The following is a 116663-nucleotide window of genomic DNA, read 5'->3' on the forward strand; positions in this document are numbered from 1 at the left end:
CACAGGCAATGAAGACTGCTAGACATCTTCCCAGAATAATTAATTCCACTGGTTTTAGCCATCAATCTCAGTCCAAAAAACTCACAAGATGATTTTGAGAGCCATCAATATCATCAGGTGCTAGACATCTGTTTCAGGGCACGAAACTGTTAAATATTCTCTAGACCCTGCCTGGATGCCCTGCAGACTCCCTTTGAGCAGAGTGGAGGGAAAAAGGAGAAGTCTTGGTGCAGAGTGAATATGAAGTCTAAGAAAACCAATATGAAAGACTAATATGAGTGTTTGTACGGGTTTTTCTGTAAGCTTAAACAGCATTTCTTATACAAAGCAATCTTATTGCAATTTACACAAATTGATCATGTTGTTTGTGTTGTCCCCAGAGGGGGCTGAAAACACTGACCACCTCTCTCTAACAGCAAAAAAAGAAAAAAAAACAGAAAAAGCATAGGATTTTTTTTTTAATTATTATTTGATTCACTGATTTGTTTGGCTATTTCAAATTAAAAGATCATGAAAATACTCTTCAAGAAAACTGCACAAGAACTAAAACATGAACATCATGGAAACATGTAAAAGTGAATGCACATTGTATACCTGCTGACTTTTAAGGACTCTCTGTATTTGTAAAGCTCACTCAGACTTATTTCAGTAGGTGAAATGTAGAGGCATCCAGTACACTATATTCAGCTTAATTCACTTATGGAAAAATCCTTTGGAATGTAATGAGTGAAGCCCAAAAAGTGCAATAGAAATATTATCCAACATCCCTCCTATACAATTATACAAATTGACTTTTGAATTCTGTAGGAAGACTATCACTCTATTAAAATCTATCATATTTTTTTCCATATGGACCATGTGCCAAAGTCCTTATAGCTATTCCTGCCTTCTCCTCCAGAAAAAAAAAACACTCTCGAGCAAAACCTGTGACCCTCTATATATCTATCCACTTTCTAATAATTGATTGATACTAGAAAAGAGAGAACTTTCCTTTTCTTTGGACTTAGGGGTATTTGGAAAGAGACCCCCTGCAATCCATCCAACAGGGCTCAGTGATGTGAGGAAGGAGACCACTAACACACAAGTGCTCTGTAACATTGGAAGGGAGACCCCCTTTTGCACTGAATTAATGCCTGGAAAATCTGCTCCCCTTATGCTTTTTCCATGTGATTTGCTGGAGCTCATTCTTGCTCCATTGCAGTGAAGGCCAGGACATATCCCCTGGCAGTTTTTAAAACTTTTATAAACTGGAAAGTATTTTGCTGGCTTGAACTTAGCTTGACTAGAATCTGTGAAAGATGCTGCTGTTAATGTTGGGGTTTCAGTTGAGTTTGGTCATGTTATTCATTCATGTTAAATGGGCTGATTGGGTTTCTCTTAAAGCTTTGTTATTTACCTCCAGATGTCAATTAATTAATTTCCCAATTGCTTTCTTTTACTTCAAGCCTTTGCTTCATTCCTGTGTGTGCAGAAACTTTCTGTGGGGAAAAGGGGAAAAATTTATTGTTCCAGCTTGGTTTCCAATTTGTTATTTTAGTCAAGGTGAGAAGGCAAATCTATAGTGTTTCAAATGCCTGCAAGGTGAGAGGGAGATGGGTGTTCTGGTGCCAAGAGAGCAAGCCTTTTTTGCTGAGGAGAGTCCAGTGTGTCTTAACTACAGCTGCATTTTCAGCATCCTTGAAATCTGAAGAAGCCAGTTGGGGATCCTCAATGTTTCAGGTGAAAAAACCCTGTCGGTTTGTGATTAGAATTTGCATTTATTAAATGTTAGTCCAGTGGCACATCACAGTGTTTTTTCCTAAGATGGAAAGCTGTGCTCCCCTGAAGTTTCATTGGCTGAAACATCGACTTGAAGTCCTGGAAATGATTTTGTGTGTGTGTGTGTGTGTGTGTTTGTGTGTACAGAGAGCACAGGTGAAGATGAGACATTCTAAACAATCCTTCCATTTTGCATAAAAATCATGTAAAGATCTAAAAATGGGAAAAAAGTTGAGATCATTTACCATTCAGTGCAGTCAAAAGTTAGCTAGCAATTCATTCACTTACTTACTTGGCTCCTTGCCTACAAAATTCACTGTGGAATGACTTAAACAAAGAATTTCATGGAAATGGGAGACCAAGTCAATACTATATTCCCGTGCTGCTGAGGAAATATATCTTGAGTAAAGTGAACATAATATTTAGTGTGCCTGGAATGGAGTTTTAAGCTGTAGTTTTAAATTGGTGATTTGTGTACTTTGAACTATACACTGGAAATAATACCAACTGCTGGTTTGGGTAAGATCAAAGCCTGGGATGGCTTTTGTCTCAATGGTTTGTTCTCATAGTAAAGGGAAAATTATCAAGTCTGAAGGCAATCACAATGGAAAACCATTTGAGGATCATAAGTCTCCTTAAACCAAACGCAAAGTTCACTGAAAGCCATAAAAGATTAGGAAAACCTCTGCTTGGGTATTTGTGTTTATCTGCCTGCTTATATTGTTATGATAAATGCACCATTTCACTGTAAATACACAGAATGTGTTGTGAAATACCATGGCTAGACTCTATCATCGGAATTAATAAAGACTTGATTGTATGAGAAAAAGCAAGCAAACATGTAACACAGAATATGTGAATATTATCAGTGCTGAATTGATTTTAAATCACCTGAGGAAGGGTCACTGGGACCTCAGGAGGTCATTACACAGCAGAGCAAACAGAGGGGTGCAGTTCTCATCCCAGGGCACCCTTGGTCCCTGTCAGAGTGGAAATACCAATCTGCTCATGAGCACCCCCAATCTGATTGTCAGCTACTCCATGGTCTTCTGCTGGCCCTTCAAAGCCTCAAGGAAGTGTTCCAAGGCTCCACACCGAAGATCAAGTGCTCTCCCACTGTCCTCCATCACCTGCTGTCCAGCACAAGGGTGCAATATGTGCATGGTATCAGCAATGGACCTTGGGAATGATGCATGTAGGAAGAAGTTTTGGGAAGGGTATTTTAGTCTGTGTCAAAAAGTAGAGGGTTTGAAAGAGCCACAGCTTGGATAAAAAGAGATTTCAACCATACTCTTCAAATGTGACATTTCAAACAATCCTGGACCCGAATTCCATGATCTCTGGTCTATGTGATCTCTGGTCTATGTGATCTCTGGTCACATAAAAACATAGAAAAGGTAGTGTGAATCATGGTGAAATATTTTCAGGCCTGTTCTGAAATAGCCCATTGGATTCCAGTGTAGCTGGAATGCATCTCAACAGGTTTTTTTCTTCCTCAAATAAGCATAAGTGCTCAGCTCTGTATACAGCACACAGATGGCAAACCCACAGGGCATGGTCAGATAGGCAGGAATACTGGGGTGTCTGTGAGAAGAGAAGGGACTCATTGTATCAGCTGAATTTCTGTATGTGCAAACAGGCCTTGCCAAGCAACATAAAGTAACTAATGAGTCATAGTTCAGTGAGAATCTATAGCAAAATGGCATTACCTCTGGCTTCATTTTTTGTTATGAAATTATAGAAAGCAAATGAATTTGTTTACTTCAATTTCAGTACCTTTGCTCTGGGCAGAAATTAACTCCTCCTCTGCTGTATGGACTTTGCTCCCCCTTGATAGGGCAATTCTCATTTTCATTTTTCATCCTGTCTATAACTGATATTAACTAACACAGTGCTCCTGACAACTGTCTCACCACATTGAAAAGAGAGCAGAAATTCAGGTGGAGATGGAGAGGAGAGTTCAGTATTGACACCAAAATATGTTGCAGAGTTTGTGCAGTAGTTGTTTACGGTTGGTTTTTGGCACACAGTGCAGGATGGAGGATTAGACTTGACCTGTTTTTTTCATCAGAAATCACTCTGTGAATTGTAGGTACAGCACACTGCATTAAAATGGTCTGTGCATCTTATTGGCAGTAAAATAATCTGTGCTTCACAGTAAATGTATTTATTTATTGCATGGAAAAGTGCAGCCATGTGCAGCATTCCCTGATGCTGGCGCACGGGCTCTGGCAGACCACTCACGTTCTCTCTGTGCTATGTCATCCACAGGACAGAAGAGAAGCCCTGCTGAGATCTGAGGTTATTGATAGACATCTCAGAGATCATTTGGTGGAGAGTGACTAGATTCTCAGCCAGAAAAAGGGTGAATCATGTCTTCACTAACATAATTCTGAGTAACAGAACAAATTCCTCAAGGACGAGCTTCATTTTTCACAGAAACAAATAAAACCAGCAGCATGTACCTGGCATTTAACAGTTCCTTAAAATAACCCTGCCATCAGGAGGTTGCAAATAGAGTCTGGTTCTCAGTGGTTATTCCCAGTTTTGATCAAAAATGCCTCTGTAGGCATGCTGCACAGAGACCAAAACCCATGAAGAGCCTGTAAATTGTTATAACTGGGAAAAAAGTGGCAGCTAACATCAAAATTTTATTTTAAATAACAGCACTTCAAGAAAATATGTTTAAAGTGGCTTTAAAACTCTGATCCTTTTCTGTTGGCAAGAAAGCTGTAAAAGTGAAATTTACTTTTCAGACACCCTAAATAAAGGAATAAAGCAGATAGCATTAGTGAGTCACGGGTGTTAGAAAAGAAAAAGGAGCAGACTCCATGAATGGAGTAACCCAACTAAATCCCAGTATGAGGACTATTCAAAAACTTACCATCCTCCTATGATGGCTCTGCTCAAAAGAGGACCACAAAGCACATATGCATCTCACCCTATAATGTTCCCATGACATCATGGATTGCAACAGCAAATTTAAGTTTGCATTTCCTCAACACCAGAAGGATATGTTGCACAGCAACTCCAAAACATACACTTGAATTTCTAAGATGCTTTGCCCCAAGATGAAACTACCCCAGACCCAGGGCTTCACAGCAGGTCTGCAGCCTCCCAGGCCCTCAGAACACTCACCATCAAATCTGTGCACAACATCCTCTAAAGGGCTTGAAACATTGGCCATTCCAAATACACATCTTTTCTAGCTTCCCCTGGGTTCTGAATCCCTCTCTTATGAAATCACCCCGCCATGTGACCACAGCCTTAGTGATGAGAATGGACTCCTATTAGCATTCATCTCCCAAATCCAATTAACATTGCTTGTCCAGGTGAAAACCCCTACAATTTCCCCATGAGTCTAAATTGGCTGTCAGACACAGCTTTGTCAACTGCCTTTCTGTTTAAAAGAAAATAATAGCACTTATTCATAAGTTACCCAACACTCAATAAATACTCTGCTGCTTGATTTATTTTTAAGAATAAATTGAGGTGAGTTATGAGGTACTTGACTGCCAACTGCAAAATACCCATCCCAAGGGCACCTCCTGAGTTTGAAACACTATCTAGCACTCAATTCAAGCAAAATTTTGTTATGTTTCTGAGCTCTTAACTGATTCTCACAACTCTGTCACTTTAAGAAATAATCACCTCTGCACCTAAATCACCATTTTTAGAGACACCAGTCAAGGTGGCAATGTTGAAAGGGAGGAAGGAGGGACCATGTACAGCTTTTTCTGGTCTCATGCAGAGTTGCAGAAGATGCCATTGGCCTTGTAACTCCTTCCAGATGACAAAAAGATTAGAGTAGATGCAGATGGCTCACAGTTCCATTGTCTGTCATCCACTGTGCTGGATTGTTCTGCAGACATGGAGTTCAGTGTTGGTGACGGATGTCACCAGCACCCAGATCCTTGTCTTCTCAAATATAACTGCATTCTGCTAATGAAAACCAACAGCTGGAGAGCCAAGGATGGGGGAACAGATATAAGGTTTCTTGCTTGAAACTTTGTTACTGATCTACCACTTTTGCTAGAATTTACAGAAAAATTAAGAACAACTTTGAGATCATTGTTTAAGGTTTTTCCAGGGTTCACGAACTGCCTGCTAGAAAGGATCTGAGTGAAGCAATAGGGCTAAACACCTTTCCTGTCAACACTGGGTTAGGTTGGATTTAAAGGCATTCAGGTCCCATGGCTATGCTGTGGAGAAGCTCCATTTTCCCCATTCTTGTCACTTCATTCATTCTCAATACTGTCAAAGGCACCCCTGTTTGGTGATGAGATGAGAACTCACCACTTGCCTTGGTAGCTTTCCTTGAGCACTGATAAAACATATGACTACAGATTCTTGTTATCTTTTCTTGTATGGATTAAATAAAAATGTAATATTTGCTTTCCCCCAGACATAAAGGTATTCAAATTATGCAACCAAGACCCATCTTTTTGATAATCTAAAATACTGCCATATAAATAATTTCTCTATCTCTTCAATTGTTTCTGGTATTCTTTTTTACTGCACTCTCTAATTTTTTTCATCTTTTCCTGGTTGACAGCAGCATTGAATCTTCAGAGTCTGACAAGTTCAAAGCAAAAGCACTCTGCTACACTTCTAGGTCTCCCCAGCTGTGTTCCAGTTTCATGTTGCAAGTTAATCATTAGGTGTAAACCTGCTGTGTGTTCTCCAGCTGCCGTGTTCTCATTTTTGCCCAAGACCACCAGTTTTGATCCACTGGCAGATTTTATCCATTTTATATTTTCTATTCCGTGTTATGGATACACTGAAGATTGCCAGCCAAACAATGGCTCAATGCAGAGGGCCTTCTTAAATAATTAATTTGAAAATAATTATCCAGGGATGATTACTTTTTCAATGAGTTATATGAGATTCATCTCACACACAGTCCTGAATCTATTTAAAACACATTCTCTTCTTGCAGTGCTAACTTCAAATACCTTGCCAGATTCAGCAAATTGCTTTACAAAGTCTAAATACACTCCATCATACAAATCTTTTGCTTTGGTCATTAGAAAGTGTATCAAAGATATAGGCAACTTCTGTTTAACAATAACATTCCATGCATTCAGAATCATGCTATCAGAATTTATAGCTTTGTATTTTTAACCATCGTTTGATACCTGTATCAATTTCACTATTATTTTATCCAAGACCTAATTTAGATCAAGTATTTTGTTTGTCTGAACACAGTGTAGCACTTTTCTGAAAAATTGGCAGAACATTAGCACGCTTCAGTTTTCTGATATGTTCTCAGTTTTCAAAGATTTATTTAAAATTAGTATCAGAAGGACAAAGATATTCTCAGCTTTAGAATTTCAAGACAGAAGTCAGCTGTGTCTGGTTGTATAAGAATTCAATGAAAATATCTTGAATTCTTTCTATTTTCTCCTCTTACAATTCGCCTTGATCATATTTTTCATCTTTAATTGATTCTGTAAGTTTACTACCATGGGTTTAAACCAGAGACATCCTTTCTTTTCTGACAGGGCATTAAGCCATGCAGTCGACACAAATCTCTTCAGGGACTACATCTCATTTCTAGTAGTTGCTCAGCAACATTGAGTTCATCCCCTAGGGGAGCTGTGTACAGGAGAATGTTCCATTGCTTTCATGATGACAAGGGTTCAAAGTTAAGGACTTCAGGATGGAAAAGTTGCATTTTTACTTCTTGCTCTGTTAACATTGAAGTCTTTGTACATAACTGTTAATACAAGTCTTCATCATGGCCCAGATGAGATACATGTTTAATATGAGTTTTTCACCCACTGCAGTTCTTGTATTTCCTGTTGGACCTACTTTTGCTGAGAGCTTTATAGAAAGGAGGATTTCTTTCAAGCTCTGAAATTCTTAGCCTAATATTTTTAGGAAAGAACAGTTCCGAGGATCAGAATCCCAGTCTACTTATTTTATTTATGTTTTCCTTTATTCTTTTTGAATGCAACATAAGATTTTAAGCAACATCAGTCTGGCTTTTAAGCCTAAACTGTTGAAACCAGCTACCAACTACTACATATATAGTATGGCTCATCCAAGAGCATCCATAAGTAGACCTTGATTCGTAACTCAGACCCTTAAAGATCATAATTTTTATCAGTATTATTTTGTTAACATAAAAGGTGCTGCTCCATGCAGGACTCAGCTTGTGAGATCTGCATATGCCTTCAGTCACTAAAGCAAAACAACAAAAGCAAAACAATAAACCCCAACCTCCTCCTGAAAGCAATCGTGCATTTTCAACTGACTGTCTACATAGGGAGAAGGAGCAAAGATGCTTCAGAATGGAAAGAAATTTTCCAAAGAGGAGGGAATCGTCTCAGATGTTTGTTATAGACAAATCCACTAACCAGCACCAACTGTGTCCCTGTAAGTAAAGAGCCAGCTGTTCCAAGGGAATACAACAATATGTGAGCTGAGGGTGCTGGGCAGCCAGCTTGTCTGGAAGCACTTGAAAAAATGCAGGGAGGAAACCAACAGAGACAAAATAATAATCATGATGAAAAAGTGATAAAAGACGGGGGGGGGGGGGGGGGGGAAATTATTCACACTGTAAACTGCTGTAATTCAAAATAGCATTTGCAAAGCCAAATGGTGAGGGTGGTGATTACCACAGTAAAGGACCTGTCTTCTACTAACTGATCCCTGCTGCCCTTTCCCTTGAGTGTCTCCATTTGGCCCTGGAATGGTCCCACTCAGCTATAAAGAAAACTGATGCCGTCTTCTTTTAGCCCCAAAACAAATTGTCCTTAATGCAAATACATATACCTACAAGAAACTTGGGTGTGACCAATGACCTGCAAAATTTAACCTCTGGATTAAGCAGCCAGTCAGTGCAGGTCTGCGTAATTTAATACAGTAGCCATACAAGCCCAAAGCATGACTTCACAGATCTCATTTAGCTCTCTTGGAGGTCATATGGCCTCACAAAGCTTCCTCCACCTACAGCTGCCTGTCCTATGCTTTGAAGAAGACCAATGTTTCTCTGTCTCCCTTGGCCCTTTTCCCCCTCTTTGGGTCCCCTTGGATTTCTGTTCTCAATTCCCACTCCTGTTCTTGCATGTCCCAAGCAGAATAGGCCTTTCTTCTAAGAAAGCAGCACCTGGAGACTAGTGGGGATGACATCTTCACCCCTTCCATCTCCTCTGGTACCACTGTTTGCCAGTGGCCCCTTCCCTTCTCTTAGGCCTGCCCTGGCCCTGAGCCTGAGCCAGGAGCGTGGCTCTGGGAAGGATCTGGTGGGCACAGAGAGCAGCTTGACAGGGCAAGGTCAGTCACCTCTAGCTTTTGGCTGTAGGTGCTCTGCATGAGCAAAGACAGAGTTTCTTTGTTTCAGGAGCTAAGGACTTGGCAGACAAGATAAAACGTCTCAGATAAAGAACTTATGGCAGTCCCCATTTGGCTGTTTATGATACTTCTGAATGTTCTGGCAAACATAAGCCCTCTCCTCAGGACCTGGAAAGCAGCTCCTTTACTTTGTAGTACAACCTGCTTTGTTTCCACAGGTTGCCAGTGACCTAATCAGGGTGCAGGCTAGCATAAATCTCTGACCTGGCCAGCACATCACTGTAGCCTGCCAGTTAGATGTCTTCACTTCATACGCAGCTCTCTGTCTTAGCAGTAGAACACTTTACCCTGAAATGAGATTTTACGCGGTGAGCTGGAAAGTTCTGGGGAAATTGATCTGCTGCTTCACCTGCAGCCTTGCTTTTACTGTCAGAGCCAAAACTCTGAGCTAGATTTCTATCTGTCTGATAGCTCTTAATTCAGATGATAGCCCAGAAGACATATTGCAAATGCTCTGGTGGGTCAGCATGATTGATTTCAACGGAGAACAAAGCATACCTTTCCGTACTTTCTAGACGATCAAATGTTTACATTTACTCAGTTTGATTAACAGCTGCAGCCACGCTCAGCCAAGCTCAGCTTAGAAAAATTACACAACGTGTCCTGTTTACAGCTTTAGCTGAACAGAGGCAGGAAAGATAAAAGATTTCATTTATGAACTACTGATACATTGCCTAAATCTGGCTCAGGAAGCAAAATATCAACAGCTGTGGAGCATGGGATTTTTAATTCCTGGACAAACCATCATGGTTGTTTTCCCAGTGACACGGCCAGCCCACAGCCCTGCAGCTGAGAGAGCTCTGAAGTGAGGCAGCTCTGACTCGTCAGTCGTCTGGAGGGAGAATGATGAATCCAAGACTCTTCCCCAGCCTCTACTACAGGTGTGTTGTGTAAATGAAACAACTCTGCACCTCCACTTGCACTTCTGTGGAGGAAGTTGACTGCTACAGTGAGGGAAAGTAAAGCACTTCATTAATTCTCCAGAGCATTCGGAACATAACTTAAAGCATGAGATTAACAGACACATGCTTAGAACATAAGGACAAGATTTCAATAAAATAAGGCCTTAATCAGAAACTGTTGAGCATGAAAATAATATTTTTGTAAACACTGGGATTTTTAATGCTGATGTTTCTTCCTATACAGTTAGCAACAGACTAACATGGAAGCAGGTCTTCATCCGGTACTTATTGATTCCTACTAAAATCCATTTGTAAATCAGACAGGAAAGTCTCTAAGACAGCAAAATTATCTGCTAAAAGAGTTAAATTTACTAAAATTTAATTTTCCAACAAATCTAAGGACTAGGTTGTATGAAATAGCTGCAGGTGGCTCAGTTTAGAAGTATCTGTACCATTCAGATATTCAATATTCAAATACTGTTTATTTACACACACAAGTAGTGCAAAAACAAACCCTATTACAATATTCTATATTTAGATAGAAACAGAATGAACAATTAACAAGACTTGTGTACAAATTATTGTGCAAACCTTGCTAATCCAAATTTGATTTGAAAAAAATGCAGCGTTGTTTCACACTGTGCTTCAGGTGTCAAATATGCCTGGAGAGATGGCAATCTGCAGTGGGAAGGAGAAAGGTGACTCCAGGTATTGGGTACAGTGTCCAGCAGCCAGGGCTCTGGTACAGCCATCCAGGCAGTGATTTCTGCCCTGAGGAGGAGCTTGGCACACTGCTCCCTCTTGGAAGGAGATGTCAGTACCTCTGTGCAGTTACTAATGGCATGTTTGCCGGAGCCTGGCTGCCATCACTCCCATCCAGGTGAGATATTGCTCCTTCTCTGCCCCCAAGGACCTCAAAGGACCTGCCTGCACCCCTGTACCAGCCATATCACTCCTCCCTCTGTGCACCTCCACTCGTGGCAAAGAGCAGAGCTCACACATCTGCACCAGGGGCCAGACCCCTGAAGAGCTGCCAAAGGAAGAGGAAGCTGTGGGGACCATCAGCAGCCTTCTGTAGCTCAGCAAATCAAAGGTTTCCAGGTTGCCAAGCAGGTCTAACAGGAATTATAAAAAAGCATGACATACAACAAAGGTAGCAAGAAGCGAGGAGAGTCCAAGAAAAGTGAAATAAAAAGTTCTTGAGAAGAAGCCAAGACAGTAAGAGGATGGAGGTTCAAAAAGTCTGTGTCTAACACCAACAGTATTTCTGAGGGTTTATACAAATCAAGGCAAGCTATCCTTGCCCCATCTTTTATTTATTATCTTATGAAGGAATTAAATATCTGAAGAAAAGTATCATGCAAAACAGGATGAAAAAAATTTCATTTTCATTGCTGCAATATGTCATTATTTCATCCTTCTATCTGGCGTCTTAGATCATCAATGCAACCCGGAGTTCAAAGTTACCAATATGTGTAATTTTGCTAATAAAAATCCTAAACACAGCTGGCAGTAATGCCTTAAGATGAAGGGGGAAAAAATCTCATTAGAGTGCTCATATTTATGTATGTGTCTCTGTTCTTGAAGAGATGTTGCCAGAGAACGCAACCGGGGCATCGTGAGTCAATAATCTTTTATATTCACATGATGTCCTTTGGGGCTGTGAACGTTCTAGCACAAAGCCATATGTTATGTGATCCTGGAGAATGAGCATTTAATCGTTAGTATTATATATGGCCATGATTTTGTTTTCATAGATCAACTGAGCATTGTTTGCATAGCAAGAACCATGGAGCCTACATTTCAAGCCAAGAGGCTAAACAGAGCAGTACTGTTTCCCATATGTTACGTGAACTTCATTATCACCCTCCACATTTGGAACTGGAAGTTACATTCTTTTTTTTGCATGCATTGCTTTTTTGGCATTTCATATTTAAATCTTCACAAAGAACGTCATGGTGAAAAAATTTAGGAGGGTGTCTTCTCATCAGCCTTTGAGGACCTTCTCAGTCTTGAGAAACAAGATATTCTCCCAAGCAGGGGGAGCAGAACCCCCCTGTTCCAGCAAGGAACAACACAAGAATTTCCAGACAGCAACACCGATCCATTGTGCTTTGCTTGTACTTTAGGGCAAATCTCACATGACTTATCAGGACCTGGGACATCCAACAGACATCCCAGAAATCTGTCATAGCCTTATCCCAACTAACATTGCCCCGGCAGTCTGCAGCAGGGTCTCTGCCTGCAATGTGTTGTGCTGTGGCTGCCTTGTCCCAAAAACTTTCACTCTCTGTTGCATGGAGCACGACAATGGGCTGAGCAAGCCCTGAGAACCCCTTGTGGCCTGTGATCTCTGGGGAGAAAACAAGGAGAGGATTCCAGAATAGCATAAGAGACAGGTTTTGAATTGCAAGCAATTGACTTTAAAACTGCAGTTGGGTTCAGGGAAAGCCTCTCCCGCTTCCTGCTTTGTTCAGTGAAACCAAGTCAATACAATTTGAAGCTGTGGCTCTGCTATTGAATTTAAGCCACTGGAATACAAAGTGATCTGCCAGGTCTAGCAACTCTGCAGGGGGTTTCACTGAGAAATTATACTTCTCATAGCCTGGAGATCCCTGCAGTTGCTGTGCATTAGGATGCATCCTGAATTTACTACTTTCACTGGGATTTTGCCAGTCAGTCTAGTCGTAACCTCATCTTCTAATTGAAACCTTCATCAAAATGATAAATGGTTTAACAGAAAATGATTTATGGGACAAAAATATAAAAACCAAAACCTCTTGTTCTTCTGCAAATACACATTGGAAGTGAGAATGAGCTGATGAATGTAGTCTATTCCCAGCCTAGAAATTCAGGATTTCAGACCATCAAAGAGAACACTAGTAGAGAGAAAAGCATTCAACTTTTTTTTTTTTAACTGCATAAGGGCCAGCAGATTTTTATTCTTTGCAAGAGTGGAGTAGCAAGACATTTTTCTAGGCTGTATTTGTAAACACATCCTGCCAGAGCAAATGAGTACTCTAGCTCTTAGCACCTTCAAATTCTGTACATTTCTGGAGTTTGCGGATACAGGATGGTTAACTAGCTCCTGTGGAAATTTTTTAAGGAGACAATTTCTCGTGAGAAAAGGATGAGGGCTGGCTGCTCTTTTGTCATTTCAGCCCTGCTATACTTAGGGCTCCTGATTTCCCTGTAAGCATCCTGGCAAACAATGTGTTTGAGGTCTTCATCTCTCTCTTTTTGCTCAGGCTCTCCAAGCAGATTCCAGGGATCTGGAGGCCTTTGGATTTTGTGGGTGGCAGAAGCTACTCCAAGGTGAATGAGCAGCCTCACCAGGTCTCCAAGCTTTTCTCCCTGACCACAAGGGTCAGCCCCAGCGCCAAGCAGTGGACTCCATGGTGAGCTCCTTCCCCATCTAGTAGTTTTGATTTTCAGGCTTCCAGGCTCTGCTGCTCCTTGCACTGCTTGGGAATAAGAGTAGCTATTCACTGTCTCCTAGGGATCACCTGGGACTTTGGGGATCCCTTTCCCAGGTCCTGTCTTATCATCTAACCATCTTCCTATGATCCCTCCTATTATGAACAGCAGGGATATGGAGGTAGGGAGCCTGTCTGCCTACAAACCAGACAGGAGGAGCAAGGAGAGCAGAACTTCATTTTTTCTTTTCTAAAGCAGAATTACCTGAAAATCTCCCCATGTTTGGAAATAAACCCCGAAGTCTGCCCTTTGACATTTTCCCCCATTTAGAACAAAGCCCTTTTAACAATACAACTTTTCCTGGGAAGAGATTCTCATTTTGTCAGCACCACGGATGGGGCTATTTGTTAATTCAGTTTCAGATGGGAGCCAGAGACATATTCACTCTCCCTCTGATGCATGCACACAAAGGAAGGGCAAGGGAAACAGGAGCTAAATATGACTGGAGCTTTGAATTTCTGCAGAGCTCTTTTCCTTAAGGAAAAAATTTCAAGGATAAGTTTTGAAGCCTCAGGCATTTCATTTGAGCCTTTTTTTACTCAAAGTAAAGGACTCTCGAAGAGTCCTTTTTGCAGTGAATGGCAAATTGCAAAAGCAGAGGCAGACAAGCATCTAGCTTAAGGGTCAAGACAACCAGGAAAGTTCAGAATGTCTTTTTCTGACATTGCATTTGAATCCAAAATTTTATATTAGGAAGTTTTTCCAACTGAATATCAGTGAAGGAGTTAGGATAGGGAGGAAATGTCTGTAACAACTAATTTCATTTTGTTTATCATTTTTATAGAAATATCTGTTTTCTATTACCCTGAAGGTCAGTTTTATGGGGAGAACTCTTCAGTATGTTACCTGCTGCCAGGGTCCCATGAGCCTGGATTCAGTATTGTCAGCAAAAAGTCCTTTCTGTTTTGGCTGTAGCTTTTGCTATCACATTTGGCCTGATAACATTTGGCTTGATAAAATTAGTCACTTAACCAGGTTTATTTTCTAAATATCATTTCTTCTGCTCCATTTAGAGAAAATACAGTTAGTTTATGTACATAGGGAATCTTTTAGAAGGTTGGGAATTGAAGCTCTTGTAATCTTTCACATAATTTGCAACCTACTGGAAAAAGGAATTTGGAAAAAGCACTGCAGGAGGAAACCTCACCCTTCTTACAGGTTTCCCTTTGGGAGAAATTTATTTCCCTTCCTAATTATATTTTATATGTGTCTTCTTAAGTAATGTGTTACCTAAACAATAAATATGAAATTCATAGGGATATTATAGGTCTTAGCTACTGTTGTCATTTATTAACTTTAAAATGTTTTTCCAGTCTGTCCGCCAAAAGACTGTGAAGGATGATGATGGTATGTGTATATTATGACATATATGACATATATAATGGGTGTGCAACTTCATTATCCTTAGTGGATGTCCACACTTGGAAGAAAAATGTCTTAAATCTCCACTCTCCTCCACCCCAACTATGTTTCTTTCACATCATCCTTACAGTTTTTATTTTAATCACTGGATGTTAGATTATTCTGCCTTTTCTTAGCATGAAAACCATTTTAATAGGTGCTTAAAAGTGAGATGATAAAAATTATTTGTATTAAGGTATTAACTGGCAATCTAGAAAGTATAAATACATAAATATTTCTAAAGAAGAATAATAAAAGCACTTACCTCTTTATTGAAACATGAAAAAATTTTTTACCACTGTCTTATTACACAATTTTGTTTCCTTTCAATGCAGCTTACTATCCTGAGATTAAAAAGCAAACGATCAAACAAAAAATGCAGTGAATGAAAAAGCCTTTGGATGAGTGAACTAAAAAGGTAATTTTCATTTACTGAATTACCATAGCTACGCATCATGCTTCACTTGAATATATTCACTGTTATGACTTCATGGGTGGGAGCAAAAAGGAATAATGGGTAAAATGAAATGTTCCACTATGTCAAACCACTCATCACAATGGTTTAAACTAGAGAAGCGAAAAAAAGCTCATTGCAACTGTGTTTTTCACAGACCAGGATCACACAGGGTGGAAGGCACTTCATTTTTTCAGCTATTATTTCCTTTCTTCAAGATGTCTTTTCCTCTATGATTGTGGAGAGTATGTTTTATTTTCATTAGGTCAAGTTTCCCCCTGGTGCAACCCTAGCCAAGAGCGTGGCATTGGGCCAGGAACAGATTCAGCCTCTGGTGTCCTTTTTTGGGGGATTGTTACTACCTGAAACCAGCATCCTCCCCCGAGGCCTGGCTTTGGGATGGGTTAGTCAGCGTGCACAGATGTGAGGCAATGCTTCCTGCCAGGGATGGGCAGCTGCCTGTGAGCCCGTCTACAGGGGGGTAAAACGAGACATTTCTGGGCGTTGTCGGAGAGTAAACTACACACAGACAACTCTCTCTGCCTAAATGAGAGCTTAAATGGTAAATTTAGGGGCAGGTGTTGCCCTGGGAAAGTAAAAAGCAGTTCATCCAGGGGTTTTGGCACATCCCTGAGCAACAGCATGGAAGCAGAACCACAACCACACTAATCTGGTTACTTTTCACAGCTCACATTACAAGATGGCTCTAGGAGCTCTAAGTTTGCCCTTACAGATCCCACAGTCAAATGGGAACTACTCAAACATGATTCCAGTAAACCCTTAATTTGAGCCTGTATTTATGATATTTTTGCCTTTTCTTATTTACTGTTTCCATGAGGCTTAAAACAAAGGAATGTATCAGAAAGTTCTGACTGTGCCTAAGCTCACTCCCTGTAATTGCTCTAAGCAGAAAGATGCTGGGTGATGCTGGTAGATGACTAGAAGTCTTCTTCCATGTAGAGACTTAAAAAATGTTGGATTAGTACTTTAAGCCTAATGAAACTCCTTTGAACTCTTGAAGGCGCAGACAAATCAGGTTAACTTTTATCCTTTGCTTTTATTCCTATTAATTGTCACAGAAAGAGCCCAAAACAATGGAGAAATTGCTTATCTCACATAACTTTCATTTCTTCTCTGGCTTCAAGAAAATTGCATAATTCTTTTCTTCTCCTAATTCAACTGCTCAGAGACATATTACGCAATAATATCCAAGCTCCCTATCCTTGACAGAGCTAATGAAAGAAACAGGAGCCACAAACCTCCAGTAGGCTCCTGCAGTGGCAGAATGCAGCCTTCACATGGAAGCTGCATGAAACATCAGAAAATGTTGTCTTGAAGATGATAACAGTAATAGTTGGGGGGTTTTTGCTATTCCTTCTAAAAGATCTTAATTCACTGAGGCTGAATCAACACAGCCGAGCAGAAGCATTTATTGCTACCTCACAACAATGACTTTGGAGGGAAGTAAAGTCAGAGATTTAATTCACCTTAATTCTATCAGTGATAATGAGGAACCACTCTTTGAAAATGACTGGAGAGATTCAGAGTAAAACAATCATGAAGGTGTTTTGGCCAACATAGCTGGTCCTTTTCCAGTTATGTTGCCTTTCTCACATTAGGAATGCTGTAACTGGTTGTCCTGAGAGGTGATAAATTCCCTAACCCTGGAAACACCCAAGATGAGGCTGTGTGGGGCTCTGAGAAATCTGGTATAGTTGAAGACCTTCTTGCTCATGATTGGAGGGATGGTCAAAATGCCCTTTTAAAGTTCCCTTCAACACAAACTATTCTATGATTTGTATGAAACTCCTTGAACCTAAAAGGAGAGTGAGACCAGCAGTGTTTCAAAGCCCATGCCTTCAGATAAAACCAAAGTGTCAACACATAATTGTGTGCAGGATTGTTTTTTACAGCAGAGGGCTAATGCCTCCACACAAAGCCCAGATGAGTGAAGGAAGAGGAAATTTGCACCGTGAAATAATAAAGTAACAATGACACATTTTGTCCTCAGCAACATCAATAAAAGCTGAAGTGCCCTGCCTTCACTTTGGGGACAGTAATTTCAGGTAATTATTCACTAAATATCTTCTCTCATGAGCATGAGCCATGTAGAGCCAGTGAATATATAACCTAGGAGCCAAATCAGCAGGCAATCCACTTTCTCTACCCTCTGGAATCATTACTGATCTGATTAACAGAAAATAACAATAATAAAAACTGAAGGGCTGGAGGCAGCTTGGAGTGCAGGATCAGAATGCAATGTGATGGTGGCCAGCTGGAAAAATTAGCTGAAATGAAGGATCCAGCAAACCTAGGGCATGGACATGAGTCAGTAATGCCATATATCTGTGGACAAACTCAATAGCACAGTGGAATGCCAAATTATGAGTGACATATTTGAGAGGCACCAAGCCAATGACTTTGCTCTACACTGCAGTGACACAGCACACACTGGTGTAAACTTTTGAGAGCACTGCACTGCCAGAAAGAGGAACATGGGACTATAGGATGTTCAGAAAACAGCAAAAATTAACAGAGGTCTAGAAAACATAACCTTTGAAGACAGATTGAATGACTTGGCTTTGTACAAAGTAGAAAAGAGAAGTCTGAGGGGAGACATGATTACAACTGTCAAATATGTAGAGAGTTGCTAAAACAAGAAGGTAATGAATTATCCTCTCTCCTTAATGGATTAAGACAGAGAATAATGGGTTTAACATGCACCAAGGGGATTTCACCCCTGGGGAGGCTGTGGAATCTCTGTCACCAGAGGTTTTGAGGAGCTGTTGAGACAAACATCTTTTGTGAATGATTTAGAAGCAAATGCTTTGGGCCATTGGGCTGGTTTTCGGACATCACTTCCCAGGGTGCCTTCTGTGACTGGGTGACAGAGGCAAGCTAATTGTCACATTATTTTATAATACCTTTGTACTTTGGAATGTATTTTCATCCAGCAAAACTAAACCAAAGAAGTCAAAAACTGTCTCTTGTTTGGACAGAAGGGAAGGCATGAGTTCATTTGTATACATTACCTAAGACAGTGGAAATGTTTCATTGGGGTTCATTTCATTTCAGACACAGCATAAAACTAATCTGGAAGGTCTTAATCTGGTAATGGAATGTATATTGCTTTGCTAAATCAAATTCATCATAGCTATAAACCTAATTTATGCCACATTATTTACTCTGTTTCAGTATCTTCCTTTAACAACATTCAGTTTTCATGAAAATATATATATATATATAAAAGACATTCAGTGTAACACTAATTTTTGAATGAAAGTGTATTTTTAGTTAAAGACAGCATATTCACACCAAACATAAATATTTAACATAAAGCAGTTAACACAGGATATCAGTGACTTCTGTAGGCCTTCACAGGTGTATTCAGCTTTTAGACTCAATACCATTTTGTCACCCAAACATCTGTTATTAACACAAGTATATTGTTTCCCCTTCAAAGTTATTAAAATGCCTGAGACAGAGTCTACTCCTAGCCATGCCTTTTTCACAAAAATAAGGAGAATTACTCTGGCTTTAACAAAGGGCAGAATTCTGAACAGCAGAATTTGGCTTAAGTGATCATGAGAAATGCTGGTGTGTAGAAGTTCAATGTAGACAATAAGATAAAAAGCAGTACCTCCCAGAACAACATCTTACATTGTCCTTAAAAGAAATTTTACTTTCAGACCTGAAAGGATTTATGGGAAGGTCCTATTTTAGTATTTTATTTCTGTTACTCTATGATTTTGACTCCACTCACACATTGAAGCAAGGCATCCTAAATTAGATTTTAACAGAAATTACCTACCACTTCATTTTTATTTATTAGACATGTGCCAATTTTTTTTAAACAGTTTTATGGATTTTTATTGATATTTTCTCTTTATGCAATAAAATACCATGAGACAAATAGATCTACTAATTTTTTAAAAGGGAAAATAAGAGCCACAACACAGTTCTGAAAAGATAATTTGGTATGATCAAATGAAAAAATAATGGAAGAAAGAATAGAATAAGTGCTGCTGCCTACTTCCAGATATTCCAGGGTTATATAACTATGTATCTAAATGTAATCATCATGTATAATGGAAAGCAATATAGTCTTGGGGAATACATCCAAAAAAGCACTTCTTTCATGGTGAATTACTGAAATAGAAAAGGCCAAGAGAAAGCAGAGGTCATGGGCTTGCTCTTCCCCTCCTCCTGACAGTGCATTTGTATATTCTGTATATCTGTATACTTGATTTATACAGAACACTGGGTAATACCTGATATTTTTCAAACTTCTTCATCCCAAACAGTTTTTTACAGCATCTGCTTTAGAAGAGCGCTGGCCACCCTGCTGCGTTTTCTGACCTTTACAGCACCAGAAAAAAAACTGCTGTGCATTTTTAAGAATACTGTGGCATTTGGTAGATGTTCAGCTGGGAAAGTCCCCCACATAACAGCACACAGAAAGTCACAAAAATGCCAGTCCTCTCCCCAGCATATAGGACATTCAAGGACAGATGACAGAGCAGACATTTAATGAAACTAGACTATTCTTCTGCCAGCTGTTTTCCTCACATATTGCTACATAATCCTTCAAAGCAAGACTTTCAATTTTCTTAAGCTGTTTGGGAGTTATATTATAATCACTTTTTTCCCCCTAAAAGCAGTCTGAAAGCATACTCAAAATTCCTTAAAATTACATATTAATTATTTACACTTGCAGCTGTTTGTGTCAATGTTTTTAGCTGGAACATGATATGCACCTTAGCTAACCAGGAATCTTTCCTATCTGATTTTGGGACTTTTTAATTTCAAATAGCTTTGTCTTTAGAACAGAAACTGAACACATAAATTTCAGATTTGTCAGATTTGCCTGTTAAAAACACAAAGATATAGATGCTGCTTTTCTGGATACACCCTCATGACTTAAACTCTTTATTAATTAAATACACCCTCCTGCGTTCTTCTATCAAAGATATCTCAGAAGGATTATGATTATGAAAATTCTAGTGATTATGAAAATTCTAAATGTAATATTATAAGATGGTAACACCATCCACAACAGTTTTTCCTCCTATTTGCCATTAGAAAATCTTCTTTCACGCACTTAACTTTGCCAAACTTGAAGTGTGTCAGCTAAAGTTTTCCATTCTCAAAACCACAAGCATTCAAGCATTTATGAGGAGTCCAGGGGGGATTTTTTTCTTTCTTAAGATGGAAAAAAATTACAGTGAATTTCCATTTGAAAAGTTCTAGTGCCTGTGTGGTAGGACAGATTCTCTGTCTCCCCTGAGGGAAAAAGGGGTTAACAAATTCCTGGGCTGTGGAAGAGCTGCACATCTGCAAGGCCTGAACAGATGAATGTCTCTATTCAGCATGGACTGATGATGCTGTGGTCACAGCCAAAATGCCCCAAAGAATTTTCTATCCAGAAGAAGTCCTTGATAAAAAAAAGAAACCGGCATGCAGCTGAGTCTCACTTTAGGGAGAGATAACACTGTATGTTTGGAAGAAGATCTCCTTCAGAGATCAAACTAGCTCAAAGATTAAGAGGGGTTTTGAGGATACACACTGTCTAACTGGTAATAACAGCAGTTAGTTCTGGAAGGTAAGAGATGTAGAAAATTGAAGTATTCCCCTTTTATTTCAGTCCAGTGGGGATTGTGACTACCTCCATGCTTGCAGCAAGAATTCACAGTTTTTCTGTGTCCTCTACCTTAAGCCTGAGAATCATTCTTCTGTCAAAAAAATGTGGTGCTTTTTAAAACAAGAGTCATAATTGCAGTTCACACCTCTTTAGCAGATATTTCAACCTCCCTGAAGAGTCAGTCACTACTAAGTAGCGACACACTTAACTTGCAAATATAGCTATGGGCTATCTTCTGTATTTGATAGTGACTCTTGATGTGGAATCCACAGTATGCAGATGAGAAAACTAGCTAAATTAAATTTGAAAAAGACCATCCTGAGGATCCCTTTGGTGGAAATTAAAATTTAAGTCTTGCTGACAATTTGTGAGTGGAGCATACCAGCATTTAGCTACAACATAGAGCATGATTTTTTGGTTAATCTGATTTTGAATGGAAAAAGCATTTATAAGTATTGAAGTGGGTTATTTCACATTTTCTTTGATCATACAAAACCCGAATCTGATATTCAGAGTTCTTCTGAGTGTGATCTGGCTGCATTACACAGTCATTGATGAGACCTCTGTGTTCTAGAGAATAGAATACCTGGATGTGATGCAGTGTATCCTACCACTGCATGATTTTGCTCAGTGAAAAATTACTAAATACTTTACAAAAGAATGCTTAATGGAAACTAAATAGTTTATAGAAATAACTTGATCTACTTATACTTAATATTATATGCATAAATTAAGGACACCTATTAAATAAAACATTCTTTACAGTACTGAAAATTATCTGACTTTGCCGATTGGTGTTAAAGTGGAGGTAGGTTAATACCTCCAAATTTTCTTTCTTTTCTTTTTTTTTTTTTTTTAAGTAATCTGATTAATAAATTCCATTCTGGGAAATTTAACTTTGAAAAGGCAGCACAATTTTGCAAGGAAAATAAAAACTGCATCTCCTTTCATTAGTCACATATATGCTCTCTACTCTTAGCTAAAGCCAATGAAGAGACACTGGCCAACCTCCCCTCCAAAAGAAAGTTGTCTAAAAACTGTTTTCTAAGAGCACGACAAGCAACCTAGGAAGAATACAAGAAATTAACATTTTTTTCTGATAATTTTATTTTCATATTAATTTAACATTTTTGAAAATACTTAACAGTTATTTGAAAGACAGAAATAGTTTCTTTTAAAGACAAGACATTTGTCACATATTCCCTAAGAAATTTACAGAATGTGGTATAAATAGTAAACTGGCAAAATTCTAATGTCAAACAATATCCATGCTGATTCCAGTAACCCCAAAGAATTACAACAGATGGACTCTTGTGGCATTTAAGAAAGATTTACAATTCTTTTTTCTGTCAGGTTAATTTAAAAATTTGTCACAAACAGATCTAGCTTTAAAAATGGAATACTTGTTATTTTACTTGAATTTTCAGTCTAGACTAAAGGGGTCCCTGTCTAGCAAAGCACTACATAATGCACCTGACTATAAGAACCCAAGAAGACCTTTGAAAACCACTGCTGTGGTGATTTGCTGGAATGAAGTCAGAATGAGTAGTGTCCTCCTTTTCGTGATCTTTCACCCTTATTTTTGCAATAAAGGTAACAGACTGTACAGCAGAAAAACTTTGAGAACGTCTTAAGGAACTTCCTGAAAATAACATCAGAAGAAAACTGTAGTTTAAAAGGGAATATTGTGCCACTTTCTTCTGGCCAGTTAGCAGTCTCCTTTCTCTCAGCAAGTCATTATTATCATAGTTCCATGGCCAAAGCTCCACAGGCTGGCGAGCATCAGGGTAGGAACAATCGGAGTTTGCCATCCAAGGTGGCTGTGGTGAGCTGCAGTTCAAAAGAAAAGAACATGTGGCTTTAATGAAGATCTTTCCAGTAAGCAGTTTGCTTTAGAGCAAAAGAACAAATGAAGATCATTAAGATGATATTTAAATTACTTCTATGTTAAGTGGTCCAGGATTCATTAAAAAAAATAAAAACACCATAGACTCTTCTCAACCAAGCTGATCTGAAAATTCCATTTCAGTTAGATTTTTCTTTTCCAACTATTTTCAAATTTGTGTCAACATCCGCTAACACATCAACAGTCTGTAAAACTGAAGCATATGTTAAAACCACATAGAAAGTCAAACAGACTTCACTGTGTATGACTCAAGAAGCGAATATGGAAGAAATAAGAAAACGAGCTGGAATAAATGAAGATGGAAAATACTGTGAATTAAATCAGGCATACCAACAAATACAGTTTTCTGATTTTTATTGGTGTTAAGTGTAGAGTAAGAATTTCCTTTGTAAGAAAGTATGTTGACAAATTTTATGAAGAGGCAAGTCTTGTAGACATGTATAAAAAGCCTTCAGCTGCATTAGCTTTCTTTCACCAGGCTGAGAAAATCTTAACTATAAAATAAGAGGCAATACTATTTTCTGCACTTACATCTACAAACAAGCACTTGAAAACCTGCTGTATGTCAGAAAGAAAGGAACAATCTACAAATGACACCACTTACTAGTCATTAAAAATTAAAGGTGTTTAGGTCTTGAATATTAGGATTTACAATTATTTCTCACCAATGATAAAAAATCTGAAGGGGTGGAACAAAATAGGCCACTCATGGTCTGACTAGTACATTTGGTTAACTTTTTGCATGCTCATTTTTCTTGATCTGCCCTTTCTTTGATACATTGACTTATTTGTTTTATTCCTCTGGATAAAGGAACTCTGTGGTCAATAAATTATCTTCCTGGGTTTGTATTCCCTCCTTCAATATCTCCAATGATCAATTCTTCTAATCTCTCATAAGCTTAGCTATGGTTTTGTCTGGCTAAATCTTGAAAAATTTCAATGAAATTTCACAGCTCATTCCAGTTTTTAAGTGCCATCTTAGTTGTCTTTCAATTTTTTTCCCTAATGTCCAACTTGAACCTCAAAAACTGCAATGTGTGGTCAATCTTTCTGTGATGTCCTCTGACAGACAGTACTGAAACACAGCTTGGTGTCCACCTGCTAAATGTATTCTCTACACTGCTATTACATTCTGCCTCCAGAGACCTTCAGTTTTCATTGAGCATAAAAAATTATCTTTCTATTCCAACTAACCACCTCCACACTTTTGGTAGCACCAAACCCATCACTGAATTGTTGGCTGAACTAAAAATCCACACCTCCTGGCTTTAAGATCCCTCCTTGTTGGTCATATGATCTAAACTGCTGTCTCTCAAGTCCTTCTTCTTCCTTTCCCCTTTCTCTTACTTTTTCCACTTGATTTCCTGGGCTGTTGATAAAATGAGGATGATCTTTGCACTGTTCCCCTGAGAAATGTTACACTCAATATCTTGCCATGAACAAAAGGAATATACCTATATACAGAGCCAGTAGTCTTTATTTAGCTCAATCAATGTTTCAATAGCCTAACAAAAATAAACCAAGTACTAGAGAGTTAACACTCATAAAAATAAAAAGCTTAGTCATTAAAGAAACATTGCATAAAAAATAGAGGGTTTGATGGGGTCGATTAGCCATTAGCATCCTGAATTCTTTCAGTGTTATTGATAATTTTTGTCCTTAGAATGAGTTTTTTCTTGGGTTATATATTTAGGTATTATATGAGTTAACGTAAACCAGCTCGGCTCTTGTTCAATAGATTGAAAGTCTGTTAGCACACTGAGTTCATTTTCTAGTTCGAAGTTGTCAGAGACAAGCCCAAAATGCACCCTCACTAAGGATACAGCAATGAGAAGTGAAATGGGATAAGTAGGGACAACTGGCAGATTCAAAATCACATCTCTGATCCAAACTAAATTGCTAATACACACTCACAGGGTGTCCAGTTTAGCTTTCATATATTAGAATAAATGCCCATGCCTGACTGCTGAAAAAGCATATTCACTTATGTAAGTGGCATACTTCATAGAATCACAGAGTATGCTGAGTTGGAAGGGTCTCACATGGGTAATTGAGTTAAACTCCTGGTCCTGCACTATCCCCAAGAGTCACACTATGTGTCCAAGAGCATTTTCCAAATGCTTCTTGAACTCTGCCAGATTTGTGTTCAGGCAATATAGAAATTTTAGTTAATAGTATAACAGCAATATAATAACAGGAGAAAGCTAACCGCAATTTGTATTAACACAGATAATAAGAGTTAGTAAAAATCTAGACTGTAGGTCCCTTGAAATTCCTGATTTATCACACTTAAGAGTTATTAAAATTGATTAATAGTGCTGTCAACTGTATTTAGAATCCATAGAAATCGCAGTAAGTTTTCTTTTAAAAGTTTAACTTATGCCAACATTACATTTCCAAATAATGCAAGCATGTTACTTCATTCAAACCCCTCAGCTCCCAAACATGCTGCTCCAAAACTGTGTTTTACATTATACTTGAAAACTCTATAGTTAAGTCAATATACTACCCATCATTAAAAAGGGGAAAAAAAAAAAAACCAAACCAAATTCCCAAACTAATTATGTCTTACTATTACGTATTCAAATCTTGGCATCAGTCCTGTGAATAATTTGACACCTATGTAAAGGCTTCCTATGGGACAAACATTAGAACATTATGGGAATAGGGAATATTAGGAAAGTGTAGACTATTTTCTGTATCAATAGATATATATGCTGAAGAAAAGACCCTCAAAAAGGACAGAGGACAACACTGATGTTTTGTGCATTTTGAGCTTTTAACAAAAAAATTCAAGCTTTTAAAAGTACCTATGACATTTGGCACCAGAATGGGGAGGAGGAGAAGTTCTTGAACACAGCTCTCTTCTACCTCATGGTCTGCACAACATATAAAAGTTTATTGGATATTTAAGCTCAACCAGTGACATGCAGTGTTGGAAGGCTGTGAGTTAACAGTATGATTTTCAAGACATTGTCTACTGCCTTATCATATTAACACAATGTATATATTTTTCTAGAATTACTTTTGTTTGGAGGGAAATTTGTTTCTGTAGTGATACCACATCAAAAAAAAACCCAAAGACCATGCTGCAAATTAGATACCTGGATTTTCTTAAGCCACAAACACAAACAGTTGAATTTGTATAGAAATGCATCAAACTAATATTTTGTTTTAATATTTCACACAACACACATATGTATATATGTGTATGTATACAGGGAAGGCTTCAAGACATTCCATTTTATTTCCGGAAATAAAAAGAATCAAAGCAATTTCAGCTGGTTTCACATCACAGGTACATAACATCCTTTTGTTTTCCTTCAGTTAGTATAAGTATCCATAATATGCAAGTAGAGACACAAATTTTTAAGAAATACATGAGCTGCACAGCATAAAGTATCATCTGGCCAAAAGTCCAGTATCTAAGCAGAACAGATGGGAATATAATTTTTAGGAGGTTAGTATTTTCAGCTTTCATTATTCAAACTATCCTATGAAAATAACAGGCCATAATTAGAACCAATGCTCTTGAATTTTGCATTTTTTCACAACTAGCAGCAAGCAAGAGCAACAGGAAAAGGAGACATTATGGAATTGGGTTTTACTATATTTTTCCTGTTCAGAAAGTGGAGTCTAAAGCAATGAAGAATTCATCACCTTTATGATATATAGTGCATGAAGGCTTTACCAACTCTGATTTTGTAGTTTAAGCCAAGAACAGAAGACATGTAAGTAGCACTTTGGAAAGATTTGTTTTCTTGAAAGATGAGTGTTTAATTTGACAGCTGCACTCTTAAGCATTCAATCAGCTAGATCAAAGCCACATGAGGTTTTTTTCAGACAGAAGACAGAAACTTTTATTCTCAAATAGCTCTCCTATTGCAGAAATGAGAATTGAGAAGAAAATACAAAAACAAGTAGAGAGCTTCTAACCATAATTTCTTGAGGTGTATCATACACAGATAACCATAGAGGGGTAAGTACAGGTGGTGTCACTGAAGCTGAGAATTTCAGTTTTTATAGTAGCTGTAGATGACATGCTCACATTTTCCCTCCCATTATGCTCAGTGCATGGATAGGTTTGATCAATTTTAGTGTCTCTAGTTCCTGTATTTGATATACTCTGCATATCAGAGGTGGCTTGCCTATTCAGAGGGACTATACCTGAGACCACCATGAATAAGATATTAAACAGCTGTTAATGGACCCACTGATGATGTTCATATAGAAATGCTCTAGGTAGGCTCTTTGCCTTAAAGAGGAGGAAGTGTTTTCTAGAATTGATGGGAAGGATAATTGTATGGAAAGAGAAATTATTCAACAGATTAAAGTTGTAAGAGGAAAACAATGTCTCAAAGTTAGTAAACTGGGGCTGTAGAGAGGTCAAGGAATAAAAATACTTTTCCAGACAACCTACATGTGCTGAATCCCATCAAAAGAATTATGAAAATGTAACTGATCCGCCATATCCAGTATTGTCACTAGTCACATAAACAAATGAACAGATACATTTAAAGATAACTAGGTGTACAAATATTCTATTCTTCCCATATAGGACTGGAATTTCAGCCTCTTCAGGACCCATTATTATTGAAGTTTATTAATTTGCCTCTCTTCTATGCTGTCTCTAATGTAAAGCATAACTCCACTGCCAGCAAGGTGCAGTCTGTGTTCCCTGCACACTGTAGGCATGTACTGCCGTGTCTCCCCTGATTACTCTTCTGCCACCAAGTTTGTGATAAGCCTGACCAGTCACCCAGGGCCACCTTCACTCAGTGCTGTCCACCCTGTTTTCCCATTTTATTACTTTAGTTTTAAAACCTTTTGTCTTCCCTTAAGACCCAGATTAGGTTCATCTGGAACCTCTTGGGAAGTTTCTCTAATGCATAATGCTTTTAAAAGTATTACCTACTTCAGCACTTCAGCACTGCATTTCTTTGCTGTCGGCCTTTAATAAATATTATTTATGTGCTTATTAAAAGCAGAATTCTCATCTATTTAATTTAACATGACATTTTTATAGGCAAGTAAAACTAGTAACTCCCAATAATTCTTTTGATGTGTTAAAATTACTTGATCAACTTGTTCTAGGACTCTTCACTACAGTTATGTAAGATCCATTTCAAATTATGTTCACAAACCTGGAAATACTGAGTTTGGTAGTGTAGGGTGTTTTTTGGGTTTTCTGGGTTTTGAGTTTTTTGGTTCGTTTTTTTTTTTGTTTGTTTGTTTGTTTTTTGTTGCTGTTGTTTGCTTGCTTGCTTTTTTCTTCTATCAATCCCTAAACACTCTAGATTTCCTTCATGTTATCATACTGGGGTTTTTTTCTCAACCTAAATAACTAGGAAAAAAATTACCAGTAAATTATATTTTTTTCTAGTAGATAAACTGAGTTGCCTGCTGAACATTTGTTGAAAAGGCAGTAAATGTCTTACTGCATATCTCAGGTCTAAAACTAAGAAACTACAGACACAGAAGTTCATAAAGAAGAACTGTAACTGCAAAGACCAAAACATAGTAAGATGGAATAACTTATTTAATCTTTTCCTAGGCTAAGGAACAGAGAAGAGGAATAAAACACATAAATATTGATAAAAGTATTCAAGTCAAAAAAGGAGAAGAAACTTCAAAACAAAACTGAGCCATTTATGTCTAATTCCTGCTCCCATCTGAGGTTCAGGCAACCTCTCCTTTCATTCATAAAAGCATTCAGCTTTATTTAAATTAATAAACAGCCCCCCATATCTAAGGTAGGGATTTTTTCCCTTGGCAAAACTCCAACTGACTTCTTGCAGGCCAGGAGTGCAATTAAGATCTTTCATTTACAGTATGCATATGTAAACCACTTCATCAGTTGTTCTGACTTCCCTTACCAGATTTCAGAGGCACAGAAAGCTGACCCTTACTCCAGATTACTTAATTATACTTCCACTAAATTAATTAGCCAATTTACTATCAAATTAGGAATTTTGACTTGTTTGAAAAACAGAGCTGATGTGGGTCCAGAACACAAAGGAATCGTATCTCAGACACCAAAACCTGACAGCAAGGACATTCCTAGTTTCTGCAGTCTTCAACATTTTATTCCAGAATTCTACACAGTCCCCACACCTTGAGCATGCACACCATCCTCAGTGACAGGGTGGGAGACCGCACCTTATGTCCGATCCTAAATTACACAATAATCCACACTGGTTCTTACATTGGAAGTCAAATGTCAATGTGTCCGACTGTAGCACAGCAATCCTTCCTTCTCTGGGAATCCACACAGAGCACAGCTAATTCATGAACAAGGGAAAAATTTAGTCTAGAGCAAGGGCTTCTGAAGGCCACAGAGAAAGTGGCACAGTACTACCAATGCTTGAGACACAGTTGCTGAAGAATCAAAATTGTTTCACTCATTGTGTAAGAGCTGAAAAGTGATTTTGAGGTTTTGCTTATCTGTGGTGCAATTTGTGACACACTATTCTTCACATATTATTCCTCAAACTGACACATATGGCTGTCTTGCACATAGAAGTTTGGCTTTCCTTGGCAAAGGCTAAATTGTGCTTGCATCAAGCCTACTGGAGTCAATAATAGATATCATTTCTTGAGGCCAGTAAAGCATTTCTTGAAATGCAATGTCCAAAACTTTTTACAGTGTCCCACGCAGTGATCCAGCAACACTGATGTAGATTGAATAAGCTACAAAAATTGATTGATGTCTGACATTCATATGTTGCCATCCCTCATTCAATGTACTTAGTGCAAAACTTGGCAACAAATTGTATGACTTCATGTGCCAATTATGCCTGTATTGCAAGAAATGGGTTTCTAATTTACATTAATTAGAGGTACCATGCTAATCACCTGAAGCTATTTAAATCTTATTTCTGTCACAGATAAAATAATTTCTATTCCTATGTCTCATTACCACTGCTAATTCTTCTTTGGCTTCCATTTTCTTTCCTTTACAATAACACCAATAAGAGATTAAAAACATACCATGAACATTTCCTCTGTTTTTAGGTAAAATCATGCCATAAATTACCAATGCATGTTTATATGGGCATTTACACATGATTTCATATCCATACACATACATAGAGTTTATTGTTACTTTCTTCAAGCTTTAAAAGTTGGTTATGTATTGGTTGTGTTTCAGATAAAGAACTGGTTATGCTTCAGATAAAAAGTACCTCAGAGCCTTTCTTACTGAACCCAAAAAGGTTCAGAAATATGCATTTAAACAAGAGTGCTATGTTAATATTACTGTCTTTATAAATACACATCAATTTACATATAAAAACACACAACATCATTTAAAATACAGCTGGCTTGCCTCAGGATATTACACCGAGGAAGCTTAAAATGTCTTACTTCACTGATTCATAAACATAAAAACTGTAGAAGAAATAAACCTATTCATTGTTAGACTAACCCAACCTAAAATTTTACAATATGTTATAATTTTACAGTATCTAAACAGCCTGTAAGCATTCATATCTGGAATTTATTTCCTTTGATAGTTCATACTCAGAATCAGCACTTCTTTGTTTTCTGATAAAAAAGCTGAACTGTTTCAATGTTCCTGGATGAAGCCATGCTCCCATTGGAATTGAAAGGAAAGTCACCATCAACTACAAAGAGCTGGAAATGATTTCTAGGGTTTTGTGGTTTATACCACCAACAAAGATTATGACTTCTGCTTTAGGTATTCATCTTGACTGCTTCATCTGTTCTGTAGCCATAAAAAGAGACTCACAGAGCTTTAAAATCCTGCAGAGATTGAAATGTGAAATAGGAATGCCACAAAAATATTTTCAATTGCAAGAATAAAGAAAGACTAAGGAGCAGATTCTCATTCCTAACCAGAATTAAACTGGATAATTCTACTGGTTTCCATGTTGCAACTCCACTTTTTCATTGCTTTGACTTGTATCATAGTCACGTCTCAGCTGCAAATGGTCCTTCTACCAAAAAATTCCATCATGGAATTAATTCTTTAGATGGCCACCTCAGTTGTCCATAAGAAACAGCATAAGAAAAGTAAGCACCTCAAAAAGGAATCCATACCAGCACACAGAGTAGGAAGATGTTTGCCAACAGAGACAACAGAGGAACAATGAAATCAAAGAAATGTCTTAACTTCCATCCTTTCCCAGGGTTTGGCTCTTTACCCAGGATTAGGCAGTGGAACGCTCACTTCACTGAGGATTCATGGTCTAGAACATTTTCCTGAAAATAGTTTTTATGGCCTGCATTGCTGTATCTATTGGCTGATTACTGCAATTCATACGGGATTTTTTCCTTTTAGATTCTGAATGTTTTATTTAGTATTCACTTCATATATATCCATATTTGTGTGTGTGTCTTGTGTATGCCTATATACTTCAAACAGCTAACACTTTTAGACCAGGGTGTGCATGGTTTTGGGTACTGCCAAAGAAGTGATGCTGCACAAGAGGAGCTGACACTAGGAAGGGAACCTCCAGGACAGGTTATGGCATGGGGCTGCAGTTATGTGATGTGCAGCATCATTCATTTCCAGATTAACTAAATAATAACCTGCACTGACATTTCACCATGAAGTAAGCATAGGACATGGAATGAAAAGAGTATTCTAGATCAAGAAATGTTTATCTGTTTCATATATAATCAAGATCCATTCTGCAATTAAAAGTCTTTCTATCCCAAAACTTCCAACTGGAAGGCTGTTCCAGGTCCTCACTCATTGATTACTAGGCAGGAAATCAGGAAAGAGATTTTAAGTTTTTCTGTCATTGTTGTTTCTCCAGAAATACTTTTTGAAAGTTTCATGCATGGACTAGAGAATTCTACTGAGAATTCCACATTATTTCAGGATTTCAGGCAATTCTCCCTTCTCCATAGTTCTCTATCTCAAGTTCTGTGCAGCAGACACAACTTTGCTAAATCAAAAAGTTGCTAATCTGGCTGCTGATTTTTCAGTCACATATCCACTTTTAATGTGGGTCATTGTAACAAAAGGATTGTCATAATTGCAGCTTATTGAAGGCCATCTTGCAGTCAGATTGCTGTTCATTTGCACAGAGAGATTGTGGTGCCTCCATTCTGGAAGGTATCCAAAAGCTGACTGGACATGGGTCTGAACAACCTGCTGCAGGTGGGCCAGCTTGAGCAGAGGGATTGGAGTGGATGACCTCCAGCAGACTCTTCCAATCTCAACCTTTCTATGATTTTGTGATATTAGATTGGTGAAGCTGGGATCCGAAGATACTGCATGATGAAAAACAACAAAGAGCACTGTGCAGTTATTTGGTTCAATCATTATATGAGAAAGAAAGTGGCAGGACTAGCCAAACTTGCAGAGATTAAAGCAAAATCCAATTAAATTTAAAAAAAATGCATAATTAGTGGTGCTTTTAATACATTTTTAATGTAGAAAACACTTGTACTTTATCCTTACAATAGCAACTTTTGAAAGTCTGCAAAATACTCTTGGAATTCACATGGCTGGACAAATGATCAGGAATGTTTTCCAGATCATTTGTTTTAATGATGGGTTTGAAACAACTTAAATGTAATCTCAGACATTCTTCAAAAGCCTGCCATAATCTCTGAGGCTACTAATGTTTGAATGACATCATTGACATTACAATCCTGTCTCTTCACTCAGTAACTAAATAAACTGAGGAAAACATGAAAAAGAGTTTTTACTAGCATCCCACTCAGGTGTATAATTTCAAATTCCACTTCAAAATCTGGACATTAGCTCACAGGAAAATACACTAAAATCTAAAATTCTTTCATGCAAAACTAGCCACACAAGTGTAATCAGGCATTCCTCTTCAAAGAAGTAGTTTTACTCCCCTAATTAGCCTTCAAACACCAGAGGAATGGATTTTTCTTTCTAAAGCTGAAGCTTGTATCAGAATTTAATAGTCTCACATTTCTTCTTTTATTATTCCACACTCAAAGGACTGAACATGTTTACTCAGAGTATACTGTTGTGTTTTTTTTACCAAAACCCAGATATTCTCATGGAATTTCCATATATAAAATAGTCACTTCATTATGAAATGATGCATCACAAAAGACAGACAATTATAAAAAGAATAAGCCTTTTGTATGAAAGTATTTTTATTACTTCTTGCATTCAACATTTTCAAAAAAAATTCAAGAGTAAAAGGAAATTATCAATATGATTCATCCTGAATAGTGTTGTCTCTATCCCCATATGATATTGACAAAATTTCTCCAAGTGGCATAAAATCTGTGTTACAAAAGTTTTGAGAAAGAACAACATTTTTATTTTTTTAAATTAGGTGTTAAGTACTGATCACAGAGGCCCAAAGCAGCATAATGAAGTCATTTGTGCCTGGTGGATCTAGACCCAGTTCAAAGTAACTGCAGGTGGATGAATTTCTTCAGTGTACGTACATATACAGTTTAAATTGGCACCATAGTTCAAAATATTTTGAAATAAAATGTATCAGATTGGCTGCTAAAAGAAAGGGGTAGAAAATCAGACATATCATTAAAATATTTAGCAATTACCACAGTGGCTAGAGGCATCCTAAATTTTGCTCAGTTTTGCTTTACTTCTGGGCTAACAATTGAAATAAAGAAAATAAACAATTATTAGTTACAAATCTTCTTATATGCTTATACTGAAAAATTTACTACTGAGATGCAGTGAGTTTATCTAAATTTTTTTTTTAATACCATCAATGTAATTTTTTTAAAAATACCATCAATGTTAAGAACATTAAATTATGGAAATGCTAAAAACCTTCAGTTCTGCCCTATTCTAAAAAATATAGCATGATCTTTTAATGTAAGTTAAATTCTCTAAAGCCTCTTAATGTTTACTAATGACATTTAGGACATGTATTCTGAAACTTATTAAAGCAAAAATACAATGATTAAATAAAAATAATTCCAGATGTCTATTAATATTGCCTAAAATGGTAGAAAACAATGAAATTTGTATTTTCATCTTCCATAAACATAGGTATGAATCAAAGTTTAACCTGAGATTAAAATTCAACCTTATACATGAGCTACAGAATTGTACCTTCCTAATCACATCTTCCTAAACAGATTCCACTTTGTCAAAAATACTTCTGGAAGCAACTGCTGAAAGTAATTCTTAAGATGAACTTTGAAGAAGAGGAGAAGCCAAATGTGTTTTCCATATATAATGAAGTACAGTTGCTGGCAGCCAAAAGCCATAAAACATAATGAGATGTCACCACCAGAAGAAAGTACCTTCCCACTGCTCAGTGACACATTAGAACTGTCTGTACATGCAGGAGACCAGGTGACTCATTAGCAGCACTGTGAGTGTGCCCTTACAGCCCCCACTGGCTCTATTCTGAGAGTCACGGGCCATTGTCGCTTGGAACCTAACACACTAAAAAGCACGGATAAGTCCTAAATCTCACTGCTTTCCTGCCTGAAAATGGGAAAGCTCTCTTGTCAAAAAGTGGAAGATGATTTGTTACAGTGCAGGCAGCTAAAAAGCATCTACAAGTCTCTACAGCAGGATCAGCTGCATGATGTGAATTTTCCATTCATGATCACCACAGTATGTAAAATCATCTTGAGTAGAAGGCCATAATTAATTTCACTTCTGCCATTCAGCAGATGGTTATTTTAAAATTTTTCAAATAGTCTTAATATGATGAGATTATAATTGTTGACATTAGTAATTGCAAGAAGTGGGCCAAGATGCAAAGTTTTAATGACAAAATAGGGCTCAACTGTGGATATATAAATGTAGATGACTCTTGATAAATGGACCTTCTGAAAGAGAATGAAAGACCTGGTAAACCACTCAGGATATCACAAGAGGGAAAGAGGGAGAATATATATGTGTTATGCAGGTAAGATATTTCTAAAAGTATTTTTTTCTTGAACTCATAAATATAGTCCAAGTTTCATAATATAATACAGAATATGAAAAAAAATCTCTAGTCTTGTTGTGATCATAGTTAATTTTATAAAGAAACTTTTAAGATTATTGAAATCTTGCGCAGATTCACCTTTAAATCTTTTAAATCTGTGTTTAAGTCTCATTAAATCATTATTTATGTCTCATTAAATAATTATTTAAACCTGTACTTAAGTCTCATCTGTATTTAAATCTCATTGTCCTAATTACTAAGACTTAAATATGTCTCTTCAATAGTTTCCTATTCCTGTGAAAAATATTTCATGAGGGTGTACATATTTTTTTACCTTGCACTTTTACAAAGAGTATGTCATCACATCTAGAATATTCTTCACTTCTCCACCAACAGATGCAAGGAACAATAGAGGGAAAATGTGAACTGATTTAACTTTTCACTTTCCATATTAACTTCATTAAATTAGGAAGTTTAATCTTTAAGGTAGCTGAAATAAACTTGGCAAAGGTGCAATTTTAAGATTCCTCACCATTGCAATTTCATCATGCAACAGTAGGCTCTACATGTGGAATTATTTATTCCATAATACGAAGATTATTTATAAACAATTTTTTAGAGTTGTTTGATGCCATTTGGGAAATGAGGATTTATCTGAAGTTCCTACAAATGACAATATTTGCTTTTTATCAGTTCCTCATTAAGCTGATATCTTTTGAACAGCATATACAATATATCACAATGAAAAGTTGAAATGAATTTTTTTTTAATGCAAAACGTTTTTTTTAAATCATGTTGTAATTTATTTTCTAGTATGTCATTGGAAAGTATGCAGATTCCTATTTATGTTTTTGACTACAATCCCATAAAATAGGGGAGGCACTAAATATGCATCATTATAAACATTACCTCTAGCTAGCAAGTCACACAGAGAACACACATTTTCAATAATCTAATTTCCAGAGCACTGAATATTTACCAATTTCTGTTAACTTTTCAAAATTGTAAATATGGAGAAATGTTCTGCAGGAAAAAATGCAACATCACATTGCAGTTTGGAACAAAACCAATTACTAAAATAATATACACTCACAAAACACTCAGAACACTAACAGAAGACTAACCAGAATTAGTTTCCTGGAACAACTTAGCTCACAGAGGAAAAATAGCAGAGAAACTAGATTAATAGCTTTCTTAAAATGTGCTTTTCCTAAATGCATGATTTGTACAGCCAAATGAAAACTTTAAATGTAGCAAGTCAAGTGACAAGCTCGTTTAGCGTTCTCTGCCTCAAATGTACATATAAAAACATTTGCACTAGCAACCCAAGGGGTGATTAGACTGCATACGTTAAATTTAACCAAATTTTTAAAACAACTGTAAGCCTTCTAAGGAGAAGTCTGCTATTTATATCATCATAGAAACAAAAATGAAGAACTTGAAGGCATGAAATTAAGGGTTATCCCTCAGTCAACAGAGAAACAAGGCAGGTTCATAGAGTTTAGCATAGAGCAAAACAGCCTTACATATGTGAGCTCAGAAGCAATGTAGCCATGTTAGTTTTGGTGTGACCTTCCACGGAGTTAGTAAGGTTGTCAAGAAGCATGAGTTCATTTACAGTGCTGGAATAAAAGTTTAACTGCCCCAGACCACAAGCTGGCTTGTTAGAACTCCACTGATGAGTTTAAGCCCAGTGTGACTAGAGCAAGGCTGGATCCTTTGTGCACACCTACATAAATATCACAGAGCCACAAAATCACAGAATGGGTCAGACTGGAAGGGACCACAGTGGGACATCTGGTCCAACCTCCCTGCTCAAGTAGGGTCATCCTAGAGCACCTGGCACATGTCCAGATGGTTCTTGAACAGCTCCAGTGAGGGAGAGTCCATAACCTCTCTGGAAAATTTGCTCCAGTGCTCAGTCACATGCACAGTAAAGAAGTTCTTCGTCACGTCCAGGTGGAACTTCCTGTGTATTCAGTTTCTGACCATCCCCTCTTTTTCTGTCAGTTGGCACCAGCAGGCAGGGCCTGGTTCCATCCTCTTGCCATCCTCCCTTCAGATACTTGTAGACACTAATGAGGTCCCCTCTGAGTCCTCTCTTCTCAAGGCTGAACAGGCCCAGGTCCCTCAGCCTTTCCTCATAAGTGGATGCTCCAAACCCTTAATTGTCTCTGTAGTCCTCTGCTGCATCTGCTCCAGGAGCTCCATGTCTCTCCTGCCCTGAGGAGCCCAGAACAGGACACAGCACTCCAGATGTGCCTCACCAGGGCTGAGTAGAGGGGCAGGATTGACCTGCTGGCAATGCTCTTCCTAATTCATCCAGGATAGCACTGGCCTTCTTGGCCACAAGGGCACTGCTGGCTCATGGACAGCCTGTTTGCACCAGGAGCCCTTCTCCACAGAGCTGCCTCCCAGCGGGCCGGCCCCAGCCTGTGCTGGTGCATATGGTCACGCCGATGCAGGTGCAGGACCCTGCACTTGCCCTTGTTGGATTTCCAAAGGTTCCTCTCTGTCCATCTCTCCAACCTGTTGAGGTCCTTCTGAAGGTCACTCGTCCCAACTTTGTGTCATCAGTGAATTTGCTGAGGAGGCATCTGCCCCTCCATCCAAGTCATTAAGCCAAGACTGGACCCAGTATTGAATCTCAGGGGACACCAATAGTGACAGGCCTTCAGCTACAGCCTGCGCTGGTGATTATGACACTCTGGGATCTGCCATTCAGCCAGTTCTCAATCCACCTCACTGTCCACTCCTCCAGGCCACAATTTCTGAGTTTGCTTACAAAGATGTTGTTAGACACAGCATCAAAAGCCTTGCTGAAGTCAAGGTAGACAATATCTACCACTGCTCTCCACTCATATATCCAGGTAGGTGTTAAATCACAGAATCACATGTAGGTCAAGCATGATCTACCTTAAACAAATCCATGCTGATTGCTCTTGATCACTTTCTTGTCATCCATGTGGGCAGAGATGGCCTCCAGAATGAGACATTTCATCACCTTTTCAGGGATTGAGCTGAGGCTGACTGGCTGGACCTTCCCTGGGTTCTCATTCTTCCCATTTTTGAAGACTTGGGTGATGCTTTCTTCTACTCCTCAGGCATCTCTTCTGATCTCCATGAGTTCTCAAAAATGCTTGTGAGTAGCCTTGCTATGGTGTTCACCAGCTCTCTCAGCACTTGTGGATGCATCCTGCCAGGGCCCATGGACTTGAGGATGTTCAGTTTGCCTAGGTGTTCTCTAATCCAACCCTCCTTGATTAAGGAAAAGTCTTCCAACATTCCTTTACCCTGAACTCCTGAGTCAGGAAGGATGGAGTTGGGGTGTTTCCCTACTCTACTACTGAGGATAAAAGGAAGTCATATATCAGTATTTTAAAGTGGAGCAGTCTGCACAGACCTTCAGCCTGTGCACACATGTGCCATCAAGCATTGAAGACTAGAGGTATCCGTGAGGTTTCCCTGTCCCACTATCTGAACCTAAAAGAAGAGATGAAGAGAGGGCCCCACCTTCTTGGTTACAAACCCAACTCTTCCCTTTGAACAAGGGCCAAAGAGTAGGAATGCAGCTGTGAATACAGATAACAATTTCCTAAGAATTTCCCTCCCACTATCCCTCTGCTTTTTGAAGAAATAATCTTTTCAACCAAGAGATTATCACTGCATACTCATCCTCTGGATGGCCTCAGGCTTTATCATTCCTAGCCTATTCAATTAGACAAATTCAGAGATATTAGAAGAACATATTCACTTTAGCATTGCATAATTTTTTTAAAAGCACCTATCTTCAGACTGTATATACACACATCACCAGCTTAGACACACTTCCAGAATTTACTTGGGAGTGCCTTTGGATTCAGCTGACTAGTTGCTGCTGAAAATTCTCTCCAGCACCTTCACAGCAGATATGCACAAAGCTGGCACTACTTTGGAGAAGAATATAGTGAAAGCCTCAGGAGTAATCACATCAGGAAAAGCAAATAATATGCAGCAGATCTTTTTAAAAAACCTGATTCTATATATTTTTCCAGGAAAGATGGTGATTACCAAATGGTCATTTTTATTAAAAGAAGAAGATACTGTAGACATAAAAGGTTCACAGTAATTTGATACCCCTTTCTCTGATAGAGTCTCTAGAGGGAGAAAGCAGCAATTGTTCAAAGTTACAGATGTCAGTGTATGAAAAAATTTGATAATCTTCCACAAGAGCACTGAGCAGACACTGACGCCAAGTGCATCTTCACACAGTTTACAGAATTCCTCATGCCAAATGGGGAACAAATGGGTCTTCTGGGATTGAAATGAATCTGATTATGTTCAGCATCGGAATGCCAGTCCTCTTCACTATGTATTTTCAGTTTCCTTTACATTATTAATTATGTGCCAAGTAAACTTGCTTTAACCCTCAGAGTCATACAATATTCCTTGGAGCAGATTTACAAAGTTTGCATCAAAGATTCATTCCAATCCATTAAACAGGCTTGCACTGGTAAGCAGCCCTGAAATCATGACATCTCTACCATGACAGTGAGGTAATTTTCTTGAGAAAATGATGCCTTGCTTTCCTCTATATTTACTGAAGGAAAAAATCTTGACAAAGCAGAAACAAAAGGATTACATTAGAGCTTCAGATAAAGACAAAAGATAGAACCAACAAGGAATCCTAAAGGGGTCCTGGAGAAGAAAAATTGGCATCTTCCTATAAGTGGTCCTGTTAGCAGAAGACATAACAATAGAGGAAAAATGCGAAAAAGGTTGATTATGGCTGAAGCCATGGCTAGCAGCAGAAGCTCCTGCCATCAGATGTTTCAGGGGAAACAGAGCTCTGTACTTTTGCTTTCCTTTAGACTCCCCTGAATGGTTGACACATAATATACAGAAGCACTGGGGTTTGATTTAAGTTATTAAGAACTTCCTGAGCAGCCATGCAGAAGGTGAGAATGCCTGGACCAACTAATCCTTGAAATCTAAAACCAAATTCTCTACAAAACCACCCACATTTTTCTCAGTAACTAAATAAGAACCATGAACATACATGAGCTCCTAAAGAGACAAACAGTAGAGAGAATGTCAGTTTTTCCTGATACTTCTGCCTAATTCAGAGAATGAATACTCAAATGCTTAGCTGTACATGTTCCTTCTTTAAAGAGTGGAAGTGGGCTCCCAAACCAGAAGCACAGGTGAAGCTCAGTCCATTAATTTAGGAGACAGTAGGAGGTCAACAGTGAAATGTCAAGACAGGCAGCATATTCATGACCCAGAAACTAATGTGGAAGATGAACATGCAGAATATAAATAAAATACTACATCAAAAGAAATTTGGCTCTGCTGTAGAGTCAAGAAGAGATGTGGTACATTCCCTAAGAGTTTCAAAAAGTAAACAATGGAAAATTAGGATCATGCCCTGTGGTATTGCAGATATTATAAAAGCCTGGGATCTTGTTTGCTGCCAAAGTTTGCAGGTCAGTTTTTAATTTTATCCTTACACATCTAAACCTGTCAAGTTAATTGGCAGATACAGAAATGTGCATGAAAACTTATGAAAATCAGTTCCACTCACTTATGTGAAATATGCAGAAAATAACAACAAAAATCCTTCTTCAGACTTTCAAGATGTTAACATTTTCTTGAATAGGTTCTGAGAAAAGCCCTATTATATATGCACCTTTCCACAAGAAGCTGTTGGTGTATTTGTGTTACCCATTTATTATGTTATATAACATCCTGACTGTGGCTTTAGGTATTACTCCAGTAGGCTTTGCTACTATTTGCCATCATTTCATGACAGCCTCCAGACACGACACTGCTCCAAATAAAACAGATGGCTGTTTCCACTAATGTCAGTCAGAGCAAGGTCCATTGTTTCAATCCTGCACTTAGAGAACAAAAAACACAAAAACACACTTGCTTGTATTTTAAAATCATTGTCAAATTAAGTACAACTACAACCTACTAACCTTTAAACAAAGTTCCGTATTTAGAAGTCGATCATGTCTCCAAATATCAAGATTTTTCACCATACTATATAATATCCTAGTTAGGCCAATCAAACCCCAAGTTCTTGGCCTGAAAAGCAGACTCCACAGCCAAATAAAATAGCACTCAGGATCTGTTACAAACATTTCATGAAAAATTGTCAAACCCAGCATTTTCAGTCCTGTGACTATATTTTATATCATAAAGCACTAAAATTCTTTTTATAATTAAAAGATTTTAAAAATTAATCTATTTTCCAGTTTTTCTCTGAATTTTAACAAGTATTTTAAACTGGCTCTGGTCTACATAAATAATATGCTATATCTTTTAAAAATAAAATACTTACTAAAACAATTTCCTTCCTAGAACACTTGGATTTAAAAATATATTTTTATAAGTATAAGCCTGAAAAACTGCATCCACTCACAAAAGTATGTGTGATACTACAATCACTATTAGTCCATTCTTATGTGCAGTGATCAAGAAAATCTTTTGTATCTTACATGCAAACAACAACAGAGAATCCATTGATGCATAACAGAAATTTTCTCCCACACAGCCATGAGAGCAAATTTTTTTCTGTTTAATTAATTTTGATACATTTTCTTTTATATAATTATTTTTATCAAGTTAATACTCAATTTTTAATCAATTATTATTTCTTATTCTTGGTGAAATAGATTACATTTCTAATGTCATTGTCATTTCTAATGTCTTTCTTACATTGGTGAAATGTATTACATTTCTAATGTCATTGTCTCACAAATCCAAGGCATATTTCTTTTTTTATTCAACTCATATTTACTAGTGTTTTTAAACATTGTTTCAATACCCTTTCTTAAGATTTTTTCATTTTATAAAAGTAAATGTTCATTCTACCCTTTCCTGCAAATTTAAAGCTTTGCACTAGAATTGTGTGTGAATACACAATTTTTTCTTGTTTTTTTCTTTCCATCTGGATTCTGTTCTACTTCAACTTCTTTTTGTTATGTTTTGTGAGTTTAATTGTATATAACTATTTTACATAATGGCTTAGTAGTCTGGTGGAAAAAATTTCTATTACTTTTGAGGATTAATTTTTACTCAAATCCCTGTCTAATATACAAGCTTGTGATCTTGGTACGTTTTCTCTGTAGTTTTGCCTGAGCAAGATTTCTCCTTTACATGATAGAGTCATCAAAACCAGATAGAAATTTTATTATATTTTCACCTAGTAGATGTATTTCCTTCAGGAAAAAAAAAAAATTTCAAATGGAAAAAAATAATCTCCTCTTCTTTTTTTTAAGTGCCAGTACAAAGCCAAGACCATGAAACTGTCAAGGTTTGACAGGCATGCCAGTGCTAATGTGTCACCTTCCAAAGGTACCTTTTGAATAAACATAAGCACCCAGATTAATAATATGTTCCATATATAAACATAGGGTAGGATGGTGCAATTAGCCTTCTGAAAATCTACTATTCCATATGGGAGAACATAAAGTATAACTATTTTGGCATGTAAAAATCTAAACACTAATGGCATAAGTTCAAACTAGTAAGAATTGTATACATAAAGAAAATACTTTGCCTTGGTTCTTATTTCATTTGAAAAAGTCAGAACTTTAAGTAGTTGTAAGACTGATGGGTAACTTTGAAATAGTATATCCTTGGGCTGCCATCATGCCTATAAAATTTAGTCCATAAGGAATATCATATTGCCCTACACAGCTAATAAAGAATTTTTTTTAAGAGACTCAGACTGACGTATTTAAAATTGAGAGGAAAGCATTTTAAAGACTCTTAAAGAAGACAATACTCCTCCATCCGCATCCCCAAAGCATGAGTTTCACAGCACTTTGCAAGAAGATATGTAATACCTAAAAAGATTAAATAAAAAAATTTGTAAAGATCTATCAGCATTTTTCTTGAAAGGTTATCGTTTGCACATTTATGAGTACAGATCTCAAAGACAAGTTCTAAGGAAGATAAAATATGGGCTAGCAAGAATTGCAATTGAAGTACCCTTGCCCTAATGACAGACTAGGTTTGTTTATTATGCATGTACATGAAGGAGTGACCTGGCTAACTGTGCTGCTTCAGCTGAGCAGATGAATTGAAATGGTTTACCTATAGGAATGGTCAGCAAGCACTTCAATAGAGAATTTGAGAATCTTCTTTCCTTGCTTTTGGTGAAGTTACTACCCTGGTTAAATAATGCTTCTTTTCTAGCATGAAATTTCATTGTTTCAATCACTACAGTTTCTTTTCTAATCATCCCTATTTCTCCAGAGTATTTTCTACTTTTCTCATAGTTTTCTTTTCCCCTACTGCAGTGCTGCCTTGTCAGTTGAGATATTCCTCTTCTGTACTCCTTCCCTTGCCTCAGGGGCCCAGTCTCACACATTAATTTACTTCCTTTATTGTCTCCATTCCTTATTAACATATCAATGTCATCTGACTCTTCCTCCTTCCAATGTAACCATTCCTTATTTTCTGTGTCCCTGAAAGTCCTCCAGTGGGCCGCATTTGTTTCTCCAGTTACAGATCATCTCTCATTTACTTAATAACAAAGCATGAACTGTTTAGAGTCAGGTTTGGTGAGGGTTTTTGTGCAGTTCTCTTGTCTAACATACCTTTTGCCCTTGAATTCCACTGAAACAATTCCTGATATTCTTTCCAATGATCTGGTCCTAGACATAACTGACAGAAAATGTGTCATCTGTACTTGCTTCTATCTATCAAGCTGCCTTCCATACAGCTGATAATGCTTTTCCTAGACTTTAGATCTCTCTTGGATTCCATGTTTCTTCTCTGTCCTGATTATCTTTTATCAGTCCCTCAGAAGAGCATTCTTATCTCCCAGTGAGTTCCCCAACAACATTTCACAGGAATATTCTTATGTTTCTCTTAGATATTAACTTTAAATAGTGTCAAGCCACTATTTCTCTAATCACAACTCAGAGCTAAACCTCTCTTCCAGACTAATCTCCATGCCAGCCTAATGATTCACCATTATTTTAACTCCAACAAGATTAGAACAAGGATATTTCTCTTTCACTGCAATTTTTATTCAAACCTTCTCCATCATTGTAGACAGTAACTTTTCACTGGGACAGGTAACTTGGAGATTATTTGCAACTTAAATGCCCTTCTACATCATCACTTCTAGGTTATGTGCTAGTCCTCCAATTTTTTTCTCCTTAGGATCTCAAGATATGGTCTTCCACATTATTTTAAACTGCTAAAACATTTATCTAGGTCTAGGACTCATTGCAACCATGTCATTTTACCTCATCTGGTTAATTGCCTGAATCCTTCCTTTTTTTCACCATTGCTATCCCTTGATTCAAACCAAAACTGACTATGCACCACCTTCCCTTCCTTTTTTTCACTGCAAGCTAAGAATTTTCACTACCAAATTTTCAAAGTTTGTTCCTGCATCAAGCTTTGAGCATCTTGCTTACAGGAGCACAACTCATCTGTGTCAGACATAAATGCAACAAGTAATTCCTTAGCCTGCCATTACATTCAAAACAAAACAGCTGTAGAATGCTGCAACATGTTAAGTAGTACTACATAATGTATTTTTACTTCCATGGATAGATATCTGAAATTCAAAACTAAATTAATAGGTATCATGGGAAAACCAAAAAAGATGATGCTTGAGTGCAAAAGAAAATTTCTTCCAAAGAGTTTATAAATGTAATAGTCTTTGGGGTTACCTGTCAGGGTAATATAAAGTAGGAGAACATAAGGTATACTGTTAGTCTTTGAAAATATTAAATCTTGAAGGTTATTAGGAGAAAATGTCCATGTTTGATAAAGTTTTTTTTGCAGAATCACCAAAGCCTCCATATAGACTTACAGAGCGAGAAACTCTTTTTTTCAAAACATTTCATATGTAGTTATATATAATCCATAGTCTTTATATAACCTCTCAATTTAAAGAAAAGGACCACATTACATCAGCAATAATAATGTTATTTGCATACCTTCAAAAAAAAGCCCAAAGTGGGCATTCAATAACAATTAATAATGCCAAACACAGATTAAGAATGTGAAGATTTAGCTTTGGGCATGCTGAGTGTGGGACTGATGTGAAATTCCAATACTCTCAACTGCCCACACATTGACCATAGAATTACTCCACAGCAGGAGACCGTCTATAGCAAGTGAAGATAATCACTCAATCTCCGAGTGCTGTGACAAGCAGACACACAAAGAATGTTCATGAAGACATTTTTTTAAAAAATGTATATATTCTTGCCTTGTTGCAAACGCTCTGGCTCATCTGCTGGAGGTTTAGAAAATTTCCTAGTGCTTGTCCAAAAGAAATACATCCTTAAAAAATGTCTAGAATTCTGTGAAAATAGGTATTTCTGTCCGCTCTATTTTCCCTGTGGGTTCATGTGGGGTATTTTTTCCCTTGTTACATCTTTCTTACCTACATTTAATTCACTGTCATCCTTCCTTCCCACCTCTATCCCATTCCATTTCTGACTCTCCACCATGCTGTTTCCAAAGCAGTTTCCATGCACAAGTTTCCTTACAGATCCAAAGCTATGCAGAAGCCTGGATGGTGGCTGTATTTCTGGCAACATCAGTGCCCTGTCAATAATTTTGACAAGCGTGCAACTCTTGACACACAACAATTTCTTAAGAAAGCTGGCAACTCAAAAGTTTTCCATTGTCATAATTCCTGCATAGAAAATCATTAAAAAACAAACCAGCAAAGATGGAAGTAGCAGTTTAGTTTTACTGCAAACACTTTTATGATTGATCTCGTTCTGTTACTTGATATAAGACAAGGAACAAAATTAGAGTGCTGATAATATCGGGCTACCACTCATTATTATCCTCAGCATCCACAGTTCATTAAAATGAGACAGAGACACATGAGCTACTCTGCAAATATTTCACTTTCTGAAATTTTTGTTTGCAAAAACTAAAATTTGTTCATCTTTTGAAAACCTACTACTGAGCTGGCAGATGTCATCAACAGTCCCTGAAAGAGTTACAATATGGCACCTTTGTATCACTGGCAAGTGATTTTCAATATGGACAGTTATAATCAGGAGCTGTATTGTTAACTAAGTCAGTATATACTTTCTTTTCAAACTGTGTTTGGGAGCATTTGTATTGACTTTCAAAGGTAAGCCAAAAATGACATTTCATCACTGCTGAATTTCCAAAGCAAAGTAGTATTACATACTGTCCAGCTGAGCCACTTACTAATAAGAAACTCCTTGAAATTAAAATGGGGCAGCTTGGATAAGGACACATGGAAATCACAAAGGGTTGTCAACAGTTCCACAAGATTTAATTATCCACACATGGTATCAGATCTAGCTGTGCAAAAAATATTTTTTCAGCTGTACTGAGAGGAAAAGATTGCTGCCTAATTTGACTCTCATTTAGAAATATTCAAACATGTGAAAGCACAAAAAGATCATTAATTTGCTTTCATTTACTTCAATTCCACTAAAGAATTCTTTGCCATTATCGATCATAAAAAAAAAAAAAAGGTTTTATTTTGCTGGAAAAGTTAATTAACAAATTTAAAATATCTGCATTTCTTTAAAAGTATGAGGAAATAAATGTCTTCAATGACAATTGGCAATGTTTATATCATCACAATTATAAGCAGACTATAATAGCAGACACAAATGGTTCAAGGTACTGAATACTAGTTAGACCTGAAGCTTTCTGTGGAATAAGATGGCAAATTATAGATTTTCTGATGATCTCTACAAGTGTGTGTGCATATAGGAAGTCTTACTTACTCACAAGTAAGACACTGTACCCCACAACAGTGATATGAATTCAAAATCAAAAAGGGAATAATTTACTCTTTCATCAACACTAATATACCATCCAAGAAATTAATTGTGAAATCAACCTCTTGTGAGGTAATGGTTTCAGATTCACATTATGAATTTTAGAAATAAATGAAACCAAGAGCTGGTTTTTCTGAATTCTTTATCAAACAAACTTGCAATAAAGTTAAATATGCTTTCAAATTTCAGCTTGCAAATTCAATAATCAATGTTGACTTAGAAACAACTTTTCAGATTTGTAACCTCATGAACTACAGTTTTCTGAACAGGAAATGACAGGAAAAAAAAAAAAAAAGAACAAACCCTAATTGCAGCTAAAAGAAAGACTTCATTAGTCTGTCTCTATTCTCATATTGCTAGGGAAATAGGGGTATAAGAAAAAATGGAAGCATGTTACATATTTCAATAACTAAATAGACTGGTTTATTTTCTTGCAGTACTAAATATAAAAATTACCAATACCTCACTCCTAACTGCCCTTAAGACCACTTTGTGTGTCAGAATTAATCAAATACGAATGTAGTATACTTCCTTTCTCTTTCTTTGTGATTTCTTTTATCTCCCACAAAAAAAATTGAGCAGTGTAGACTCTTGCCAGGTTTACTGAAGATATACAGCATAATGTAGTAGAGAGCTGCAACAGTGTCTTCTCATAAACTACTAAAAGATACTTTATGAAAACACTAGATCCTTGCTATGATTGTAGCAGATATTTCATGTTACTGAAACATTTTTCAAGACAGACAAGAGCAAGCACACAAAAAGTGCAAAGAATGTCTTTTTGCTCACTTATTCCTTAAAAAATATGAAAACACTTTTTCTTGAGAGCTGAGAAAACATGTGTTAGTAATTTGACCAAAAAGAAAAAAAGTCAGAAATTAGTAAACAAATGACACTCTAAAATGAAAACATCCACAAAACTCTAGTATGATTCAGCCCTAATAGCTGTTTATAGCAACATGTTATTCTGTTTTTTTCTTCATTTGTTTCCACTTAAAACTTTTTTTTTTTCTGTTTCTGGATTGGCATTTTATAAAAAGAAAGACATAGACTACCTTTAATGGAGAATAAATATATAGTACCCAGACTAATGAAAAGAAAAAAATTGGCTACTTTGCTCATTTATCACGGCTAGATTTCAATTTTCCATCTCTGACATAAATATATTAACATAAACCACTAAGAACTGATCAGTGCATTGGCATATGAGGAATACATGGAAGGCACTGAAATCACAAGTGATAGAAGAGATTTTTAAACAAAGGAGCTGCACTACTGAAGTGTCCTTCTTAAGAAAGTGTCAACAAAAAGAAGCTCTCCTCTAATAAGAAGGTAACCAAGGTGATTCACTTCCATACTACATAATTCAAATCAACAGTTCTCCACAGCTTTTTTGGCACACAAATTTCTTTCAACTTCAAAGTTTGGAAAAATTCTGTGGTTTGGCAATAGAGAAGCTCAAGGGTGCAACTGTATACAGTATTGTGAAGTAAAACTGTGTTCTTTCAGGAGAATGCAACTGTACCAATTAATGTAAAGAGTTTATTTATTTCTAAAGATATTGCAAGATGTGTAATCAAGTATTCAGATCTTTCACTACTTTATCACAATCCAGGAGCCATACCTGCCTCCATAATTACAAACTGAGTTGTAAACTCTGATTTTCCTCACTGAAATATAAAACCCCAGTTCACCAAAGTATGCCTACAAGAGAGACTGCGACCTGTGAGACTGTTTCATGTGGAGTCATTATGTATGCAGTTTCTTCTTTTCCTATAATGTCTCCTTCCCAAATGAGTGGCTGTCACAAGGCTAGCCATGCTTAGAGGAGTTAAACAAGAACATGCCTATAAACATTACTCTCATTCAAGCCATGGTTTCTTCCAGAAACTGTCCTTTGCAGGAAACTCTTGGACCACCCATGACACATCCTATTTAGGAGCTATTTGTTATTAATGGACTCTCCCAGACTACCAATGTGTTATGACCACCCATTATTGGTTTGCTTGAGGAATGTGACTCAAGCCATTCAACAACAGTGAGTCTCCATAAGTTGACTCAAAGGACTAAAAGCTCAAATACTGAATAAAAGATCTAAGAAATGAATAAATGGTAAATAAATAATTGACTTAAGAGCAGCTTCCAATTCCATCTTCAGAAAGGATTTGTAAGCTAGAAGCCTAAATCACTTGAGTGTTTTTATATCCTGCTATTCAGTCCATAAGCCAACATCCATTGCGGATACCTTACACTCTTTATGTATGAAAGCCTGGAAAAGTACAACTTCTGATTCATTAATATGGGCTACATGTTTTTGCAATCTACTTACATTTCCAGACTCCAATATCACTATTAATAAAGAGCCACCATCATCTATGGAGCATTTGTCATGAGCATTGCTGTATGGTCCAGCTATACTCCAACAGAATATTGTTTGCACTAATACTGTATAACTCCCAGTCACTTTGCTGTTCTCTTAGTTTTAACTGTAGCAGAATTTATTTTTACTTTCAGATCTTTCCAATTGTTAAATCTGGAAGCTTGTAACGTAGAAGCATGGTGGAAAAGAAAATGAAAGGATGCACATTGGACATGGCTTGAATATCATCCATTAATGACCTGTAACTTAAATTCTGCTCTTAAGAAGCCCTTCATTCTACATTTTGACTATAACTGAGGGACCCTCATTTGTTCTCCATCTGAACTGTAAGGCCACACTTTGTGTCCATCAGGCACAAAATAGAAAACATTTAACAAATCAAATCATGTCAGAAATAAAGGCATACATGAGGTTAAGTTGAAAGGCACTTTGCCACATAATTCCCTACTAAATTAAATTAAGTAATTTTCAATACTATTTTTTATGCTCTACTTATTGGCACAACTTCTTTGAAACCACTGCATGTTACAACTCCCAAAATAACTCAATGGAACAGGATGTGTTTACAGAAGTGGGACCTTTAAAACTATGACAGTTTTTCACTTCAGCTGTAAGCACTAAGGTAGGCTGGCCAGCTGATTGTTGTGTCAATCAAATGGAATTCAGATCTGATATAATATAGTTTGTTTATAAAACTTTTCATTGAAATAAATAAAAATCTCTGTCTTCTTTAAATTTTCCCCCATAACATTACAAGTTAACAAAAACCTCTTCCTCTTCTAGCATTTCTCTTAACTATGTAATTTAACAAATATATCAACATTTGTTTTCTTTGACTTGCTCCTGAAGAAGTCTTTTTTTCTTCAGACTTCATCACATTCTTTTTTTTTGCATTTCCTTCTTAAAGAGAGGCCAGAAATGCTAGCTCTAGATAATTGCATTACCTCTCCTGACATGCAAACAGAAGATAACATGACTCATTTCACTGTACAAAACTCCATCACATCGGTCAATTTTAATATATTGGTTACATATTAAGGATATTTTCCTTGAAGTTTAATAATTATTTTTCCTTTTAAAATAGCATATGTGTAAGATTTTAGCTGTTCTAATACACATCACAGTTCCGTAATATACAACCTGATTTAGACAATGAGGGGTTTTCTTAATCCAGCATTGCTTCCTTTCATAAAGGTTTTCTTTTCCTCTCGATGATACTCATACTCTGTGGCTGAGAGATTTATAATGTGTATATGTGCCTGTATAATACAGCCTGGGATTCAAAATTTATTTTGTTCATTAATTACTCCACCCTATAGCTATATGTCTACAGAAAGCAAGGTCATTTTATTGCTGGGTAATCCACCTTTTTCTAGAAAATATTTCTCAGATAGCAAATTCAAAAGACTAACCACGGTCTTACATGACATATTGCATATTTGAATATTTTCAAAAGAAAAAGATATTCTGTTTAAAAAGAATAAAGGCATATAACTCACACTTGAAGAAAAAGTGGAATCATATTTATTTCATACAGACCTTTGTATCTTGAAATATTGCACTTAACTTCCATGAAGGACTTTATTATTTATAAGAGGTTTAAAACTCTCTGTCCATATTCAAAGTAAAAGTAACAGGAGCTGTTCAAGTCATGGGATAGCAATGCTTGCATAACACTTGGTAAGTCAGCGGGAAAACTAGCTAAACATGCCAGGCTAGCAGCTTCCCAATGGAGAGTGTATCATATTCTGCAGTGCAAACAAAACATTTTGAAGTTGAGTCATTTCATGGACAGAATTTGTTCCAACCTTCAAATATAGAGTAAGTCTGAAGTTTGGAAAGAGAACACACTTGAAGTGAAAAGCACTTCTTTCAGTAAGTATCACAGCTACTTACATAAATTAGTGATGGAAAAACCTACATTTCAGAGGAGATGCCTCTAGCTGGAACCTATTCAAAACTTCTAGATCACATCTAGATTACAGCAAAATAAAAGATAGTCCATGTTCTTATTTCATACTCAAAAAACAGTATTCCGCAAAAAAAATAAGAGATTTCAGAAATCCTTATGAATTCTGTAACAAACTACAGCTTGGGTGTCCCTCATTAGGTACTTTTTTTTTTTTATCCTTATGATGAGTACTAAAGTTATTTCTCTAAAACCACCCTATGAAAAAATGATTTTTAACGCTTTGTAACTATTACTTTTTTGCATGACAGGCATTTATAGGAATCTATTGTTGCAACTGATGTATTCCTATAGACTTTTGGACTGCCTCTCAAACAAAACAAAAAAGTTTCTCAATTTTGTATCAAACTTCATATTAAAACAGTCATGAAGATAGAATGGAAGGAATGCAACTTCTAGTTAGAATCACAGAAGAAAATGTAATATGCTCCAGACACAATAAACTGCTGCCATGTATAGTGTGAATTTTAGTTTACAGTACATCTTCTTGGAAGTTCTCAAGATTTGCCTGACAGTTCTGTGTATTACTCCTAAGGAATTCTAACTCTAATTCTAATTCTACTCCTAAGGAATTTGAAATTCTAAGAAACATGTGCCCTTGAAAGGGTAACATTTATGACATACTCTTTGTATAAATTGTAATCTTGCTCTATGCCTTCTCTTAGAATAATAGCTCTACAATTTCTGTTTCATTTTTTTATTATCATACTATTTATTATATTTGGCATCATACATTTATTTGAAAAATTCTTTAATATAGAAAGGTTAGCTAAAATCTGATAACTGGAATCAGATGTTGCTTTTATCTACTACAGACTTCTCATCCTCAGTGTTCTGTCCAAAGTCAAAGTGGGTAATTGCATTTCAATTACTCTGCTCTACAAAGGCTCCTATCCTACACTCATCATGCTATCTCAAACCTAGGATTTTAATTTCAAAAAGCAACATCTCATGTGTTACATTTCAGTGTGATCTATTTTAAACCAGTGAAGACCAACTGGTGCCTTTGCAGGCCCACTGCTGAGACAGAGTTAATGAAGGCTCATGTACTCAAACTGCTACACAGGATCAGCATTTGTACAAGGAATCCCTTGCCTAAAACCAAAGGTTTAATATGATATATAATTTTTCACTGCCTTCATTAGGCCAGACTGTATAGGACTAGGGGCAAAAATGGTATGGAAAGGCTGGCCTTCAAAACTTTTGAACTGCCATAGATATTCAGGAATTATTCTCTCCGTGGAGTCCATTGCTCATCCTGGGAAATATGCTATCAGCATATCAATAGCATATCAATAATTTTTCTTTTAACAATTTTTCCGATGAGGAACATTTTCATATTGATAGCAGATCTACTAATTTTCACCTTATCTGTGAAGTTTCTGAACACTAAAATATCTCAAGCAAATTTCAACATTCTGAAAGGTCTCCCCCATTTTTTTTATTTAATGCTTAAAATGAGAAAAAACCCAAAACACAAACAGAAAAAACACTTAAAGATGAGTGAAAACAGAACTACATAATGGAATATAAAGAAGAAGGAAGTTCTTTAAATCTTTAGATGATCCATAGAGTTTATGTCTGAGAAAACCATACTTGACAAACCTGTGTTACAACTCAGGAAACTTCCTATTCCCTAATTAAAATGTAAGGTCTAGTCCTAACAAATATTGTTGAATTTATGGCCATGAGTTTTAAATATACACTGTGAGACCACAGATGATTCCGTCTTGACTGTAAACAAGGGGAAAAAAATCTATTTCTGCTGAATATACAAATTTATAATTTGAGATTTAAAACTATGAGCACTCTATCAGCTTTTGGATACACTAATAAAAAGTCTTTGCCAGAAATTTATCTTGGCATAACAGTGAGAAATAAGATTCATATTTCACTAGTCAGTTTTTAGGACCTGTGTTAGTAAAAGTTGCACAACAAAGTAATTTTATTTTCCACTTGTTTCAAAATTTCATATTTAATTAAATTGCTAAATTTGAAAGCAAAAAAACAACATATTATAAATGTATTAATAAAACTGTTTTCTCTAATCAGGGTCAAATGTCTGTAGAAATCAAACTGCCAGCTTTATTAAAAACAATTTTCCTGGCACTATTAATTCAATGTAGAATTTCACAGATTTCACACTTTATCGAAAGGTACTTCTTTCATTAATTTTAAGTGCATTTTTAATGTGTCTAGGTACAATATATGGTACACATAGATGATAAATACATACACCTATTCAGACAAATCTGGGTAGACACAACTCCAGATATTTCTTTAGGATTTAGCTATCCTTGTCATTTCTCAAAGTCTCTGCATCAGAGCAATTGTACTTCCCTTGAACGAGTTAAGTAATTTTCTAAATGGATGCTTGAGTTTTAACTAGTTAATAAGCAAAAGGCTTTTCTTTGTCCCAAAATTCTAGATAAAAAGACAGTCCTATCTTTAAGCATTTTTAATACAAAAATAATTCCTTCACTTTAGAAAGACACAAGATAGAGACCTCATGAGAGCAAAGTCTATAGAGTCATGCCAAGAGAAAAACTGGCTTGTAAAATAATTTTTATCTTATTTAAAGTTGTACTCAGTAATCCATAATAATGAATAAATAGATTTTAACACATTATTGGGATTCAGAAAAGACCATTAAATGATAGGATTTGACATGTCTGCATTAGCTGTAAGAAAACTTGAATAATCTGAATATTGTGGGACAGTTTTAATTCTTGTGAGCATTGGCTCTGAAACAGATTCAGAAAGACAAAAGAAAATAAATAAAAATCTTGTTTCCACTTGTAATCTTTGTGACGTGTCCTTGAAAGTGGTTTTGGAGCTGAAAACCCCAGGCATTTCAGGCAAATGATAGTCTCATCTTTATTCAGCTCATGGTGAGTACAGGAAATAGAATAAAATTGAATAATTATGTTATGTTATGCCTGGAGTTTTGCCTAAGAAACTCTGACCCAGTTTGAGGCACCCATAGAGCAGCTATCTGCAGTGTGGGTCCCAGGCCCACCAAGGAAACAAGGACACAAGTGGACACACCTACAGCATCACTCAGACAGGACTGCAGGGCCCAGGATGAGCTGAGACAAATCCCCTGGGTCCTTGGCAGGACACTGTGTGGCTGGTTAGAGGCTCCAGAGAATGCCAGTCCCAGCCAGAGGAGGCCTACACTCTCTGGATCCCAGCAGGAGCAGCCCTGCACCACTCATAAGCTTTCCTTCCGACAGTGATGGCTGAGCACTTTGAAGAAGAGCATTGGGCCGATGGTCCTCTGCCCTGATGAGCACTGCTGTTCTCAAGCTCTCTTGTTTTAGCTTTTTTTCTCACAGAAAATAGGTCAGGCATTTCTAAAACTGATTACAAGGGGAACAAAATCCACAGGGAAATGAACAGGTATTGGTATCGCCCACCTCAAAAACATTTGTAACCATTTAGTTCAGGAGTACACCTGCTTCAGACTGAGCACTTTGAGCCTTGCAAGTGTCAGAGATGCAGAGGTTTGACATCCTGTGGAAACCCAGTCGAACTTGATGAACACAAACTTTAAAAACCACACTTCCCACATGCTTTTTGCAAATTTTGTTCAGTCCTTCAAATCATCATAGAACGATCCACAGCTCTCACACCCATCAGAAGGTTCATGCCTTCTTCTCACAAAGGGGGAGAAGACAACACCTAGGGTGGAACATGATTAGCTATTCAGTCCCTTCTACTAATGCAGGGCTGGGAAGAAATATGAGAGATTTCCTCAGCACGTACTGCTTGGGAAAGGAGGAGATAGAAACAATAAAATTCAAATTTAAATTTGAATTAGAAATTTAATTAGAATTAGAATTAAATAGAACAGAACAGAATCAAAATGGAAGAGACTCACAAGTATCATCTAATCCAATTTCCTAATCACTTCAGGGCTGACCAAAAATTAAAGCATGATATTCAAGCATTGTGCATTGACCTGTTCCTGTGTTTCACCACTCTCTCTCTAAAGAAATGTTTCATCACATCAACTCAACCTCCTCTAATGGATGTATCCTTGAGCCATTCCCACATGTCCTGTCACTGGACACTAGGGAAAAGAGATCAATGCTTTCATTTTCCCTCATCATGAAGCTGTAAAGAGCAATGAGGTCACTGCTCAGCCTCTTTTCTCCAAAATAAACAAGCTCAAAGTCCTTAGCTGCTCCTCACAGAGTTTGAAAACCTGCTATGATGGAGTGACTGCAATGGTCCACAAGGGAAAACTGACTGTTGTCATCTATCTGGGCTTGTGGCAAGGCCTTTGACAAGGGCCCACATGACATCCTTGTCTCTCAGCTGGAGAGACATGGATTTGAAAGGCGGATTTGAAGGGTAGATAAGGAATTGGCTGGATGCCAGAAGGTCAAGGAACGTGATTCTCCACCTTTACTCTGCTCTCAAGGAAACCTAAGCTGGGATAATGCATCTAGCTCTTGGGTCCTCAGCACAAGAAAGATGTGAGGTTGGAGTATATCCACAAAATGATCAGAGGAGTGGAGCACCTCTCCTAAAACAAGCTGAGAGAGCTGGTGTTGTTCGTCCTGGGGGAAAGGTGGCTCCAGGAAGATCTTATTATGGTCCTTCAGCACTTAAAGTGTTTTAAAAAAAAGGAGAGTGACACTTTATACATTTAAATAGTGATAGGACATGGCGGGGTGGTTTAAATTGAAAGAGAGATTTAGGTTAGATGCTTGGAAGAAATGCTTTACTCAGAGAGTAGTGAAGGAATGGCACAGGTTGGCCAGGAAAGTTGTGGATATCCCATCCCTGGAAGGGTTAAAGATCAAATTGGATGAGGTCCTCAGCAACCTGGTCTTATGAGTGGCAACCCTGTCCATGGCAGAGTGATTTGGAATAGCTTGTATTTAATGTACCTTCTACCCAAGACATTCTATGATTCAGGTTAAAGAATCACACACATCACGTTGACATTTTAAAAGAGTCTTCATAATTGTCACTTTTCTTTCTCCATATCTAGCTTCTCTCTGCAATGGACCGTGTCACAGAAGAAAAAGGCAGTGGCAGAGTGTGATTTGCCCCAGATGTTAACTGTTGGAATAAGTCCCAGATTTGTGTTTGTTTCTGGTGTGGTATGATATGGCATGGCATGGCATGGCATGGCACAATATATCAGCAGGGAAATTATCTATTTCTTTCAAGAAATCTTCTTACATTCGCAAATAACTAGCTGGATAGAATACAACTACAATTCTGCAAAAAACCATGTCACAGTGTTTCAGCAACTACAATATTCCAGACAGAAACATTGTGAATGATTTATGAAAAAGCACCAATTAACCAGTCCCTTCAGGTGACAAAATTAGCATTTTAATGCATGTATTACCATAATTTTAAAATATTTCAAACTCCACTCTTCAGAAGCACAGCAACTAGTGGTGATTGCAGATGTTGAATATTTCTATGAGATAAGAGAAAGGGCCACAAGATCCCCTTACCAATATGTACTTTTCCCTGCCTACCCCACCACACAGCACAGCCCTGAAAGCAAGAAGGCAAAGCAAAAGTCCCCCCAGTTGCCAGATCAGCTCACAGGGAAAACTTGTTAGGGAGGGCAGAATCAAGCACTTCTGAGACTGCTGTACTTTACGAAGTGGACTGGAAGAAGAGAGGCACAAAAGGCAGCTTTAAAGAATTTTTGCTTCGCGCCTTTCTCCCTTTATGCTGAACACAGTTCAGATACAGCCAGGAGCTGGGCCAAGACATTTGGTGTGGCTATATCATACTCCATCAGTCAGCTGGAATCATTTTATGTTGCTATTTTAATTTAAGACAGAAGTTGAGTCTGTTTTTCTTTTCATATTTAATCTGTTAGCTAAGACTTAGCTTTCCCTTTTCCAAAAGCTCATTTAGAATGCAGCTTATTCCACGCTTCATTTTGGTTGTACTTCATCTAAATATATTTTAATGGCTGAACTCTGATTTGTTATACATCCACTATACGTTTGCACCATGACTGCCAATTAATTTGGCTTTAAATTTCTCAAAGACTATGTAAGAAGGGAGAATCTTAGAATGCAAATGCTGGAATTTTAATTGAAATGGAGGAAGAAGCTTTGTACCTGCTCTACATGAAAAGCCCAGAAACTTTAAATTGGAACTTCCCACAGAATGGTTTCTAGTATCAACAAATGTTCAACTGCATTCTATGAATACTATCTGTTGAGTGAGTTAAATACAAAACTTTTCAAGAAAGAGAAATAAGATACCTTGATAGCTTCCTAAAGTGCTATATAAGATAATTAAATTGAAAATTCTATTTCTCTATGAAAAATGTAGCTGAACAAACTCCTAACCATTAGTCCTTTCGTTCTTCCTGTTTGGCAAATTTCAGCTCCTCTGGACAGAGGAGGAGACTGTATTCAAAGTATAGTTCACAGAATACTTTTTTACATGCCCCTTCATGGAGCATTAAAAGCAGATACTCACTTGCTTATCCCCTTTCAATATTGTATTATTGGCTTTTAAAAGACAGGTGTTGTAGTGTGTAAAGGGAGCAAGTGAGGTTTATCTCATCTGGAAGCTTCCCTTCATTTCCTTTGAAAAGATGGGGTTTTCTCTGAGACACTGAACACACCAATTTTCAGAACTGTTAAGAGCAACCTCCTGTTCTCAGCAGCTCTGAAAACCAGGTGACAGGCATCTCACTTTCCCTATCTCTTTCTGAAACAAGGCTTAACCAGAAGTTCAGAAACCACAATTCTTAACCTTGCAGTTTTCATCTCTTACTCAGGGCTTTTGTTCCCTCCCTCTAGGCACTCTCTTCTTCTCTCCAACATCATCACTCCATACATATGTTCTCCTCCAGTTCTTAGTCTCCACCATTCTCTCTTCACTCTCTGTCTGACAGTTTCCAAGAAGCTGTCTGTTCTCCAAATTATCCCCATCACTACAGTTAGTGCCTTTCCTTCCCACTCCCAGCCAATCCTCTCTCTTTCCAGTCCACAGGGAAGCCTGTCTAGATACTTGGTAAACAGAACTCACATGGAACAGCAGAGTAACCAATCATTCCAAACCAGCCCTTGCAGCCTACTAGTGCCATTCAATAAAGTATCTACCTTTGTAAGACGTACCATAAAGATTTTATGACAAATGTGCTATGACTTGAGATGCTTGCCCCTGCAAGCATATTTATCTAAAATCATGTGGTGTACAGCTGTTTTTTGCTGGCAACACAGTTAAAATGCATAGAGCATTCAATGATTGAACTGAATTATATTGTCCTTCCTAGCTTATAGAAGGTTCTTTCTTTCTCTTTAAAAATCTGCCATGCTTCTTCATATGTTTTTCATATTTATTTGCAAGAATTTTTTGGTATAAACAGTTTTTTGCACTAAACAACACCAACTCATATTTTAATACATTGATACACAACATTATTGGAGTTTGTTAGAAACTGCAAAAGCAATTATCCTCCTGCTATAAACAGTGACATACTTGTTCAGTGATGAACTCAATTTTGAATTCTCAGGGATTGGAATAAATTCAGTAGGACTATCTGCTGTGTCACACAAATAGCCTAGTTATCCACAGGCTCAGCAGCCCTTGTAGCTGGAGAGTGGAACAGCCCAAAGATCTGCATTCTTTTCTGTCAAAGCAGTTTTTAAGATGGCAAGAGCCAAGATCTGCAAATATAACCACTGGCTCAAAGACAGCAGCCAAACAAGACACTATAGGAAACCAAGCCCACTTTGAGAATCTCCCAAAGGTGGGTAGAGCTGAAGATCCTCTTTTCCCCCAAGATACTTAGACTGGCACTTCTCTGCTTTGACTCGATTTCTAAATCCATTTAACTGTTGAAAGTTTGAAAGTTGAACGGTTATCCATTTCTCCAAACCTGAAGACTATCTCAAGATTTTTAACATGTGGTAGGCTTGTATACAACACAGTTGTATCAGTCAATGACTGCCAATAATTTATTTTTAAATCACCATCTTACATAAAAAAACCCCTAAAGTTTGTCGTGTCCCAGTGATTGGTTTGTTCAACAATACTGCAGGTGCTGTTCCATTTGAAGAGATCTTTTTACCCCAATTTCTACTTCTCATAAGCCTTCGAGTCTTACAGAATAAGAAAGGGCACATGCAGCTGCCTTGAACTGCTTTATATGAGTATCTTGGTACCATTTACAAGCTGATCTATAACAACGCATGAAATATTAGAACAAACTGCATTAACTGCTGTCCCTTCTTTTTTTTAATAATACTATGACAATAAATCTGTACATTTGAGGATGAAAAAGAGAAGGATATTGAATATGATGGTGAATAAAAATAAAATATTGTTAAAATTTAATCAAACTGATACTTCAGTAATTTGAATAGAAAATTAAACCGGTATGTTTGTTAAATTTAGGAAATTTCCGGTCGCTATCATCATTCACTTCATTGAGATTAACCAAATGTGAGTACACAGATTCGGCTAACAGTTCAAGAAGACAAGGACAGAAATACATTCATCCTCAGAAAAGGTCAGCAGGAGGCTCTATATTTTTTTTTAAATGCAACTGTCTCCTTTGGCTGAATGTTGGTAAAGGAAATATCTTCTCACCAGACATAAACTGCAGTACAGTCTTTGGCAAAGACAGTCTTCCTACAAAGACTGCATTACTCCTAAACTGTATAAGGAATATTTAACAAAAGAGAACAGGTTTGTGAAATGAGCAGAGAGTTTAAGAATTGATATCAAGATGCATGAGAACATGCTGACATCTCTTTAAATAGGAAGAACATTTAAATAGTCTCTCTCTTTCTTGGTCATTTCTGATTTGTCACTCAATTAAATTATACTCTGCTTCAGAAGGTTCTCAGCCAGGCCAGCTGACCAACTGTGTAGGCTCAGCTCACCAAAAGCATGAAACTACCTCCCATAGTGTTTCAATGGGGTGCTAGCAATGCACACTGATTTCAAAGTCCTGATTCTGTCATGAAAAAATAACTATCATCATAGCATATACCAATATTCAACTTCACAAAACCAGCAGATGAGAATAGAGTCCCCATTTGCTTTTATCCTGCTTCAAAATCACAGAGATTACTTATTGTTTCCATATTTAGTACATAAGACTCACCCCTTTTTTAATTTAGACTGACTAAATGTGTTATAGTTAATAACTACAGTTACTATAGCTAAACACTACAATAACTCTTAATGTATACTCTCTAAAATAGATTGAAATGCTACTAATGGTTTTGGTAAGATAAATATTCTTCCCTAATTAAGTTTTGAACAATAAGTGAAAACCAGGAAGTGACAACAAGAAGCCAAAACTGAAAAATCATCTTGAAAATTAAGATAAGTGCAAATTTTCTAGCTTATTCCCCTTCTCCAGCTTTCATAGCAATCATTTTATAATTATTTCAGAGTACCTATGATGAAAGCAACAATGCCCCCTATAATAATCTCATATCCATCCAGGGTTTTTCCCTCTTTTCTGGAAGAACACTTATGCAAGTGAGAGTTATAAAAATGGTTGGAATAAGCTACCTCATGGACAGGTGCTGGGCAAGCAACAACTGAACTGGAGCACTGACAGAACACCACACTTTTGGCTGGATGTTTCCACAGCAAAAGACTTAGTTATAATATCTGAATTTCACTCATCAGCCACTTTCTTTTTTTCACCCATTTTGCTTTCTCCTGCCAGTGTTTCCCTTTGAATGCAATGGGACTTTATGCAGTGGCAGTTCAGAATCCAATATAAATCTTAATTGCATTAATTCAAACATTGGATGAAACAACAATAGAGTCAATTTTAAATCCCCAACCAGTAGTAGAAATGTGTACAAAAATCTTCCGGTATTGGAAACTCTGACTGCCTAAAACAAAGTCTTTCTTTCAAGGTATGGGACTACTTTTTTCTGATTAATTTGTGGTCTTCTTCTTTTCTAAATACAGGCTTATCATTGCATTGCTTAGCAGCTTCTCCTAGTGCCTTGGAATGTAATTTCATGCTAAATTCTATGTTGGAAAACTCAGGTAGTTTTTTGGGTTTTTTGGATTGGTTTTTGTTTCTGTAACTCCCACAAAAACAATTACTTCGAAAGCATTTTGGAGTGCAGAATTATTTGGTTAATCAAATTTACATTTCATCTGTAAATTTGCAGCAGTTTAACACATTCCTTGCTATTAGTAAAGTGTTTCTGATAAAACCATCTTTGAAATCTTTCCCCACGAGAATATCTACGGGGAAAGCCATCAGCTGGTTCAAGACCACAAGCCTGGTTTCTCAGGAAAGAGCTCTTCAAGAAAAGGGTCTGAACTTCAGATTTGGCTCTAACTATAATACTTAATTGACTGTGTAATGTTTGATAAAATTCAGTATTAAAGGGTTTGTGCCTCAAGGCACACTCCCATACCAGTCTGGCTTGGAGCCACAGCCAAAGCTTATTTTACACCATTTGTAGATTCTGTCCCCCTGATTTTCCCGAACTTAATTATTTCCAAGTCTTGATTCACACTACTACTGCAATTGAGCCTAGACTTCTAAAAACTGAACTCCAATCAGACATTTTCCACTAAAATGCATTCCAGTAGCTGGCCCGCAGATCAGAGTTCTGCAAGACTACAGTCATTATTCTTATAGTATACCTTTTTGCAGAAATATGTTCAGAGCTAAACCTTGCACTATTCTTGATTTGCAAAGTTTAATAAACCATACAATTTGGTTGAATATAACATTGCTGAATCCAAACACTGGAAAGACGTAATGTTAACCCTAAGACAGCAATCAACAATTTGTCAGTTCACACAATATATACATAACGCATAAAACTTCCAGAATTTCTAAAATCACAGAAGTGCTCGCATCTATATTTACACATGGAAGGAGCTATATAAATGTTACAATACTCCTACAAGTAAAGGAATGTTATTTACTCCATAACTATCTTTAATAGCAACAAGCACAGTCAGTGGTGAGGAGGCAGTGAAGTAAACAGAAGCTACTGTCCACTCTTACATAAATATATATAGTGACCATTTTTGTGTCGTTAAAGTAAGGAACAAAAAAGTTGAAAGTATAAGGCTTCAGTACAAATTCAATATATGAAAACAAAGAGGGTACATCCATAGGATTTAACTTCTTTAAAAACAGCATACAAAGAATTCACATGATAAACTAATTGCAGGGAAGCTTGAGTGTCAAAATAATACTTAGAAAATAAACCTCTTTGTACATATTGCTGCACTGCAATTAAACCATTACACTGAAATGTAATGCTGTTAACATAGTACAATGATCACTAAACAAATAGAAATTGTTACTGCATAATGCCAATTTCTTTGAAGTACTTTTCACCCATAGATATCTAAAAGGTTCAACGCACAACAGTAACAGTTTTTCAAAATATTGTGATAAAGCAATTTCAATAGCTATTCTGACACAGCACACTTGAAATAATATTACTTTTTAAATCTTTCAGGCCTTTGAGTTATTTTACGTGCTTTCATTACAAAGAGGAAAAAAAGTAATGGCTTACCTGTGGAGATGAGGGATTAAAACTGACATTGATTACAGATTCTGTGTGTCTCCCCAGTTTTTGCAAAAAAGTGCTTGAACGCATTTCATATATATAAGCCTAAAAAACAATGAGTTGGTATTTTCAGTATTAAAAAATAACCACATTCTTGAAGCATTAAGTTATAGTACAGTAACTCTAAATATAAAGCCTACAAAGAAGTTAGAAAATTTTAATCATTGGAGTTATCTCATTTAGAAGGTATTAGATTCCACTTTAAAAAAGGTATTTAAATTCCACAGAACATATTTTAAAATGTGTTTTTAAAGGGTACTTTTTTTTACCTGCCTCTTGAAGTACACCTAATGTTTAGTTATTTATTGGGGAAAGAGTGCATTATTCTTTTCATAAATACTTTTTTTTTTTTTTTTAGTTAATTTAAGCATTTGCTAAATTATCACAAATTATAGAAATCAGTTCTAAGATATTGATGACTTTCATATCTGTTTAGGTCTTGTACTGCCCAGGGTGTATCCTTGCAAGGCTTTTTAATAAATATCTACTTTATTCCTTTAACTCTTGTCTAGCCTCTGTTTCAGGTAGCCTCTTTAGGCTTCAGTTCCCTTTTTTGGAAGGAGTAACAGAGAAGAGGCAAAGTCAATGATAGCAAGAATCAAGAGCACAAAGTTCTGATTCACAAAGAACATGCTCCATCTTTTAACCAATAGAACATATCACAGACAGGCATTAGTGAAGTTGAAATTTTTCCATCATAATCCAGTGGCTTGCAGAAATTTGCCAGAATTATCCAGTAAAAATTAGTTTTCCATTCCAGATCCTTAGTTTAATTTGGGAAGGACCATGTTCATTTTTGGCTTAATCTTTATGTCCCTGTTCCACTCTGTAAAATAGATGTGATAATATTTCACTATTTTTTGAACAAAACTCCAAAGTTTGTTAAACCCAGGTATTATGGTAATTTATTCTCTTCCACACTGTTTCTAAATCAACCATTTGGCTCATACCTTTCTTTCAAAAATGCTATCAAGCAGTCATGCAGCTTAATTACAATCTAGCGAGAGTGTATTTGGTGCTGTAGTCACACTTCTCAGCCTAAAAAGCACTCAAACCCTTACATCCCACCTTTCAAGGGATGATTCTTAGCTCTGAGCTAGAGATTAGGCTGGGATGCAGCACTTTCCTAAATTGCCACATTGTATAGCCAGATTCATTGGATCAGAGGAAAGTCATGACAAGCAGCCACTGGCAGAAACCCACCTGTAGCTAACCACCAAAGCCCTGGGAAAGACCAGATATGGGAAAGCCCTTTCCTCTGACCTTTATCACAAAGACTCTATGCTCATATTGAACAGCTGCTAGGCAAAACACACAAAACATGGCAGGGAACACAACCTGCCCATTGATCACTCTTACAAACCTATCCTAATGGAACTACTGCTAAACGTCTTTCCAGTACTGTATTCCTAGCCCCGTAAATCTTATATATTTAGGTGTTACGGTTCAACAGAAAAAGGAGCAGAGTCTCTAGCTACATGCAAGAATAGTTTATTACATTGTAGCAGGTATCATCTCTTCCAATAACTGAAAGGAAAAGTAATGGTAATTTTCTGAGTAATTCTGACGTGCAAGACAATAAAATCTGATTAAAAGAACAACATCATCATATAAAAGTGGGTAAAACCAGCTTATGTTTAAGTAGCTCTAGCCATAGATATTTAAACTAGTCAGTGACAATCTAAATTTGGAGAATAAAAGTTAACTTGGTTAAAGATTGAAAGTACATTCATTTTTAACTTCAAAAGTTTAAAAACAAAATAAAACATAAACCCAAAAGAGAATTATATTTTAACAGAACTAACACTCATAACAAGAGGAATAACTCCAGTATAAACATCCTTCTGCTACAGTGTGCCATCATTTTAGTTTTGCTGTATTTTCTGATGTCATCCAAATGGTTTTTCTGTTCTATACTTACCAGATTATTTTAGCATATTCTTTTCTACAGAAAAAAAAGGAAATAACAGTAACTGAAAAATAAATGATTAACCATTAACACTAGCCACAGAAGAATAAAAAAAGCTTGAAAATATGAAATCAATGACAGAGGAAAAACAGATTTTCAGCAAACCACATGGAATGAAAAAGAAAACAAAACAGTCTAGGAAGCATTCAGCAATACCCAAAATGCATATGTGCATATAATGTTTTAGACTTTAGCCAAAGTCAATCCCCTTTTTTTATATTAAGACGAAATTTGTCTAATAAAAATACTGATTCAGTAGATATTGGTATTTCCTTTCCAATTCTTGCTGAGGGTCAGCCAAAAGTAAAAATAATTTACCTGCACCAACAGCTTCCAAAGAAGTTTCCTGGACCCATAACCACATACTTACTTGTATTTCCTTTCACTAGACATTTGAAGAACATTTGGAGTAGTCAGTTTTCAGTAACCCAGAGTGTGACAGTGTATTTAGCACCCTACAAGTATACACAAGCTTCTGCTTTCTTCCCTAGACTTGTACCAAGAGACAGGGAAGAAAGACAAAGGCCCTTCCCTGAGTGGAGGAATTTGTACCCAAATGGAAAATTACTTAATTCTACTGCATTGGTAGACAGAGTGTGCTAGATAAATTGATGTTTTATCTGCAGCGTTTCACTGTAAATTCTTTCCTCTGTTTTCTCACACTCTAACTTCAAAGGAAACTTGTTCCCATCTGTTCCCATTGCCCCCTAGTCCAACCCATGGTCATAAACATTTGTGTCAAACTACTTACACTCCTACAGCCTCCTGGGATAGGAAAGAGGGGAAAGCAAATCATAAGCACTTGACTAATAACAGAAGAATTCTCCTTGTTATCAGCTTTTGCACAGGGATCAGAAAAGCAACACCAGTTTCAAGTAAAACCCTTTGTTGCTGCTGTGGCTTTAAGCTGAAGTGTGTATTTTACAAACAAATCACAGGAAAAGAACACAACTAACAAACAAACAGAAAGACATTGATATCTAAGATACCTAATTTGGCCTTACACAAATAGAGATGTTTTCCTCATGTTTTGCATGGACTGGCCAATGTCATCATTTTTCTGTGACTATTTTTCCTAATATTTCAAATGAGCTACAGAAGACAGAAATATAATCAAGTCCCTTGATTGAGGGATAGAGTCCCTTGGTAATCTAACATGTTTTTATAAAAGACATCTGTCATTATTAATAAGGCATTATCGCCCATTTGCTTCCATCAGTGCCATCAAACTTGGTGCATAATCCTGCAGTACATGACATGTGTTTGACTTGCACTCCATCACTCCCTATTTATACTGGGGCACATATTCCACTGAACCATGTATTTTTCCTCAATTTCAGGCTAAAAAAGCTCATGAACTACTTACACTAAAGAAAAATAACAATTAACCTGAAGCAGACACTGAGCATGGAAAGTTTCAGCCCAGAATGTTCTTACTTATAAGCAACTGAAAACAGAATTATAGTGGAAAGTGTTAGACTACCTTAACTATAGGTATTGGGGCCAAATCCACACATAATAAAACAGATTTCATAAGTATCCTAAGCACTGATTAATGCTCTTCAGTCCCAAGATATCTTATACACTTACCACATGGTAGCATGGAAAGTCTAATCAAGCCTGGCACCAAAATGTTGAGTACAGTACACCCTCTCAGAGTCCCTTTCCTTTTTAATGACTCTTATGGAGGCTCTTTCTGGTAGTCACAGGAAACTTCCCACTACTGTAAGATCCCAGTTTCCATATGATTTCCTTTGACATAACTAAAAAAATGAGTGACAGTGAACATTATTAATGCTCTTTATTATTAAAATAATATTACACATATCAGTCATCTTCCAAGATGCAGGGGATATTTTTCAAATGTATCAATCTTCTGGCAGTTATAGATAACACATTTGAATTTTCCTCACTAAAAAAAATTACATAAACCATATCTGACTTCCCTCTCTAAGCCACCCTTCTGTGAAGGTTCCAAATTGTAATTTTTGCCAATTCAGTTTCTATTTAATTTGCTAATTTTAAGGCCTAATGTATGTGATTGTTTTTATTTGTTTTAGTATGAAATTTATTCAGCACCATGCACCACTGAATTTAGGTTGCCTTTACTTTTAGAACACACAAAGTGTTGTCAGAGTACAGAATTATAAATGGAAGACTTTTTTCTAAGAATTCACATCTCACTATGAAACAGCATGGTTGTATCACACCCACTTTGGCTCTTTTCTGACTGCTGCTAGGATTCTGCTCTGTATCAATAGTTCCAATAACTGCATTTCCTGCTTGTGCACTGGTGTTGACTGACAGCAGTACTGAAAGATTCAGATGCTGCCAAGGACCTTCAACCAGATGTTTGTACCAGATGTACCAATCATACCCAAAATTCAACTACTGTCAAGAACTGAGACCAAGAAGTACACATATAGAAAACACAAGCCCTGTGGATATAAAACTATATAAACTATATATCCACTTTTAGCACCTCACCACTGTATGCATTCCAAAATGAACATTGGGTATGCATATCTACTTCACCTTCCTGTTTTGTCTACAGTTGAACATGGGGCATTATCTTTTATAAAATTAGTTTTCTTTAGCAAAATGGCTAATTTCTCACACTTCCTCCTATCTCTCAAAAGCATCAGCAAAATTCAGTGTTAACACAGTAAAAAATTACAGACTCATAAAATTCAGTTTGAAAAAAAAAGTTGTTCAGTAGTAGTTAAATAACAATACATCTATAGGCATCAAAAAATCATCCTCCACCTCTCTCAGCTGCTAATCTGGTTTTGTGGTGGTCAGGTCTGAGGTGTACTGGCCTAGATAAGCAGTGGCCTGAACTGACCATAAAGCACACAAGAACAATTAATGTGCTCATACTCAGATAACTCCATGCTTCATAAAATAACCTACAAAAGCCAAGATTTTCAGCCATCTTCAAAGATACACCCAAAGAGACAGTGATGTAACAGCACACTCAAAGTCATGACTGTACAATCAAGAAAGCAATATTTATCTGTTCACTTCTAGGATAATGGGCCTAACAGCCAACCACATTACCAAGGAATCCAAAAAACCTCAGGCTCAAGACCAAAACAAAACTGTGTTCCTCTTTGGAAAGAAGTAGATTTTCTCCATCAACAGCTGGCAGAGAGGCTGTCACAGCCTGTCATTCATTCTCTGCTATGGATTTTGTTCTGCCAAGCAATGTCAGTCCTGCCTTCTCCTCAGTAAACATTACTAATGCTGTTTTCTCCAGATGTTTCCTGTTAAAGCCTATCTTAGTTAAACAGTACGGACACATAAGATAAAACTTGAGTAATATATAATTGAAATACCAATCACACTGGAAACCAAAATGCTTCAGATAGTTGCTACCACTGCTTCATACAATACATCCTGTTCTGCAAGCCCTCTGGTATGAAGTGTAGACCAAGACAACAAATTCAGTACAATACCAATAGCATACATTTCTAAAAGTAATTTTTCGGTAAAGAAAATATCTTCTTTTCTCCAAATAAAGTAATAAAGCATACTTCATCATATATCAAATATACCTAATTTAAACCTTAGTGATGCCTCCAAGATACACTCCCAAGAGATATGGAACAAAGCATTCTAGACTATTAACTAGTCCTATCTCATTCATTTATATACAACTACATCAGAATATCTTTGCCAACTCCCTCATTTGTAGTCTTTTACCTAGCATTATTAGTACCTAAAAAGTTCTAATGAAGTGGGCTATTAAAGGGAGAAAATCAACCACACAATTTTATCATTCACATTTGGGATTTCCTGAGGTGTTTCTTCTTTGGTACCTAGATAATTTTATGTAATTTTTAACCTAATCAGATGCAATTTTAAATCTTAACACACCACAGACACACAAGGATGGGAGGATTTCACATAAGATCAAAGCAGCTGATCACAACAGTAACAAACTGAAACAGGCCTCATCTAAACTCTTAAAGACAAGAGGAGAGAGGAAAGATACCATTGCTAATCTCGATTTTATAAGTCAGAACTGAGCCACAGAAAGACTAAGGTGGCTAATAATATATTCATGGGGGTTGAGAAATACAATCTTCTTGGCAATGATTACATTAGGAAGTAGTGCAGTGCAAGAGGAGTAGATGTACAGAGTGCTGGCAGCCCAACTCACAAATGTATTTTTTGGTAGTAAAGCATTACAGTATATTGCTCAGCAGCATTGATTTTTTATTAGGAATATCAATCTCTGTAGATACTTAAATTAAGGTATCAACTATAAACAAATTCTACAAATTCTAGTTTGTATTATGCCTGATGCAGGATCTTGTATCTGAAAATAACTCAGTCTGCAAAAAATATCAGGTCTGGGTTTGCATCCAGCCACCACTCACAGGTTTAAAAACTCTTTGGATTTGCCCCTGGACCAGCATCATTGCATAATGAGAACTTACTCTAAAACAAATTTTGCATGAAGGTTAATATTCAGGGACTCACAAGTGGTTATTAGACTGATGTTATGTATAAGAACCAAATTGCTTTATCCTGTCTCCTGCTACTCCTTTCAATGATGATGCCCTACAGGCTACTGCTTCAAGCTTTGGTGCCTTCACAGTTGGAAGGCATAAATTTAATCTTGAATTTAAAATGTGTTTCAAAGACAGCGTTGTAAGCAAAATCCTAGGCTTTGTTGAAAAGTGTAAAAAGAAAAGGGAAGAGAATTTCGTACATTACCCATGTGTTTTTTGCTATTCATGCAGCAACCTGCTATGCTGAAAAACTTCTGGGTTTGTGATATGGGTCAGTCTGTGTGAGCTATGAATACAGGCATTGAGATTCGGCATGGACAGAGAGTTTTATGTTAGAAAATCCAATTTCAGCATTAGGGTCAAAATGTGCCTCTTAGAGTCTACAGTTCAAAGAGAGCTAGTAAGAACGAGTCTGAAAGCAATTAAAGAGACAAATATTTATTTCTTCATTTCTGGAAACTTGGAATTTATTCATAGAGCCCTAAGGTCTTCAAAGACAAAAATTAAGTGTCTAATTAGACATAAAGTAAAACAGCTAACTAGAACTACATAGCATAGAAAGAAAATGAGGGTTTTTTATTATAAAAAGTAGCATTTCACACTGTCCAGATATCTTCTTACACTAAGACTTCTTTAGTCAACAGTTCTGTACAGAGTCCAGCAAAATGGAAATCTAAACCCAGTTAAGGTATATTAAGGTCCAACATCCTTGATAATATGGATAGTTAGAAACCTGAGATTGTCCACTTGTAAAATGGTTAGAAATTACAATATTATGTGTATTCAGTTAAGCAAAAGTCTAAATTCTCTTGTAACCTTAAGCTATTTAGGATGCAGAGAAGATTTGATATTAGAAATGTTCCCCTTTTATATTTGCTAGTCACAACTAATTACAGAAAGGACAATCACAGTCCAAAACCAGGATTCTGGTTACCTGTTTATCAGACCATCAGGTCCTACACAGGTCTTGGTAAAGGTTCTCTTAAGGAAGTCGGAGTAATCAGTTGGGGAAACACTTTCAACCCCAATTTACAGTATCTACAAGTCTCACTCTAGCATGCACCAGAGCAGTTCACGTAAAACCATGTGGCCACTTCAGCCACACAAAAGCTACATCAAGCTCTTATATAAAACAGGTCATACACCCTCAAAGTAGAAAAAAAGGCAGACAGAATTTTCATCCCTTTTTTTGCAATAACATATTTTGGGTTGCTGTTCTATGTCCTGTAGCAATGTGATTTTGCTATTATTCATTGTATACAAAATATTCCTCTTTGTTAAATGTTTCAGATATTGTGAAATACAAAAAGCAGTTTAGGATCAATGTCTCTCAATTGTATTCCAATTATGCCTTTTTTGGCTTTAATTTCAATCACATTTGTTAACCACAGTAAACTCCAAGATGACTGAAGATGCAGTTGCTTCTCAATGGAAAGGTACATAACCTATTTCCAGAATGCTCTTTTTGAAGATAATGCTTTGTGTCCACACTACTGATTTTTTCATGTAGCTTATTCCAATAGACATTCATTCATATAATCTTCAGAAATATGTGACTCCTTGATACTCTTAAAACTGTCCCAGTCACACATTAAGCCATCTGTCAGGATGCTATTAGTGGAGAAATATGAATGGACTATTCAGTGCAGCATTCAATTTTCTGTTTCAAAAGAAAGCACAAAAGTATATCCAGCCTCAACACTTCAAAGGGAAGCTTTCTAAAAAAATGCCTCAAAACTGCATTTTGTCCTAACAGTACAGTATAAGCAAGAAAAAAAACAACTCAGTTTTCCTGAGGGGACAGGAAGAACAATGAAAGTTCTCTACAGACACAGGACACAAATTATGCAAAATTCCAACCCAGGAGCCAGACTAAAAAGTATTGCCTGGCACTGTGCCTACCAGGGACCACATGCCAACTGGAGCAGGATGCATGCCAGCTATTCAGCTTCCTTTGATGACCCACCATATGCCAAGAATTTGGAGTTAAGACAAAATCATGATGTCTTTCTTTTCTTGAATCAGCACTAATTCCAAACAAATACCTTAGTGCAAAAGTGAAGACAAAAAGGTCTTGTGACTGCACCTATTTTTATACAACTCAAAAGCAACTTTAGTTAGTAGCCTCAAATAAATATATTACTATATCATATATATCATGATCTGAGATGAATATTAGATGCATTTCTTCACAGGCAAAGCAAAAAGCCCTTCTTTTGTACTGCAAGCTACATTTTGAAATGCTATTTACCAGAAACTTGAAAAATATGTTATATCATGAAAATGTCAAGAACACAACACCAATTGCCAAACATCCATCAATCTGCCAATAAAATCTCTAACCTTCACACATTATTTGAGCCAGTATTTCAAAACTAGCCAGAAGAGTAAATTCCTCTTCTGAATCTGAATTTGACCAGAAACTGTGTCATGTTCTGATGATTAACCTAGAAATACCTAAAATAAATTTCAACAGCATTCCTACCCAGCTGTTTTGAAAGGATGTATTTGCAATGAGCCCGACCTCAGTCCAGTTTCAAAGGCCTATAGTACAAGTTAGCAATCTTCCATCTCTTCACAAACAGCAAGAAAAACATTTTGCTGACATTGCAAGCATACTGAGTTAAAATTAGGTGAAAACTCAAAAAAGTATCAATACACATTTACTCAGGATTCATCTCTAAATAATTAAATTTTATTGACATTGATTCAGAAGAGAAACTGTCTAGGGAGAAAATACACACACAAAGAGTCTGGAAAGTACTAATTCCAGTTGAATGGCTTCTCATTTTTTATTAAGCTGATAGGTTCATTGGTTCATGGCTTTCTAGCCATACTAAAAGATTCATCACCCTGTATTTGGGAGCTTCAGTAAATTAATTTGTATTTGTTACAGAGTTCCTACTGGTCAGATATATATACAACACATAAAGCTGTGCTACAGGAAACACCATTCTCCTCATCTTTGATGGCACATGACAATTCAGAGTAAAATATTATGGAAACCTATAGAAACAATCTTTTAACAATTACTTTGAGTGCTAAGATTTAGCTGCTCTGGGATTTTTTGGACAAAATAATCATGAATCGTTTGTAACTGCTACATGTTAATGGACTATACAGAAGTATCATAGGTTCCAGTAATCCACATTAAGATGAATCCTAGAATCCTCTGAAAAGACTCTTTTAGATACAATGAGTAGGTCCTGTAGTTTAGGAGGAAAAATAAGCAAAAACTACTTACGTATTTGTCATCTGACCCACTGGCTATAAAGCGTCCACAGGGAGACACTGCAATTCCACATGGATAGCAGCAGCTACTGTGCCCTTCAAAACGACGTTCACACCTACAGAGAAGTTCCAGTGTTATTAACCCCAACTAAAAATTACCTCTTTTACAGCCATTTTCATGAAATCCTCCTGGTATCACGTTTTTCTCAGTCTACAAATTAACTATGGCAAATCCACAAATAAAGTTTAAATATATCGGCAGTAGGATTTTCAAAACTGGAAGACATGGAAGAAAGAACATGAATGACTAAAAATCAAATGAACAGACAAAACTGCCCCAGGACAATGACCAACCCCATGCTTTGGCCTTGTTTAGTTTACAGGGATAGAAACATGATTACTAATTAGAGAGGAAGAGCTGTGATGCCTATCGGTTAGCTAAGGGGAAGGTGTTGTGAAAGTCTGCTCCATGAAGATTTATAAATCTCCCTCAAGTTATTTATATCAAATGAAGACACAGTATGTGGAATCATGGCATAAATAATTATTGCTTGTTTTTCTTACACCCAAATCTGAATATTTCATCTTTGTTGCCTATTTACATTTCTATCCCATTAATTTATTGTATATGGTAAGTCAAGAAAGACAATTGTTGCAGACATTTTTCACAGAAATCCTTTCTTTCAGATTTCTGCATCTTCTGGGAAGCAAGGGCCCCAGAAAGAGAATGTAAACAATTGTTATCAGCTGCTGTGAAATGCAATAGGATGCACCTGTGATTGGTTCATGTTCCCATGTTTATAATTAAGAGCCAATCACAGGGCAAGCTCTCTGGAACACAGGGACAGAGAATTCTCTTGTTTTTAGATTCTTTTCTATTCTATTCTTAGCTTAGCTTAGCAAGCCTCTGCAACTTCTCTCTTTATTCTTTCTAGTATAGTTATAATGTATTATACATCATATATCAATAAATCCAGCCTTCTGATCAAGAAACAAGATTGTCATCTCTCTCACCCCAAGCGACCTCCTCAGGTTGCTGTAATAGACAATTTTCAAACATTCCAAAGTGAAAAATCTCTCTCTATCTATCTCTCTCTCTCTCTCTCTGTTTTATAACTGTAGATAACTTCTTACCTATCTGTAGGGATGGATTTAAAATTAATGCAAGGAATTAATTTCTTACTTTTCATGTTAATATTGCAAGAAGCATTGTAGAGTAAGTTTTAAATAGCTGAGCACACTTGGGCCATTTACAAATAATAATGTTTTTAATGAGTTGAAGATTAATATCCACCTTAAAAGCACCACATGCTTGTAAAGAACCATGATAGCTTTTCAGTCAGCACAAAACTAATGTTAAAAAGATATTATTTAGTGTTTTCCTTGATATGAAAAGATATTTTAATACAAGTTTCAACACCATTCAGACCTGTGATAGACTTCATTTCAGAAGTTTATTTTTTATACCTTTGAGGAATTATTTTAAAACAGACATATAATAACCTATATTCTTCTTTTGTCTGTATTATGATTACTGTCAACCTACTCTTCTCACAAAACAAATTCACATACTTCACCATAATGCAGATGTCATATTTTTTTTTAATGTATGCTAGGTCCAGGAACAAATTTGAAATAGTAAAATATGCTGCCAACTCCTGTGACATACACATTTTCCTGGCCAGTGAAATCACAGAAGCTAAGTAAATTCAGTCAACAGAACCTATGTGCAGAAAGCTCTAAATTTTTATACCATATTGTTCTGTTGCAGACACACATGTATGTGTAAGAATGTACTAAATGCCAAGCCGGTTTCTCCCAGGTAAAACACACATACTTAAACAAAAACACTACTTTGTGACAGATCTAATTGCTATCGCTTCTTAAAGCATAAAAGAGACACATTTGAATGCATGAAAATACACCATTTTATAGAGCCTAACTCTGAACTTTACTGTATTCTGTATAACAAAACTACTGGTATTAACAGACCTTTTGAGCATACAGTAACCAGACACTTCACTTCAGACAAGTACTATCCTGAAACTGCTAAAATAACCCAACTTAAGAGAACACTACAATTCAAGAGAAGCAACTTATGAAGATAGCCAATTACTTTGACTAAGATGTAGAAACAATTTGCAACTTCCTTTTTTCCCAAGATTATTGAGAGACTTTCAGTAACCAATGGCCACATGTGGTCTATTGACTAACCTGCCTCTGTTCAAGCTCCCTATTTACAGCAAAGGAGAATACTAGCTACCTCAGTCTCCTCAGTATTTTCTTCCTCAGTTAGGCATCCACACAACATTATTCATTGTGTAGAGTAAACTCATACAACTTAGCCTCAAGTCTCAGTTGCAATGTTTGCAAATTTCAGGGAAATTTTTTTTTCTGACTGCCTTTTCATAGAGAATTTGAGGAAAAAAAATCTCTTTAACCTTATACTTGTGAGATACAACAGCAACATCTGAAAGAAATTTCTTCATGAGAAAAATAAGCAAAATTTATATCCATTGTCCCTTTCAAAGGTGTCTTCAGGTTCACCATTCTTCCTTAAGTAGAGGACTGGTCATCAGGACTACTTCTAAATGTTTAAGACCTCATTGTCAGGGCCTGCAAAAGGTAATTTCCTCAATGGGGTCTTCTTCACAGAAGAGACTCCTAACAAAACACTGCAAAAAACATCCTTTCAAAAGAATCACCTCAGTATTTGTGACCAATAACTCAAATATTTCAGCTATAAATAGAGCCACAAGAACTAACAGGATTCTAAGGTTTTCACTGCTGTTTTCTCTGCTATACAACAGCAGTATAAAGCAATGTCTCAGTCAAAGGATAGTGCTCTTTTCCTTGTGCTAGTGCAGCTGCAGTAATAACCAATACCCTGGATTCTATTTTCATAATTGTTTTCTTATTCAACTTTTCTATTATATCAGGATATATGTTCCATTACAGGTTCAGCTACTTCCCCAACCTCTCAAAATCCTACACACATTTAAATTAAAAAAAAACTGATTCCAATTAAATTTCCCACAGAATTAAGTAGAAATTTTGTTACACAATCTATTAACTCCAGATATCTACAGGTATCACAGCAATGGGGAAAAAAGTGGACAAAAAATCATAGCATTATTAGAAAGATACTATGTGTATGATTTTAACATATTTTAGGGATTGTCTTCTTTCAGGCTTTTTTTTTTTAATTTCTATTTTTTTTAAAGTAGCAACAGGTGGTGATCCAAATTATTTTGGACATTGCAGGTTTTATGTGGCCAGCTGGCATGCTCTCCAGCCTCCTAAGAATGCTTTTCTGGTCAGAGCTTTTCAGGGGTTACCATGACAAACATCTGGTAATTGCATGGGACAGCAAACAGCCAAGTTTTCCCTATGTTCTTCATTGTACATCTTTTAGTCTACATTCCAAAATATGTATCTTTTTATGTTGCAAAAAAACTTGAATAATATTAGAAAAAAAAGTACTATTTTTTCTGTCTTTGGAAGAGAAAGATACTGGAATGTGTGTCTGCTTATAAAAAAGAGAATACTCTCACAAAGAAGTCTATTTCGTTCTACTTGATGCATTAAAAAAAACCCTGCAAACAAAAGTTTGTGTTTTGGTTTTTTTCTTAAACCACTTTCATTTATAATATTACTTTGTGCCAGTGCTCTGATATTTGTCCACAGACTCTTCAGTACCAGCAGATCTACTGAGGCTCTGCAAAATGTGAGTCTAACTTGACAGTAGGAGTAGCAGCCACCTTAGATGTACTGAACAGGTGGGTTTAATTTCATTATTCCAACACCAAACCCTTCACATAGGAGCTCCTGATGTTTTCAACATAGCATCCAGCAGGGACCACATTCCTGTGTTCCCCATCCTCTATACTTTCATGCACCTCCAGTCCCAAACTTGGAGTAACTCCAGACACTCTTTTATCCCTCAGAATCTGGATAACTAGACTCAAAAGCTACAAGGGAAAAAAATGGCAAACCATGGGATCCTCATGTTCAGAAGAAACCAAGAAGCAACTAAATTTGAGTATGTATATATTTGTATCTTGCTAAGGATTATGTCAAGCAACTAGTTCACAGTGAAGATGCAAACTGAGAAGTATCTCAAAATTCAAATTGCATGTCTGATTCTACGGTCTCAAAGTGCAAATGTGAGAAAAAGTATGAGATGAGTTCCCTGTGGCTGTGGGAATTCTGCTAAAATATGTTGCCAGCAGAGCTTATGATCACAAGCTCCTCCGGCACAGCATCATAACACTATTTGGAGATCATAACATAGTGGCACAGCATTATAACACTATTTGGAGATTTTGCCCTAATGTCTAATACTATCTTCATACTACTGGTAGATTCTTTCAGAGCCTGAAGGAAGGTGAAACTGATTTTCTCTGGGATCATACATCAAAGCATTATTGTGCAGCTGAGTATTCAGCTGAAGCAATTCAGTATGTGCAGGTAGTTCAATATTCCTCAAATCTTCACTGCAGTCCAATAAGCACCCACTGCCTTTTTTGGTTTTTTTTCAGGAGATGAAAAATAGCTGTTTCAGTAGCAAACAGCATAGTTCAACAGCTGAACTTCCATTTCTCAGCTGATCAGAGTGCAAGTCAGAGGCAGGCAGCTCCCACCACCACAGGTGTTAGTGGATTGGGTATTGGGAGCTCTTCCTAATACCTTGTCCCTGCTAGTTTTATTACCTGCAACAGTGATCTAGCACCTACTACATCTGCCTCCTCACACTACCACAGCAGCATCCCAGAGTTCCAAACTGGGCTGTACTAACTCTTCCCTGCTCTCTCTGTTTCTGGCAGCATAGCACAAGTGTCCCTTTCCTGCCTTTTAAATTAATTTTCAATTCCAACTGTTATTGTACATCTTGCTGTCTTAGTCAATATCACATCAGCTTCCCTAGCAAGTTTCCCATACCCTATTTCTTCTGTGGAAAGTAAAGAAAAAATGCTATTTTCATAGAATCACAAAGTGACATCATGGTTGAGGTTGTTAGGCAACTTTGGAGTCATCTTATCGAACCTCAGTGCTCACATAGAACCAGTGTGGCCTCACCAGTGCTAAACAGAGTGAAGGTATCACCTCCCACAGCTTGCTGGCAACACTCCTCCTGATACCGCCCAGGACATCATAAGCCTTCTTTGCCTCAAGGGCACATTTCTGGCTCATGTTCATCTTGGTCTCCTTTCTGCAAAGCTGTTTTCCACCTAGTTGCCCACCTCAGCATATATTGGTGCCTGGGGGTTGCATTTGGTGCCAAGAGGACTTTGCACTTCCCCTTGCTGAACTTCAGATGGCTTCTGCCAGCTCATTTCTACAGACTTCTACAGCCTGAAGCAAGGAGCAGAGTTCATGGGTGGGATTCCAAGGCTGGTCAGGGCAATTAAGGCCCAGTGAAGCAGTGAGGGTCCTCACAGTGCACCTGGTTACTTGACTAAATATACATCTGAAAATCTGATGTCAAGCCAGGTCACACAATTATTGGCACAAAGAAGGATGAAGCTTTATTGCATGATGGCTTTAGCCATAATTTACTGATGAGCAGGGAAGGTCCACATCAATGTCTAAAAGCTTTATAGGGGGTCTGAAATCTACCTGAGGGAAAAAAATTTTACACTACTTCACATTCTAAAACCTCTCTTGAGGAAGAGGAATGACCCATGCAAAAGAAGCTGCAGAAAACTGGACACACAATTTTTCTCATTATCATCCAGTCATGAAGATATCTGTATTCATGTAACTTTGCTAGTGAATGTGAGCTAGTGATACTAAGTGTTTAGTCAATATTCTAAATGCATTTAACGAAGTGAAGGGTGCAACTCTCTGAATTTTTAATTTTCTCCTAATAGAATGAATGAAATTTCCTTTCTTCTGGACATTTCAAGCACAGAATTATGTAATCTGCAAGTGGGAGGAAGTGAGAAATTGAAAGGATTCAGACTGGTAAAGCAGAATTAAAAGCTGTCATATGAAATTTAAGTGACATATGAACATATTAAAGTAGCTGGTATTTAGTCTAGTCTGATACTTCCTGTTGTTATGAGTTTACTGTGTAAGGGAATTGAATGTTTATTAATTCCTAAGTGTCTACATTCTTTCTATGCATTGGTTTTACAGCACTAGGATGTCAAAGTACATCTCACTGCCCTATATGTTCATGAGCACAGCCACTAAACACAGGCAGGACTGGCAAACAAGGAGGCTTAGTGTACTGGAATTTTCTGATATATCTGGCCTCTGTGGCTTAAAGGACTCAGCAACTTGTGTCATTCCAATCCAGACTTTTCTGAGATATTAAATTTAATTGGTGGAGACAACAGGTATGGCTGAGTATAAATCAATGCTAGATTCCTGACTTCAGTAAGAGTAGCAATGTCTCCAAAATACATTCAATACACACAGCAGTATGAGAAAGGATGGTAACGTTTCTTGTGTCTTACAGATGAATGAGTCTACAAGGTTTCATCACAAAGAACTCTTCAACTCCTTCAAAAATGTAAGAATGTATTAACTTTTTGCACCTCCTGATCATTAAATGCTTTTCTGAGTCTTTTTTGGGAATTTTTGGGAATCCTGAACCTTGTGACCATCTCATTCAGATTTCCACAGCATCTCAGCCTAACTCTTGTGTTTACTGCTTTCACCTTGGACACAAGAGAAAGTAATTTTACTTGTTTTCCAAGAGGTCATTCTTTTAGACAATATAGACTGAAATTGCTCTTCAAAATTTCTTGGAAGTTGGTCAAAGGTCATTATCTTACTCTAAACTATCTATTCATATGGTCTCATAGCTCATTATCCTAACCTGGAAGAAGAGTAGCCATATTTTTCTTCTTCCAAGAAAAAGTATTTTCCTTGCCTTTTTATTCCTAAATTGGCTTTGTAGATCATCTGGAGCTTTTCCTAGCTTTAGTTATAAATGAGGAGAATGCAGGAGAATTATAAAAAATATTCAAAATCTTCAGATGAAACTTTACAAATCCATGCATTTCAAAGCAAATGGAGCAGGAGTCTGAGTAAATCCAAAAGACACTAGCAGTGTCCAAGATTCCCTCATTCATTGGCAAGATGACCTGGCTGTGTGAGGTTGGCTGACAACATCAGAAAGTTAAAATGTCTTTTCTTGTACCACCTTCAGAGGAACCCATGAGACATTCTGGCACTCTCTGAAGGAATCTTGGAATTCCTCCAGATCATCAATAGTGAAAGAGACAGACAAATTCACAGCTTTATCCAAAAAATATGATGAAAATTGAATTTGCTAAATAATTTCACCAAATTCAAGAACATAAGAAAAGTTAAATTAATTTTCATTGGAAAAAAAAATCGTAATTTGATAAGACAGGTTGAATAGCAAAATTTTTGTAGAACTCAAAGCAAAAATATTCATATATTCAAAACTTATAAAGGTGTAGAGCAGGTTAGCCTGTTTGAAGATTTAATCTGTGCAGATCAAAAAAGAACCAGAGCACCCTGCTATGATTCCACAGTCAATTCTGAGGAAAGGAATGCATGTCATATGAAAAGGAACCACCATCAAAGAAACTGAATAAAAAATCTCCTAAGAGTCCAAGGGAATTGTGCAGTTATTCTGCAAATTATTTCCCATGCTTTCAACAGCAGCTTTGAAGAGCGCTGTGCTAAAGGGATTTTTCCCCCTTATTTAATCAAAATGTTGTACTTAACAGAATTTTTAAATAAATTAACAATGGATAGATTCTCAAGGGCAACAAACAGATTAAAGAAAATCAAAATAATTTTTGCTGTGGACAGCTAGGGAAAATATTTAGAACAAAATCAACAAAAAATTAAGTGGAGATCTTGGACTTAGTGTTACTATCCACAACCCTGCAAACAATATAAATGAGAAGGTGGACTTTCCTTTGCTATATTGCAAGAACACTGGACAAACCCTATTCTGGTAAACCCAATGGAAAAACAAAGGCAGGTCATTCCAGGGGGACTGGAAACTGTTGTTGATGCACCAACTTTACAAATCAACAACTTTAAGAGATTAAAGGTACTGGCCCACCATAAGGTTGCTTAGGAACTAATCTCTCCTGTAAGTACTCAAAAGTGCAAGGGATGGACCGGATTTGATTGGACAAAATCTATGAACAAGAAAAACAAAAAAAAAAAAAAAGTGTTCAGTGCGTGTAACTATAGTAGAACTAACACTTCAGCAGAGACTTGTTCCAAGTTCAAGCAGACCTTTCCAAACCTAGACATTTAAAATTTATTTATGTGAGAAACACCTGGTGAACACATAGGAAAAATTGAACAGTTTTACTCCTTTTGAAAACTCAGGAACAGATTTTAAAATATAGAAGACTCAGTCTCTGGTCTGAGCAATGGCAGAAAATTTCATTTTAAAAAATGTGGTTTGTCTTTTTTTCCTTGAAAATTGCTAATAAGAGAAAAACAATTATTTATTTTTTTCTATTTCTTCTCCACAAGAGTTTATACTACTGATCACTGTGTAATGTGTAACAAACACACACATACACATAGTACCTCACAAGCACCCTTAAAATATCTGTCATTAAGGACTTGAACTACTTTTTTGAAGCTTGGCTAATAGAACACAGCGGATACTAGAATACACTGACCTAGCCAAATTAAATATACAGCAAGAACATACATAAATTTTCTCCTTCTTCTCAAGACATATTCATTTAATTGATTGCCCAGATTTTACACTTTAACTACTTTACCATTCACTGACTTTACTTATATTAGTATTTAGAAACAAAGAGACAGATAAGTGATCTGTGAAAAGCTTTCTACTTTTTCATTACTCTTCAGCAACACAGTTTGAGCAGCTTATTAGAAAAACATAAGAAGGTAACATATTCCAACCCAGCAGTTTCTAGTTTCATTACTTTCTGGCATTGAGTGAAGGTAATACAGCAATGATTTTGAAAAGAACACATATGCCCCCTATAGATTTAATGTATTCTTACCACAGAAAGATGGAAATAAATGAAAGGTTTATTAAGCATTGCCCAAATAGAAAATTCAGTACTAGAAAAATTATATGACGTCTTTCCATAGCTGTGTTTACATACACAGAAAGCAAATAGGAAATTGTTCTTCGAAGCAAAAAATCCTCCTGCCCAACCCCCTTTTCTTTTAAACATAATTCTTTTGGCCTCCACAAGAGAGCTTGCCCCAGGTATTACTTCTCCTGAGCAATGTTCCCTCCTTGATGTTCTATTCATTTGTCCCAAGGTTTTCTCAAAATTGAAAGGTGTTTAGAAACAGTGTAGCATTTAATTCTGAGTTTATGGTAATGTGTCATGCAAACTTATAGCACTACATTTATGGTTTTAAAAATGTTGCTGCAATTGGCTTATATTTTAAAAGATAGATCATAGATTTTACTTATTTTAGCAGTAATGGCATGCTGTTTTGGAAATACCATTAGCATTCAGTTCAGGGCACCACTATATACACACACACACACACACACACACACATATATATATATATATATATATATATATATATATATATATATATACAATTAGATCTACAAATGTGGGTAAACATAGATGATAAATCATAAAATAAATCATAAATATTTAATGGCTTCCACATAACTAACTATAATTGAGGAATGAGCACTTTGCTTGGTCTCTAAAAACTAGTAAACTTCAATTAACTTGTAGCTCTAATTCCACATCAAAATTTCTACTGGTATATGACAGCAAGTATGAATTCTGAATAAAGATAAAGCATATAAAGATAAAGCGTTAGCAAGATAAAGATAAAGCTTTTTATTCCAAGGTACCTAATTAACTCTTACCTCAGTGTTCTTAAATCCCACAGTTTGATGCCATCACCTGCAGCTGTGGTCAGGAAAAGGTTGTAAGCTTCAGGTTGCTGAGTGCTGTAGGATGATCCCTGTAAAACAATAAATCAGTTTCAGGTGACTATTCTCTATGGCATTAATTATTTATAGAATCATAGAATATCTTGAGATGGATGAGATCCATAGGAATCATCAAGTCCAGCTCCCTGCTCCTTGCAGAATTATGCCATATGATTAAGAGCATTGTCCAGATGCTCCTTGAGCTCTGAAAAGCTTGGTGTTGGGACCAAGTTGGGACTGGGGAACCCAGTCCAGTGACCATCCATCCTCTCAGTGGATAATTTAGTCCATCTAAGAAACAAACAGTAAATATTTGTTAGATTATGTGAAAAAAAGCTTGTCTGCACACATGCAAAGGAGCAAAGAGGAACAGCATGCGAAGACCATGTAGAGGAAGTCCCATAACCCAGGCAGAGAAATGGAGCATGGCCTTGGCTCCTCCCAGTGCTGTCCCAGGACAGCCGTGAGCCCTTTGGTCCAGGGGTGACACCCACCAGGACAGTCAGTGAGACAAGTTATCTGGGGCATCTCACGGACTGATGGGGATTGCTAAAATCGGGGTATGGGATCCATTATGTGAAGTAGGGGAAGATCTTTTTGTGATTGCACAAGACATTATGGGATGTTTAGGGAAGAAAACAAGGGCAGTGAAAGGGAGGGAGCAAAGGTTACTTCAACAATTAATTATAAGACATTGTTAGCCCTGGGCTAAATGTCCAATTCCATTGACTTCAGTAGCAATTGCATTCATTCATGACAAGGCTAATTTTGGCTTCATACTTTTAAATAATTAAATCCAGTTTTAAACCTCTGATAATTTAACATCCACATTGGCAAATCCCAGCCTTTTTTCTGGCTAAATACTTGTTTCTCCAGGGAATCAGATTGAAACAGTTAAAACACTTTCTTTCCTTTCCTTACCATTCACTTTCTTGATTTGGCTGAACACATCACAGAAACCTCAAGGTAATTTCCTGCAATCAGTATTTGACTGCCAGGAATCTCCTATTCATTATGAAAGCTGGTGCATAGCTTGCTATAAGAGATTAATTAAAATGTACTGTACAACACATTTCCCAACAAAGTCTACACAGTCTCACATTAGGTCTGTATAAATAAAAAAAAGAGTAAAGCAAAAGACAAAGATAGTAGCAGTCCAAAGGACAGTATTCATTAAAAGTTACTGAGCACCCTTTTTTGTGTCTTTGAAATATTTGGTCACCAACCCTTGACTCAGCCAGCACTGGTAACAAGAATCCAAAACAAGAAGTTCTACAGACACATACACATTTACTTTGTGCATTACTCCTTTACTATAGAATACACAGAATACAGGGAAAAACTAAAGCTAAGAAGTGCAATCCATTTGTACCTTCTCTGCCCTGAAATTTTGTCAGTAATATACTTTATTAATACATATACTTGTATCTTCAAATGACATTGGCTACTGAATATTGATATAAAAGAAAAGAAACTATATACTTGTTGGGATAATATGCGAGCTGAATTTTATTTATCACTTTGTGTTTTTATAGCCCATCAATTTATGATAATCTATTATTTATGAGAATCTGATGCAGAAAGTAGCAAAATCCCACACATTCTTGAAACTATGCTTTCATTCTGATACACAAATCCCTTTCTTCTGCCCTATCAACCTCCTCATCCACCACTGTAATCCCTTCTCAGCTTCTATCTAGATTAACTATATTGCAACCTGTCATGGTTTGGGCCTGGCACAGAGCCAGTGCCCCCATGAGAATACCCTCTCCCTGGTGTCTGCTGTGAGATGTGACCAGGAATAAGCAAAGCAGGCTCCAGCTTAGAAATAAAGAAAACTTTATTACCTAAACTACAAGAAAAGAAGGAAAAAAACCTATAAGGGAAAAAATTGAAAACCTTACAAAAAGCACTTTCCCCCTCCCCACCACCAAAATTTCCCAATCCGATACATTCCCCCAAATCACCAACTGCCCAGTCTGGCACCACCCTTTAGAATACTCAAACTTCAGTCCATGAAGAGGAGTCCTTCTTGCACCATAGGCTTTCCCTGGAAACATGCTGAAACCTCATGTGCTTCCATGTCACTCGGCACTGCCCAGAAAGTCCTTTTGCCATTGTGACATCTTCCTTCCATGCCCAGTGCTCTCACCACTGTGCATGGACCAGAGCTGCTTTTAGGGTTGTCTTTTAAGGATGCCTTGTCTCACTCCAAAAAGGCACAGTCTCTGCTTTGGGACATCTGTCCCCCCCATTTTTTCCAACCCCCTGGGGCCGAGGGGTCTCCACAATGAACCCTCCTGGTTCTGAGGCACTGCCTCCCCCTAAATGCAGTCTCTGTGTCACAGGAATAAAACTGAGTCTATGGCTACACAAGAAAAGTCCAGCCAAAAGGCCACTCCAATCATCTCTCTCCCCACTCAGCCAGGCTTCTCCACATCCTTCGGGCCAGGTCCTTGTCTCATCTCATCTCTTATCTCCCTTCTTATTCAGCTCTGAGGAGGATCAGCATTTTTGCAAGGTCCCAATCATGAAAGAAAGGGGTTAAACATTTCAGTCTCTGTCTGTCCCAGAGCTCCGGCACTCCCACACTCGCTGCTGCTCCGGCCGGGCACCTCCTCGCTGCATTCCCCCCCGGGCCGGCCGCTATCAAATTCAGACGCCGGCTCTCCTCTCTCTCTCTCCTGGGGGGGGATGGCTGCCCGATGTCTCTTGGGGCTCCTCCACCCTTCCATCCTCAAGGGCCTCCTCAACCCCCACCTCTGTCCAGGCCCAGGCCTACCACATGGCTGCCCCTCCCCCGCCCAGCAGCAGCGGCTGGACGGGGGAAGGGCAATCCGACCTCCGTCCCTCGAAGTCCCAAGAGAGCCTCCTGGAGCCGAAGCTCTGCTTTTAACCCCTGTGTGTTCTCGGAGGTGTGTCCAAACCCCACTGGCCACATCAGGTGCCAATATCAAAATCTGAGCATCCATTGGTTTGACCACAGCATCCCAGAATTCTCACTTCTTCCTGGTCAAACCACCACATAAGATTTGGCCTCAAGAAGGATACCGTTCTATAGAATCTCACTTTCCTTCATTAATTCCTTATAAGCACCATTTATGTCATCCAAGGATTGCAGCTGGCTTACGCTAAAGGCATGTATCGATAGATATATAAGAAAGCACTCTGTACCTTCTGGTGATCTTATACATTTGCTAACATTGTAACTCTGGTTAGGAAAAAGTTTACTGACTGAAACTTCAGTTACCCATTATATTTTTCACTCTTCACATCAAGTAGACTTCCTAACTAATGGACCAATGAATTTTGAAACAAAAGTGTCTGAATAGAAAATTGAAAATTTTGCTGTTTCTGTGCAAATGAGTGTACTCTAGAACTGTGCTAGCAGAACACAATACCATCCAAATATTTGTGGCTCACAATGACAGTTTTCTGTTCAAATAATATGTTTTGCACCATTAAAAAGGCATTATTAACACTAAAGCTCTGAATCTTTGTGATCTGATCTCAAATTGCCATCTATTTCGATATCTCATATGTTCCTAAACTCTAAGACAAGAAGATGATTTTGATATGTTATTCAATTCATTTTACTATGTCTCTTAAAATTCAGTATAAAAAGCAATGGACTGTTATGATAATCTTAATCAAAACACTAAAGGCTGAGATTAATTTCATACACACTGGCAACCGCAAACAATCTCTAGAACAGATCAAAAGAAAAATTTAAAATCTAAGTCATTACAAGGCAAATTATATATACTTGTTTCAGCTGTTTTTGTCTAAAATCAAATATAAGAGAACATCATGCTGATCATCTAGGCTTCCAGGATATCCTATGTATTTTATAATTTGCTAACAGGTTTCTCCAACATGTAATTGGAATATAATTTCCCTATAATCTACCACAACCTCAAAATAGATTTGGTTTTTCATTAATTTAAAGAGTAAATTTTATGATTATGCCCACTTAACCATTATCCAAGTGGAATCACAAAAGAGTCTTGGAACATGAGAACTGATTTGCATGAATCTAAAGAAGAAAATGCAGTTCAAGAATATATATACTGCAATCACAAATGAGTATGGAGTCCACACAATGAGACTAGGAATAATCCAAAGGAAAGCCTTCATAAATTTTGGGGTGTAGGCACTGGATCTTCAGAATGAACTGTTTCTCTCCACAGGTTTGTTTCCATTGAATCGTGTCTCATCACTAGAGAACCTTAGATTCCAGTGTGTTTCATACTTTGAACATGATGTAGTTTGCACACAGCATTCTGCACATTTTTATAAATCTAATTTGCTCTAATAGTTTTAAACTACCCAATGTAATAAAATAGTTTATGTGTAATTTTCCTATTGACTTCTCTAAAATACTAGTTTTATATAACTGAAAAAATAGAGAACTTTGATGTATAATTGTCCCCCAAAATGGTCAGTTTTCTTTGCTCTACCACATAGGTTTTATTCCCAAATGAGTACTTGCCCACAACTTTAGAGTTTTTCTTGATTAAATAACCTGAAGGCACTAAGCTGACCCAGCGAAAAGAAAAGCCAGAACTTTAAACCTATATGTGTTAAAAACAGTACTGAAATAGTTGGCACATTTTTAAGTGTTTTACCAGATCACATCTATAAGGAAAACCCACAAAGAGTTCTACAACAGTAATAACAAGGATTGTTTTAAACCCACAGAAGCAAGGACTTTCCAACTGGGAATGAAGCACCACATTCAACCAGACCTAACACAGCAGGCATTCCAGAACATATGCTACCATAAAAACTACAAACATTCAAATCAGTCTTCAAGGAAAAAAAAAGAAGAGCAATGATGAGGGGTTTTAAGTCATAGTACTGAGAAATTATTTTTTATTGCTGCTTCCAAAGTTTCAGAATAAATCACACGGTGTCAGATTGAGCTTCAGAAGAGAACACTTACATAAGGAAAAATTCCTGTTGAACTACAGTAATGCATTTTAGCACAAGTAAGGCAAAAGATAATAAACACTTCTCTAATAGCAAGATGATTCAATCAGTCCAACTGCTCCCTCCTTTACACTAGAGAACAAATGAAATCTGTATGGACCTATCACACAGACTCATGTTCTTGCCCTTCCTCCCCAACATATAAAAACTTACTGATTACTACCAATTCTACTTTTAGCCTCTGTCTTCTTTGTTGATGATGTTATAGTGGTATTAGAAATAAAATGCAATAAAAAATGTACCTTATTTTGGCAGATCTGATGGATTGATCTAACATGAGCTTCCTGTATCACTGCTGTGCTGCAGCCCGCATTGAGGTCAAAAACTTCCAACGCTCGGTTGCTGCCAGCTGTAAGTACAATATCTGTACAGTTCTCTGTGTTAAAGTTAAACTTATTCAAAGGTAAAAGAAAACATATAAACAGATTAAAAATACAGATAAATAAACATATATATAAACTCTGTTGTATTTATTGCTCTATGAGCAACAACAAAACTCTTACAGCACTAAAAATTTATGTCTAAGGATGAAGTTCAACATCACAAAAAATTACAAGTTTTTGCTCCAATAGAAAAGGAGTAGTAATTCATCAAATGCTACTTACTTTAGCTGATGTCCATGTCATTAAGTCCAAAGAACTATCAAGAAAATAAGAAATACAAAGGATACAAGAATAGAACTCATTTACTGCTGAAAGGCTGGTAATCTCCATTGCTGAAGTCATGGGAAATTTCTGTACCAATTTGCAAACACTCCTCTGTTTGTATCTGCAAAGAATATCAAATCAATGCTTCTGTTAATGAAATTGGTTACGATTTGTATACACCCACCCACTGGAACCACAAATCAAAATGCTTTCTTTCATTATTAAAAATTAAAGTGACAGATCTTTTGCCTTATTGTTGAACTCCGTTAAAAACTTAGTAACCAAACTCATTTAGATGAAAAACAACTCATGATATTCATATACAGAAGACTGATTTTCCATCAACATGAAACACTAAAATAATCCTGTATGTATACTGAAAATGTTGAAGAGATTAAAGTCTGTCAAGTACCTATGTTCAGAAAGCAGATATGCCACGGGTTTCAGTGTACCATTTAATGTGCTGATGATAGGGCAATCAGGAGGAAAATTAAGAGAAAACAGTGAGGATAGAATGAAAACAGTGAGGAAAAAATAATTTCCATTTAGACGGGAGGAGAATAAGGGACTGATCACACAGTACCAAAGAAATTTTGCTTCCCAAGAAACACAAAACATTTTAGGGTCCTGTGGGTTACCTGCCAGCTCCATGCAGAGGTGGCAAACATGCCAAAAACTCTAAAATGGCTTCAGACTTTTTTATTAGACAACAAAAAACTGCATTGTAATTCAATATAATTAGAAGTTTCTGTTTACTGAAATATATCCACATAGGCAACATGGATCTATTCTTATAGTAAACAGAAAACAACACTCCATGGATATGGATATGGATATGTGGGGCAAGAAGAGTGTGATTTTCATAGAAGTCACCTAAGGAATACAGAGTCAATAACAACTGTACTGGGTCTGGCTGGGATGGAGTTAATTTTCTTCATAGTGGCTTGTATGGTGCTGTGTTTTAGACTTGAGGTCAAAATAGCATTGATAACACACCAGGGTTTTAGCCATTGCTGGACACTGTCTGCACAGTGTCAAAGTAACTCCTGTGTAACAGTTAATATCACACTTGCATTTTAGCACATCTGTCTAATGAAAGTGCAAAAGTCCATGCATGATGTGCTATAGGAATCATTACTGTTTCTTTCCAACAATGCTAAAAGTTTGCAAAACTGAGATCATTTGACAAAAGCAATATGGTTGTCAGCCAGATCTGCTCAAAAGAAAAATGCTTAGTGACTTGGTTTTTGCCTTTCATTGTTATTCTCTAACAATGATCTGCTGATCTTTTCAGATGGACATCAGAACCACTTTAGTAGTGATGGTGAAGCAAAAGATAATAAATATACAGTGTTTTGCAATTTGATCCAAGAATCTTTTGTAGTTTCCACAAGTACTTTATTCAAATAAGCTAAAAAATAAACTGTACTAGACTTCAAGAGCAAATGATTTATTTCTATTTTCGTGTAAATCTACCCAAGCTAACTTTAAAGAAGCCAGCTGATAAAATAGGTACAATCTAATGAAGGCAGTATGAAGTTTCTTCTGGTACAATTTACCATGCTGAAAGAAGCTGATTAAAACAGTTAAGATTTTCCCAAATGCAAGAACAATTGTTTGAATTGGCTGAAATACCTTTCATCTACACTGCAGACTACTACACAGATAAATACCTCACAGGGCATGACATGGGTACAATTACACATAGAAAGAAAATCAACCAAGAGTAAACTGAGATTCATAAAATACAAGTTATGAGAAAACTGAACTAAAGTAACAGAGGGAGGGGGACATAGAAGAGTACCCATTATTAAAAAATAAAGAGGAATTTTATCATGTTTAAGAATTTTTTTTGACACAATGCATTTGCTACATGTCCTGTATATCTTCAATTCAAAGTGCAACTCATTTAAAATTCAGGCAGGTATTGTGGACACACTGAGCTGGACACTGTACATTCGTTCTTGTCTCTTAGAAATTGAAGTTTATGTAGCAATTTGTGTTACCTTTTTATTGGTTTATTAATATCCCCATAAACTAAGAATTAACAAGTAAAACAAACTAGGTAAGCAGATTATGGAAGAAAACTACTACATAATTCTGTCTGACCATTTAACATTTCAGTAAAGTTCCACATACCAGGTTCATGCCTCAATCCAGGAAAGCACTCCTACTCCTAAACATATTTAAGCTTGTGCTTAGTACATTTTTCTTTGCAGCAGCAAAACTACAAAGGAAATAGAGGAAGAAAATAGACCAGCTTTTTCCATCTAAGGATGCAGTCTAATACTGACTAATATCATCAACAGACAAAACATACCATTCACAATATCAACTAAGACTTCAGTATTGCAGCCCTAATTTTTTTTGTTCTTCCATTCAAAAAAAACATATTTTGGAAGTAGCTTTTACTATTTTTTTCAGCTTTTTATCTTCTGTAATAGTTTTTCCCCCTCAGCTCACCTCAACACACACAAAATTGTAGATCAAACTTTACAAGAACCTTCACTGGTCTGTTAATGAACTCACCGTTTTAGGTCATCCTTGGTTGTGTCTAGATGGAAACTTAAGAGATGAAATTCAGCTCCACAACACAGCAATATAAATGTATCTATAAAATAAAACTGTGCAAAGCGTACAGTCTTATGGAACTTCTCTTTACCCTGAAACATAAAGGAATTTGTGAAGAATGGAGTCAAACATAAATATGTTTTTGTCTGAGATTCCTCGTGTTAAGGCAGAACCTCCCTGTCATCCTGATCATAGGCCAGGAGGTTAAACTCTACAGCGGCCCTTCTTATTTTTGACATCTATTACTCTGAAAAAAACATATTTAATTCTGCTTAAATTAGCTGGCAGTATATCTGTAGTCAATTGAACCTAATACAATCTAGCTTCATACTCTGAACTTCTTTTTGAATTGGGAAATGGACTAAAGTCAAGCAAAGCTGAGCCAATGAATATACTACATACAGACCAGACGATAAAACCAAAACTTCCAGACATGTCCACTGGGATTTTTTTTAAACAAGGTTGATTTTTTCTGTTCCTAAATTATCATGAGAAAAACCTAATTTGGAGTCAATGGAGATCACCCAGATCATTATATCAGTGGGAGTAGTAGCTCTCAGTAGCCCTAGAAATTGGTTCTTTCTACAAAGCTTTTAAAACAGAAGTAGATAACAGTGCAAAACAGTGTTCTCTGTGTCCAAATGAATGGAAGATTCCAATTACCAGAATTAGGGCAGGTTCCTTATTGCAGGTTGACCAGACCCTTAAAGTTCTGTCTTCTGATGCAGAAACTAACCACTTCCTGTCATGACTCCAGCCAACAGAGTTAACTGCACCATCATGACCTAATAAAAATAATGTCTTGCATTAATAAATTTCTCTAGAGTTACTTGTATTGTTTTAATATAATTATGCACAACATTAAAATACATTCTAAGTACAGGTTTCAAAGGATTGGATTAAAACTGGTAACAGTAAACCAGCTATTGAAATTTTCTTCCACCAAAAAACACAGAAAATGTCTCTCATTAATGAACAGACAAAGATAATTCCAACTCTAATTTTTCAAAGTTATTGGAAGACCACTTTCAAGAAATATCCTTGAAATAAAATTGAAACAAAGATTCAGTACTGGAAAAAAAATCTGAGTATTATATTATAACGAAATTCTATATTAAACGTGGTCTGGAAACCCCTTAAGACATCAAAAAGGATTGAAATACTTCGGGGTTTTTTATTAACCTTTTATTCCTGAGCTAGCTATTTTTGGCATATAAATAAAATGAGCATGCCACTTCAATGTCTTGTTAAAAACAAGATCAGAAACTTACAAAGAAAGAACTTTAAAAGCCAGAAACAATAGTCAAAAGGTAAAAATATTAATTTGATCCAACATTATGTTGAAGCTGATAAAAAAGATCAAAAAAGAACATGCCAATCAAGTTTTACAGACTTTGATGCATGTTACTGCAATTTGTCAGATGAAGTCTGATGAATTTCATCTAGCCTTAAAACATTCAAAGTTCTTATGCTGCCCTCTTGTGCATAGTTTATCTTTACTCAATGAAAGTTTCATATTAAAAAATGGTTTGCTTTAAATTACAGGAAGGCTATTAAATATATCACAGCAATTGAGATATTTCATTTTGTAGACATATATCTACAAAAATTCTTATAAATGAGGTATTTTAACTCCCAGTTACCAAACAGCTGTAGAATTTTCACCAGAAAATTGCACAGGCACTGCACAAATACACATATAAGCACTATTCTTATTTTGTTCACAACAGAAAGATTCATTTAAAGGCTTTTATTTTCTGAAAATATTTTAAAGCCTTGAATAATCTGCATTACAGGAAAAAAAAAAAAAAAACACACAACACCAATCAAACAAACCAAAAAAAAAAAGAAAAGAAAACCACAAAATACAAAACACTTTTCCAAAGTAGTAAGGAACCTTAGGAAAATCTGAGGTTTGGAAAATTGGAAGAGCCACGCAAAAAGCTTAAGAATCTCTGCTCTCCAGGCCCCAGAGTCCCAAAACACAGTGAAGGAGATGCCAGCTGGCTTGAAAGAGCCCAGTAAAATTCAAAACAGGCATTACACAAGGCTCCCCAGCCCTAGAGCACATTGAGAAGAATTAGCAGCCGGTTTTGTAAAGAGACACATTCAGAAAGGCCATGCTGGCTGTAACTCTTTACAGCTGTTCCACATCACCTCACTTCACTATGGGACACAGACACCTGAAGAGTCACCACTGAAGAAGAATGCAGAACTGCTTAAAACTGTAACTCAACCCTTCAGGGAACAAGGCTGAATAAATTAGGCTAACAGCAAAACTGTTGTTATACCATTCCTCTGATGCTGCCTTAAACAGCCATGACTTTTGATAAGCAGCAATATTGAGATGTTAATGCTGTCTTGAAACTGAAATTTTTTAGCAGAATAGATACAATTTCCATTTCTTGAAAAAAAGAAAAATTTACATAGCCATTGATTGCAGCTCTAAGTAAGAATAATGCATCATGATTTTTCATGAAAACACATATGACACTTCTAAAACAAGAGCATCAAAAGTAGAAAGTAAACAGATGACTGCATGGTAATCTGAACAACACAGAAAAATGATGTGAATGAAACAAGAAGGCAACTAATAGTTTGTGGTTCCTAATCCCATGCATTACTTTACCTGACAGTTCAGTATTTATGTTGCTTTTGGAAAGAGCTACATACATGTTAGAATATAGTTTATATTGCTTTTCAGACATGTGCATTATTAAAAAAAAAACCAAACAAAAAACCTAAATGATTAAAGGTATCAATGAAGTAAGTCAGTGAAAAACTTGCTATTGTAGAAAAAATAGACAGTCCACAAGGCATATTTTCATCAATTTCCTCACACAAGAAAGATAGTATCAGTAATGTTGCCTTCTTAATGTCACTTCTTGCACTAAGTATAATGAAAATTACTCAAAAGGAAAATTGTTTTCACAAATCAGTTTCCAGAGTTATTTACTTAGAAATAATTCCCTAAAATATCTTTAAGTAGTCTGGCTTTAATACTTGTTAGGGTCAGATAGTAAAAACATTTCTTTTCCATTATGAGCTTTCACAGAAAATTCATGTAGCAGGTCCGATTTAAAGCCACAACATTTACAGTTATTAAAAACTTAACAGATTGTTCCTGCAGAAATTTAGACATAATCTGTTGTTGAAGACTCATTTAAAAGCATACATGTTTATACATGCATACACTTTTGTAGTTTTGGATTTCCTCTTAGGAATAGTCCCTCTTTGTTTTAATAGTTTATCTCTAGAAACCTGGAGTTGCAAAGCAAACACATCTTTTGCCAAGTCATCACAGTCACTTTTTGGCTAATAAACTATGAGGACTTACTGCTACAATATACGCATGCATTATTATAGCAAAATATTGCCTTTATTTTTTCTCTTTAATTATAGTAATACATATTATACATCATGATGAAGATTTCTGTATATATCATCATAGATTGCTTCTTACCCCACAAAAAATTGAGAAATGTGACCACCTGGTAGTCACTTTAATTCTAGGACAAAATTAAGCAATCAGAGAAATTAATTTTACATCTTGAATCATCAGTACTTCCTCTCTCTTGTTATCAGGGTGATGTAAGTGGAATCCATGCCATTTTAAATCAAACTCAACCATCAACTCAACTCATATCTTTTATAATATAATTCATAAACTTACCTGAAAAAACATTATGCACATCAGTGAGATTGGAATTGAATATCAGCACAGTTTTGTCAGCCTGGCCACAAGCCAGCAGCTCTCCATCCCCTACAAAGAAGAGCATTTAATGATTTACCTCTGAAAGCAAAAAGAAGCTAATATGCTGCCTCTTTTAATCATAAAAATCATGTATGTCACTACAACAAAACAAAACCCAGATATTCACTTCATATGTTTAACACTATTTATGAACATCACCAATTAGTGTTGGAGAATTTGGTAGGATTTTATAGGCAAATTCATTTCTGGTCCTGACATATTCTCCAAATAACATAATTTTTTTTAACTCAAAAAAGGAAAATCTGAAATTTTTGTTTTACTGGGGTTATTTATGCCTGTGTGTGCATTCATGGGTGTGGGAGAGACAAAGAGAAAAAGAGAGAAAGATTTTTCTTCCTCAAACTAAAAGAAGATTTATACTTACAACATACTAACAAATCTCTCTAGGGAACAGAGATGGAATATATTTTAGCAAAGTTACTGATTGCATCTAATTGCTTTTATTTCATGAGGATGAAAGTTGTTCTTGTCCTCAAAACACAGATATTTAAGTTTTTAAATATTCTGAAAATATTTTGCCTTGCTGGGTGTACATTGACATAATTATATACGTGGTAGAATGCTTGATTCCTAATCTAGGAAGTGCTTACTGCTTAATCATATTTACATTGGAACTGACTAAACCTATTGCAAGAGTCATTTATCCAAAACAGTTAAGAAAAATCCCTCTCTTTGGGTCACACAGGAGAATTCCTTTTTTAATATTTCAATTTACAATAATTCAATAATATTTATATAAGAAATATGAGTATTTTGAAACAGACCTTCAGTATTTTATACACCCTAATGAAACTAAGTAAATGTGCTAGAAAATAAATTCCTTAGTGAAAGAACTCTTAATTTTCAAGTAGTAGTGGGAAAGTCAAAGAAAAAATTCAAAAGGAAATAAGACATAAAATCAGAAACAGAATCTAGTTGCATATGTAGCAACAGATTGCATGGTTTTGCAAGATAAAAAATGATGATCAAACAGTATGTGGTATTGCCAGAAACTTTTCTGTGAATTTATCGACACTAAATTCCCAGTCTTTACAAACTATGCTGCACAAATTTTTAATTTCTTCACACTGACACAACTGCACTTTTTATAAAGCCCGTACTTACCAGAATACTGAACACAAAAAATTGGGGTTGTTTTACAAGTAACAGATATCTCTTTTTCATATTTGATTGGAGGATAACTTTCCAATGGATATTCTTTATTTTTACTTCAAAGAAGGAAAAAAGAAAGAAATTAGTACATCTTCATTTCAGTTATGAAATAAATGTGCTTTGGTAATTATTCTAAACATCTTTATATAAATATTTGCCAGAAAAAAATATGTCAAATCCAATGTAGGAGCCAAATTCATTTTAAATTGTAATATTTAAACTACTCCTACCTGTAAGAGGTATGAATTCACAAGATCAAGAATTAACAGTGTCTGGCAAAAAAAGAATTTCTTAAGTCACGAAAGTATTGAAAGAATGTCAATACTACCTTGTTTACAAAGACCTTGTGGAAAAATACAATATTAGCTAAAAAAAAGGCAATTTAAATAAAAAACCCACACAAAACTTAAAATACTAAGTAGCTTAACCTATATAAAACAGTGCTAAAACAAAGTTGAAATTATCTGAAGTACTCATGTAAAGGTTTCCTATGTGTGCAAGGTTTACAAAAACAGTCTTGAGCTATTAAGTGGGCTTCTTAACACTTTAACATCTCTTTTTAAATGAGAAAAATTATGGCATCAATCATTCTTTACTTTCATGTTTGTATTACATAAAGGAAAAATTATATAATAGTAAAGAGAAAAACTGTGTGCAATATCTCCATTTAACATTCCATACAAATTAACATGAAAATGTCAGCTTTAGAAAAACATTTGTTCTTTTTGACCAGTGATAAAGATTCCACTGGTCAATTTATACTATTGCACATACTCTGTTTAAATCCACTGGAGTAAGTTTGCATTGACTTTAGGTAACAAGATTTTTAGGGGTGAATGAAGGACATGATCTGAAATCACTTCTCCCTGTGCCACATTCAGTTACTTTTCAAACTAGAACTGCAGCTTAAGAACATGTTAGAACTTAGCTTCCAACCATATTTAACACCTGTTCTTCCTACCAACACAAATCTAAGAAAATAGATATGCATATTTTCTTTTATATGAAGCACTCAAGTTTAATTCACAGTCTGATAAACCAAATCACTTGCTGCAGTGATAAATTTTTATATCAAATTTACGAAGCCTTAGTTCTAGTGGCAACCCTTTCTAAAAAGTTCCAATGAGAGAAGCATTTTTAATTTCTTAAATTTATTTTAATTTGTTCCTCCTTTAACAGTCATTAGATGACCTACCATTTACAACTGGTCTTCCACTTTGATACCTCTTTTTTTCTCAGGTTAGTATTTGGAGAAAACATGGCCATTCTACGAGAGACAAAACGTACACTCTTATATGAAATATTAAACCTTGCATGGGAGAAACAGCTTTTTTCAAACAAAAGCAATCCTATTAATTCTTATTCTTTACATCTGTGGGTAATGTCAATAGATAAGAGAATTTACACTTTGATAGCAATATAAATGTCTAATATTCTAATGCCTGAGTTTGGACCTTGATTTCTGTGAGTTATTTGTTGAAGAGCATATTCTGAAAGTCAAAATTCATACAAATAAAGTTCTCAGACAATACTTTCTGCGAGCTGAAAACACAAGAGTCTAGTCAGATGAAAGAATCAGGATGTCAAATACGGATTTCAAAAGGAAGTTGGACAATGACCAGAAGCTGTGAACATTTTGGTTTACATTACGTTTTTTAAAATTCTTTTCTTTGATAGCACCGTAACTATTTTTCACAGGTGATTAATTTCACAATCATGAGACTATATAGTTATGTGAAAAAATATCACACACCAATAAGAAAGGGAAAGTAGTAATATTTCTACTGACCGTGGTGCTGCTGTATATCCTGATGACTTAATTTTATTATGGAAAACCAATGGTTTATCCTTCACTGTGTTCTTCACTCCTGTAGAAAAATAATTTAATTTATATTAAAATATTTTTTAACATTACATTTTCAGAGTGAAAGATAGTTTTGCACAATATAAATACTTGATGTTCCCTTATGTTACAAAACACATAAATGACTAATCACCCAAAAATAATGATTACTGAGAAAAGGAAAGATATATGAACTGTTACATTGTAAAACATCACTCCTCCAGTAACATGAATAAGTAGGAACTTTAAACTTTGAAGTAGCAAGAACACTGTTCTGAATCACTTTTTTCACCACTGATTTCAGTTAGAAAATGTGTTTTCTAATTGCCTCTGCTTAGACTTTGTGTGCAGCATTCACAGCCTATATTTGGACTAAGGAATGGATCTAAAGATCATTAACCAGCTAACTGGTGGATGCCTTTAAGTATTTGTGTTCCTACACAGCTCAGGTCATGGGTAATGTCTGCATGTCCAGTGCTGTACTAGGAAGCCCAGGGGGCACCCCTCAGCTCTAAACTGAATATTTCATATCAGCAGAAACAAACTAAACAAACAAACATTGTAAAGGCGGAAATTTTGTTCATATTCCAAGAGAAAAAACCCAGATGCATTGGGACAATTTACCTATCCTGAGGGTAGAAGTCCTATCAAATGCCACTAACTATCCTTTCTCTTAATGCAGCAATGCGGCACAAAAAAGGCCCTTCCTGAGAAGCTCCCAGTACCACACACCTTAAGAGACCAAAAGATTTCATTACAGCACTTATCTATCTGAACATGAGATGTCAACAAAGGCAGCACAGTTGTCAGTGCTGGGTGTCCAAGGCAGCCTGGAATTCTAGATAAAACTCTGTAGATGCATTCTGAAAATACCATGAAACCTTAGAGATACAACCTTTGAAATTGTAACAGGCACAATACATGCAAATAGTAAGGATAATTTTTTTTTTTTTAAATATTTTTTTAATTTTATTGTTGCTCACCAAAAAAAGCTACAGGTGCTTCAATGGCAACTGGACATCAGATCTCTTTTTTTAAGCAGTAGAATATTGAGTCAAAAATTAACTTCCTAAACATCCTAACAGTATTGGCAAAAGATTATTAAGAACAACCAAATATACCAAAACATCTTTTTGGTATATTTCATAACCAAAGTTAAGAAAGAAGTGACAAATTATACAGAAAAATTTACTGCATGCTATGGAAAAAGAATGACTTACAAGAATGTAAACCTTCAACACTCTAACACTTTTAAAATTCACAGAAAATTCTCAGACAATGGTTTTTGAAAGAATAAAAATACTTATAACCATAATTTTAACTACAATTACATGTGTACGATATGAAATATTAACAGATGTCTAAAATTCTTCCTACTGAAGTAAAAATATAATGCAATATATATTTAAACCAAAAATCTACTAAACTACTGATTGTATTAGGCACAAGCCAGGTGGAAGTCAGCTACTGTTTTTAAAAATATAACTTAATTAATTAATTTCAGAGTTGGTTTGTACTTACCAAGTGTTTTACTGGAAGGTCCTTTCCTGTTCTTCTTGAAACCTTTACACAATGGAGAATTTGCTAATAAAGTACACCTAAATTATAAAATGAAACACAAAAAAACTGATCAATGCAATGAACAAAAATGTCAGATTAGAAAAAGGTGCCAAAACTCCTTTTCAGTTATTTGTCTGCACGTGTGTGTACACGTGCAATAGCAATGAGATTTTAACAAAAACAAGTTAGGCATAGTGGATCAGCTGTCATCTCAGATACTCAGCAGCACAGACAAGCCTTGGCCCTGACTCAATTCACAGACCATTGCTTTTACATGCTGGATTCCAGTTTTGTGAATATTAACTGATGATTTTATTTTAAGCACTGAAATCTCCATTTCAGTGTATATTGTGGACGTTCTTTCATCTTCAAAATGTCAGCATTTTCTCATAAATAATTTCTAGGGACATAAAAGACAAGAAAGAAACAACCAGCAGGGATTCACCAAGGGGAAGTCATGCTTGATCAGTTGGATGAACTTCTGTAATAAAATGAGTCACTTGGCAGATGAGGGGAAAGCAGATGAAGATATTGTCTACTTTGACTTCAGTAAAACTTTCCACACTCTGTCCCATAAGCACCTCACAGAGAAGCTGATGAACTGTGGTCTGGATGAACACACACTGAGCTGGATTAAAAACCAGATGAACAACCAAGGCCAAACTGTGAAGATCTAGGTGGAAAGCAGGAACTAGTGGAGTAACTCAGAGGTTACAACTCCATTACATATGATTCCGTGGGTATAATAATTCCATTCAAAATCTGCATTAGTAATCTGGATAAGGGAGTAGAGTGACTCTCACCATGTTTGCTGATGACTCAAAACTGAGAGGAGTGTGACCATGGTCACAGGGATTTTCAGGTGAAGCAAGAGACGAGAATGTTGACTCCATGATCAGAAGGCTTGGTTTATTATTTTATGATATATATATTACATTATAACTGTACTAAAAAGAAATAAAAAAGGAAAGGTTTCCTCAGAAAGCTGAGCTAAGAATAGAAAAGAATGATAACAAAGGCAGCTGGCTCGGACAGAGAGCGAGAGCCAGCTCTGCTGTGACTGGTCAGTAAATCTAAACATCCACAGGAGACCAATCACAGATCTAACTGTTGCATTCCACAGCAGCAGATAACCATTGTTTACATTTGTCTCTGAGGCCACAGCTTCTCAGAAGGGAGAAAAATCCCAAGAAAAGATTTTTCACAAAAGATGTCTGCGACATGGAGTGTCTTCAAGAGCAGAAGGTTGTGTTGTCACCCAGGGAGACTTATTGTCTGCATAAATGGGCTGACAGTAACCTTGTGGAGCTCAACAATGTGGAAGGCAAAGTCCTGCAGCAGAGGAGGAAGGAGCCCATGCAGCAGTACAGGCTGTAAAGCAGACTCTAGAGCCAGGCTCTGTGCCCTAAACCCAGTAGCAGGAAGAGACAATACATAAAAAATTAAACATGGGAGGCTCTCTCTGAACACTAGGAAACACTTATTTACTGTGAAGATGACTGAGCACTGGCACAGACTGCCCAGAGAGGTTGTGGCATCTCCCTCCATTGACATATTCTAAAGTTGTGTGGACATTGTGATGGGCAAATGACTCCAAGTGGCTCTGCTTGAGCAGGGTTGTTGGACAAGATGACCTGAGAGGTGCCTACCAAACTCAACCATTCTGTGATTCTGTGATTTCTCCCTCTCAATACAACTAAAGCATGATAAGAAAAAAAAGTAAAATCAAACCATGTCAACAAGCAGCACTACAGAAAACCATATGACACACTGTAGTGCCAGATAAACAAATTCATCATCCAACATGGAGAGAAAAAATTTAATAATTCTGTACCTGGCAATAACTGATAGACTTTTCTCATTTCCACATGGGAGAAAATCACTCTGCTGAGTTCTCACCAATGCAGCAAGGTTAACTTCCAACACAGCAATCATATCTTCAAACATTGAGGCAATCAAGCATAAAACCTGCAGCAATCACCATAAATTAACACTCCATTTACTCAATAATTTAAGTTCAAAACATAATTCATTTATTTATAATGAAAAATAAAACAAATTTCTGAAATTTATAAAAATTAATCAAAAATATCCATGGATTTAGTCATGAAGAGCATTAAGTGGTAGAGTGTTTAAAGCAATCCTTCAAAATATGCCTATGTTGCTTAAATGTGTTTTAACAAACTTACATACATAACAGTGACAGAAATTCCAACACCACCTACACTGGAGACAATTCTGCAGTAAGAGTAGTGAGAAAAGAAGCACACATGGAAGAATGGCTTCAGCAACAAGATGAGAACATACTAAGAGCTGAATTTAAATAAAATCCTAATCTAAAGCAAAAGTCTTCTATGTTAAATATGTAGCCTAGATTAAGCTTACCTCTGTAGGAAAATTGCAATATCAAAAATGGAGTATATAAATAAAAATGCCTTCCATTTTCTTAAAATCACTTTTAGTGGCTTTCAACAGAAATTTTCTCACAACCCAAATAGTTTTGACAGATTCTTTAGAAGGATTCAGAAGTAGCACATCCTAACTTTTTTTTTGAGAAACAAGCTATAACAATTTTTTTCCACCATAAAAGATTTCCTCTGCTTCTTCAATGGTCATTCTTGACATTCAAGGTACACCCTGAACACTGTAACAATTCACCTTTTCCTTATAAATCACTTTAGACTGTATATAACCTGTGAGAGCTTCAAAACAGCAGATTACATAATGAAGAATCAACCCTCTTCAAAAAAATTACTGTGTAAGTCATATTAAATAACACAAATCTGTGCACTAATCTGTTAGCAAAATGTGTAAATATTTATGGAAAATTACTGTAATTGTTATTTATTAAAGCAATGTTTACTGTATACTCACCTTTCCATTAGCTGCCTTCCTTGTTAATGCACATGATCTGGCAATCTGAATGCTGAGGTCACTGTAATCTTTATCAAGAAGAACAAAGTACTATAAAATAATACCTGCATTTCACAACAAAAAACCTGTCTCTATGACACACACATAAAAATCACTCATACTAATTTGACATGACCCTAACCCATTCTCTTCAGAGTATATACTTCTATTTTACCCTCAAATTATAATGGAGTAGAATAACTTGTATTTAACACTTGTATTTAACACTTATGAAGTGCAAAACTGAATAAAAATTCATGGCTAGCCACTACACAGATCTAGCACCAACATGTCTTCTGAAAAAAGTCACCAGGGCCAGGAAAACATACAAAAACTATTAGGGAAAAAAACATTTTTAAAAAACATTTGGTTTCTATTGTATTCTGTCATTTCACAACCTAATTCTTACATTATTTATGTCAGATAACAAAAGCAATCTCATTATTGTGTAATCATATATCTTTTAAACATACCTCTGTAAAATAAAAGAGCTTCCAATTCTAAGTTTGCCAAATTAATTATTAACAAGCCAGTAGAGGTTCCAATCCAAAAATAGCTAGTATTCTGGGAAGAATATCTATTAAAACAAGGAGAAAAATATCTCTGAGTAGGATAAAGAAGCTTTTCTTGCTACCATACAACAAACAAAAATCGTGTTTTTTAATTCTCATTGGCCAGTCCCAGTGCAACAATAATAAAGCACACACAGAAAAACTACATTACATTTAAAGCTTTTACTTTCCAAATCTGTAGCTCAAAGTTTCAAGCAAAATTCATGAAGTTTTGAAAACTGGAGAGCAGTTTTCACAATCCTTGAGCAGAACACAATCCTTGATTCATATAAGTACTTCATGGCACATCCAAAACTGCACAGGAAATACTTTTCTTCAAAAAGTTATTGTGGTTTGTAAGAGTTGGGAGATGCTGTAAAAGCATTGTATACACAAAAATAAAATTCAAGCCAAGAGACAAATCCACTCGTAATTTACTTTTAACACTCTTATATGAACATCCAAAACACAGGGAAATTCAATGTGTGTTTTTATATAATTAAAGTACAAGAGAAAAAGCAGCACAAAGTAAAGGGGAAAAAACTCCAGGCAAGTCTGGAATGTCTGTTTCAGCCTGTGATTAGTGGCAGCACTATTGCAGCTGAGTAATGAAATCCAGCTTCTGCAAGCACCAGAGAGTAAACCAATGGGTTTGTTAATTTCAATTACAAGCCTAACAGAAGAAACATATTATCAAGCATAAGATAATTCTAAGCAAATAACAGTTGTCATTCCCCAAAAAAACTTAAAAATTTTTGATGCCACAATAAATAAAAATTGGCATCAACATTTTAATAAATTTTCCAATTAGGAGTCAGTAGACTTACTAGTTTGATTTAAAATCAGACCACAAGAGTTGAAGTAAGGATATGGAAAAATATGAAGCTGTAACATTATTCAAAAAAAAAAAAAAAAAAAAAAAAGCCCCAAATGTATACAGTCAAATTTGTTAAAAACCAGAAATGAAACAGTTCTGGTTTGTGATACTTTTACATGATATGAATAATTTTATTTGTGGTTTGCACTACTTCCATTGCAGCAGTAACAGAATGATTTAATTTGCAAATTCTTTGACTTTTTTTACACTTATGTAAAAAGTGTCACCATCAAGTTATTATGAACACCGTAAAGTGATATATCCAGGAAGCTTAACTCACTGCAACTCTAAAATAATAAAATCCATTGTGATGAGATTCCTCAATGTCAAAAAGCTTAGGAAAGTGTGAGATGCCTAATTTTGGACATCAGTGTTCCAAAAATGTTTCATTGCTGCTTTTGATTGCAGGCAGGAAAAGCAGTATATCAGGGTTTGCTCAATTGTTCAGACAAATCTGAAGCATCTTTTAAAACCAACACACTCTTTTAAAAAAATAAATAGAAAAGAATTTTTAAAAACACAAACCTCTCAACCTAAAATATAATGGAACTTAATTAATAGTAAGAATTTAATGGCCATGACTGTTTATAAGAACAACAAAACTTTCAGCTGCGATGTGATAGCTGAAAGAACAAATAGACCTTAGATGTACACTGTGTAGCAGTAACAGGTGGGAATGGGAAAGTGATGTTACCTCAATTCAGTAAATTCAAATAATCTATTACTGCGGATATTACTATTACTATTTTATCTGGAAGTGCAGAGGTAACTTGTTCATGAGCTGTAATTTGCCGTCCAAGGAAGGAACAGGATAGTGGCTGGCACTGGACTATCAGGGTGAAAAACATATAAAGTCCTGTATATGAAAAGAGAGCAATTCAGACTAGAAGCAAAATTGAACAAGTCAGTTCCTGGAACAACTTCACTAGGGACATGGTTTATTCTTTATTGCCAGAAAACTTGTCATCTTTAAAGATGTGCTGCTGTTCAAATAAAACTTACAGTTGTGATGAAGGCAAAGCTTTGATGCTTTGAGAGTCATATTATACAAGCAATAAGACAGACTGTAATAATTAATCACCTGACCTTAAAGTGCTGTCACCGCATTAAAATATGGTTGAGATGTGCATCTAAAAAATCACCACTTCCTTCCTCTCAATGGTGGTACTTCTAAATATGCAGGCATCATGAAAATAACTGTGAATAATTACTTAAAGTAACATAAAGACAACCAAAATTGTCCAGTACTGCAGGATAATTTTCTTCTTTGTTTATCAAAAGTTATATATCTGACCAGAGTTTAATCAGTTCCACCTGAATAATCCACCACAGAGCAAAGGTTAGGACAAGAGTTTTCTAAAACATGTTGTGGCTGAGAAATTTATACATGTGACAATCATAAAATACAACACAGACAGGTTGTTATTTGAGACAGATCTTGTGGGAGTGTCCTGAACAGATCTCCAGGTGCCTGATAATATGGTTAAATTTACCCTCAGGAAAGAAATGCACTGTAAGAATTAATTCTACCTGGCTAACCAATTCCATGGGAATGAGAAAAAGCTTCATGTTCTGAAACATCTGTCCCTCTGACAGAAGTTTGACTGGAGCAGGTTATGTAGTTCAAAAATTATTTAAACTTGGAAGACAAACTGACACAGTCACACAGTGGCTGCATGAGATATTTCTTTAGAAAAGCAAACCCAAAATAAATTTGATTTATTAATTACTTTTTAACTCATCCTCCCTGATCAGCTGGTATCAATAGATGTTACAATGGATATTCTCAATGACATTTTTATATAATTATTTTTCAGAATAAAACCCAGTTCTAACTTTGTATCAGCTTGTGTACGTTATCTTCCTAAGAGCAGGCCACTAAAACTTGCAGATCACTAAAAACATTATTTGATTTTCCTACTGCATTTTTCAAAAAATAAAAATTGGCAGTGAAAATAATCCAAGAACCAATAGGAACTCTGAGAAATAAATTTGACTCAAATACTAGGTGATATTTTAAAGGACTTACATGTTTTCTTCATTATGGAAACATACAAAAAAGTCACAATGCTCAATTAAGAGGATAGGCAATGATATTTCCACTGATCCTTCTGGTCTCATGTTGTCTGTTTTGCAAAGCCTGGAATTATTTTGCCCTTCACCTAAGAAAGTAAACAATACCAGCTATCAGAATACTATGAAATAAGGGAAACAGACAGAATTGAAGAGAGAATTTGTAGCAGTCATGAAAAACTAAGACCACACTCAAGAAACTTCTATTCCAAAAGATGGATATTTCCTAAGAACAAGCTTTCCTCGTTATTATTGTGAGGGTTTTTCACATACCGAGAGACAAAATCCAAAGATCCTACTTAAGGACTGAAAAGGAGTTTGCAGATTTTAGGCGTTTTCATCTCAAGAAATGACACTGAAAGTCATATTCCAACAATTCTTAAATATGCTGGGTACCTTTCCACTTAGCCTGAAAATTGTCTTGACACTAAAGTTACAACATAATCCAAAGGCAAGGTGAAAATCCACCTCATTCTCCAATCCATTCTGCATGTCTAATTCACACTCAGGAACTACTAGCACCAAATTCAGCATTATATACAGATATTACATCACTCTCTTTCAAACATGAAAGTCAGATCCACAGATTTTAAATAAAAACAAGAAATGTAGCAGTCTTTCTCCTTAGGTTAGGACCTCAGGATTATGGAAGCTGGACCCCTAGGCAGGTAAGAATACAACAGTCATTGATCCAGAAAAAGAGCAAGCAAGGAAAACCAGATTTCCCTTTCCTTAGCAAAGCCACAGCAGTGCTGAGGGGACAGGGGTCTGCACCTCACCAGGGAGAGGGTAACCTCCCATTGTACCAAACCTGTCACCTGCTCATGGCCATCCCAAGGCACAACAAGGCAACAATTAAACCAGCCTGATACCAGGGAATCACTGAGCTGGGGTTACCAGGGCAGCCTATAAAGACTTATATGTACTCCATGTTACACCACTAGATATATCACAGCCAGAGAAATATCACATTATGAAGGCACTGTTATAGATTAAAAAAAAAAAAAAAAAGACAAAAAAAAATTAAATAGCTCAAAGGAACTTCAAAGGTAACTGAGAAATAGTACTGCATTTTGACAAGGGATTAATTTTTAGGTACTCGTTCTGTTCTGAGGCCTTGGACAATGAATTCAATCAAAACAAATTCTTAATACTGCACATGATGCAATGTTTCATGAACAAATGGCACTGGCCAAGAATTAATTACATACATACATGCATAATTCCTTCCAGATACACCAATACCCAGCTACATATCAGCTTCAGTAAGAATTCCACGCCACAGACTCATAAGTCTACCATTTACAATAAATTATCATGGTAAAAAAGCACACACTCAGTAGCCAGTAATAACTAGACTATACCATAAAAGCATTCTAGGAGCATTGTGCTACCTATCTCTTGGCCAGATTTCCACACTTTATTACAGAATTTCTCTTGCTCTTTCTTTAAGTCGATATGTGCTATACAACGGTAATTATGATCACTGATTAAACTGAAGATCCAAAGCTGCAAGAAAAAGAAAAAGCAATTGCAATAAAGATAAAGCTTACATGAATACAAACTAAAGATCCAATATTTAAAACCGTAGATGTAATTAGTGAACTTTTGTATATTGCATCTCACCTTGGACAAGAACTCCAATTATATGTATCCCTAAGACTGTTAAAGATAATTAAAGCAGCAATGATCAGTTTGTGCTGTACATCTAATTCCCACATGTTTATGTGTTTTGAAAAAAAAAGCTCCTTACAGAATATTTCTCACAATTAAAAATCACAGGTAACATGGGTGCAATTGCTCATTGGGTCATGTGGGTCATGAATTTCATTTATACATTTCTCGGTTTAGATACCACTACAGGTAAAGCTTTAATTTTCTTCAGAATTACTGAACAGTAACACTGAAGAAAAACATCTGGAAATTATCATGTAAATATATTCTTACCATGAAAGAAGTGGTGAAATGGATATTCACATTTACCACATTTTTATTAGAATTCTCACATGCTGAAATCAGAGCCTCTTCCATTTAATTGTCATGTATTTATTTTTCTTGGCCAAAATAGGAGAATCCTATTTTTCACCTTTTTTCTTTTAAAACAGATATATTTATAGCCTCTCAGAGTGCTCTTCTTATATAATCCCTGATTGTGCTCTTACAAGTTTTCCTGGTTTTCAGGAAAAAGTTTCTGTGTTGTAATAGAGGTCTTATTTACCATTTATGGTTTACACTAAAAGCACTGAATTATGCTTACTAAAATAAGTCTTTTAACAATTCAAAAAATTTAGGCAGCTTGTGAACCTTTTTTATAGACAGAAGCATCAATAATAGTTGATTCTTGACATAGAGACTGAGTTTAATGAACAATTCTTACCAGTCCCTCAGCACATCCAGTGATAATCTGTTTGTTTTCTTCATCAATTAGCAGACTTAGCAAAGGAAATGCTGCTCAAAAAATAAAGATAAAAACATTTCTAGAGTAGACACAAATCAGATATTTAATTAAAATGCATCATTCAAAATTGAATCTTCTTGTTTATAAAGACAGGTAGAAAAAGCTCTTACTGCAGTTCTCATGGTTGCACAGAGCTTTGTGTGTCTCAGCCTTTGTGCTGCCGAGGGCTTTGTGTTTGCAGGTCTCATCTAAGCTGCTTTTGCAGTGGTTTCCTGCACCCTGTCACCCAAGCTGCTGTGGCATGGTTTGCAGACTTATAAAAGTACACTAAAACTATCCACTGGGAAGCAGACTTTAAAGGGAAAACTATTTACTGTTGTCTTTAAAGGATAGTATGTTTACTGTTAGGTTGTCTACAGGAATTATTTTCACTAAATCAACCCAAAACTTCTATAATAATCATAGATTATTATTTAGAGATAGGAGGTTTTGCTATGCAAAAATACATTTTAAAAATAGAAAAATTACCTGTTATTATTCCTGACTGATATATTAACTGGCTGGTAGAATAGTCCCACACCTTTAGATTAAAAAAATGAAAAAGATATAAAGATAGGTATCTACTTAGATATCTACTGAAAACACAACTTTTAACAGTCATCATATGGTGAAAACAGAAAAATGCAGGCATTCAAAGTAATGTTCTTAGGAAAGAATTTTTTTTTAGCCCCTGTTTCCAATTATGAAGGGTTTTGTCCAAGTGATAATCATCCCTGGTGAGAAAGGGCAAACTCACATTATATGGATACACAAAGTATCAATTTTTCTTAGGTTGATCTCTCAGTGATTTTAGTAAATTTACGAAAAGGCATACATGAAAAAGGAAAGAAAAGAGGAGAGGGGTGCATTGCATTCAGTAACCCAGTCCAATAATCCCAAAAAGGAAAATTCAAATTTATATCAGTAGAAGCAAAGGGAAATGTTTCCTTCAGCTCAGCATACCCGAAACATTTCAGTTACAGCCAAGCTAATCAAAATATTTTATTTCTATTTGCCAGATGATAATAATCACTGAAGTTAATACTTCAATGTGTAAAGTTTTGAGTATACAAAACCTGCATTGTTCTTTTAAAAAAGAGTAATTAATTCTTGTTATAATTTCCCAAATAATTCAAAGAACAATGTCCTTATCTCCATAAAGTCAAATACATTTTTACTTAATCTTCAGAGCATATATAAAGGGGAATAAAGAAGAATACTTCACATATTCACCAAATTATTCTTTTTAAATTTCACTTTTACAATTTCCTTGCCTTAAAGGTTCTGTCTTCTGACACTGATACGAGCATACTTTTCTCCCATGTGCAAAAATCAGCAGCAGTCACCGGAGCTAGGTGTCCATTCAATTCAGCTAGTACAGCCTCATTCTGTGATGAAACAAGTCAAAAATAAAAACAGAATGGACTTCAACATAAAATTGACAATTAAGTGTTTTGATAATTAATAACTCTTGCTAAGCATTGTCAGATTTGTTTTCAAAATGTAATTCAATAAGATTTCTCTTATTGAAACTGAAGCCCTGTATACCATCCTGCTGGCAAAGCCACTACACATTACTTTTGCTCCTTCAGACTAAATGATACAGGAACAGTTTTTCAGATGACCTAAGAATATTTTCTACTTTTAAGTTATTGAGATACTGTTTCATTTCAACTCTTTAAACATAGCCTTCTATCTGATATATGATGCATTATCAAGTGCCAGTTCCTATTCATTTTATGACATAAAATGAATGTTTTTGCTTAATTTTACTAACATTTCTGTATCGTGATATTATTTGAAAATGAATAAGTAAAAGAAATACCAGTACCATACAAAGAATGCTATCTCACCTTTGCACTTAACATGTAGATCTGATTTCCAGCACATACTGCCACTTGTTGATCATCTGGACTAAATCTTACATGAAGCACCATTCCCAAAAGAGTTCCTATAACAATTCCTCGAGGTGTAAACCCTGCAGCAATTGTATTGTTAATGAGACTCAATGAAATATAAAAATTAGGCGCAATGATTCTAGGAAAATTGGCATAGCAACTACTAACCACAGAGCTGGCCCAGTTTCTGTCAGGAATATGTACAAACACACTGTTTACAAACACCAGGGTATTGGGGGAAAAAGCAGAGAACTATAGACCATCAGAATTCCTCCATCTGCCCTGTTGCCTAGACATGATCTGCCACTCCTTATGATATTAATCATTCCCATCAAATCATGCTTTCTTGCTTCTACTGAAGATTGCAAGGGAAAGTATTTTTGGAGTAGGGTGATGTGCCCATGGAACCCACTAGTGCCACATTCATTTTGGAGGTAAGAAATCTTAACTGAAGCCCAGCAAACCATGGTTTTGAAAAATACTTCTTCTGGCAGAGTATGCCAGTCGCTCAGCCAAAAAGTAAAGAGGATTTTCCTTCTCTGCTTTTATTTTTTCATTGGGAAAAGGCTGAAAGAGAAATTACACCACTAAATATCATTACAGAGTCAGATAAGACTAGATCTGAGAACAGGTCATATTTCTATCCTGTCTTCATGATTTCATTATGGTCATCTCACTGGTTCAAGCAGACTAGTTTCTGCTGATCCCTACCTTATAATGCTGCCTTTAATGATGTGAGGATAGTCTGGATATGTCATTAAATTTCAGGATTTCATAGGGAACAAATCATATAGAATACAAGCACAACTACAGGTGTCCTTTCAGGCTTTCATATTAGATGCTGTGGAGTCTTTTTACAATTGATTAACAGGTCAAGGTGACACAAAGAATTCCTTAACTACTTTGACACAGTTTATAAGAAATAATATGAGAAAACGTGCCAAGAATGTGCAGAGGACAGTCTGTGGAGACAAAGTCTCCACAGCATCTGCTGAAGAGCCTGTAGATGAAGAGAAAATGAAAAAATCAAGCAGCAGACAATCTGGATGCCGAATGTCTTTGTATCAAAACTACACACACTCTTTATCTCTCTGCTACTTTATATTCCTATCTTCCAGTTTTATTTCCTCCAAATTCATTTCCTCCAAATTTTATTCCCAGTTCCTGAAGTACCCTTTGATTTTCTATGTTATTCTTACATGGATTAAAATTTAATACTGACCTTTATTTATAAAAAGCACTGATATTGTTAACATGAGCTCAACATTAGTTTTCATATTATATAGATTTGCAAATTCAAAATGGAGCAGAGTACAAGAGAACTCCCTTACATTAAGCCATTGGCAAATCTCTAATTACAGGCAACAAGCCAGAAACTTTTAATAGTGTGGGACATTGCCATGCAACTTTAAAAACTTTAAATATTGTCACCAAAAGGAGACAGATTGTCACTGGAAATCCAGTGAATCATGACTCTGCGGATCTTTCTTTCTTTTTTTTTTTTTTCCTTTTTCTTTCATTATTCTACTTTGCAATGAATTTAAGCTTGCAAAGAGGTTAGCCTGCTCCCTAGAATCTAATGCCATTGGTTGAGGCTCCAAACCAAGATGGTGGTCAGAACACTAAAATTCCTATTTTCTGTGTGCTGTGTCACCACAATGCTCTTCCATTCATGCACTCTTCTCCCAGATCAGACACTTGCATTGGTCTCTCTCAGGCGCACACACGAAAACAATGTTCCAGAGACAGAAGGAGAGGCAAAGCAGTTCCACAAGTATTCCAGAAAAGGAAGTACTTTGGCATTGCGTGTTTAATTATGCAATGCCAAAGTATTGGCAGTACATAGCAGTATTGCTATGATTATTTTTCTTCTGTCCATTGTATTGCACAGTGGCAGAGCGTCACCGCCTCTGCAGTGCTTCTCTGCCCGCCCCGAGGCGAACAGCACAGCACCTCGGCCAGCTCCGGAGCCAGCCCAGCATCGCCGCCCGGGGCCGGTGGCTGTGACAATGACAGGACGGGCTGTGCTGCCGGCCCGGTTCAACTCGGCATTGCCGAAGAAGAGCAGGAGAGAAGCACAGCATTAATATGGCTGTTCCTGATGCTGAATCTGAGTGACTGAGGCGTGCTTCTCAGAAATAAAATAATCTCGCTGGAGAAGGAGCAATGGGAGAAAAAGGAGTGTTGGGGTGGCCTTCCAAGGTTGTTGCTGCTCAGAAACTGGCTGGACACTGGTCTGAGTGATTGGTGGTGAATGGTTGCCTTTGCATCACTTCTTAAAAGGTGACACACATATATTATATAAACAATACTCTACCTTCTTCCACTTTCTGTGTACATTCATCAAGATTCCACACTATCACACGTTCATGAGAGGCAGAGCAGACAAGGAGTGGATTGATTTTATTTCCAAATGACAATGCAGAAATTGAGTAATGATGCCCTGACAAATATAATGGCTGACAAATGTAGATAAAGAAAAGTTAAATTAATAACTTCAAACAAAGATTATGAATCATATAAAAGTACAAATGGAACAATAATTAATTTTTATTTACAGCTTCAAAATCACCTAAACTACAATGTAGCTGTACTGGTTTGGCTGGGATGGAGTTAACTTATTTTCATAGCAGCTTGCATGGCACAATGCTTTGGATTTTGTGACAAAAACAGTGATGATAACACGGTAATGTTTTGGCTGTTGCCAAATGCTGTTTGCACAGCACTGAGGCCTTCTCTTTTTCCCCACATTTTCTCAGTTTCTGCATCCCAATAATAAACTGAAGATGCATAAGAGGTCGGGAAGGGACACAGCTGGAACAAATATTTCAGTTTACTGAACTGGCAAGGGGATATTCTCTACTACATGATGTTATGCTCAGCAATAGAACTGGGCTATTGCATGCAAGAAGGTGTTGAGGGCCTGAGACATTGACTCTAAGGTGGCTGTTTCTCAAAGCCTGTGCTGGGCTTAGTCTGGTTGTAGTGGGTGCCTTGGTATAGCTTTTTTCTCTCTTTTCCCTTCACTCATTAAACTACCTTTGAATCTACCTGTGACTTCTCACTTCTTCCCATCCTACGCTCTCCCCTACCCTGCTGGGAAGGAGTCAGCAGGAGCCTGGGTACTGGTTTAGCTGCCAGCCAGGGCCAACCCACCACAACAGCTAATTTTATTCTTATCACAATAAAAAAGTTCATAAAAATGCTAGTAGCCTTCCAGCATTGAAGTGAAACCTGACACTTCTACATTACCTTCAAATATTTTATTTATAAATTAGTTTAAAGTAGCAGCCTACCAAGGGCTCTATTCTAGCTTTACCTGAGCAGTGGCTGTGTTCCAGACGCACAACCCATTGCGGCTCACGGGGAAAGCGCAGTGATGGTGACTGCACGCCAGCTGAAAGAGCGGCTCCGGCAGTTTGCCTTTGAACAAGTGCTTTTCGCAGACAACGTCAGGATCGCGGCGTACTCCAGAGGCGCAGCCGGCCCCGGCGCCCTCCATCCTGCGAACGGCCCCGCGGCGGAGCCGGATCACCGGGGCCGCCTGCCCCCGCCGGCTGCGTCCTGACCCCGGGGGCCCACGGCTCACGGCCCCGCTCGGGGCTCCCTCCCGTTGGGAGGCGGAGAGCTCCGGCCCCTGTCCCGGTCCCTGTCCCTGTCCCGGTCCCGGCCCCGGCCCCGGCCCCGGCCCCGGCCCGTAACCAGGGCAGCGCCGCCGCTGACGGGAGGCCGCGCGGGACAGCCCTCGGTCGCCCGCAGAGCGCGGCGGGCCCGCGGCGGCAGCCGCTGTCCGCTCACCGGGGCAACGGGCCCCGGGGCTGCTTCCTGGCTCTCCACAGAGATGTCCAGGGCATGATGACCAGCAGCATGGCCCGAAGGTCCAGGAGTGTCCCACCCGTGTCCCATTCATGGGACGCCAGCTGGAGCACTGCGCCCAGCGCTGGGGAACCCAGCACAACACAGACATTGGAGAGGGACCTTAAAGAAGAGGTGAACATCTCTCCTGTAAAGAAAAGAAGAGGGATTTGGGCTCTTCGCAGAATCACAGAGTCAGAATGGGTCAGATTGGAAAGAGACCATGGTGCATCATCTGGGTCAATTTCCCTGCTCAAGCAGAGTCATTCTAAAGCGCACGGCACAGGATTGCATCCAGACAATTGTTGAATATCTCCACATTCTTATCTTGGGAGAGATTCCACAACCTCTCTGGGCCATCTGTTCCAGCAGAGGTCACTTGCACGGCTTTTCCTCATAGTCAGGAGGAACTTTTCAGCCTGGAAAAGAGAAGGCTCTAGGGGCACCTTACAGTACCCTGTGAATATATAAAGTGACCATACAAGAAAGACAGAGATAAACTTTTTTACCAAGATCTGTAGTGTCAGGATAAGGGGCAAAAACATTAAACTAAGAGGGACTTGATTTGTATTGGACAAAGGGGGCATGTTTTTTACAATGCAGATGGTGAGGCACCAAGCAAAACAAACCTTCTATTTTCCCCAAGTTTGTGGATGATGCCAATTCGGAGGGAGCAGTCAGAAACAAGCTGACAAGAATTTCGTGGAGTCCAACAAGAGTAAGTGGAATCCCATGTCTGGCACAGAGTAACTCCATGCAAGATGAAATGCTGAAGGATGAAGGGGGTCTCCAGAAAAGGATCCAGATATCCTGCAGGACAAGCTGAATGTGAGCCACCACGGTGCCCTTGCAGCAGAGGCAGCTAACTGCATCCTGGGCTGTGTTAGTAATAGAGAGTAGCCAGCAAGTTGTGGGAGTGATCCTTCCCCTCTATTTGGCCATGCCTGCAGTGCTGTGTCCAGTTTTGGGGATTTTGGTACAAGAAAGATACTGACATACTGGAGCAATTCTAGTATAGAGCAAGAAAGATGGTCAAGGAGCTGGAGAAAATGCTGTACACAGAAAGGCTGAGAGAGCTGGGTCTCTTCAGCCTGGAGAAGAGACAGCTGAGACTTTATTGTTGCCTACAACTACGTAATTGGAGGATACAGGAAAAACAGACTTTTCTCAGAGGCATTCAATGATAAACTGGATCCTGGGAAAACCCAATTAGGGTCATACCAAACCAGCATTTAATTTTTTTAAAATATCATGACCATGCTTAAATATCAGAACAACTTTCTGAAGAGAGGTTGCAGATCTCATATCTGATGTTGTCCAGCAGTCAAATGGACATGACCCAGAGCAACTCAATTTGAACAGGAAGGTGGACAGGAGGAGTCCAGAAGTCCCTTTCAACCTGAGTTATGATTTTATGGCCAAGTTTTTAATCTGCATCAACTTAAACCATTTTGCTGCAGATCAGTCAATATCAACCTCAGCTTCTTTTCAAACAGATACTTTCTATAGGGATGTCTTAATTGTGTCTGTCTATAATTAACACTACAAGCATTTTTGCCCTATATAAGCATCTGATATATCACTGACAACGTAGTCCTCCTGTCCTTGTTAGTTTTGCCTGGAGAAAGTACCAGTCCAAATTCCCTTTAGTGTGTGCATGTGAATTTGGATAAAGCCACTGTATTGAGAACCAGCTGCACAGAGGCAACTCAGTGCACTGCACATGACACTGTTTTTCTGAACTGTGACTCATGGCTGGGAATATTAGAGAAAATTTTATTGCTAATATGCTGGTGACAATTTTCACAAGCAATACAGTCATGAATGCGTTATGACAGTTTAGTCATTGGTAAAGAAAAATAAATGCTGACACAGTAAAAAGGGTGTTGTTCTGACACGCAAACAACCCCTGGGAATCTTAAAGAACTTGTTCTGAAACATGTTGTGTCTCTGTAACTGCTTCTAGGCAGTTAGGTACCCTTTTTTACAATTTTCACTTGACTTTATTTTCACCTTTCAATATTTATACCTATGATACTTTCAACAATCTACTATCCATAACAACTAGTAGCAATCCAAAGAAGGTTCAGAGAACTTGGACTGATTTCTTGACTGATCGTTATTGATGTGTAAATGTGCAGGAAGAATTTTATACCTCACCACACCCCCATGAAACACCTCTGACAGTTATTTTTTATTTTTATTTCCTTGGGTCCACATATTCCCACACCTTAGGTACCCACCTATCTCAAATCACAGAATCACAGAACCAATTAGCTTGGAAAAGTCGTCTTCTGAAATTACTGAGTCCAACCTATGACCAAACACCACCATATCAACTAGATCATGGCAGTAAGTGCCATATTCAGCCTTTCATGATACAGTATATACTATATATATATATATATATATATATATATGTCTATATCTGTGGATATATATATATATATATATATATATATATATATATATACAAGGGACAGTGACTCCACCACCTCCCTGGGCAGCCCATTCCAGTGTCTAATCACCCCTTCTGTGAAGACCACTACCTCTTGTCTGGCTGTTTTTTGCCTTGGGGAAAAGACCCACCCCAACCTGGCTACAGCCTCCTTCCACATGGTTGTAGACAGTGATAAGGTCTCCCCTGAGCCTCCTCCAGGATAAACAATGCCAGCTCCCCTAGCTGCTCCCTACAGGACAAGTGTTCCACATCCTTCACCAGCTCCATTTCCCTTCTCTGGACTCACTCCAGCACCTCCAGTGAAATTGACATCTATGTGGAAAATTAAAGACTGCTGGAGATAACAGTTCCTTATCATATAATGCTTTTGTGTCCAATAGTATATTTGTAGTGGTCTCAATACTCAATCAGAAGAAGAACTTTAAAAATGAGGTCTAGCAACTATAATATTTTAATGTTTTAAGCAGAATAAAAGTCTTTATATAAACAAAACTGATTTCAAAAAAGCTAAAATTTATTAGAACGTGCATTTGGCAGACTTATGCAGCCAGTTTCTTTGATCTAGGAATGAGGAGAACAAGTTACATGGGTTTGTGAAATTAGAGGGCTCTGAAGACAGAACATTAGCTCAGTTAGCACAGGGCCCTTGGGGTACATACATAGGCTCTCTTGAATCTCTCAGTATACAAGGCACATCATGTAGATTTTTGTTTCTTTCAAACTTTCACTCTTGCTTATGATTTTAAGCAGCTCAGCCACGTCAAGGTAACTGTTGAAATCAAGGGGTATTCAATAACGGTGTTTGGTATATTTTCTCTCTGTTATACTGCTTTTCTGTTCTGTGATCTTAGGTCAGGTTTATGCCGACAGTCAGATGAACTGTCACTGACCCACGGAGGGACACCTATCCCCCAAATTCCAATCTCAGTACAGTTGAAGGACG

At 36.8% G+C, this 116663-nt stretch overlaps 1 protein-coding gene across 1 annotated transcript; it reads right to left on the reverse strand.

Annotated features, from left to right (window-relative positions):
• Positions 1–22390: 22390 nt before the first annotated feature.
• WDR27 (WD repeat domain 27) lies at positions 22391–112906 on the reverse strand. The gene is made up of 24 exons (XM_058802469.1): positions 112724–112906; positions 111722–111863; positions 109360–109484; positions 108781–108894; positions 107996–108047; positions 107447–107517; positions 106464–106578; positions 105026–105158; positions 102042–102145; positions 101530–101597; positions 100490–100623; positions 98617–98693; positions 97042–97120; positions 96448–96519; positions 95205–95308; positions 93999–94088; positions 90989–91110; positions 90284–90417; positions 87778–87875; positions 87350–87471; positions 82050–82147; positions 72231–72333; positions 62444–62542; positions 22391–22822 (listed from the first exon to the last, which is right to left on the reverse strand). The coding sequence occupies exons 1-24, from the start codon at positions 112904–112906 to the stop codon at positions 22775–22777; spliced, it is 2487 nt and encodes an 828-aa protein (XP_058658452.1). The 3' UTR covers positions 22391–22774.
• Between the last annotated feature and the right edge of the window lie 3757 nt (positions 112907–116663).

Source organism: Ammospiza caudacuta, chromosome 3 (assembly GCF_027887145.1).
Source record: "Ammospiza caudacuta isolate bAmmCau1 chromosome 3, bAmmCau1.pri, whole genome shotgun sequence".
Lineage (NCBI taxonomy): Eukaryota > Metazoa > Chordata > Aves > Passeriformes > Passerellidae > Ammospiza > Ammospiza caudacuta.

Coding starts and splice junctions, on each gene's coding strand:
- WDR27 (XM_058802469.1), bottom strand. CDS start 112,906: ATGGAGGGCGCCGGGGCCGGCTGCGCCTCTGGAGTACGCCGCGATCCT. Junction 109,485..111,721: donor TACACAGAAAGTGGAAGAAG/GTAGAGTATTGT, acceptor CAATTGCTGCAG/GGTTTACACCTCGAGGAATT. Junction 106,579..107,446: donor CTGGATGTGCTGAGGGACTG/GTAAGAATTGTT, acceptor TTTTTCTTGCAG/CTTTGGATCTTCAGTTTAAT.